Genomic DNA, 133,502 nt, shown 5'->3' with positions numbered 1-133,502 from the left:
TCCTCATTTCAGAGGACAATTAACTGAAGATGTTCACCTAACAAGTAATGAAGAGGCAGAGGCATTCAATGCCTTTTCTTCCTCAGATTTTGTATTGCTGATGAAGCTTGTGCTCCCTGGACCTAAGAATTGGAGGACCATGACTGGGGGAGCAGTGACTTCCCATCTGAGGTCACCAAAACTGTACAGGGCCAGTTGTATCATTAGGATGTTCCTTAGCTCGTGATGCCTGTTGGGTTTCACCCCAGAGTGCTGAAGCAATCAGCTGAAATAAGAGTTGGACCCTTCTCAAAGATCTTGGGTGTCTGGGGAGGTCCATGCTGACCAGAGGCAAACCAACACAATACCCAACTACCAATCAGGCAGAAGATCCAAGACATTATAGACTACAACCTAACCTCAGCACCTGGATAGACAGACCATGTGCTGTTGAAAAGCATTTAGATAACAGAGTTAATGTCAGTTACCGTCCACGTAGCTTCATGAAAGGGAAGTCTTGCCATAGTAATTTGATCTTCTGTTACAAGGTGGTGAATGAGAGGAGGGTGATAGATGTAATCTTCTGGATTTCACTAAGGCCTTTGGCACTGTTCCTCATTGCATCCTTCTGGACAAGTTGTCTAGCTGTGAGATAAACAAATTCATGCTATGCTGGGTGATGAATTAGCTCAATGACTGAGCTCAGAGTTGCAATGAATGGGATACATCTGGTTGGCAGCAACAACAGTGTTCTCCACAGCTCAGCTCTAGGAATAGCCCCATCTTCATCAATGATCTAAAGGTAGGAGTTGAATACATCCTTAGCAAGTTCATTGATGATACTGAAGTGGGAGGTACAGTTGACCCTCTACTGGGACCAGAGGCGTAATTTCTCTTCCTTTCTCTTCCTTCCTCTTCCTTTCTCTTCCTCTCCTCTCCTCTCCTCTCCTCTCCTCTCCTCTCCTCTCCTCTCCTCTCCTCTCCTCTCCTCTCCTCTCCTCTCCTCTCCTCTCCTCTCCTCTCCTCTCCTCTCCTCTCCTCTCCTCTCCTCTCCTCTCCTCTCCTCTCCTCTCCTCTCCTCTCCTCTCCTCTCCTCCATTCCCCTCTTCTCCTCTTGATTGATTCGATTTGAAAACGAGCCACTAATCAGTACATCTCCATTAATAGTTACCTTTGGAGATCTGTCACTGAGCTGGTCTTTAATTCACACGCCTTCTTAATGCAATATAATACACACTCTTTAATCAAAACGTCAATCCTGTAATAAATCAGATGCCCAGAAGAAAAATGCAATTTTATTCTATCAACACAGTTCTTCTGTCAGCTGGACCTGTGATGGTGTCAAGAAAAGATGACAGGTGAGCTTGAAAAAACCTGCCTTCCACAAAATGGTGCTTCTGGACAGTAATTGTATTTCTGCCCTAGTACCTTTTGTTAATATACGGCCAAAATGAGACCACTCCATCATTTCGTCCAGGTTTGATGGATGGTTGAGTCTTGGTGTACCCGTGTCCTTTGTCCCGTGTCCTTTGACATCACTTCAATGCTGAAGTTAAGGGCTTGGCCACGGATTTCCAGCATCTCCTGGAAGCTGATGTTGGGTCAGGGAGCACCTCGGGTCCGTGAGGCTGATGAGCACCGGCAGAGAACCACCAGGTGGCAGTGCTATCTCAGCCATTTAGTGTCACCTGCCGCTCAAAGCTTCCTTCAAACCCAGGGCTAAAGGTGGCGGGGATGACAGCGGTAAAGCCCAGGTGGTGTAAATCAGGTCCGTGCCCAAAGAAGACGGGATGCTGGGTGCCTATGGGAGATGGGATGTAGGTGCTCTTAGGGGCCAGCCCACAATCCAGCCCCACAGCAAACAGCACTGAGTCCATGGGGATCCAGGGCCCCCCAGTGAGCACCCATATAATCAAGGTGCCCACTTCTGCCTTTGGATGAACAATCTTCCTCCTCTTTTCAGGACACCCAGGCTCCTTCACCTCCTTCATGCTCTCCTGTACGGTGCTATTGGGCAATGTTAGTGCCAGCCTTGCACCTCTTCGTGGAAGGAAAACGACCCCTGCAAAGCCTCCTTGCTGTCTTCCCAGTGCTGGCAACCACACACCATCTGCCTGACAGCAGACAACAAGGAGAGATGTTCCCCTGCTGCCTTCCCGCTGGGGATCCCCTGCGGTGCTGAGCAGTGACAGGCAGGAGCTGCCAGAGGAGGAAAATCAAGCAGCCTGCACCCGCCTGTCACAGTGCAGGAGGCAATGACAGAGGCAGGCAGGTGGGACATCATCAGTGCTGTCAGGTATGCACACACCCATCGGCATCCCAGGCTTCCATCCACAGCTGTGGGGATGGGACTGCTCAGAGCATGTGTGTGTCTGCAGTCACTGGTGGTGCCTGAATAACAGAGCCTGTAACATTGGAGAGCTATGATTTTTATGCTGCCCAAACACCCAGCCCTGCTGACCACCAGATAAACACCCTGCAAGGCGTGATGGCTTTGGCATCCCATGTTTTGATGGATGAAATGAGAAGCCGGGGTGGTTCAGATGCCCTGGAAGGATTTCCTGACATGCTGGCTGCAAATCAGGCTGTGTGGGCACTTGACACTCCATGTTTAAAATGTGTTAATTGCTGTCCCAGGGGATGTGTCATTCCCATGACAGATGCTTTACATGGAGCACGTGTAAAAGACAAAGACAGGTATGGGCTTTAAAAGCCAGGATTTCACGCTCCATCCCTTGCTTGCTGTCTCTTGGCATTGACGAGCATCCCTGTTGGCTCATAGGATGAGAGGAGATAGATGAATGCTGAGCAGCCCTGGGCAATGCTGAGAAAGCTTGTCCCATTCCTCCTCCCCTTGTTCTCTGTTATGGATGTCAGAGTTTTTTGTTATTAGGCATCTACTTGTTAATATGGCTGGTTGTTTCTCGTCCTTTAATGTATCTGTTATTTATTTATTCACTTGTGGAACAAGCAGTTTCAGATTGATCACTTTGGCATGTAAATGAGCTGCTCCAGCGCTCATCACTGAAATTTGTAGATTGGAAGAGTTTGCAATCAAACACAGCCAGAATCTAAATTACAACATTTCAAGCAATAATAGCTGGGAGAGGACAGGAAAGATGTGCCATAAATAAGATGGGATCAGAGCAGGGTGCCCAGAGCTATGCTGTCAGCATTCCAGGAGCCCCAAGGCATGCAACAGGAGTACTGCTTTGCAGTGCTGAGGTGTGCCTGGCAGCGCTGGTGTTACTCTGGGGCTGCTTCCCATGGGTAGAAGGGGGAAAGAGAGAAAGAAAAAGGCTTTGGGGAAATGATGGGTGCTGGCTTGCAATCAAGTAATTCTTGTGCTGGTCTCTGATGAGGTCTAGTTAGCCTAGAATGCTGAAAAGTATGCACACACAGGACTATGGGCTGCCAAGTAAGTCTGGATATCATATGTGATGCTGATTTGCTTGCCACTATGGGAGATTTTTGGCTTCTTGCTGCTATTCAGGGCTTTATCAAAATCCAGTGGGTAGACAGAAGGCACAGTCCTGCCCATTTTAAGGTCAGTAAGGGAGAAAAGCCTTCCTTCAGGCAGTAGCCACTGTGTCTGGGCTGAGGAGCCAGGATCTCCCCAAGCCCAGGGTTGGTCGTGTTGGTCACATTCAGGGTTATACCACCCAAACCCCACATCATCCCTCATTAGCAGATAAGTGATGTTCACCAGGCACAGTGCTGTGAATCCCACTAGGGATGATGAAAGGACCTATAGGATCCCCTGCCCAGCTCCTTGTTCATGGCAGGACTGTTCCCAACACTAGATCAAGATAGCAATGGTTCTACCTACATCTTGAAAAGCCCACAAGGACACTAATCTCCCACCTCTCTGGGGACCTGACACAGGTTAGGGTTAGAGTTAGGGTTAGAGTTAGGGTTAGAGTTAGGGTTAGGGTTAGGGCTAGGGCTAGAGTTAAGGTTAGGGCTTGAGTTAGGGTTAGGATTAGAGTTAGTGTTAGGGTTAGAATTAGGTTATGGTTAGGTTTAGGGTTAGGGCTAGAGTTAGGGCTACAGTTAGGACTAGGGCTAGGGTTATGGTTAGGGTTAGGGCTAGGGTTAGGTTTGTGATTAGGTTTAAAGTTAGAGTTAGGGTTAGGGTTAGGATTAGGATTAATGTTAGGTTTAGGGTCAGGGTTCAGGTCAAGGCTCTGATGGATGCACTCTGCAGTGTGACATACCTTTCCATATCGTCTGCCTCCCACAGCCTGTCCTGCACACACAGCTGAATATCATGTGCCCTTCCCAGGCTCCTCTCTTTGCCATGATCTGGCTTTCCTGACATCATAATACCACAAAAAATGGAGTACAAGTTTCCTGTAGGCAAGTGTTCATCTTAACTGGGTCAGTGGCAGCTGGAGGTCCATGCCAGCTGGAGACTATTACAACTTATTTCTATTACAGCTCTCTTACCACAGTGCCTTCTCCAGGAACTCAGCTTCCCTCTAAGTGACCTTGGCTGCCTGATCGATCGGAAGTTGCAAACTCACTTCTCACGTCTGCTCAATTTGGAGGGCGTCTGATTGCTGCTTTGGAGGCTTTGATTGCCTTTGCTTCTGGCTGTCAGGACCCCGGCTGCTGCCATGCAGGCACCATTAGCAAAGCTCTGGCTTAGCAGATTTGCTGAGGAATATCCCAACCAAGCTGCAGCCATGCAGGGCAGAGTCAGGACTTGTGCTTTCCAGGCAGGGATGTACTGTGACCTCTCTGCTCTGTTCTGCTCCCACCCCTACACATCCACTTCTATTTCTTTCCAATAGACACCCCATTCTTTGTTCAGGAGTGCACTTTTTTCACTCATAATTCTATTAACTGGTTTGGATCCCCTCCCACAGTCATCACCTAAATGCTCTCCCCTCTCTCTGCAGGCAGAGGTCAAAGCAGTGTCCTTGCTGCCAACTGGAAAGCAAATCGATTGACATCTTCTAGGAGGCAATTGCACTATTCAGTGAGTCTCTGCGTGGGAGGCAATCGTGTGGCCCCAGCACTGGTTGTCTGGCCTGGAAGTTATTCTTCACTCCAGCTCTTAATTTCAGAGCCTCACTGAGGGATGGGAGGACTCCTGGCTTCTAATTAATTACTGAGTTCCCTGTAATTGATGCAGTTTACTGCCAACCTATCTATCTGTTTTATTGCACTGTGGAGAAAGTCATTCTGTGGCTCCGTTTTCTCACATGTCCTATTGAGTGGCCATGAGACATGACCTGAAACTCAGCTCTAAACTCCAGACCTTGGGCTGAGGCTTTGCACCAGGAGGCAGAAGGGGATGAAGCCCTTTATGGTCACCCAGGAGGTGAACACAGGCTGTCTCATGCAAGATCCTCTAGCTGTGCATCCTGTGGCATTTTGATATCCATGGAATGGAAGTTGTACTTTCCACTTCTGATTCACCCTGTAGTGGGATGAATTTGTCCTCATGAGTATCCATGGGGAGGTGCTGCCTTCCTGCTTGCTGGTTCTGGGGTCCTTGGGATGGACAGATCAGGGAATGAGATTTCTATTGAGCTTTGGTTCTTCTCTAATCCCCAAGCTTTTCAAATCAATTAATTCTGGGGAAGCCAATTGGAATCTCTCATTTGCTGCAACTGCAAGAAAGATTAACAGGTTGTGTCTCCCATTCTCAGCCCTGAACGGGATGGACCACCAAGTGAAAAGCATTCACTGGTTGGAAAGTTGGTGGGAAACAGACTGTGTCTCTTCTCAGGCCTCAGCTCTTGTGTTGTAGTGTAGTGCTGTCTGGGTAGGGCCATGTGCCTGGGGCCATGCTGATGTACCTGACTGGGGCTTAAGAGGGGATTTGACTGAGCCCTTCGAATTGTCTCACTCACTAATTAATGACTGGGTTTCGGTTTCAGAACATGCACTTAGATAAACTGCATAAGCGCATTTCATTAATCTTAATTAATGATTTAAATACTTAGAAGCCTCTGCTGAGGCCCTGTGATTGATGGTAGCTATCTGGCTGCATCATCATGCTTTGGTCCCTCATCATCCTTGGCTGTACTGTGGGGATATGGACACAGATCCTCCTTTCCTTCCCTTTGCTGGCTGCTGTCAGATTCAGACTGGCCATCTTTCATCGAGTGAGTGAGTGACAATTCCCACTTTGTGCAATTGCTCATGGAAACACAAAGAAAGACAGGAAGGCTGCCTGGGGATGTGGTGGTGTCCCTGCCCCTGGAAGCTGTCAAGGAATGTGGAGATGTGGAATTGAGGGACATGGTTAGAGGGCACGGTGGGGATGGGTCGATGGTTGGACTGGATGATCTTTAGTGGTCTTTTCTAACCTTGATGATTCTAAGCCTAGAGGCTTAGAAGGAGGCCTAAAGTCCTAGAAGCCTACAGTGTTGCATAACAGTAGTTCTGTCAAGTGGCCCTCAAGCCTGGAGCCTGCCATACTACTAACATCCACATGTGGGCCAATATAATGAAATCGGAGGCATTACTTTCATTATGTCTATACTGCCTACATTTCCCCATACAGACTCTTCAGCATGTTGCATCCTCTGGATTTGTATATGGGCAACAAATTACCCTTTCTGGAGTGAAGGCCCAAAGCCGCAGCCCATGAGCTGCTGTTGCTTTCCCAGGAGTTGAACACTCTGTGCTCCTCTGGGCATTAGAAAAGGCTGCAGATATTTTAGATGTCAAAAGCTGTAGATAAGAACCCCAAATCAGCTTCAAAATAGAAGTAATGGCTCCTAATCCATGCTTGAAATGGCGATTTGGAGTAGGTTTGGGGATCTGCCAGCACCCCAGGTGATACTAAGGGGCAGAAAGGCTGTGGTCCTCCATCTGCGTGCACAGAGCTTCAGGCTAAGCTAAGTGGTCCTTCATGGGATGCTCCTGGTAAGTGTCAGCTCTCCCTCCATTGTCCTAAAACCAGACTCCAGAAGGAGGAGGTGTTGCTACCTGATTGTGCTTAGGGATTGTTTGGATCAGGCAAAGGATAGATAAATAATCTGCATGCAAAGCATTGTCCTCACGCACAGCTGGCTCACATGACAGATACAGGCACCAGGCAGCCAGGGATGGTTTATTATACCTGGGATTATAGAAGTGTCTGACAACTGCTTACTGTAAGCTGTCCAGAGGTAAGGGAACGCTCTGCATTTTGATGAGAGTGAGTGAGCAGCAGCAGCAGGGGAAGGGAAGGGCTGCTGCGACTGCTTTGCGTGAGGATCTGTCACAAAAGTGACTTGGGACATTCAGAGTAAATGGCTCTGGCTCTGCTCCAGAGTTGGAGGTATCTCAGAGCACAACTTTTGGTGTTGCTCCCAGCACATCCTTGCAGCTTTTCCCTGCACAGGTGGTGCATCCTCTGCAATGGCTGCCTTGCAAGACAGGGAGGAGAGGCAGCTCCAGCTGGGTGGAGTAGCTGGAAATAGCCTTTTGTGAACCATTTTTATCAGTTCATTTGGAGTTGTGTTTTGCCAGCAAAACCTCTGCACGCTGTTTATCTCTCTTAGAGGAAGGCTATTATTATTGCAAAATGAAGCAGCGTGCATGCGGTTCCTCGGCAGCACAGTGCCAGTCGTGCAGCAGGAGGGATTCAGGCAAGCACAGAGAGTGGCTTCAAAGTGCCATTATTAATTCAAGCTTGCATTCATTGTAATAACACCTCGAATCATGGCAAATTCAGCTGGTGTCATCCACTTGGTGAAAGCGAGGAGCTTTCCAGGTGAAAAAGCTTGTACAAAGGAGAACATGAGCTCTGCAAAGTAGAGTTTCAGATCTGCTCATCAGCACCAGTGGAGTAGTGCTGGCTTGGCTGGGTTCAGGGGCATGTCCATGGTGGACCTGGTGGCTTTGCAAGGTTTCATAGGGTCACAGAATCAGGGAATGGATTAGGTTGGAAGTGACCTTAAAGCCCATCCAGTTCCATTCTCCTGCATGGGCAAAGACAGCTTCTGCTCATCTGGGTTGCTCCCCATCCAGCCTGGACTTGAATACTGACAAAGATGGGGTATCCATATCTTCTCTGGGTACCTTCCCTGTGTCCCAACAGTGGGCATTGGCACAGAGGTGTTGTCACTGTGATCCTGCATCCAGGGATGGTTTGCACTTGCTGAGCCCTGTAGTTTGTGGGGAAAGGCAGATGGATCCTGGTCCAAAGCTGGCTCTGAGCCCATAGTGCTTGACTGAAGGATTAAAGAGCTGCAGCTAGATGGAAAGCAGAGGAAAGGGGAAGACAGTGTGGTGGCCACATTGTTTTATAAGACTCTAATAGATCCAGAAGGTGCTGGGCAGACTCAGAGGAAGGCTGCAGCAGAGCTGGGGGCAGGGAGAGACTCCCAACCCAGGGAGGGATGGTAAATCCTTCTGAAAGCACTGATCAGAATATTTGCATTGCTTTTCTGGCCTTTTCTGATGTACTAATGAAGAGCTTTGAGGCATAGCGTGAGTGAATGTGCTTCCTCAGCACGGCTACTCTAGGCAGTGTCTGTTAAAGGCAGCCTGCTCTGCGTGCGTGGTTATTAAGATACATTATTTACAGGGAGGCAGAGAGAAAGGAAGACGTGCAATCAGTAATGACAGTGTAATGCTGTGTCCTGGCTAAGGTGGGCTCATTTCGGAGGCATACGTTTCAACAAGGCTGGTTGCAAGGTCACACATCAAAGGCCGATGCAGGTGGGTCACATTCATCCGAGAGGGGCTGTATCCTGGAAAGCAATGCCTGGGCAGATGCTTTGTGTGGCTTGAAGTGTCATTTAAACACAAAGTCCTCCGAGGTGTGTCAGGAAGGAGAAGAGGAGGGATGCTTGGGGAGATTGCTCTGGTGCACTGTGCTCATTGCTTCTATTAATGTTTCAGAAGGTGAATGAAGCTGGGTAGCACTGTCACCAAGATCCATACAGCACAGGCTCTGTGAGATGGGACCTTTCCCCTCGCCCTCCAAAAGCACTCAGCACTCCCAGCAGGATGCAGGCACAGGGTCTTACACTTGGAGAGACCACTGTGAGCCTTGAAAGTCTCCTTGTACTATTTCACTTAAACTAAATAAAAGGGGAAGAGATGGAGGCAGATGAGCTCTGCCTGGAAGGCAAGGCTTGCTGCAGGGAAATGCTTTCTTAATCCCTTATCTTCCCTGTGCACCTCGAGGCCATGCGCTGTGTAGAGTGGAAGGAAAACTTTGTATGTGGCAAATGGAGCCAGCTCTGGGCATCAAATTGGGCATCCCGAGGGAGATATAGAGGACATGAAGTTGGACACCTCAAGGGAGCTATGGGCAATGGCAATCAGTGACATGAAGCTCTGGCTTGATTCGAGTGTAGACTTCCTGGAGCTGTAATGATTTGTATAGAGATTCTTCACTGTGGTGGAGACTGACACACACAGAAGGTGGTGACACACTGGAACAGGTTGCCAAGGATGTTGTGGATGCAATGTAGCTCTGGGCAGCCTGGTCTGGTGGTTGGTGACCCTGCACATAGCAAGGGGTTGAAATGAGATGGTCATTGTGATCCTTTTCAACCCAGGCCATCCTATGATTCTATTGATACTATGATCCACGTGAGGGTCATTCCTCTCTCAAACCTCAGTTTCTCTCTGGAAAACTCCGCAGAGGTTCAGATGTGGCAGAGTTCCTATACTGTACAAGTTCTGGCTTTCATGGCAAGCTAATTCCGGAGTCACAAATGTAATGATGATTAATGACACATACACCACCCTTTCCTTCCTCCTTTCATTGACTGGGGGAAAAAAAAGCCTAGAGTAGAGCTGGAGATTAATTAATTCTCTCAAGTGGAGGGGAAAGTAATCAGACTTAAATCAGATCGAATTTAGGATTTACAGGCTTGCAGGAGGATGCTCTGAGTGACACGTAAATGAATGATGACCCAGACCTTGTTGGGTCAGGAGAGACACAACTCCAAAACTGTGTTCCTCTTTACTACAGCATCACAGAACACATTAAGAGCTGCAATGGAAAGTCGTATACTCAAATCCCTTTAACTGTAGATTGTTTTCTTTGTGTTTTTGCTTCACCTGTGAATCCCAGTATAAGGCTAATCAAGGCTGTGGAGGTTAATCTGCCATTTATTTAATTGTATTAAAACATCCCATCCTCCAAGCTGATATGTTTGACCTTGAGAAAATATGCCCTCCCCTATTTCCCTGCAAATCGGTTCTCTAGCAGGGCAGAATCAAGTCTTACAGCTCATGCAGGCTCGGGGCTCCAGCAATCTCCCATGTATTTAAGCATGACTAATTGGCTTGTGCTTTCCATACCAGGGATTTAAAATCTGCATCCTAGTCAAATACTGGTCAGGCCCCCAACTGCTTAATTTCTGAGAGTATGCACACACAGCCATCAGCAAGTCAGCTGTTCCACAGTGCTTTTCCCTTTGCAATCCAGTGCAGCTCCGACTCACATTAAGAACCTTAAACCTGTGACCTCAGTGAAATAGGCAGTTGTTGCTGAGGGAATATCACAAATCTTGGTCTTTTGACATGATGCTTCAGAAAAAGACTTGTGAGGAAACAGAACTGTCTTAAATACGTGGTAAAAAACAGTCACTTTTGTAGCACAATAGAGCTGACTGTGTCGATCCTGGGATGAGAGCTTTAATGTGCTCATATAGGACCCAAAAGAAGGTTCTGGTGGTGCAGAGATCTGCAGTTTGGCTCAGGCCAGTAATGACCAGTATGGTCGTGACCTGACCATACTGAGTATGGTTTAGATCAGACCAGCTTGAGCCAGAGGTGATGTGGGCTATCCTTAGCCTGGTCTATATCTGACACATCCAAGAAAGCCATTATGCCCTCTACTCAGCATGTAAATAGCCATAGTAGAGCACGGTGTGCCATTCTGGCCATTCCACACAACAGATCATGGAATCATTAAGTTTGGAAAAGACCTCTAAGATCGTCCAGTCCAACCTCAACCCACCCCACCATGCCCACTGACCACATCCCTCAGTGCCACATCTCCATCCTTGAACACCTCCATGGATGGTGACCCTCCCACCTCCCTGGGCAGCTGTGCAGATGGGTAGGGGCTAGAGAAGAGGACATGCAAAAAGTGACCAAGGGACCTACTGCTATTCCAACTCAGGGAGGGAGAGATAGAGCTCCACCTAATTTCAGGTTGGATAGTGGGAAAAGCTTCTCTAAAAGACTGGTTGAGTGCTGGTACATCTGCCCAGATAGGTTGTGTGGTCACCATCCCTGGAGGTGTTCAAGGAACATGGAGATATGGCATTGAGAGATGTGGTCAGTGGGCATGTTGGGGTGGATTGGGGTTGGACTGGATGATCTTAGAGGTCTTTCCCAACTTTAATGATTCTGTTATTCTCTACCTTTCACTGCCTTAAGTAGAGGTTTTTAAAGGAGGCAGAAATACAGAGTGAAAGGATGGGAGAATACAGGAATAGCACTCAGTTCAATGAGGCATAATCAAAAACATCCCTATACAAATGGTGCAGCTTGTGGGATCCCCATCCCTGGAAGTTTTCAAAGCTCCATTGGCCAAGACCCTCAGCAGTGCGGTCTGACTTGGACGCTACATTTGGGACTACAGCCTCAGTTATCTGCCAGTGGGATACAGCTGCAGCATCCCGATGCTGCGGGCAGGCAGGGCTGCCTTCCACTGCAGGCTCAGGACAGGAATAGCAATGAGTTGTTCCCGGCCCCCGCAGAGCAGCTTCTGCCTACCAGAGCCATCAGCACAGCAGGACGCAGTGGGGCTGGCAGCAGCTCACTGCAGTGCAACACAGGCAGCTCCAAGCTCCCGTCGGGAGGGAATGCTGCCCATCCAAGCAGCCCAGATGCTCTTCTCTGAGGGTTTGGTACCCTGGGGCTTAGTGAGAGAGCGCTGGCCCTGCTCAGAAGGAGGACAAGTCTATCATTTATTATTGATCACCAAGTGTGGGGAGTGCCTGGTGTGGTGCAGGGGACATGGGGAGGCACAGGGGCCCTTCCCAGTGCTCCTTTGTGATAAAAGTTTAATAAATTGAAAGCCACAGTTTCCATTCGGTTGGTAATTAACTTCTGCCTCTGTGTTCCCTCCTAATTGTCTCTATTACTCCAGATAAAACTGAGATCAATAGAAACCAAAGTCTGGAGACTGGGAAAGTCTCAATTAATTAATTATCTCTGTGTGCATCCCCCATCTGCTGGTAATCAAACACGACTGCCTGGTCCTCACAAAAATCCTGGGCCTCTCCATGGCCTCTGGCATCTTCAGGGGCATTTTGCAGTGGGCTGAGCAGCACATTTTGGAGCAGAGAGTGCAAAAGGACAATCTACACCACATCACCCTCTCATTTACCTCTCTAGGATGGTGCAGCTTGGTCCATGATGCACTATTTTTCTCAGAGGTGAGGCTACTTGTCCAGTCCTTAGGCTCTGCATGTTTTCTATATGACAAACCCAGTAGGAACCACCTGGGAGACACCAGCACGTGGTTTGTCATGGAGCATCAGTCTCTGGGCTGGGTATGGGAGCAAGGCTGAGAAGGAGATTTGGAGCACAGGAGGCAGATTTGGAGCCAATCTGGCACCAGGAGTAGACACTTGGTAAGGATTTGTATTAATTATACCCATGCTCAGAGAGATTAATTATCACCTTACAAAGACAAGTGAATGAGGCCGCTGACCGCATCTGCTGGCACATGCCCAGTCACCAATAGGTGTCAGGTCTTCATGGCTATCCCCACAGCTCCTCTTTTGGGTCGTGCCATCCCATTGCCACATATTCCTTGAAGACTAGAGTATTTTTTTTGTTATGCACCATCAAATGCTGCCATGTTTGTAGTGATCCAAGTGACCCGAGCATCATTCTCCATGCTTCAAGCTGTCTGTTGTTTGAGATGAATTGGCAAGGGTGAGTAATGCATGGTTACTTATCCTACCTGTATCAGGAATCTTTGAGACAAAGTTCATGCTTTCTAATGGTCATGGGCAACTGTCCTCTGTATAAGGCTTGGTTAAGGGTCTTGGAGCCTGGAAAATTACTATAATCTCTACAGAATAAATTTACAGAATATAGACAGGTCAACCCCAGTCCTGCACTCCCAGTTTCTCTATTGGAGATGACAGCAAATATAACCCGTCCATTGGCACAGCCCAGAGGTGGGCTGCAGGGTTTGATCACAGTGCTTCTAAGGAGAAGCTCAGACCTCCCCTCAGTCCTTTGCCCCAAAACACATTAAGAAGACTTATAAAATATGAAGGCAAATACATGTTATTATTGCAGTTCCCTGTAGGTATCAAGGAAGAAAATGGAGAGCAGGCAATATCTCTGGAGGAAATTCCAGCTAATCTTAGAAGGAAGAAGACAAATCCTACAGTATGGAGGGATAATCATAGAATCATAGAACTATAGAATGTCTTGGATTGGAAGGGACCTTAAAGATGATCCAGTTCCAACAATCGTCTTCCTAGCATCTAACTTAAATCTCCCCTCTGTTAGTTTAAAGTCGTTCCCCCTTGTCTTATCAAAATAACCATCCTCTCTAGCGAGGGAAGCTTCTTTCCTGACCTTAGATATGGTGATGGTTGAGCAAGGCCTGGCTGGTCCTATCCTGCATTGTTCCATCTGTTTTGTTGCTTCTGCATAAAATAGAACCAAAAGGTGGAGCGATGGGAAAAAGTATTAAGGAGAAGAGTCCTTTCTGGCTCTGCAGGCAGTCAGTGGGTCTGAGGCAAGGATAACCACCCCAACAAAGAGATGTGAGCAGACAGTGATGGACCATCCTTTTCAGCCTCTCAGGGGGATGCTGCTATTCTGCCGTAATGAGTAGTTGCATTTCTAACACGGGGCTCACTTCTGCCTTGACCCTTTGCTATGGTATTAATCTCAGGGCTCTTTGTCCCCTTCTCCCTGCTTGGGAACCCATTCCTCTTTGTGTGCATACGAATCTCTTAATTTTCCGTGTCAGTGTGGTCACAGGCAGTTTATGCAGATTTCACGTGATAAAAGAATAGTCACCAAAATCAGATCATTCCCTTTTTTTCTTCTCATTATTTATATCACCCAAAGCACGTTTAAAAGATGGAGATCTCCTTTCTCAGCCCCGCTTGTGTCAGCTGCGTGCAAAGCAATGCCTCCATTCCCCAAATCCTCCCAGCACTTGTCGCAACTGTCATTCCATTCTGAGCTTCAGATAATAACCTAAGTAAGATCTTAACACCGCCCTATATGTCCCTGTCTCTGCTGCAAACGCTTCATCTGGTGCATTGTATGCCCGCATTAGCCACACACTATTGGGAATCAAATTAGATTACAGGAAAAAAGAGATATCAACTACCCTTGATCTCTGAGGTTTGAGACCAATTGTTTGTGACTAAGATCTTCACTAAGCCCAATTTGAGAGGCACATATAATTTGCCTGGAGTGAAACAAATTAATGGAAAAGCCTCTCAAACGAGGTAAATCCATTCTGGGGTCTTGGCCACGCTTGTTAGTTCATAACTGCTTCTGTTATCTATCTCCCAATATGATAAAGGGCAGTAGTAGACATCTTTATTATTATTATTTATTAAAAAAATAGGAATATAAGCAAGGGTTTATAAGCATTGTTCTCAGAAATGCCCTTTATTGGAGTAATGCTCTTCTAAGCACCGTACAACACAACCGTTAGGTTTTTAAGGCCGCTGTGGTTAAAGTGCAAATTGAACCAATCCCTTTAAAAAAGAAAGAAAAATTACTATCCAAATGAGGAAAGTAGAAGAATGCCCAGAGCCCGGGAAACGAAGCACCAAACCATAATGAATTGGATTAAATATTTTAAAAGGGGACTTGCTAGCAGCTTAAAAACTAAGAATTCCATTTCCCCCTGTGTTTTAGGAGCTGGTATCATCAGGAGATTGATGGGGGTGAGAGACGACAGTGTATAAAAGGAGGATGGGAGGAGGAGAGGGTAGATTTCCCCTCAAAATAAAGCTCAGTTTGCAGTGGCATTCTGCACATATCACATCATGGAGGTGATTCCACACCACGAGGGCCTCTTTCAGTGTAGAAATCTGAGAGGTCCTCTGGAAGGGGTTAGAGGAATAGGCACAGAGCAAAGCAAGCACCTGCATAGTCACAAAGGGCCAAGGCCATGTGGGACTCACACGAGACTTCTAGAGGAAATCAGATGGCCTACAATCTCCAGTGCACTGATCAAAGTGTTGTGGAAGGTGACAGATGTGACAGCAATCCATTTAAAATACCCATGGCCATCTGGAGAGCACGTGGCCGTCAGGCCTGAATGCCACATCAAGAGCTCAGTGCAAAATGCAGTGATGAACAGACTCAGTAGGCACCTGGATAAGCATAATGCATGCAGAAAGCATCCTGAGATGAGTAGAGAGTAGTCATGTCCCCCAAGTCTTGGGAAAGAGTCAAAAAGGATGTAGAGGAGAATTATGTGGTCAAACGTGTCCAGACTGTGAGCTCCTCCTTGCTCTGTTTCCACTTCCCCTATGAATACTCAGCCATAGGGTTTGGGTAGTGTTGTGTGAAGCCAGGGGTTGGGCTCAAGGATTCATGTGGGTCCCTTCCAGCTCAGGGTATTCTATGATTCTGTGATTCTACACATGGCCATGACTCCCATCCTTCCCAGATGGGTGAGTGCATCCTTATAGGGTCATCCTCCCTCCCTGCTGCCCCATCTGCAGTGTACAGGTGGTTGGCTCATTGGAGAAGCAGAGCTGCATTTCTTTCAGGAAATGCCACATAAAGCACAGACCAAACTCCAGATCTTCCAACGAATCCAGGAATTAATGTAGCTTTTGCAATGAGCAAAGCTCTTTGTTTTGCTTCAGTGCCATAAACTGACTCCAGCCATGGCCAATCATTGCACATCCCACCCTGCTCTTGGCGCTCATGGGGTCCTGCATTGGTATGCCTTGTTAGGGTGCACCCCACACAAGACACATGGCTTGGTGCCATCTTATAACAAAGGAATCCAATTTTCACAGCAGGAAATTCATCTCATTCTGGAGAATATGTTGATAAAGCCGCAAACTCTGCAGGGGAAAAGGTTGCACTGAGTCAATCCCCCCTTGACCACACTCCCCCAGGTGCAGCCATGTCTCCCCTGGCACAAAACTTAAGTGGCAGAAAGAGGGAGGGGCAGCATGAGAAGTAGCTGTAGGTGTGTGGAGTCGGACCTTTAAGGATCCCTTCCAACTCAATGATTCTAAGGCTCTATGAGGCAGGAGCCTGTCCCAGGATGCTCCCACCGTGTCCCAATGGAGACTTTCCCTTTGCAACCCAGAGAACTTCAGCTGCACCCAACACAGCCATGCTGGCAGTGAGATGAAACCACTGCACAAAGCCAAGGTTGTTTGTTCACAAATACCCGAACAGTCTCCTATTTTGCAAAGGATCCGAGCAGGGGGTGGGGGTGGGAGTACTTGAAAAGCAAATGAACTTATGTTTTATGCTTTTTAAGATGTCTAACAGAGTACAAAAGTTCATCTTTAATAGGAGGGCAACACAGAGTGCTTAGAGCTGCAGTTTGACACAGATACAGAGCTAAAATGCCTTTGAAGTACCTTCTGATTCCTCATTCTGCCTGAAGTAACTTTAGATTTATGCAGCAGATGGGAAATAGTCCCTCGTTACGTGGCTCTCTACTCCAGCGCTGACTCGGAGATAAGGCAGCCTCATTGCATCCACACTCCTTAGAAGAGCTCTTCGATGCTGCTTTAGTCTTCAGGGGCCTGAGTCTGTAGTTTGCATATTTTTCCTCTGTTTTCCTCTAAAATTACTCTTGATAAGTCTAGCATGTTTTGAGCAGCCTTCAAAGGGGAGAAAGGAGGAGAAAAGTTTGTCAGCAGAGTAGAGGTGATTCATTTTAATTCATTTGAAAACAGCTTTGTGTGTTTGTGGGAGGGGGGGAGGGTGGATGGAAGAGCTCATAGAGAAGCGTCAGGGAACGGCCTCACAGTGACCCCAGCCTCAAACACGGCGGCTTTGAAGAAGTCTCTATAAAGGCTTCAATCCCCAACCTGCACTGGTGATGCTCCCGGAGGGGCTGGCACATGCAGCGTGCTGGGACAGGGAGAGGTAGAACCTCTCCTCTCCACATTGTCACATAACAGCAATGCAGAATTGGGTTCTTGCCCTGGAGCTGACATACGCCTTACACACATCTTTCTTGTTGCGATTTCATCCCTCTTCCTTGCAAGGTGAGAAGATCCCACTCAACGCCAAGCATCACACCAAGGGTTTCTGTCCCCACTCTGAACCTGTCCCTGCCACGTGATGCACTGAAGTTCTCCCTCCAGGGTGAGTGGCTTCATCTTACCAAGAAAGGCTGAGGGAGATGGGAGCATTCAAGCTTGAGGAGAGTTTATGAGCAGGGGGAAGAAGAGAAGCTGTGAGTGTCCCATCCCTGGAGGATGGATAGGGCCAGGCTGGATACGGCCCTGGACAACCTGATCCTACTGGGGGCAACCAGCCCACAGTATTGGATTGGATCTGGATGGGCTTTAAGGTCCCTTCCAATCCAACCATTCTGTGAACTGATTTTCACAGTTAGAATAAAACTGAGTCCCCAGGGGCTGCTCCCTCCTCTTGCCCCCAGCACCCCAGAGGGTGCTCAGTACTCATAGGGACATTTAGAATCACAGAATCATTAAGGCTAGAAAAGACCCCTAAGGTCACCCAGTCCAACTGCCTACCTACCATCAGTACTGACAATAAACCACGTCTCTAAGTATCACATCTGTCCTTTCACATCTCCAGGGACCACGACCCCACCACCTCCCCGGGCAGCCTGTGCCAGTGCTCAGCCATTCTAATATCCAACATGAACCCATTTGGGGCATTCTTCATCCTTTAAGGACTTGGATCAGATCATAGCTGACAGGTGTTGGATTGGGCAGAGCAATGCTGCCATATCAACCGTCACCAGGAAATCCAATGCGTTATATTGCACACACCAACTGAAGTAATTGAGGTTGTGCAAACACGATTTATCCTAGCAGGATTTGCAGCTGTGACTAAATTTGCTTTGTTTTCCACTTTGAAGTTTTCCCCACTGACCAGATGCATGGGGTTGTGTTGTTTATCCTGTGCAGAAAGGCAGCTTTTTACAGACAGCTCAGTGTTACTCTTTCAGTTTGCTTGGAATATGCCATGCCAAGGGATCACCCTTCTCAGATCCCACATAATGACTTTGGAAACATCCCAGCCCATTGCCTCTATGGGCAATGCTTGCAGGTACATCAATCCTGCTCCCTGAGTTGGTTCTGCACCCTTGAGTTGCCATAGCTATGGCCAATTGAAGGTGCTCAGAGCCACCTGATCTTCCAGGGCTCAGTGATCACCACTGAAGGCAATAGGTGACTGTTTTAGATGGGGCCCTGGGCAGGCTGATCTAATACTTGGCAACTCTGCCCATGGTCTGGAGATTGGAGCTCAATGATCTTTAATATCCCTTCCAACCCAAGCCATTCTATGGTTCTATGGCATGACATCATGCTCAACTGCGTGCTTTGAGCACAGCTGCCTTTCTCATTCATTGCTGCCTAATTCCTTCCTTCTGCCTTTCAGCCTGATGCTGGGGAGATGCTGAGGCTGGGTGCCCGGTAGGTGTCCCTGAAATTGCTCATGTGAGTGGGGAGAGGATGGGGGGGTTTTGCATAATTGAGACAATCCTTCTCTCAATCCATCTTCTGTAATGTTTATGCCTCACGCTTTGCCTCTGATGCTTTGAGCAAGCTGATACCCACGGTATTAATAAGTTGTTTGGACAATAATTGCTGCTTTAAGATAAATGATTCATAAAGTCCTACGATAGCCTCAGAAATGGGGTAAGCAGGGAAAGCAGCTGGAGGACAGCAGTGGGATGCTAATGAGAGACCACCACAGGGAGGGAAATGGATGAAGATTGGGGAGGGGGATTAATCCATCCCTCAGTGCTATAGAACAGCCCAATTCCAGCGCTCACCTGCAGCACAAGAACAGAGCCCAAGATCATAGAATCATTGGAATTGGAAGGGACCTTTAAAGGCCACCTGTTTTCAGCTCCCCTACATTGAACAGGGACATCTGCAGCTCGATCAGGTGCTCAGAGTACGGTCCAGCCAAGCACATGGTCACTACATCTGCACCATCTTCTGTCCCCAAAGTCTTGCTGCCCCCAAAAGACACCATGAACACAGAGCAATAAGAGCTGCCCAAGCCACCAGCACAACACTGGTCGACTTCCTAGTTCCTAAATCCAGTTCTCTGGACTGGCTCTTTCAACACCTCTTGTTTCTGAATGGTGAAGGGAGGAGAGAGGGCTGAACTCCCATTGCAGCAAGGCAATGAACCTCACATTTGGCCTGGAGTCATTCAGATGGACTCCTGTTTTTAAGGACTCGTTTTTAAGAGTTCATGGTGTCAAGATGGCATATGTAGGTCAGCACCGAGGCAGAGGAGTGGGGTGCATCTTGGGGCTGTGTGTGAATAGCACTGAAATCATGGCTCCATGCCACTAGTCTGGATGATCTTACAGCTCTTTTCCAACCTAATGGCTCAAGATATGGCAGCAGCCCCCAGCAGTGCCAACATCTCTACAGAAAGGCCATGCCAAGAGATGATGCTCCTCACCCATTGCTCCTTGGGAGCTCTGGACTGTCTGGGAGCTGGGAACCTGTCTGAACCTCCAAAATCTAAGTGTCCATATAGTTACCAGGACTTGGCCAAAGGAAAAGGAACTGCACATCCCACCTAGTGCTGGCTTAGCCGAACCCCAGGAGCCTTGGGACAAATGAAGAAAATGACAGGCTAGAAGGAAATTAATAGAGCAGAAAATTTGAAATGATGTGGAAATAATTCCCCTGGCTTAAGGAGAGCTCCTTGTATGCTTAATTTCAGAACACAACTGTTTCCGTGTAGCTAAATTACAGTATCAAAGCGAGGGGCCCTGCCTGGAGCTGGTGGGACGCAGGGATGTTTCCATGCATATGGTGAGATCTCCCATCCGGAGCAAGGTAAGGGATGGGGTGGCCTTATGTCACTGTGGGGTCGTGGGCAGGGGATGGAGTGGGAATACTGGGAGAGCTGTGGGGCTGGGATGAAGGTCTCTCCCTTCTGCAGATGGGTCTGTGCTCCCCATTCGGAGAGCTGAAGTCTCTTGAGAATGGGCAACAGGGGGCAGAGAATGCACCCCTGAAAATGGATCCATGGTATCCGCAACCCAACTGGAGATCATAAGAGATCATAAGATCTCCAATCATTTGAGTTGGAAGGCGTCCTTAAAGGTCATCTAGTCCAACTCCCCTGCCATGAACAGCCCTCCCCTTAGGGCTCTACATCAGCCCTTGGGTGCCAGGGGGAGGAACAGAGGCGAGCAAGGTGGGTGTGGGGAAGATGCTCTTCATTGCTGGAAATCTGTGGGGAAGTCCCCAAGGAACCCCAGAAAAACAAGAAATCAGCTCCTTTCCTGACAAAAGCAAAGAAGTTTTCAAGGTGTCCTTTAGGCTTCACAGAGCTAGTGAGATTGATCTGTGCTCAGCCCCCCAGAGAAAATCACCAGTCTGTATTTTCTCGTTCCTCACACACAGATGGGCAGGAGCTGCCCACACGTCCCCGATGGTGGAGCTGAATGCTGTCAGCCCCAGCCCTGCAGTGTGGGATCGGTTCCCTTCTGCAGCCTCAGTGGTGCAGGGAGCAGGAGGGATGCAGGCAGGGAGAGGCACAACCCTGGGCATGGGTCCCATTCAGAAGCGTGATGCTAAATGGGTCTGGAAGAGTGAAAGCAGTGCTTGAGGCTCCCCAAAACAGCAGCAGGTCCTGCTGGAGTGTTCCAGGCTGCCTCACAGTGCTTGACATCCAGGCAGCACTGAAAACTGTGTCACACCAGGACTCACCAAACAGCTCTGACTCACATTAGCAATGCTGGAACAACTGACGGCTTTATTCTGCTGAGCTAGAGCACCCCTACCATCAGTAATGAGTGGAGGATTCAGCCTTCCTGGGAGACACCTCAGCTTCTCAAGGGTTGCAGCCATGTCTTCGCTTTTCCCCATGTGACCTACTTTTGTCCTGCTTGCTGCTAAGCCCTGGCAGCACTGTGTTGTCAGCTGAGTGCGAGCTGAGGAAATTCCACATTTATTACAGCAGATGGAGTCCAAAGCCTGATGTCCAGGAGCAATGCACATCAGATGCATCCTCCCAGTTCTGCCCTGGCCATTGCAGCTCTGCTTGGCTCTGCATGCAGCCCCAGGATTATCGGAGCCCCCCAGGCATGCTTGTGCACAGATTAGCTATTTACCTTTTGCTATACAGACTTATGGCAGCACAGGAACATTCAGGGTAGCTTGTCCCAATGCTCTGTCATCTTCAAATTTTTCTGACATTCATATGGAACTCCTGGGTTCCACTTTGTGCCTGTTGCCCCTCACCCTGTCTCTGGGCACCACCAAAAAGAGCCTGGCCCCATCCACTTAGGAATACCCTGCAGGTATTTCTAAGTGTTGCTCAGATCCCCTCCCAACCTTCTCCTCCCCACACTGAACAGCCTCAGGGCTCTCAGCCTTTCCTCATACAGGAGATGCTCCAGGCCCTGATTTCTCTGCAGCCCTCCGCTGGGCTCTCCCCAGCAGTTCCCTGCCTGCCTTGAACTGGGCAGCCCAGCACTGGGTCCAATGATCCAGATGTGGAGGTGTTCAAGCGGATCTAGAAGAGGCCGCGAAGATGCTCAAAGGGCTGGAGCACCCCTCCTATGGAGAGAGGCTGAGGGATGTGCTCCGAGGATGCAGAACACAGGGAGCAGAGGAAGGCCACAGACTGCCGCTGGCTTTGTTGTGACGGCCAGGGAAAGGACAAGCCCGGAGAGCTGCAGGGAGGAGCGTGTGAGTCAGAGAAACCCCTGGCTGCTTGCTGTGTTGTGCCAGCAATAGCGTGTAAAGCGCTGTCTGAGCGAGAGGATTCGCGTGTCAAGTGCTCCCAGGGGCTGCGGGATCGCTGCTCGCTGGAGGTGAAGGCAGAGCTACAGGCAGAGTCTGGCAGCAGCACCGGAGTGCAGCGATGGGGCAGCGCTGAGCTGGGGATGTGCTCCCGAAAACGGCCTTTGCTGGGTAAGAACTGGGTCAGCCCTTCAGCTGTTGTCACCATTGCAGCGAGGCTGCTTGGTGCCCTCAGCTCTCCACGCATCGCTGCTGCATCTATTTGAGCTGCTGTGCACCCAGGGCTGTTCTTTCCCCATGTTCAAAGTGGTGTGAGGGCATTAGAATTAGCTCCGGAGTTAATCACACCTTCAAATAACAGTGCAACCCCATGCACTGCAGCAAACCTCCTGCAGCTTCTTCCTTGGGAAAGAGGCAGCCAAGTTCATGCCAAGCATGAGCCCGGTGTGGGGAGTGAGGCACAAAGAAAGTTGATCTAAATGGCACTGCACAAGGCTCTGGTGGTGCACATCAGACTCAAGGTTACCTTACAGGGACAGACACACAACAGGCTTTGCAGTGTCCCCTTCTCCCTGCCACAGCTCTGAGGAAGCCCATTAGATCTCACGGTGTCCCAGACAACAACAAAATGGGAACAGCAGGAATGAGCAGCCAGAATGTCCTTGTGAGGTACAATTAACTGCCTGAAATAAAGCAGCAGAATTCTCAGGAGCCAGGCTTATTATTGCAAGCCTGGTCGTTAGGAAAATCATCAAGACTGTGCTGAAGGGAGAGCATTCATCAGCATGGCCAGTGCGTGGGAGCTGAGCCTGTGCAGGAGGTGGGCAATACAGATGGTCAGACTGGGTGATCTTAGAGGTCTTTCCCAACTGGAATGATGCAATGATTCTCTGTCCTTCATCCCATAAGCATCCCTTCCCCATGTCCGGCCATATCCAGCCCCACCACGCCACCACGTCATGGAAAAAAAAACAACCCAGAACCTTTGGAGTAGGATGGACCTGTGGCAAACAGCAGCCTGGGAAGAAGAAGGAAGGCAGGTACAGGCTGCAGGGTGAGGGCTTGCTCAGGAGCAGCAGGATGGAGGCAGCAGGCAGGGAGGGGGCCAGCAGCAGGCAGGAGCTGCAGGCAGCGGGTGGTTAATCAGCCGTCTGCTTCCGTGACTGAGCTCAGCAAAGAGCTCCGTAGAGGAGAAAGCCTTTTGCTCATGAAAGAAACATCAGTGCTAATCGAATCAGGGTACAGCCCGGCAGCACGCGACAGGCTGCGGCGGCTCATTCATATTGCATGCTTTGCTCCACTTCTGCAAGAGGGAGACCAGTGCAAAGGGTGGGGGTCCTACCCAGAAACAGTCCTTTGCTTTCCACATAGCCCAGGGCCCCAATATGGAGAAGCAACTGGTTCTGGTGGAGATACCACTGGTGCTGGGCAAATTGTGCTGAAACAAAGCTACGTCCCACTGGAGAAAGAGTAAAGGAGGAACAGAGAGCAACAGCCACCACAGCTGGGGATGATGGAGGATTGCACCCCTTGTCCTCCTCACAGGGACACAGAAGGTGCTGAAAGGTTTGGGCTCATGGCCAAAATAGTGAGATGCTACTGGTATCTGAAAGCAATCAGCCTGCACAGCAGATCTCTAAGATCACCCAGTCCAAACCCAACCCATTCCCACTGACCACATCCCTCAGTGCTGCATCTCCCTGTTCCTCCAACACCTCCATGTTTCTTCCACCACCTCCTGGGGCTGCCTGCTCCAACAGGAAGAGGTGATGAAAGGGAAGGATTTGGGCAAAGAAGCCAGAATTATAGCAATTTTCCTGCTCTGCATCTGCAGATGGAGCCTTTCCTATCTCCACCTGCCATCCAGTCTATAGACTCAAGGCACGTCTGCCTGGATTCACTCTCTTGTCCTACGCCTCACCCACACAAAAATATGGTCTCAGTGAGAGATCAGCCACTGCCAGCAGTCAGAGCTTCAAGCAGCCACCATAAATACTACCCATGGATGCTGAACATCTTTATAATCTGGGCAGTAACACCCAAGATCTAATCCTGGCCCTTGGAAAACAGCCCCAGGTACCAGCCTCAAGCTGTGCTTCTCAAGCACAAATTTCCTCTGGTTTGTGCAATGTACTTGGTTTTTCAATAGAATATACATATTTTATCAGGCTGCAACAGAGCAGGGCCTGCTGCCCAGGACACCAAAGGAGAGCATGGTGGTGGGTAAGTGGGTGCCAGGAGGGCTCTGTCCCCAGGGCAGGACCACATCCCAGTGCCGGAGGAGCAGTGTTGAGGGCTCGCCTGCTAAAGTGAGGGCATGGCAGAATGTAAAAACAAAGGAAGAGGTTTTGTCAGTGATGGGAGCAGTCCTGGGAGAGGATCAAAGTGAAGGGCAGAGTCAGTGGCCGCAGCTGTCAGCACCAACACCAATGGAGCTGTCAAAGCACAGGGAGCTCTGCCCAGCCACATCCATCCACCACCTCCTGGAGCTGGGGGTCTGACAGGCGCTCTGCTGAGACGAAGCAAAAACGCTTGGAGCCCTCCCTGCTCCCTGGGATGCGTGTGCAGGGAATTACAAGAAGGTTGTGGCTGCGCTCCCTGTGTCCTTCAGACTGCGCACAGCACAGCACAGCGCTGCCCTGGGACATGGATGAGGAGCTGACACCCAGCATCACCCCTGTCTGCTTCAGCCTGGCTGCTGGGGGGCAACCCTTGGATAGGATCAGCCCACTCTTTGCCCTCAGCTCAGTGCTGGACTGAACCAGAGAGGTCCAGGAGGAAGGCAGAGTGATGGGATGCCCTCAGGAGCAGCTGAAGGCAGTGTCAGAGAGCAGGAGGCAAGCTGCAGGTATCCCTGTGCATCACGGAGGGGTTGGACTACATGACCTTTAAGGGTCCCTTCCAACTCAAACAATTCTATGAGGCTAAGATTAAGACAGCACACATGAGATAGAAGTAGTCCCAGGGGTACATGTGCTCAGGACAGTGTCAGGGGGCTCATTGTGAGCTTGGAGAAAAGCTTTGCCTCTTTCACATCTTCTCTTGGACATATGTAGATGCAAGCTGAGGCTGCCACCCTCTTGTCTGTAGGGGCACTGCTACATCGCACACTCCTTCTGCAGCTGTCGTTTATGTCCATAAATCATAGAAGCAGGCTCTGCTCTGTCCTCATTGCCCTGTGTGGCTGAACTCTCTTGGGGGATAGAGGCACAGGACAGGGCCAAGCACACTGTGAGGGTGCTGCCTACAATAGTTTGAGATAGCCCACAACTGAGTGAATAAGGTGGATAGTTCTTGGAAAGATGGGTTGTAGCATTTCAACATGTTACTTTATTAGCTTTTATCAATGGGATTTGCCACCTGTCACATACAGGGTGTCCCATGGGGCTGTGTTCCCTTCAGTCCCCTCCTGGCAGGTCCTTGCAGTTCCCAGGTGGAGCACAGGACCTTCTGCTTCTCCCCCTCCACATCCACATTTCATGACAGGTGATCCCCAAGGACTGTCATTGCTGATGTGGTGGCACGGTGAGTTTGGGACCCAGTGAATGAAGGGTGAAATTTGAGCTCTTGGATCAAACGTGGGGATGGGACTTGGAATAAGAGAGGGAAACTGAGGCAGAGAACAGGAGGATGATGCTTCACTTTGAGTCAGCAACCACAAGCCAAGGCTGTGCCAATTCCCATAAGTATCATAGGGTCGATGCAGAAGTGAATTGGGAAGCAAAGTGCCTGAAAGAGTGAGGAAGGGACATTGTCACTTGGCTGTAAGGGGTGATTTGCTTTGCTGGAGCCAGGAAACACAGTGCTGTTTTCTAGTGGAAACAGTCATATAAAACGAAATAGCTCTAATAGAACAGATTGGGACTGATAAGTTCAGAGGCATTAGAGGTCAGGTCAGATGGGGTCCTGGGCAGCCTGATCTGGTGGAGGACAACCAGTCCATGGCAGGGGTTGGATTTGGATGGACTTTAAGGAGGGAAACACAACTAATCATATTTCTCAATTCTGCTACTAATTTTATCATAAAATTTCTCATCATTTGAAGGTCTACATCAATTGGAAGCTCTTCACCAGGATGTGTTGGAAGAGCTGGTGGGATTTGTCTGGTCTGGAGCATCTTAGAATCCACTGTAGACATCTCCAGGAGGCTTTGCTCTGCTCCCCAGCTTTACTCCTCCCTACACCCCATCAGAGTCACATCAAAGAACACAGCCCTTTGTCTGGGCCCTGTTTGATGTTCACTGCTAATTTTTTTGCATGCAGCAGTGCTTGACTCGTGCTGGTTCCCATAATAAACAGCCATCGCATCGCTCTTAAATGACTGGGAGACCTCCAATTTTAATCTTTTATTCATCATCTCCTTCCAGCTCAGACATGGGGAAAAACATGTAAATTCAAAACCTGCGAGAACTGAAAATTTCATAAGTGCTGCTGACCCCTCACTGGCAGCTCTGAATGTGAGAGAAATAAAGGAATTGTAATGAAGAACCTCGTCTCTTGATGACAGCTTTAGAGGAACCCAACACAGAGAGGGGCTGCATCTTGCCCTGCATGGAATGGGGCAAGGAAAGGAAGATGTGCAGTGACCTCCTGTATGTCACCCAACAGCAACCCACATCCCACAGACTGATCCCTGAAGGGCACTTGTCTGGGAAATGGGAGAGCAGAGAGCAAATGGAACAAATGATGAGGAGCGAGTAGTCTACAGTGAGTCTCTTGGTTCGGGAAGACATCAGTGGATTTTAGGGAGAAATTCACTTCCAGCATCAGTAAAATGAAAGTCTCTAACGTGACATGGCTAAGGGTCTGAATCAACAGTTTCATCCACTTTGAAGACTTGTTTGCCTGGTCCTGGTTGGTATCTATGCACAGGTGATAAAGTGCCATGTGTGTCCTTTTTCTGTGACAGAAGATTGCTTAGAGGGAAGATCTCTTCATCATGGAGTGATGGAATGGTTGTGTTGGAAGGATTCTTATAGGCCACCCAGCCCCAGCCCCTGCCATGGGGTAGTTTCCCTTCACCAGCTCAGACTGCCCAGGATCCCATCCATAGCCTTGGTACCTCCAGGGATGGGACATCCATCATCTCACTCCTCCATGATGGTTTCCAACCCAGATGTGAGCAAAGAAATGCTTCAAAATCAATGCAGAACTTAACCTGGGACCCTTTCAAGGGTTAAAATGGCACCTGTGGAGGGTATTTCTGTCTTATTTCACATTATTCTGAGTAATTTACTTGGATGTGATGCTAAACGGCTGTGCTCAAAGCAGAGTGAGATGGAGGTTTGGGAATACTGCCTTCCTTGGCAGACCAAGCTGGTATGTGATCAGACAGGAATCATATCAGTAAATACAAAGCAGAGTTCACCATCTGTTAACACCATCCACAGAGTGGATCTGCCCCCTGCAAGCTTGCATCAAGCTGCCATTCCGCAGATTTGGGTGCAGAGCTAAGACGGGTGGCTGCATGCAGGGCTCTGCAGGTCCAGAATGCCACTTCCAGGCACTCAGAGCTCACAGAGCTGATGACACGGCCAGATTAGAACCAGAGAGCTATCAGTGAAATGGTTCAGATGTGACTTATGGGTAGTTTGGAGTAGTTCTGGGTGGTGTGATCAGAACTGGAAACTGAAAAAGGGGGGAAGACCAGTTCCCAATGAAGCAAATTGGAGTTGCCCCATGTGGAATATTAAAGAAGGTTCTGATGGCCAGTGTGGTATATGAGGGTTTATTTGCTGTTGCAAAGGAGTCCCCAGTGACATCCTAAGAGTGTGTTTTCATGGCAGTGGGAACTAATGATGTGTGAGCAACCAGGGAGTCCTGAGGGACTGTACTGGTTGTAATGGGTGAAGGGATGAGGGGTGGAGTGTGTATGCATCATTCCACCTCTGCCAGTGGAGCTCAGGAGCATTTGGACACCACTCTCAGACATAGGGTTTGGGTTTGAGTGGCCCTATGTGCATCCAGGTGACAAATATGGTGGTCTTTGTGGGACTCTCACAGTTCAGAATGTTCTATGATTCCACTACAATCTTACCTGTCAGAAGGAGCCTGCAACCATCTCACCCAGCTTTCCATATCTGAACTACAAGCAAGAAGTGACATGGTGCTGTCCCTGTCTGTGGGTGGGGAGAGAATCTGAGCAGAAACTATATAGCTGTGTACACTGGTGTGCTTGCTGAAGAGTTGAGTGATGTGACCTTCAGCAGTCCCTTCCGAAAACCTTTTGTTTTGAGTCTTCATTGGGGAAAGGCTCCAGCAAACCATGAAGGTGGGCTATGATGCCTATAAGTGGGCTTCGCAAGTCCTTGTACAAGTTGTGCTCATTATTTACAAGAAGCTTCAGCTCAGACTATGGGAGAGAAGGGTTTGAGGTTTTGCTGGTTTTTTTGCTTTTTTAAAACAGTTCCTACATTTCAAGAAGAGAATAAGTTCAGGTCTTAGAAAACCTGCAAGATGGGCTTGGGAGAATGGGATGATGATTGGCTGCCTGCTCTACATCTGCTGCTGGGGTTGTTCCAGGCAGAACCACTCTGAGCTGTCCCCTGTGTCCTCACCGTCTTTCATCTCCAGTGGGCTTTGATCACAGCTCACACTGAGCCCAGGAGAGAGCAGCTGTGGTGCTTCAGAGGAACAGCTGCCTGCATGATCTGCTGTGCTTTCAACGACCTCCTGCCCACTGATGAAGTGCTTTAGGGGAGGCTTTTCCCAGCGATGCCCAGTAAGGGAGCCCACCATCAGAGTTCTGGACATTCATTGCACAAGTAGACTCATCCCAAACACTCTCCTAATCCATAGGGATGTATCCTTCAACTATGGGGTATTTATGGAGCAGGGAAGGAGGTGGGCATCCAAGTGCTGAAACTTGTGTGCATGGTGGATCATCTGCAGGGGTCCCCATGATCTCCTTAAGAAACAAAGCAGCTCTGTGCAGCACAGGGACAAGAACAGGCGAGGAGATGATCCGTGGGAAGAAGGAATTTTATTGTTCAGGAGGAGGTGCACACTCTGAATATAAAAGGCAAACCCTGTCCCTCCATCCCCACCCCCGGCCACTGTCTGTGTGCCTTCAGGCCTTGGGGTAGGAATAGTCCAACCCTACTGTGTTGAAGGGTCTGACCCATGAGCCACCTGGAAAGGAACCCATCTGGTAGCTCCCAGACTCAGAGCCTGCAGGCCCCATGACCATCAAACACCAAGGCTATGGGACCAGGAGCACCCAGCTTCCATGACCCCAATGGCACAGCCCTGTCCTGTGTTGTCCCTGGGTACAAAGGTAGTTTGTACATGACAGACTGACCCACCAGAGAATCCCAACATTGGGAAGAGAGCCCCATGCTGCAGGGCTCGAGCTGAGCTCCATCATTACACTGACTGCAGGGTGGATGCGTGACAGGTCTGAGTGCAGGACATAAGGTGCAATAAAAATTAAACAACGCATTGCAACTGTCCCCCGTTACAAAGAGCTTCCATAGGAAGAAGTAAAGTGCCCACCACAGTCAGAGAATTCATCAGGATGTAAGTGCCCAGGATAGAAAGCTAAGCTAGCCCCAATAGGGCCAGTTCAGCCAGGATTATTGCAGCTGGGAAATGGCTTTCACCCCACCCCCCGCCCTCCTTGTGCCCAAATAGTGCTGAGAGAAACACTCTGTGTTTCTACCAGCAGTTTTACTGCAGTGATGCTGGATTTACTGTGCAAGTGCTACAGTCAAGATGCTGTGGGTCCCACGGACGGTGCATCCCCTCCAGCACTGCTCCCCTCCCCAGCCGTGCTCCCAGCAGAGTTTGTTTTTTTGCAGTGAGTTCAGCCCCACGTTTGAGGCTTCTGTGCTTTGAGAAAATGTTGTGTACTTGACATTGGATTGCAGTAGAACAGTCCCCAAACCCATATAAAATTGTATTTACAAGCAGGAATAGCCTTCCCAGCCCACAGCCTGCTCACCCTGCTGGCACCTCCACACCACTGCATCCACCTCAACCTCTTGAACAGCTCTGCATTTCTCCAGCAGCCATTGCTCCATACCAGGCAAGAAGAGATGCTTCTTCATACCAGCTTGCCAGAAGAGATGATCCTGTGGAAGATGGAGAAGAGCTGAAAAGGAAAGGTCAAGCGCCCATCACTGGGCTCACCAGTTGGGTAGTGCTGGAGATCCTGCCAGCTTTGTATGACATGAACTGTGTGGCCACAGCTGGAAATATTGCTCAGGATCCACGCTCTGCAGATAACACAGCGGCCCCAGACATAGGCTGGCAGTATGGCAATCTGGCAGCTCTTGGGTTCCTCTAGGGCAATATAAGAACAAAGTCTGATAGAAGTCTCTCTGGCTTCAGCCATGTGAAATGGGAGCAAACTATCCCACTGTGCTGTGATGCAGCTGGAAGAGACCAAAGGACAGGAGATGGCAGTTCTGCCAGGGGAGAAACCTGAGCACATGGCCCTAGAAAACATGCCCAGGCTGCCCTGGGATGCTTGTGCTGTGTCCAGACAGGAGCAGTGCTGGTGTGTTCAAGAGATGGAGACTCCTGAAGGACATGGGTTTTCTGAGGATCCAGGTAGAAAAGCCTGGCCCTCTCTTTCTCCAAGTGGAGAGAGCATGGGGAGCCCGCCCGCAGTCCCTAGCACTGCCAGCAGTCCCTAGTGCTGCAGGCTGGCACTCTGTCCCCTGCTCTCCTGGGCTTAGTGGAGGTGACCCATGATGTAACCTGCAGGCTGTTCCAGGCTGGAGCACTGTGAGGTACTGGAAGCAGGGTTGCTGTGTGGCAGTCTGTGGGATCCTTCTCAGTTCAGAGATCCAACAGACTCCCCTCTTATCAGATCCAAAGGACCTATGACAAGCTCAGTCCTGTAGGTCCTGGTATTGCTGTTTCGTCTGCTACTCCTCCCTCTTGTCTTCATATGGGGGAAGGAGGCAGAAGGATTGTCGAGGTACCCGGAAAGCCATATTTCCAACGAAGCCCACATCAAAGAGACACTGGAGGAGTTCCAGATCCTGGTCTGGTGCCCTTTTCCCACTCACCACCCCCACCCTGCTGCCCCTGTACCAAAGTAAGTGTTAAGGAATGTATGGTGTGGGTCTGCAGAGCTGGTGATCAGAGGTGCCTCCTGGGGCCGTTTGTGTTCAGCAGCTGGGAGCGCATTGCCTGGATGCTGCTCAAGATCTTCTTCTGGTGGCCCATCATGGTGATGCCCAGACTCCGAACATCCCTGGAGGAGAAGGACACTGTCAGAAAACCCATAGGCTGGCTCCATAGAGACACTGCGTGAACACCCCATGGACCTCTCGCCTGTTTCTCCTCCAAGGGCCATGAGTATCCCACCTAGGGAAGGAGAGGCTGTCATTCCCTATGGCACAGCCTCCTGACAGCTATAGGAGGAGCAGGAGCAAAGGCCATTGCTTCTGACAGGCTGGTGGGTGACAAGATCAATGCTCTGAAATTGGATTCAGCTTTAGTGAGATGCCCTCAGATAACCTGGTCAGAAAGACAGATGGATAATGAGCTTCTGTGCTCAAAAGCCTCCCTGACGTGTGTGAGAAACAAGGATCTGTATCAGCTCAACACCACAGCAAAGAACCCAACTACAGCCCCCAATCAATGCACATCACAGCCCTTTGCCTGCATCTCTCCATCTCCCCTTTCACTGGTTTCTGCTTTACCTTTCCCAGCCCAGCCAATGCGTGAACCATCACATCTTTTCTGAGTCACAGTAACTAATACCTGGATGCCTCACACCTTCTGACAGGGAGCAACCCTCCCCAGAGGTAGAAAAGATTGCTTCATACTCAGAGATATGAAAGCTAACAACAAAATATGGGGAACATAAGCCCAGGGTTGGAGCAGGTATAATTGTCATCCCTTCTGGTACCACTTATGGCAACAGCTTCCCCAGAAAACCTCTGGAGAGATGCTAGAGCAACAGAAGGAGGAGAGCAGATGGTGGAATAAGCCTTCTTCAGCCCTCCTTTGTCCAGCCTTGGTCACTAGGGAGCAGTTTCTGCCTCTGTTCCATCAAGTTTCCAAGCAGACAGCACTGCTGGGACTAGCAATGTGGAACATGGTGAAGCCTGGAGCACCCCTACAGCTTCTCACATTCTGATTTCTCCCTGATAGGAGTGAGAGCAAAGGGAAAGAGGCAGGGGAGAGTCTGTATTCGCTTGGCAGAGGATTTCCAGAGCATCCTGGTACAGACCAAACTCAGTTTCCTGAGGGGTGGCATCCTCTTCTTTAAGGACTAGCAAGGTCAAGCAAGCCAAGACAGAGCCTGGGGAAATCCCATCAGTGCTGTTTGCTTCTTGGTACTCACTCAATGTTCATGCTCATCACCATGCCCAGGGAGGAGTACCCTGCCATTGCAAAGTTGTCTCGGTAGTGCCCCAGCCGGATGGAGTCCAGCCAGTCCTCCACTGTCAGGCAGGAGGAGAAGTCAAGGAGAGTCCTATTGAAGGGCGTCTGGGTGAACCTGGAGCAGGACAGAGGGGTCAGCCCTGGAGATCAGGTGGAGATTGCACAATGGTTTGCATTGGTAGAGACCCTTAAAAGCCATCAGGTCCAACCCCCCTGCAATGCACAGGGACACCCACAGCTCCATCAGTTGCTCAGAGCCCCTCCAGCCCGACTTTGGGTGTCTGCAAGGATGGGGATCCACCACCTCTCTGAGCAACCTGTGCCACTGCCTCACCACATGCATACAACATTTCCCTTATATCCCTGCAGGAAGCCCCTACCTGTTCACGGTGGCAGTGCACTTCAGGTTGTCGGGGTTGCGAATGAGTTTATCCAGAATGCCAACGATCTGGGAGAAGCGAGGCCTCTCACTGCGGTCCTTCTGCCAACAGTCCAGCATCAGCTGGTGCAAGGCTGTGGGGCAGCCCATGGGGGCCGGCAGGCGGTAGCCTTCCTCCACTGAGTTAATGACCTGAAAGGAAGCCACATGCAATAGGGAAGCTGCTCTTCTGCCCATATCCAAGCACCCTAAACTGCTGTCTGCAGGGAAGCGCTGGTGCATGAGCTCTTAAGGCTGTCAGAAGGGGAAATAGCGGGGTGCGCACCAGATTCATGCTGAATGACAAGTTTATTGCCAGTGAGTTGTGTGCAGCCTCTGCAGAGAGCTGGAAACAGGCGGGATGCCACACACATACTAGAAATCACTGCTATGACAGCAGATTGATTAAGTGGTCCAACAGGCCTAAAATATCACAGCTTGCCTCCACCAGATAAGTCACGAGAGCTTCATTCACATTCAGTTGTTCTACAACTGGAGCTTACCACCGCTCAGCAAGGAGGCAAGAACTCTGCTTGAAGGAATGTGCAGAGGATGTTGTGTAAGTCCCTGTGGCTCCGTCACTGAAGCTACTTTCTAAGATAAGAAAAGCACTAAGGAGAGAGGGGACACTCAGGACTTGAGAGCAGGGAGAAAGCAGGCAGATGTATAGTTTCCATAGGAAATAGAAGGAGCCCTGTGGTTCGGCAGAGTCAAAAACCAAAGGTGGCACAGGTCTGGGTTTCATCAGAACAACTTGTGGGCAGAGGGAGGGATGGATGCCAGCACAGGAGGAACTGGCAGGTGAGTGTCTAGGGACCATGGGACCCTGAGCCCTAGCAGGGAATGGTAAGATGGCACAATGTGTGGGCTGATATGGAGAAGTTAGTGTTCAGGTTCTGGTTGAGGTTCAGGTTTCGGTTTGGGTTTGGGCTAGGGTTATGGATAGGCTTATGGGTAGGGTTAGTGTTAAGGTTCAGGTTGGGCTTAGGGTTAGGGGTAGGAGTATGGTTAGGGTTCAGGTTGGGGTTAGGGTTAAGGTTAGGGTTAGGGTTAAGGTTAGGCAAGGATGGGGAGACCCATAGTGCACAGCCAAAGCAAAACCACATTGATGTCACCATGCACATTGCACACTGCCTAGAAGGAGGGGTAGGAGCCGCTCTCAGGGGTCCCTTTTCCCTAGCACCCTGCTAGGCTGGCTTGGGATAGGGCAAGAGAGGCACTGTGCTGTCATGCTGCCCCAAGTCCACTCACATCCCTGTTGGTCATGTTCCAGTAGGGACGCTCGCCGTAGGCCAGCACCTCCCACATGACGATGCCGTAACTCCATACATCGCTGGCGGAGGAGAACTTGCGGTACGCGATGGCCTCTGGGGCTGTCCAGCGAATGGGGATCTTGCCCCCCTGAAACAATAGGAGACAACTGCATCATTTTGTACACGTAGAATCACAGAATCACCGAGATTGGAAAGGTCTTCCAGTCCAACCACGCATCTACCACCAACACTGTCCACTGACCACATCCCTCAGTGCCACATTTCCATGTTCCTTGATCACCTATAGGAACAGTGACTCCATCACCCCCCTGGGCAGCTGTGCCAGTGTATTACCACTCTCTCTGAGAATAAAACTTCCCAATATCCAACTTGAACCTCCCCTGGCACCGTTACCACCGTGGTGAGGTGGAGCAAAGGGCTACCATCGCACAAGAACACAGAGCTAACTCTGGGCACAGGCAGAGAGCCTGGCTAGTTCAGTGCAGCAAACAAGGGGAGTTGTGTTGTGTGCTCCCTGCCTGTTACTGATTTGGCAGGCAAGTGCTGAGGAGGAGAACTTGTTGAATTAAAGGCTGACCGTGCTAACAAAAAACAGCAATAAATGGTCTAAGAATACATCTAAGCCAGAAATGTGGTTGCTGGCAACATGAAAAGTTGTTGTGCAGGAAATGTAGGGGGGTTCCCAGAGCAGCTGAGATAGAATCAGTGTGTTCCCCCTTGCAGGGGTCCCTGTCTAGAGTGAAAGTTGCTTCCACCCCACTTCATTCTATCTGCTCTGTCACACTCCTTGGTGGGGACTGAAGATGACAGATGCACCCTTTGTGATGGGATACCTTCCTATATGAGTTTATGAAGAAGAAAACACCCTTATATTAAGGATATTCTGATGACACTGTGTCAGAGAGTTTATGCTCCTGACCCTATCACTGCATACTCATGGTTCGTGCTGTGGGTTACCCCAAACAAACCTGAGGCTCTATTTGCTTCTCTACTTCCCTTCCTGAAAAGTGATGCTCAGACTACTCAGCTGCCTCTGCGAACTGACCCACATTGAGAACATTTGTCCAGCCAGAGGAGTGCTTTGGGAACACACTGATTTATGTCAGTGCCAGGAAAAAACAAAAAGGACACATTCCCTCAATATATTTCACTTCCCCTCTTACGACCCCTGGTAGAGGAGCATATTGAGCTCCAGAGCTGTCAGATTGGCCAGGGAAACTTAAAATAGATTCACGAATAAACATGTCCTACATTAAAGTCCAACCATCCACCTAACACCAATATTGCCTCTATACCATGTCTCTAGGTACCACATCTACACTTTTCTTGAGCACAAAGGAGGAGCATTCTCATGTAATGAGTTACACACCAGAAGAACATTGGGTTTGTGTCCAAATAACAGTGATGAGGTGACTTTCTCCCTTCCTGCACTTCCTATCCTGACACAAGTATCTAACTTCACCCGCCTGGGGCAGCTATCATACCGTTGTGGTGTATGCAGCATCGGGGTCATCCTCAAGGATACGGGAGAGGCCAAAGTCAGACACTTTGCAGACCAGGTTGCTGTTGACCAGGATGTTGCGGGCAGCCAGGTCCCGGTGCACGTAGCCCAAGTCAGACAGGTACCTCATGCCTGCTCCAATCCCACGCAACATGCCCACCAGCTGGATGATGGTGAACTGCCCATCGTGCTTCTGGATGAGGAAATAAATTGGAGTTCATTTGTGTTTTTGCCTAACCCTTGAGCCTCTCTCCTGGCCCCCAGGCTCACCACCCACTTTTCCCTTGGGTGAGTGCCCTGCATTGGTGCTGCTGCTCCTCTACTGCCCTTGTGCAGGGGCTATGATGGCTATGGGGCTGAGGGGTATGACCCAATCTTATCTCCCTTCTTGTAGCCCAGAGGGCCAGAGAAGTGTACAATGAATAGAAATATGAGAGCTCCTTACCCTGAGAAAGGTGTCTAGTGAGCCGTTCTCCATGTACTCAGTAACAATCATGACCAATTTGCCTGCAGAAGACAAGGGAGGTCAAGTTAACAAGACACCTTCTTCTAAGAAACCCAGTGCCGTGCTTTTACTGGGAGCAATGCTAATGCAGGCCTGGGGATCTCCTGCAGACCCACACAGTAGAGGGCACGATGATGGAGATGTGGCCAGAACCCCAGTGGAGATGTGGCCAAAACCCTGACATTTAACCCTCCCTCCAGGTGCTACTGAAGTGTCTGGATCAGCTTCCTTATCCCATTGAAATCTGCATGCCATTAACATAATCCTTTGCATCCCAATGTGCCTTTTTGAAGGAAGGCTTCAAATTACTATTCTATGCAGGCAGCTTTTAAAAGAAACGCCCATGGGTAGGACTTCTCCTGATCCAATAGCCCTGACCTGGGGCACCAGGGAGTGTTGCACAGCAAGGTGGGGAATGGCCATGTGGAAGGGCTGTCCTGTAGCAGAAGACACAGGGGCAATCTCAATTAATCTCGTTAAGCCCCCTCCCTAGGACCCAAAGGTCTGGGATGCAGCCAACAAGCGGTTCATTTCTCTAATGGAGTTCAAAGGGGAAGGAGGAAAACAGCCAGGAACAGACTGTCTCCCTCTGAAGATGTTAATGGGGAATGTCAATCAGGAGAGAAAGCTTCCTGGCAAGAAGCGTGGCAAGAAGGAACCTCCCTGCTGCATGAGCTCTCCCATGTTAACAGCAGTAGAGATGGGCTGCAGAGGACCACACAGCTGACAAACCACTAGTCAGGACAGTGTGGGAATACACCAGATGTTGCAGGACAGCAGCAAAACTGGTCTCTGACTCCCACCTCCTATCCCTCCCCATGTGCAACCTACTCCTGGTCACCACCCCCTCCAAGTGGATGACGTTGGGGTGGTCAAACTGTGCCATGATGCTGGCTTCACTCAGGAAGTCACGTCTCTGCTTCTCAGTGTAGCCTGCCTTCAGAGCCTTGATGGCCACAGGGATCTCTCTCTTCCCTGGCAGCTTCAGGCGACCGTAGCACACCTCTCCAGACTCCCCTGAAGGCAAGGCAAGGCAAAGTGAAGGCACAGAGTTATTAAGGATGGAAAAAGACCACTAAGATCATCCAGACCAATCCCAACCTATCCCCATCATGACCACTGAGTGCATCCCTCAGTGCCACATTTCCACATCCCCTGAACATCTCCAGGAATGGTGACTCTACCACCTCCCCAGCTCCTTGCACTGACCCCCCAGCACCAGACTGCCCTGTGTTCCTGCAGCATCCTCCAGCCCTTGTGCTGGTGAAGATCCAGTGTTGCCTTCCTGTGCTTCCCTATGCTGCCCTGCAAGTCCCTGTTCCTAGGCAAAAATATATTTTGTTCTGAACATTTACCATTTTGCTTGCAATTTTCTTGCATCTCATCACCCCCGTTGCTTGTACCGAGCAGGGTGGCTGGCTGTGTTTGGTCACCCACGCGGGACAGGCCAAGCCATCTGCAGTGTCAGCCGGAGCCGTCAGTGCCACGCCAGCTGAGCAGCTCCCACCTGTGCCTGGCTGATGCAGAGGAGCTTATTTCATGCACTAAAAAACCATCCTCCTCACCATTCTGATCTCAGAGAAACAAGGAGCAGATGAAGCCCTTATGGAGCATTGTAACAGATGCCTCAGAGAGCAAATTGCTTGGGGAAACATGATAGAATGGAACTGTTCAGGTTGAAAAAGACCTTCAAGATCATCCAGTCCAGCTTAACCCAGACTGGGGGGACTCACCAGACCCAATGACCTTCTCGATCTTGATCCGGGAAGCTTCAATTTCACGGGTGAACTCATGCACAGCTTGGCAGGGGTCTTCGTACGTGTGGGGATCCACGTAGAACTTTGACTCAGGGAACTTCACTGTCAGATTTCAGAGGGGAGAGAGGAAACCAGCTCTTCCACACAGCCCTTCTATGGGGTTGGGCAGCCAGGAGCTGGGAGATGGATGGGGAGGGACAGGACTCCAAGGAAACCTACAGCATCCCTTGATAGGGCAAAGTCCTTGGGCAAGTCTCCTCCATATGATCCTCACCCCTAAGACCTCCCTGTGTGGGTCTGTGGTGAAAATTTCACTCTTCTGGCCTGATGCTGAATCACAGAATCACAGAATGGTTGGGTTGGAAGGGACCTTGAAACCCACCCCATTCAAACCCCACTGCCATGGGCTGATTGCCCCCCACCAGATCGTGTTGTAGAAGTGATGAACCTTCCAAAGCCACATCTCACAGTCATTCCACTCCTCCTTTCTGTGATCATATGCCTTAGGCACATGGTTAGCATCCTTCCCCATGGAAACCACAGCAGTGTTGGGGAAGACAGTACAGGTTTCTGCCCAGAAAACTGTAATCCTGCACAATTTGGGAGCAGAAGCAGGGAGGGCCCTACCTTGCCCATTCTGATAATGCATCTTCTCCTCATCGGAGTCCTGGAATGCCTTGCTGTACCCACAGTGCCTGTTATAGGGACACAAGGGTCAGAGGGTGCTCCTTGCTCCCACCAGCAGCCTGAAGGCTGGGTAGAAAGCAGCACAAGGCAGGTCTGGAGTTGGAGTAAGGATTTGCCAACATCCCATCATCAGAGATAACAGCACAGCACTTCCCTCTCCGTTTTCCCCCTCTAACAGTTGCAGAGAGCATTGAGCTCACTTCTTGCCCTCCCTTCCTCTAGACTAGACAACTCCATTGTCATCTCACAGTCTAGAGGGAAAGCTGTGGATGTTGGTTTTGCCTCAGGGGAGCTTGAGGCAGGATGACTCTATTCATCCCTGACCTACGACTGCTCAGGCCAAAACTGATATAGAGATGTGCCCAAGCTCTCTTGTCCCTCCTGTCACACTTGGTGACAAACTACAGCAGCCTCCAGAAAACACTCACCTCTTCTTGCAGATTAAGACCACCAGCAATGCAACGAGGCCAGTGATGAGTGTCAAGCAGATCCAGACTATGGTCATCGTGTCATAGCGAAGGGAAACTGGAAGAAATAGGGCAGGAGGAGGTGAGCTGGAATGGGGAAAGCTCTGCTGAGCTCAGAGATCCCCCTACACTACCAGGGTCATAGAAACATAGAATCATCAAGGATGGAAAGACCACTAAGATCATCCAGTCCAACACCAACCCATCCCCACCATGTCCACTAACCATGTCCTTCAGTGTCACATCTCCACATTCCTTGAATCCTCCAGGGATGATGACCCCACCACCTCCCTGTGCCAACGCACCACCAGCTGCCTTCAATAATAAAGCACCATCACCCATCCAACACTTATTTTGGGGGTCTCCCAGCATACAGAGCCCACTGTCTGTAGAGAAACCACACATGCTCACCTGGCTTCCCTGTTTCCACCTCCACGGTCTGGCTGAACCTCCCACATCCCGCAGAGGTTCTGGCCCGAACCTGGAAGATGTATCGGGTTGCAGGCTTGAGCCCAGAGATGGTGGCAGATGTGCCCTTGGATTTCAGGGTCGAATAGCTCTGCATTTCCTTGTCCTGTGGAAAAGCAGTGTCAAAAACCTTGCATGCATCAGCGTGAAAGAGAACAAAGCCTTCCAAAATAGTCCTTTGCACTCAGCTGTCTGATAGCAGCAATTGAGACTGAAACCAAGCCCTGTCCCCACTGCCACAAGCTCAGTTTTACCTTCTCGTAGTACTTGATCTCATACTCCAGGATGATGCCATTGGGCTGGTCTGGCTCCTGCCACAGCAAGGTGACACTGTTCTGACCCGCGCTCTCATGGCGGACGGCCACCACCTGTGATGGAGCTGGGGATGGAGAAGGATGGGATTAGGGCAGCAGGGAATGGTGGAACACAGAACCCTCCAAAATAGTTTAAAACACATTTCTGCTTTAATTAAAGCCACATGGAGCTGAGGGCTGTGCAGGATGGGTTTGTGTATGGGCTCTCTTCCGAGCAGAAATGTGAGTGCTGTGGTTGCTATGACAGAACGAAGGGATGTCATCCAAGCTTGAGAAACAGGCCCACACAAATAGCATGATGCTCAACAAGAACAAGTGCAAGGTGTTGCTTTTGAGTTGGGGCAATTCCAAATATACAGGCAGCCTGGGAGAAGAGTTCATAGAGAGCAGCTCCTGTAAAGCATCAGGTTGGCAGTTCTTGTCTCCAGGTGGGCTCAGCAGAGGGTTAAAGAAGTGCTAGGAGCAGGCACTGGTAACAACAGGACCTTGCTCTCCTGCCAACCATGAGCTAATTCAGGGAATCCCTGAGTTTCTCCTGCCAGTGGGAGGAGATTATAAGGAAGAACTTTGTTAGAGTAAGTGTGGTGAGGCACTGGCACAGGTTGCCCAGAGAGGTGGTGGTGCCCCATCCCTGCAGACACCCAAGATCAAGCTGGAGAGGCTCTGAGCACTGATGGAGCTGTGGGTGTTTCTGTGCATTTCACGGGGGCTGGACTAGATGGTCTTTAAGGGTCTCTTCCAACTCAAACCATTCAGTGATTATACAATTTGCAAAGATGAGATGTGCGTTTTTCCCTATAACCATTGCCAGCACCTGCCAGGGGATGGCATTACTGTGAGTTCAGAGCAGAGCAAAAACTGCTGCCTGCCCCTTTGGGATGGGATGGAAGGCTGGCTCATGTTTAGCTGAGCACTGACCAATACCCCCAGATCCTTTTCTTTCATGCAACTTTCCAGCCACTGCCCCAAGCCTGTAGTGTTGCCTGGGGTTGTTGTGGCCAAAGTGCAGGATCCAGTGCTTGATCCTCTTGATCAAGATTGATCATCTAAGCATGAACTTCATCATACTGGCCTCAGCCCATTGATCAGCCTGTCCAGGTCCCTCTGTAGGGCCTTCCCATGCCCAGGCAGATGGACATCTCCTCCCAACTGGGTGTCGTGTGCAAACTTACTGAGGGTGTACTCATTTCCCTCATCCAAATAGTCAGTAAGGATATCAAACAAGAAGGGTCCCAGTACAGATCCCTGGGGAACATGGCTGTGTCTGGCTGCCAGCTGGATGTAACAGGTCACATTGGTCGAGCAGGACCTGCCTCTCAAGAACCCAAAGCCTCCTACCTGCCTGGTTGGTTGTGATGTTGGCCACGGCGGCTCTCCTGGCCTCCACGCTGAGGTCCGACACCCCATTGACAGCCTCCACCCAGAAGGAGTAGTTAGTGTGGGCCAGGAGGTTGGTGACGGTCAGCGCTCCCTGCACCAGGCTCATCTGCTGGGGGACGAAGCGGATCCCTGCACCACATGCCTCGCATTGCTCTGCATCCACCCCACAGCGCCGGCACTGCACGTTGTACACCACATCACTACGTCCCCCCTTGTCCAAGGGAGGACCCCACTCCAGTGTCACCGAGGTGCCGTTAACACTGGAGACCAAGTTCACCGGAGCAGAGGGGGGGCCTGGAAAAGGAGAAGAGGGTGAAACAGAGAAAAAGGGAGCAAAAGAGAAGTGTCAGTGGGCTGCAGGGTGGGGAAATGAAACAATCATGGAAATAAAATGGTGAACTCATGTCTCTTGGGAAGATGAGCAATCATAGAATCATGGAATATCCCAAGCTGGAAGGAGGCCATAAGGATCACTGAGTCCAGCCCCTGGCTCTAAACAGGACCACCCAAAACCCAAACCCTATGTCTGAGCATTATGCAAACACTTCTGGAGCTCCAGCAAGCAAATCCTCCTGTCATGTGTTTGGCCCACTTCAATAGCACTGAGCTTTCAATGCAGAGAGCTGGGCTGAACCTTTATGCCAAGCTCCAGTGCCACCATCCACCCATGGCACAACAAAGCTTGCCTTGCCCTCTGGAATCCTGCAACACAGGGAGAGCTGGGGCTGGAAGGCTGCAGCCCCCGGGCAGAACACACAGAGCCATGCTGGGGGGTACTTACGTGTGCAGGCAGCTGAAGGGGGGTCTTGCACTGCCCGGTAGAAGCTGCTGTCACAGCGGCACACACGGGCTGCCCGGCTCTCCGAATGGCTGTGAGGGGGGCACTTGGCACACAGCTGGTCCCCAGGGTCCGACTTATAGAAGCCAAGCTGGCATGCTGCTGGGAGGAAGGGACAGTGGTCAGAGGGAGGGAGTGTGCTAAGAGTGCCCAAGAGCATCATCCGTGCCTGCATACGGTGCACAGCATTCTGCACACCCCTGGTTTGTATAACGAAGCCACAAGTTTCCTTTTCCAAGGGGAAATAACATCTCCTCTCATTTCACGTCGCAGCAAAGAGACTTTGCATGCATGCTGCCTGCTCTCTGCAGAGGGACAGCAAAGGCAAGGTGAGGTTTGTTTGGTGACACAGCCCTCACTGCTCTGCACCATGACACAGAGTTTGTTCCTAAATCCCTGCTCCTTTGCCCCCCAAAGGGCATCAGAACACAGAGCAGGAATGCCAAGGATACAAGGGAAGGAAGATTTGGTGGAGAGCAGTGATCCTTTCCCCCAGTCAGCCCTGGTGGGGTCACACCTGGAGTACTGGGTCCTGTTCTGGGCTCCCCTGCACAAGACACACAGGCATAATGGAGGCAGTCCAATGCCAGCAAGATGGTTTGGGATCTGGAGCAGCTTGGCTATGAGTCCTTGCAGGGCACATCTATTCATGCAGCTAACAGTGGTCAGGGACTCCTGATTAAAGGGGAACTGGAGTGGTTCCCCCCACCAATGTGGGGGCAGAGAAGTGAGCACTGTATAGACAGGAAGGATGGGAACATGAAGCACAGCAGATTTGCACCAACTGTAATCACTTAGCACTTAATGCTCTAAAGAAACATTAATTACCTACAGCAATAATTCACAATTATTTTAGATCCACCCAGGAGGAAAATTATCCTAAATGACAAATTGCAAGTGAATTTGTGCACCAGGGCAGCACAGACTCTCAGCACCTGGACAGTACAGGCATGCAAGAAGGCTGGGGGGAGGCTGGGGCTGGGGCAGGTGGTGCTCTGGAAAGAGTCGTGCACCTCATTGACTTACACAAGGCCTTTGAATTAGTCCCACATCACATCCTTATCTCTAAATTGGAGAGAGATGGATTTGAAGGGTGGACAAGGAATTGGCTGGATGGTCGCAGCCAGAGGGCTGTGGTCGATGGCTCTGTGTCCAGGTGGAGGCTGGTGATGAGTGGTACCCCCCAGGGGCCCATCTTGGGACCAGCACTAAATATCTTTATCAATGACACAGGCAGTGGGATGGAGATCAGCAGTTTGCTGATGGCACCGAACTGAGCAGCGCAGTCGATGTAACAGAAGTAAGGGATGCCATCCAGAGGGACCTGGGTGGGTGCATGAGAACATAATGAGGTTCAATATGGCCAGGTGCAGGGTGCTGCACTCAGGTTGGGCTCCTGGGAGCCCTGTAAAAAGGTATTTTGCTTTCAGAAAGAATTGTTCTTTGTGATGAATACCCTCTCTGTGTATCTGAGGATCTCAGGCAAAACAAGCTGCCCCCAGAGCAGCAGGTTTGTCTCAGAAGCAGCAAGCGTGGGTAGGGCTCTGCCAACCATCTGTAGTTCAGCCCGTTTGTTTCCCTCCCTCCCCATCCTCTGGGGACAGGACAACATCTGTTAATGATCTGGCATGGCAGGGGAGATGATAGATGGACCTGTCGGGGAGTCACCAGCCAGGACGCGCTCTGTTCAGACTGGGGAGCTGTCAGGATATGTGCTCTGCACATACCCAGTGGGACCACCAAGGCTACAAATGACAGCCCCCAACCCTATTTGCTGTGCCCCATCCCAAGAGGTCTGTACAGGGCATAGCTGTGAGGGTGCTATGGGGCAGCCCTGTACCCTGCCCTGCAGCAAAGCTTTTCAGGTTATCCCTGCACCTGATCCTTTGGGAAGAGATAAAGATGGAAATAAGGGTATTGTTGGGTTCCAGTGCCCTTCAGGCTGCAGGGGAAGCTAATACTGAAAGTCTCAGCCCTTTTAAATCCACCTTCAGCATGATGCTGGCAATCTCTGCTCCAATGTGACACAGGCACTGATACAAAGCATATTATCTAGAGCCACATAGAATTAGAGAATCACAGAACACTTTGAGTTGGAAGGGATCCTAAAGGCCATCTGGTCGAACACCCTGAAATGAGCAGGTACACCCACAGCTCCATCAGTGCTCAAAGCCCCTCCAGCCTGACCTTGGGTACCTGCAGGAATGGGGCATTCATCACATCAGGCATCTGCCTCATTGCCCCCAAACTTCAGCATTTAATCCCAGGACAGCACAGGCTCTATCTCACTTATTTAATGGCCTGGGGAGGGACCTGCCTGCATTTCTATACCAGGCATTGCCCCATGGCCTGATGCTAGAGTTAGAAAGAAAATCTCTCTCCAAAACTGCCTTCTCAGAGGCTTTTAGGACTATTTAAGGTTTCAGGGGGAAAAAATAAATAAATAAATAAATAAATATATAAATAAATAAATAAATAAATAAAGCCAGCAATTTTCATCAGACGAAAAACAAACCCAGAGAGCTCTGTTCAGATGAGTGGAGCTGAATGCAGATGAAGGCACTGGGTGTACCCCTGATCCCTGCTGCAGGGCTCTGGGGAGTGATGATGCCTATGTGACAAAAGAAAAGGACACACAGCATCAAGACCTTAATCCCAGTCCCTGCTGGAACCAGCTCACTATTTCGGGTGCTGTGTGAGACTTCTCACCATATCTTTATGGCTACGGATGTATGCATGCAGCTAAGGTTTAAATTAGGGGCCAGCATGCAAGTAAAAAGCACCCCAGGGGCCAGCACAGCCCCCACACAGCTGAGCACCACCAGTTTTGGCTTCGTTTCTCCTTCTCTGGGACGTGGTATCAGAAGCATCTTGTTTTCAGGAAGGGGAAGAAGACATGGTGTTGCATCAGAAGTGTTGACATGGGTGGGATGCAGACCTTGTGCCAAGCGCGGAATACATTTTTGGCAGGGTGCTGCTGCTCTGTGGGAAGCAGGAGACTCTTCCTCATGCAGGGTGATAGCACTGAGACTGGTGGGGAACTGAAGCTTCCCACCACCCCGTTGTAACGTGCCATCTACCACAAGCACTGGTGCACAAAGCACATTGCTGGGTTTTGAGCTCCCTACTGGCACCCCAGTGTCTGCACATTGGTAGTGCAGGGGGACAAGACAAGGGATAAACTCTGCAGATAAGAAGAGTTCACACCAATGCCACTCATTCCCAAAGCAGCGAAGGTCTTTGAATGCTGCCAGAGCCATTTATTCCTAATCGGAAAAGGACTACATGCTGCCTAGCTTCCAGCAAATTCAAAGGGTGCAGATCCTGCCATTTCTGCACTGACCCCTCCTGGGGCTGCTTAATCCATTGGGAAAACATCTTCTTAATGTACAGACTTTGCAAGCAACATGTAGTTACAAAACATCTTCTTTGCAGCCTAGATGTGGAACTTTGCTTGAGATGTACAGAAGGTGATATCATCTCGCCAGATGCTCCTGCCTGCATAGTTACAAAGCTTGCAAAGCAACAATGGAAATCTTGTGAGTCACTGAGTTAATTTGATTTCCTTGCCTGGTATCACTGAAAGGATGCTCACATCCCTCCCACTGTATGTATTCAGAGCTACCACTCCTCAGGGCAACCATCCTTCCCCACTGACTTTCTTCCCATGGACGCACAGCTGTACTCACAAGCACATAATTACCAAGCTGGGTATTTTCTCCTCTTCATTAGCAATGCGGTGGTGCTTTAATTGCTCGATTAAAGTTGCCCACTAGAAAGGTTTAAGGTACATTAAATTTGCTGATTGGCTCATCAGTGCAAATTTCACAATCCAGAAAAAGAAGTAACTGGTTTCCAGATTGCAAACCAGACACTCCTGATCCATTTCCTTTAGGCATGAGAGATCCCAAAGGTAAAGGGGTTTGTTCATCAGGGAACAGCTGAACAACTGCCCCTATCCCATTCCCATCTGACTCTTTTTGATTAGGGTTAGTGTTAGTGTTATGTTTAGGGTTATGGTTATGGTTATGGTTATGGTTATGGTTATGGTTAAGGTTGGGTTAGGGTTAAGATTAAGGTTATGGTTATGGTTAGGGTTATGGTGGCGGTAGTAGTGGGTTAGGGTTATGTTTATGGTTATGGTTATGGTTAGGGTTAGGGTGGCAGTAGTAGTGGGTTAGGGTTAGGGTTAGGGTTAGGGTTAGGGTTAGGGTTAGGGTTAGGTTTAGGGTTAGGGTTAGGGTTAGGGTTAGGGTTATGGTGGTGGTAGTAGTGGGTTATTGTTATGGTTATGGTTTTGGTTATGGTTATGGGTTAGCGTTAGTGTTAGTGTTAGGGTTATGGTTATGGTTATGGTTATGGTTATGGTTATGGTTATGGTTATGGTTATGGTTATGGTTATGGTTATGGTTAGGGTTAGGGTTAGGGTTCGGGTTAGGGTGGTGGTTGTAATGGGTTAGGGAGGCTGTTGAAGGAGACAGCCTCCCCTCCCACAGAAGGAAACAAGTGCTGAAGTGCTCCCCTTTCCCATCTCACTGATTGAGCTGACCTTATAGAAACGCATCTCAACTTGGTCTGTACATTGACTGTATATAAATACAGTGAATTATGCTGCTTGTCTTCCTACCTGGTAAATTGCTGGGACGTACACTTTTCACTTATGCTATCACTTATTCCGCTATTTAGTCAGAGTGGTGGCTGTTTGCTGTGTGTAAGAGATACTGTGGACTGAGACACTTCAAGGAGGAAACTGAGGCTGCCTGTGGATGGTGGGGAGGCAGGGACACAAAGTCTTTTGAACACTGAAATTGAAGGGGAAAAGCAAATGCATGGATGATGGGGAGAGTAACGTGCTGTTTCCTATGCATGGCCAGCCTCACTCCATCCTTCCCAGCACTTTGGCACTGCCTTCTGCCTCCTCTAGAGGGCTGCGAACATCACTGGCCACGGTTTACTTTCCCGAGCTCTCTTCCATCACTCTGGCAGGTCCTTAGAAAAATGAATGTTAAAGAGGAGGGGGAGAAACCTCCACTGTTCAAACATCTTTAGCTTTGACAAATAAGGCGTCTGGCTGTGAAAGGCAAAAGGAAATTAATTTGGAATCACATTTTAAACACTGCCATAAAGGCAAAGTATCTTCTGTCTAATTTTTTTTCCTCCAAGCAAAAAAAAAAAGAAAGAAAGAAAAAATGTCCCTGATATTTATAGAAAGATTATTAGGGCCACAAGGAGTGATTTATATCATCTCATCCCAGTGATGGAGGATGAAAAATTAGTGGGGACGACAGCGACTGGAATCCTGCTTTTGTTCATCTGACAATTAAAACGGCTAATTTCCAACTCCGGCAGATCCTCCTGGGTTATAAATCATCCCAGGGAGGCACTTCTCACCGTGCAAAATGAACTCTGCCCCAGTCAAGCATGAGAAGCTAAGATCAGAGATTTGCATCTATTTTGGTTTCGTGTGTAGATGTATGCAATCCAGATCCCGACCCAAAGGAAATACTGGGAAGGTTGTGCTGTTCCTGTTCATTTGGTGCTGGGATATTGGAATCTCCGTGCTCAGCACCATCCTGCTGAACCCAGCTGGTCCATAGCCAGTTGTTTTGGCTGGGGGTCGTGACTGATATGCCATCATTACCGACCTGGTAGGTGTGGATAGGGCTGAAAAAGTCATCCATCCTCCCTCTGCTACCATCCCTCATGCTTTAGGGTGGTGACCTCCTGCTGACGAGGAATATACAGAGAGTGTTTGGCCCTTTGGAACCAAACCTCCAGCTCACAGCTCCTTGTAGTCATGGGGATGGGACACAGTCATACCAGAGGGCCATGCCCTTACCATGGTGGCATGTGCTTGGCACGCTTCATACCCACCCTTTAACATGGGAGAGGAAGATATATTCTGAATTATCAGACCTGTCTCAAGATGACTTTCAAATCAGTGGCCACAGAGAGGAGGAATTCTGGATGTTAGCATTTATTCTGCCCGTCCTTCCCAATCTGCATAGCCAGGATCTCTCCAGGGCTGATACCAGTCCCTGCAGCACCCAGATCTGCTCCAGTCAAGCACTGGACGTCCTAACCTTGCATCAATTCTCCCTAAGACAAATGCTTCACTTAACACTTCCACGAAACTCAAACAAAGGCCCCCTGCTCTTATTTGCAGAGGTGGAACGCTGCTCCCCTAAACATCCCTGATGAAGAAAGCAAGAGCAAACAAACCTGTGTGGAGGGCTCTCACTGGGATCCCAGCTCACCGAGCTCTGTACACACGTGGCCCCTTGCCAGCAGCGGTGCCCAGTGCTCTGCATCTGTGGTCACCCCTCTTCCTTATCACAGTTTGTACAGTTGGCAGCCTGCAGCCTGCCCTGTAGCACAGAAGACCCCAGGGATGGCTCCCGCACCCCAGGATGGGAGGGTTGTACGGCAGCCCTGGGGAGGGGTGATGGATGGATGTGATAACCTTGTTTCACAAAGCTCTGTGTCTTTCCTTTTGCTTTCAAACAGCCTGCTGAAGGGAAGTGAGTGAGTTGGGGCATTTTGGAGAGGTCACATTTGCTTTTCATTGCAGCACAGCTGCTGGGGGCATGTGGCTGGGGTGCTGTCCATGTCTCTTTACAGCCAGGGCAGCCCCCATCCCATATCCAGCCCCAGTACCAAAATCATACCCTGTTCACCAAGAGCCAGCCTCACAGGGGCTCTCAAAGAGCTTGTCAATGGCATCAATGAACCTTTTGGGAAACACCAACCAAAGGCTGGGGCATCTCTTGGTCTCCACAGAGTTTGGCTTTCCAAAGTTTTGTCTTCAGCTCTTCCCACAAGAGGCCAAGAGCTAATCCCAGCCACCCCTCGTCATCTTTCAGGTACTGCTAGCAAGAAGCAGGACTCACCCATGCAGGAATCCCGCTTCTCTTCATAGCCAGCACTGCACACGCACTTCCCGATGGGCACCAACCATTCTCCCTCTGCACTGCAGTACATTTTGGGGGTGTCTCTCTCCTCTGAATGGCCCACGCACTCTCCCCTCACTTCCACCAAGGAGGACGAGTCTGCCCCAGTCACGGCTTCGGAGAAAGACGCCAAATTCCTCACCATTGCCGGGCATTTCTTGTAGTACACCCGCACTGAAACAATGGCAATGCAAGCACCTATGTCCTGGAAGGCCAAGTAGAAACCCCTCTTGCTCAAGGGCCCCACACCCCTCACTTCTGTGTTCAGTTTCAGGCGCCTGACCCCCAGGTCCACGTTGGTGAAGCTCTCATCGGCCGCAATGGTGTCAATCTTCATAAACTGGCTCTCACGGGTGCTGGTACCCAAGTCACGGTCGGACTCCATATAATAGAGGTTGAAAGTCTCCTTGCAGGTGCCCAGCACACCCGGCATGCTGTTACAGTCCCGCAGTGTGAATTTGATCTCAGCGTAGACCCGCCGCGCACCGTCCCGCTGAACCCAGTTGGTTCGTAGCCAGTTGTTCTGGTTGGGGGTCATGACGTTACACACCTGGTAGGTGTGGATGGGGCTGAAAAACTCATCCATTTCATTGATGGAATCCCACTGCAGGATAGAGAGAGAAAACAGGTCAACCCAGATGCACGACACATAGCAAGTAACAGGGCACTCAGAACAGCCTTTCTCACAGGCTGGAAGGCTGGATAGGGAACCCAGAGGTCTTCAGCAATGTAGCAGTGGCAGCAGGATTAGTTTGGGGATGGAAGAGTGGGGAAGTGCAGGACTGTGATGGAGGTGTGGGTTGAAGAATCAGTGGGTGAGTTGGAGGTAAACGGGCATCTGTACTATCCAGGGAAGGTTGTTAAGCAGTTCTGATTGGGAAGACATAAAAAGAAGTACTGAGACTTGGATACAGATGAGCTCATCTGGTTAAGTGAAGGTTTGGGGGGCAATTGGATCCTTCTGGGTGCTCATTCTTGCCTCACATGTCTCCACCTCCATAAACCCTCACTAGGATCCACAGACCTTCCCTTCTCCGGGGGCTTCCCACCACCTCTTCAGCCCAAGTCCTTCCTAGCAGCAACACAAGTACATCAACAGCAACATCTTTAGAGAAGACTGCTCCTTTCTCCTTTCTCAAATAGAAAAGTCCTTCCTCATTTAACCTCCTTGACCTGTATCTCCCATGGAGTAGGATTTCTGGTGACTTCAGCAAGTGCTGGGGGTGATCAGAGTGGCCACTTCAGTGAAGTACATCTTCAGAACTCCCCCAGCATCTCACCTTTAGGAGAAAACTCCACTTCTCCCTCCTACAAGCTCAAAGCAGCCTGGAAAAGGCAGCAGCACCAGGTGTGGACTTCAACAAAAGCTCATTCAGAGGGGAATGTGCTGGCAAAGGCTGCGAAAGGCAAGCCACTGCTGAGAGAAAAATACGCATTTCTGGTTCTTATCAAAAAATCACCTCCTACATTCCAGAAATGCCCACGTTTGTTCTGAAATGTCAGGCCTGAATTTCACCCAGAAATGACCCCCACCCCTCCATGGCCCCACTCCCACACACTGATGTATGCACACACCACAGCGCCGCAGAGGGTGTGGAAGTCCTCGTCACAATTAATAGAGCACAAATTAACACAACATCTGTTTCCTGTCTTCTCCCTGCTGAGTCCCCTGGGAAATGAGGCAGAACCATGCAGGGGAGGAGGCACGCGGGGTGTTGCTGGGAGCAGCAGCGGGGGGTGCTCCCTGCATTGCACAGCTGGCTCCCCTTGGCAAACACAGTGATGCTCAGAGCACTCCAGCAGTGCCTGCAATATAAGAAGAGGTTATCGTGTACTCCAGGCCCTGATCTCTCTGCAGCCCTCCGCTGGGCTCTCCCCAGCAGTTCTCTATCTGCCTTGAACTGGGCAGCCCAGCACTAGGTCCAGTGCTCTGGATGTGTCCTCCCCAGGGCAGAGAAGAGGGGAAGAGAATCTCCCTTGTCCTGCCCTCCATGCTCTGTGTGATGCATCCCACGTCACCAGGGCACACTGCTGGCTTGTGGTCACTCTGTTGGTCAACTGTTGGTCAACCAGGACACCATTGGCTTTCTTGGCCTCCAGGACACCCATACTTTCTCCACAGAGCTCCTTTCCAGCAGCACAACCCTCTCTACTGATAAATGCAGTTTTTCTTCCCCAGGTGTAGGACTCTACACTCACCCTCGTTGAACCTTCTAATGTCTCTTTTCACCCAGCTCATCACCATGGTGTGTCATGCAGTGCTGCTGGAGCTGGAACCATCGCGGGACCCCAGTATCAGCTGGACTGGAGCACCAGTGGCACAGGGAAGTGCTATGCCAGCAGAGGAGGCACACATAGGAAGGTTGGGCCACATACACAGGTGGCTCAGATGCCACAGGCACATTTTCCCAGCAGGTCCCAGTTTGAAACACTTGTTCTTAAAGGAAGCTTAGCGATAAGATCCACCAGCGAGATGGAAATGAGGACATCATAATTAAACGTGGTGAGCACACACACGTGTGTGTGTGTGCTGGGGGTGGGAACATGACCACATCTGTATGCAGGGGCTTGCCTAATAGTTTAAATTAAAGTCAACACATGTGATATAAATAAATAAATAAATAAATAAAAATTGCCAGATTATGAAAGGGAAAAGATGCAAACAGCAGATATCTGGGAGGCTGAGCAAGGACTTAGAAGTCTCCCAGGGTCTTTGCAACGTGGCAGAGTGAGGAGGAGGAGAAGTAGAGGGGAACAAGCAAGGAAGGACTGTGTTCCCAAGGGGGGATTCAGCCTCTAGCCACCCCACAGTGCCCATATGTTGGCCATAGAGTCCAATGCCCTCATGGCCCTGGAATGGCTTTGGGGGTGGGCTGTAGAGTCTTCTTAGCACTGCAAACCTTTTGCTGCCACCAGGACTTCCAGCACTTTCCCTTGTCCCAAAGCAAGCTCTGAGCTGCGGCATTTACCAGGAGCTACCAAGGCCCTCATACTGCTGTCACCAGGAGAGGAAATAGAGAAGGACATTATTGAGGCTATAAATCATTAGATGGGGGGCGTTAATGGAGATAATCCCCTGAAATCAGTCACTGCTATGGCCGAGGAGGGATTTGTTTGGCAGCTAACTACTCTGAGCTTCACTGCTGGTGATTAACTCCTGGTAGTGACCAGCATCTGGGGAATTAGCAATAACACAGCGTTCACTGAACAAGCACTGGGAGATGAGCTTTTATCTCAATTACTAGCTTAAATCTTTGCCTTGCAACGTTCCACGCCTACACTTTCCTTTTTTAAAGAAAATGGGTTTCGTCACAGCTGTAACATGCTGGTATAAAAGCTCTGGATTGGAAGAGTTACTCATAGAAATAACACAAGGACACCAAAGCAAGGAAGGACAGGCAAACATGAGTAGATGACAGCGTCCCAGTGTCTTGTAGGGTTCCAAGGAGGCAGCTGGGACCCCATATGGTGTTGGAATGTCAGGTGCACATGCATGGTTTGAGCAATGAGCAATAATATGCAATGCCAGCACGGGGCTCACATATGGGGAGGGCTGTGGGGTCAGGGGGAGTGTGGGGGCATTTCTCCATTGCTTAAGGTTCTCCCATTATAATTAGCTTTTACAACACATCTCTCAAGCTCTTTAAGATATCCTGTGCCTGAACAAAATCATTTCCTGTTTGACTTTGTAAATCAAAGTAGACTATACAATAATTATTAATAATATGTTGACTTATCAGCATTTTAATTAGTCAGTAGAAAAGCAATTTGCAAAGGGGCCGATCGGGATCCTTCTGATCCAGCAGGTCATGTGCCAGGCAAGGAGAGGGGAGAGAAGGGCACTGGGGCACTGGGGCACTTTGCTGGGGAGAGCTGGCATACCAGAAGCAAGGGGGGGGGCAGAAGCAGCCTCTTTGACAGCAGTGATAAGAGTCTAATTTTCAATGCGAAGGGAATTGTTCTGGGGATAGAGCGGGCTGCAAAGCTCCTGGGAGCCCTTTGAAGGCATAATTGAGAGGAGTTGCAGCCTGCAGGATGGGGATGCTCCCGGTGACCCTTCTGCTTACTGCACGTGTCTTGGGGTGGAGGTGAGGGGGGGGGACGCAATTAAACCCCTGAGCAGCTATTACAGCCAATTACCCCTCAGACGATTATCTGGCAAGAGGAAATGTCAAAACAGGCCACGCATGGCTCCTTGATGGCTTGGCATTCCCTGGGGCCAGCAGTGCTGCTGACCCTCAGCTGAGCTAAGGGTTCTCAGCCCCCTGCTCCTCCACCCTGCTCAGCCATTCCAAACCCATAGAGGAAAAGCATTCCCATAAGGTTCTTAAGTTCCTACCCTGCTCCTCTATGATTTCCTGTGGTAGCCCATGGCTCACACAGGATAGGGGAGTGGAGAAGGGGTCCCATCAAAACCCAGGCATCCTCCTTGGAGGTATTCAAGCCAGTTTTCACAGAACTACATGGTTCTTCTCCATTGTGAGGCCATGAACTGGGCAAAAGCATGGGGTAAGTGGAGAGGAAGGTTACCCCATCACTTACCTAGGGCTTGTATCTATTATATTTCCACAACAGTCATCACTGCAACAGCTAACTGCTAAAATTAGAGCTGAGTTAATGATTTAACGTATTTACATGTATGATAATATCTGATATGAATCTCAACCCTGTTCCCATTATGAACTCACAGTTCTGATCACTCCCTCTCAAACAGACAGCACAAGGACTGAAAGTCTCAGGCAACAGATCAATGAAAATGATTAGGGGCCTGGGAAGATTCCTGTAGGAGGTGGAATTGAAAAGATTAGCACCATTTAGTTCAGAGAGGGGATAAAAGAAGAGTGGACATGAAAAACCCAATGCAGCAGCACAAGGTAAGTCACCCCGACTTTGTGTATGCAGTATGCCACACATTGCCTCGCAGTTGGACCTGCCTGCAGTTATGGAATCATTTCTGCTCAGTCAATAAATGGGAAAAGTCCTTACAGCCAGGTCAGTGCTGTCTGAAAATGACATTTACAGGTTGCAGAAAGCTTTTGCTGCAGGAAAACATGGCCATAGAAATGGGAGCGAAGGGAGAATGCGGGGAGGATGGGGTTGAATAACCTTAGAGCTCAGGACCTGGTCACACACAGCCTGGTCCACCCCTCAACAGCCACTTCATACTTACCCCATGTGAGGGATAGGTCAGCCAACCCCAGTCCCCTGGCATGGTTGATGTGTCAAGCAAGTTCACTGGAAAACATAGGAACAAAATGCTGTATTAGAAAGCTTGCTCTAAACTGAGAGCTAAAAAGCAAAGCATCACAACTGACCCCTCCTGATTCACCCCATGGTGGGGCACTTTGTAGTTAGTGACAGGGACCTGTCTGGCTGTAGCGCAGTTCAATGGCAATAAATGCTGCTCCTCAGAGCTGCTGGGATGCAACAGAGCGGGGCTGTGGCCATAAGAGAAAGCAGTGTACTCTTTTGGGTTGGATGGAGCCCTGGGCATCCTATATGGTTGGCAACCAGCTTACGACAAGGGGTTGGAACTGGATGATCTTTAAGATCTCCTCCAACCTAAGCCCTTCCACAGTTCCTCAGTGGCTGTCATGGTGGGATGGGACACAACAGGATCACAGCTGCAGCCCCACCAGAGGCCAAAGTGGGCCCCAGCAGCTGTAGGAATGGGTGCCACTTCCATTTATGATTACCAGGCAGGGAAAGGAAAGGGGGGAGAAGGAAGCAGGGACGTGAGCTGGCTGTGAAACACCCGGACGTCATGCTCCTGACAGAGCAGATTAGGAGCTTTTGAAGCATTTATTAATGTTAGCAGAACAATTTGAAAGAATTTCCAGGGTTTCTTGTGTGACTTCATTGGCCCAACAGCAGGCCGAGCCCCTCTGCTCGCTGCAAGGCGCTGCTCCCACTGTTAGAGAGGCCCCTTGCCCTCAGCACGGAGTAATTACCTCGGAGATCTCAAATCCATTTTTATTTGTTATTGTTAATCTGAAGATTTTCTGCCTATTTTCCCTGGGTAATTCGCCCAGCGGGAGCCTGGGCTGAGGAGTTTCCCTGCTCACGGTGCTGGAGCGCGGTGCCGACGACCCTCGGCAGGACAGCCGTGAGCAGGGCTGTGTTCACAGCCTCACTCCCCCCGCTGTCTCCATGCCCTTATTCCCACGCTGATACATGAAGCTGGGCACGGCTGTGGCTGGCTGCAAAAAGGGGCTGTAAAGTAGCACCAGGGTTGGTTGCAGCCATAGCACTGCGATGTGGGGTGCAGTGATGGGGTCGGAGCATGCAGCCCCATGGTGGGATGTTCCCCAGAGGTACAGTGATGGAATAACAGCTCTGACACAGACACACATGGACCCAGGCTGCCTGCAGACAGCTTGTGGCACCCCATCCTACCAGACAAACCCTATATCTAACACCCAGACTCATATACTGAGGGTTATGGTTATGGTTATGGTTATGGTTATGGTTATGGTTATGGTTATGGTTGTGTAGACTAATGGCTATTGTTATGGTTTGGTTTATGGTCAGGGTTATGTTTAAGGTTACGGTTAGGGTTATGTTAGTTATGGTTATGATTAGAGCTAGGGTCATGGTTTGGGTTATGGTTAGGGTTATAGATAGGGTTAGGCTTACACTTAGGCTTAGGGTTATAATTAGGGTTAGGCTTAGGGTTAGAGTCGGCTTAGGCTTAGTGTTAGGCTTAAGGTCAGGCTTAGGCTTAGGTTAGCCTTCTTTCAGGTGCTTTGCTGCACAGCACTACACAAGCACGTGTTCCCTGCAGCACTCCTGTGGAGCGGATTACTCGTGCCTCTTTGCAGGAAGAGGGCTAAGATATTTCTTTTATTCCTTAGAAAGCATTTTTGCAAAGCGTATATAGGGGTCCGACGCATTAAGCCCACTGCAGTGGGCACTGCACAAATAGAAAGGCATTCTCTGATGCAGAGCTCTCGCATTAAGTTCCTACAGAGCAAACACGAGGCTGTGCATGAGGACCCATCTAGCAGTGCTACTGCGTGCTGTGCTCAGATATAGAATCATATGGGTTGAGTTGGAAGGGACCCTAAAGGCTGTCTTGTCTGACAAGGGACACCCACAGCTCAGACGTCAGCCTTGGTGTGGGGAAGTCACTACCCCACTGGTGCAAGAGCCCCATCAGTGAGCTCTGAGATGATCATGTTGCTACCATGCACAGTATGAGGTATGGTCTGCAGGGTGGTTGGTCTGAAGCACTGCAGGGAGCTGTGCCGTGCTCCTGGTGCTGAGCTCCAGCCCTAACTGCAGGGAATTACTGGCTTAGCTGGCAGAGTCTTCACAGCCCTCCTTGGCTCCCCACCCACACTCCTTCTCAAAGCCCAACTGGGAACCCAACTGGGAACCCTATCCAGCGCCTTGCGGGTGATGTCCCAGCCACAATTGCTTCCCCAGAGTTCTGAGGCCTCAATGCAGAAGAACAAGCAAGTCCATCACAAAGGACTCCTTTCAGCCCAAATGTTTCTCAGAAAACCTGCTGGTTTGGGAGACCTCTATCCTACAGCTGGGTAATTCTGTTTGATGTTATGGACTGTCCGGATGTATCAGTCTCAAACTGCAAGCTCCTTTTTTTCTTCTTTTTCTTTTTTTCTTCCTGAGCACCATTTTGATTTCCACTATTCTGTGCCTTGGCTTTGACTCGGCGTATTGAGCCAAAACACCAGGAGGTGTCAAGGGGAATTCTCGCACTGATGGAAGAGCTGTCAAGTCTGATTGCCCATTCGAATGGAAGCACCTACAGAGCTGCAGGGTTGCTTCCCTGGTGCAAACTGGGGTGTTGAGCTGGAGGCTCACGCAAGGGAGACCTGCTTGACAAGTTGTGTTGTGTAACATGGTGCAATTAGTGCACACCAAAATCTCATCCATGTGGGAGCCAAAGATATATGTGTATGCATGTAAATGTCAAAAAGTAGATATACGTATGGCAGAAAGTAGATATGCATTTATGTAAACGTATGTTTATTTATATACGCCCGCATCTACATTTATAGACTCATCTCCTCCCGTTTCATGCCCATATTCACATCTACCAAATTCCAGTCCCCACTTGGGATAAAGGAGCTCACATCCATTTTGCCTGTACCCCCATATCCATAACCCATGGATACCCCTCCCTTCAGAGGGAGTGCTCCCAAGTCCTTCCCAACACTTGGGCTAGTGACCACACAGCGCATCGCTGTGCCCAGTAGTCCCAGCACACAAGCAGTGCCGTGGGAGCTGCTGCTGCCCAGTGTGGGGTGCACGGTGGGGCAGCTGCACATTGGGGGACATGCTAAGCCTCAGACTCCAGAAAACCAGTGGGGGACCAAAGAGGGCTCAGAGATCCCTCATAATTATTAACCCACTGCGATCCTCACTCTAATTACTCCACGGTCTCCCTCCCAGGCGGTGGGCTTTGTATCGCAGGCATGGGGAGGAAGGGTCAGTGGGAGCAGCCCCGTTCCCTTGGGCTTCAGTTCCTCTCTATCACAACTTCAAAGGCCTCCCAAGATTCACGGCAAGGTTCCCCCCCCCTCCCCAACAACGCCTTTTGCATCGATAATTAAACCCATAGCAGTACGGCTGGACGCTTCAGCTCCCCGCCACCTGAGGACGGGAGGGCTCAACCTGCACAACCCATATAGGGCTCTGCCCACCCCACGGCACCCCATGGCCATAATCTGCTCAGCATGGGAAGGGCTGCCCTCAGCAGGGATGGCGGCAGGGCTATGGGAAAGGGGCAGGGAGAGGCTCCCTGGCAGGAGGGGAACAAGAGGCAGCGGCTTTCATTTCCCATAATCTCAGGCAGGACATTGGAGGGGCAGGTGGGGCCAGGAGGGGTCAGCTATTTGTATCCCACCGTTTAATCCACCAGCCCGCTGAATAGCCGGCTGTGACCCCTCCAGATTTGAGGAGGGGGTAAAAATCGCACTGCAAAGCCGTGTCCTGGCCTCAGAGCATCGGGGGAGACAGGATGAGATGCTTCGGATTCAGGATCCCATTTCCTGAGACAGCAGCACTTCCAGACTGACACCAGCCCGAGGGCAGGGCATTTTGTGCCCCACGGATGTGGGTCAGCACCGGCACAGGCTTTGTCTGCCTGCAACACAGCGGGTACACGATGCTCACACCAGGACCCAATGGCTTCCACTGCCCTGAGAGGAAATGCAGGAAAGCATCGGGGGTGAATAGAAAAGAGATCGCCAAACCCAGCACGAAGATGGGATTTTCACCTTGCTGGAAACACCAAAATCAGGATGAAAATAATAGATTAGAAAGAAGCATTTTCAAACTCTTGCCATGAAAAAAAAGCAGCGCTTTGGGTTTGGATGTTCCCCAGTTCCCATCGCAGGATTTCTTGTTCAGACCTTTGGATTATCAATGTGAACTTTCTGTATTTAATTTTATATCGTTTTGGGGTTTTTTTGTGTGGGTTTTTGTTTTTTTTTCACTGCATCGGGAGCAGCAACGCCTGCAAGGTCTGCCCAACGGGTCACCCCTTTTCAATAGACCAGGAGCAGGAAATACTTTGATGCAGGAAGAAAGCTTGTTTGTTCAATCTGTGCTAACAAAAAATGCTGCAGTTTGGGTTTTAAAAATAAAATAATCAACCTGAACCTTCCAGATCCTGCCTGGTATTGTGCAGGATAATATACAGTGCGAGAGCATAACCTGTGGTAGCACTGAGATGTCGTGAGATAATGTGAAATAATAGTAATAATAATAAAGAAACAAAACAAAACACTCTGAATAAAGTATTTCTGAGGCTAAAAATCTTGACATTCGAGGAGAGGGGAGAAAAAAAAAAGAGAGAGATCAACACAAAAAACATCAAAAGCCGAACAGCATTCTTGCTTGAAAATACAGGTGAGAAAATACAGACATGAAATGTTGGTGTTTCTCACTGCTGATGCTCGCGTGCAGTGGGACAGCAGGGCTAATTGGGCGTGCTGGCTTAGGCAACACAAATTAAAGCCAGGGCAGCGGTGCACATCCCTGTGTATGGCACACATAGTCAGCTCTGAATGGAAATAACCCATAGGAAATGTTGGAATATGAGCGTTGTGCCCACAGCTGGAGGGGACAGAGCTACCGCAGGGCTATGGGGTGGATGGGCTCGTTGTAATTCAGGGCAGGAGAGCAAGGAGGAGGTAGGAAGGCTCTGGGGAAGGGGGGTGAGAAAGGTCAGAGAGGCGAAGAACTCCATGGAAACATCCGATGTGTGTGAAGGGAAGGAGTGTGAGCGCGGCAAGGATGGGGAAAGGGCAGCTCTTGGGTCCCCACAGCATCAGGAAGGGCTCTGGGAGCACTTGTGTCCACTCCTGGGGGAGACATTCCCACCCTTGACCCTTTGGGGTGGTGCCCACATCAGCCCTGACTTGCCCTTCACTCCTCTCACAGGTGCTGGGTATAAGTGAATCCACATTTTCACCTATATTGGGGGGGATGAGCTCATACCAAGCAAACCCCAAAATATACCCCAGCTCCATCCCAGGGCAGTTCAGCGCTTTCACTCCGTGTCTGCACACTGCATTCCTGCTCACCTACCTGCTGCCCGTCCAGGATTTTGCATTGCCAACATCTCCTACCCCAAACAGGGTCCTTTTGAGCATCCCATGCTGCTTGCAGTGACCGATGCTGCGCACAACCTGCTCACTTCTTTCAGTGCTGCACCCACCTCCCCATGAAATCTGGGCTTCAAAAGCCAGACAAACTAAAAATGAAGGCACAGAATACGGGGAAGTCTTTGGGTTTTCAGCCCTGGGGGAGGTCTGTGTTGTACCCCCTGCACTGGACAAAACCAACTTGGAATTCAGATCAGGTTTCTCAGGGTTTTGTCCATTCGAGCACTGAAAGTCTCTGTGATGGAGGATTTTGGCCATAGCCCCTCCAGGATATCGCTTGAGCAATTTTAAATTTAAAAAAATAAATTAAAATAAATTGAAATAAAATAAAATAAAATAATAATAATAATAATTAAAATAAAAGGTAAAATAAGAAATAAACGGGAATGCATTCACTCAGCGGATGTGGCCCCATGCACTCAACCCAACAGCAAAACAAACCCGATAGCAGCAGGCACCCCGCTCATCCCACTGCCTCCTACACCCCACCAGTCCCGGCGGCAAAAATTGGAGGTTTATCCCTAGAATATTCATTAAGAAAATGTGTTATTTTTGCTGGCGTGTTTAGATGTCTGCATCACTTGGACAGGTCAGGATGAGAGCAGTTGAGGTTGTTGGATGCATTTCCTAATTTCTTTGAGGATGTCTCTCATTTTCATACCCATCGTCTAAATCACGTTTAGCTCTTTGTGAACTGGTGAGTTCATTTCAACAAGCTAATTCCTTTAACGACAATTACTTCGTTTACTTAAAAATTGCTTTCTAAAACTGAACATTTTCATAGACAAAAAAAAAAAACACTGGAGAGGACAGGGCGAAATTCCTCTTCCCGCGAGGCAGGATTTTAAAAGCCTAAAAACCTCACAGCGAAATTTCCTAACAGAATTTCCCCCTCATAAGACTTGTAAGGCTTCTCCTCTTCATCAGACTTCATCATCTGGATGAATTAATCACCAAGCTTGAAGCTGGTGGTTGCCTACAGCTGCAATGCTCAATCCCAATGAGTTGTGTGCGCTTTGTGCGCGCCGTTAAGACACCCAATATTCTCAATGTGGAAAAGTGGGGATAGAGCAGAGGGTGCAGGCATAACAGGTTGGAGGAAAAGCCTTCGAGAGAGGGATTTATGGAGATCCTGGGCTGGTTGTAATGAGGGGTGCAAGGCACCGCAGCCATTGGTTGCTTTTGGATCGCGCGAGTAAAGCCTAACAAGAACCAGTGGCTGGAAGGTGAAACCAGACAGATATGTATATGGGAAAAAAAAAAAAAAAACCAACCAAAAGATACAATTATTTTTTACCATTGGGATGAATTATGAAAGGAAGTGATGGTTCCGCTTTCTGGCTTCAGATAAATGTCACTGTGCCTTCCTGGGCAAACACAATCTATTGGGGTTTATCGGCATGGGCTGTAAAGAACAATGTCCTGTAGGTCGTTATTTACGGCCTTGGGTACCATACCCCTACCTGAGCACGAGGTGAGAATTTTGGTCTATATTTTTTTTTGCAAGAAATACACCTGCATGATACCATTGCTCACCCCCAGGGCCGAATGGGTTAATTGCTTCTTTGGGGCAGAGGAGCAATTTTGAGTGTTGGTCATGCTACCAACCCACATTAGGAAAACCAACTATCTAAAAACAGTCAGGGCAAGAATAGAGTTATCATATGAATGGAGTCACTGGGAGATAAAGGAACACCAACGGCTGCGGGGAAGCACAGGACCTGACCAAAACAAAAAGCAGAGGTATTGGGAAAGCAGCACAAATCCTGCATGCTGGGTGCTCCCCTCCTGCCTGAGCAAGCTACAGGCAATTCGTTTCATTTTGTTTCATTTCTTTTTAGGAAATCTTTTTCTTTCTCTCTCCTGTAATTTTTTAGCAACCCCTCCCAAAATGTATATATACAAATAAATAGGGATTTCCTTCCCTGCTTCCTGTAAGGATGGGCTGCGTTTGCCGCCGTACTTCGATTTGGATTCATCAGATCCATTTCTGCCCCCCACCAAAACAGGCTCCCGTTTGTTTTCGCCGTACATAAATCCCTTCAGGACCTCAGGAAAATGAAGATTTGAGGATGTGGGTTTAAAAACGAAACAAAACAAAACACCAAAAAAAAAATACAGAGAGGAAATGCATTTTGTGCACTGCAAATTTCCCTGCAAATTTGGGCATTTGATTTTTCCAGAAGTTTGGTGAACTACGAGCACATGAAATAAATGCTGGGATTGGAGCTCGCCCTGGGCTCGCTGACGGTCGCGCCAGTATTTGCTTTCTAGCAGCATTCTGAGCGCAAACAAACAAACAAAAAGCCACTAAGCCTTGGAAAAAAAAAAACCGATTTATTTCTATTTTTTAAAGGCAACCCGAAGCCGCTCCCCACCTCAAAGCAAAGCCCCTCCGTCCCCACCACCACCACCCAAAGTCGGTGTACACCAAAACTCCCTCATTTCCAATAGGAAAAAGGAACAGAGCGTCCCCAAAGTCTTTTCACCACTGCAAAAGGATTTCCTCTGCCTTTCAGCGCTCTGCTTGCCCGCAGCCCCGACTTCGGCGTTGCCACAGAAGGGATAGCAAAAGAGCTCTGAATAAAGGCACAGATGAGTTTTACCTCTTTTTTCCCTTTATTTTTTTCTGTTTGAGCAGAGGGGCAATTAATGAGATTACAATCGGGAGATTAGCAGAGGAGATTGGCACAAACCCTCCTCGGCGCCGTGCGGCGGCCCCGATTGTGGCAGTGAAGGGAAACGTTGGGTTTTCCCATCCTCCTCCTCCTCCTCCATCACCACCAGCGAGGATCTCCAACCACCCGTGGCCGCGCTCCCTCTCCCCTCTATTTGCACAGATCCCGAACTTCACCTCATTTATTTATTTTTTGCCAATTCTTCTTTTTTTTTCTACCCCCTGCCACACGTTTTCCCTCCTCCCACACGTTCAGCCATTTCGGAGGCGATACTGCTCCATCCTCCACCTCCCACCATTCCCCACATGCCCTAAAACCTGGGGGTCCCCCACCCATCTCAGCCCCACAGTGATCAGCAGCAGACCCCAGCCCCGCAGCAGGATCCAAGTGCCATTTTCCAGCAGAAAACACAATTTGGTCAGGCGCTCACCAAGCTCAAAATTGTGGCAATTTCTGCTCTTCCCATTCAGTTTCAACACAGCGAAGACAATTCGTTTTCTGTTATTTAACTTCCACACATGATGTCATAAAATACCACCACAAATGTTTTCACCTCTGCGACTCAGTGCATATACTCTCCATATTTCACCCCACCATTATTTCCATGTTATTACATGCGTTATTATAACTTTCTTTTTTAGATGCAAAGCAATGAAACAATTTCAAACCAAATCTTTTTTAGTTTTCCCCAATGTTTCCCACTGAGACCATTCACGACCCTTCAGATTTTCTCTTCTCCAGGTAATATCTGAGTTTTGGCTCGCAATCTATTTTGCAATGGCCAGCACAGCGAGCTGTAGGGATTTCCCATAGACCCCACTTACTGCCCGCTCCCTTTCCCATGGCACTGACTGCAAAAAGAAAACAACATACGAGTAAATGGAATTTAAAAAAATTAATACCTTGAAGCATTCTGGAAAGAAAACAAAGCAAAACAAAACAAAACCAGCAGCTTTGTGGGGAAGAGAAAGATTTGTGAGCTCTTAGGGTTGAGGTTATGGTTATGGTTATCGTCATGGTTAAGGTTAAGGCTAGGGTTAGCGTTAGGGTTATGGCTAGGGTTACTGCTAGGGCTGGGGTTAGGTTAAAGTTATGGTTTAAGGTTAGGTCTAAGGTTCAGGTTAGGGTTGGGGTTGGAGTTTGAGTTAGGTTTGGGGTCAGGGTTGGAGCTGAGTGACCACATGAGATCATGGCCATGGTGAGCATCTTGGTTTGCCCTGGCTGTGGGCATGTGCTGTAGGGTTCTGATATTTTATATCCTGATTTTTAGGCAGTTCTGTGTAGAACCAGGATTTGACTACATGATCCTTACGGATCCCTTCCAACTTGTGATTCTACGATCCTTTAAAGCCCAGCACAGGCAGGAGGCTGCAAGGCCATGCCAGCCCTATGCCAGCACAGTGTTGGCCTCAACCTGCAGCCCTACAGCAGCCCCGTTACAGGCACTGTTGTCCTTCTGACCCAGTGCCCTGCACTGCTGTGTGTCACACTGCCAGCACTGTGAAAGCTTCTCTGCCCCTTTGGTTGGGCCCAGCTGACACAGAATCTTCCTGTACCGCCACAGAGCCATGCCCAGGGCTGTGGAAATGTGGACATCTTTGGGCATATGGTCCATCTGCAGGACCCCACATGTCCTCCTAAAGCCAACCCACTGCCTTGCCCAGCCCCAGACACCATCTGCCACAACCCCCCGGAGCCCTGCATATCCCTCACCCCACACATTAGCTTTCCTTTCCAAATATCGTGGGGAAAACCCCAGTCTTTCTCATCTGGGTGCACACTTCAGGACCCAGGTATACCCACAGACCCTGTGAAACCCACCCCAGCACATATATCATTACAGAAGGCCACAACCCTGCTCACAGCACAGCCAGGGCCCATTTTGCCATCCCACACATCTGCCTTTGCTTTGGGGCAGGTGTGGGGACAGCAGTAAGAGTAGGGGCAGCCAAAGGTCAGTGTCTAGCTCCCCTCTCATGCTCTGCCTATGGCCAGGGTGAGACGAGGTCGGGCTGGCTGCTTTGCTTGGAGCTCCCTGTGCCGATGCTGGGAGGCTGGGGGAACACAGGACCCCAAGCAGGGGGCAGCAGCATGAAGCAGGGACTCAGGGGTCTGGGGTCCATTCTTCATCCCATAAAACCCATCTCCAGCAGTGAGAGCCTGAGGCAAGGGCAGGAATGAAAGCCAGTGGGAAATGAGCAGAAGTGCCAGAAAGCAGGGGTAGGAGTAACAGAGAGCTAAAAATGGGTAATACAGGTAAGGAAGAGATGACGGATGGGAGGGGAGGTAGGGCTGCGTGTTGGAAGATGGCAGCAGGAAGCCAGCCCTGCCGGGCACTGCAAAGGGCATGAAGCAGCCTGCGGGCCTCAGCGTGGCAGGAGGACATCTGAGCTGCAGCGAGGAGAAGGGAGGGATGCCACCACCATCACGGCAGGGACACCGGCACCAGGGCTCAATGCGGCTGTCGGGTGTAGCAGAAGGGAGGAAGGATGCTGCTGCCAGTGCCAAGGACACGCTTGGGAGTGGGAACGGCAGGTCTCTGGGTGATGAAGATCAGCAGCCCTGGGAAGCAGTCACACCACTGCCAGCACGGAAGGAGATGAGCGAGCAGATGACAGGCAGCGGGAGCAGCGCTGCCATACTGAGGGGGCCTGAGCCGGTGGTTGTACGACCAGCATGGGCTGGGGCTGAGCACAGCCAGGAGCCAAGCGCAGGCCTGTCAACACCGACACTGAGCACCCAGCAGAGGGTCCCTGCCCCAATCCCTGCTTCCCACTCCAGAAGTTCACAGCCCTTTCCATCAGCACAAGTTTCCCACCTGAGCCCTTCCAGCCCCCACCACCTGCATCCACACTGCACAGCCCTCCCTCACCCACCCACGGCCCCTCTGCCCCACCAGCACACCTTGTGCTGACAGCCACAACTCAGTTGTTCTGCACGGCCACAGTCCCCCACGCAGCCAGCCCTGCACGCTGCAGCACAGCCCTCGCAGGGAAAGGCCGGGCAGAGCTCCCAAATGTTGCTGCAGAATCGAGTCCTGCCCAGCTCTGAAGTTTAGCCACTGTGCAGAAGCTCCTGGAGCAGCAAACTCAAGCAGTCAGGAACCCAGAGCTCTGCTCCCCTGAGAGCAGGGAGAGGCTAAGACCAGCAGAGATTCACCTGACAACAAACCCCTACTGATGCATCCAAACCCACAGCCACGTATACCCCCAAATGCTGCCCCACGGCCACCCCACGTCCTACCTTCACTGGTGGTGGCGGACAGGCAGGCAGCCAAAGCGATGACGATGGAGAGTGAGGACGTCAGGTCCCCCTGTGCCCATGCCATGGTCCGGCGGGGCCGCCAGCTGCGGGATGGGGATGCCGCGGTGGTCTCGGCACCTTTGCGAGCGAACGCCGGGAGCTACGGCACACGCCGGCTCAGTCAAAGGCACTTTGCGCACATTGCTCGCATCCACACAGCCGAGCGGCTCGGCGGGGAGGGCGCAGCCTGCCTGTCACCGCTCACAAGCCAATGGGGTGGGTGGGCTCTGCAGCGAGCCCCCCTTCCTGCTCCGCACGCACACGCTGGACCCAGCCGGAGCATCCCGACAACGGGCTCCCGCACCCCCCGGTCATCTTCCCCGTCTCTTGGTGCTGTGCTCCCCGTCATCCCACTTTGAGGATGCTGTGAAAGCCGAACCTCCAGCCCGGTGCCGTGGTCGTGCTGCCTTGGCCCGGCCCGGCCCGTGGGATGGAGGAGCTGTCGGTGGGTACAGAGTTGTTCTGAGGTTTCCTTTCTGGCTGGTAAAACAGGGGGCACACACTTGGTCAGGGTCAGGCACAAGGAGAGGTGGGGTTACCCTTCAGTTCTGGTGCACCAGGAGGATGAGGACCCCCTGCATGTGTTCCCCTCATACATCCAGGGCTGGGGGGTCAGCCAAGCCCCTGCTTCAGTGCCACATCATATCGGATACAGACCCCAGCAGTTCTCCCACCCAGGTGGGCAAAGGGGCCCTACATGAGGTCACACAGAATCACAGAATGACCCGGGTTGGAAGGGACCTCAAGGATCGTGTAGTTCCAACCCCCCTGCCTGGCAGGGCCACCAAACATACACCTTTACTAGATCAGGTTGGCTACCTGGGCATGAAGCATCTCCCTGCTGCCCACTGGGCACCCCTCCTGCTTGGAGCTGCTGGTATTGGTAAGCCGGGTGAGTGCCTTGCTCAGCATCCAACACTCAGCATCTGCCAGATCCCCTCCAGCTGCCACCACTGCTTTTCCATCTGAGTGCTGAGCCATGGCTGATACCCGGCTGTAATCACAGCAGTGCTGGCTCCCACCTGTGCCATCGGAGGTGTCCTTATCCACTTGCTCATGGCACAGCCTTGGCCAAACTCATCCCATCAGGAGCACCCCATGGTGCTGCCAGCAGCCCCCTACCCCTGCAGCCTGAGGAGCTGCATCCCAGCCCATCTCACAGCCCATAGTCAACAATTCCCCCCATTCACAGCTGAGGATTGTGCCTGCCCCTGCAGCACTCATCACCAGGATCTGGGAACAGCCCTGCACATCGGGTCCCTTCGGCTCAGTTTCCCCTCTGGCAGCCTGGGAAAGCCATCCTCCTGCAGACAGCACTGGAGAGGTTCTGTCATCAGTGGTATCACGGGGTCAGATCACTAAGCAGCTCAGGACACGGACTCTCCTATCTCCCAATATCCCCCCCCCAGCCCCAGGTGTCCCAGCAAGTGTGGGTCCCTGTGGCCTTTGGCCTCACTGTTATGCAAACTGTCATGTTACAGAGCATAAAGGGGCTTTTCAGAAGCCAGCATGCTACAAGCCCAGAACTGGGGATCAGGAGACATCTCCAAAGCATCACTGGAATGGAGGAGTTGTGCATGTGTGCAGCTGTGGGTGCTGAGTCCCCGTAGAGGACCAGACTGTGCTCAGTGTGTCCAGAGTACCATAGCACATGCGTTGTGTGAGTGGGAGGGTTTGCATGCTGAGCCTGAAGGGGGCATGGAGAAAGGGTTCTAATTTCATCTGACCCCTTGCTTTGACTCTGCATGGCCCCACAGCTCCTCATGGACCAACAGCTCCTCAAAGCCTAGAGCTCCTCACAGTCCTATAGCTCCTTCATGACCCTACAGCTCCTTCATGACCCTACAACTCCTCATGGTCTACAGCTCCTCGTGGTCCTAAAGTATTTCATGGCCCTACAGTTCCTCATGATCCCAAGTCTCCTCATGGCCCCATAGCTCCTCATGGCCCACAGCTCTGATGGCCAATAGCTCCTTATGACCCTACAGCTCTTTCATGGCCCCACAGCTCCCCATGGCCCCAAAGTTCCATCATGGCAGCCTTTCCCTCGATGTCTTCTGTGGATGCTACTGGCAAGGGCCAGCCCTCAGCATCAGCAGTGACACAGTGTGACTGTGGGAGGTCCTTGACCAGCTGAGCAATCAGCCCCCAATTAATTAAGGTCAGGGCTGTGCAGGCCTGGCATCCCTTCCTTCCTTGTCATGCTGTGTATTAATATCCTTTAAATTAAAAAAAGAAATAATAATAACCTTATCATAATTTTTCCTCATTGAAGGAGATGGCTTGGAATTGGAATTGAGACAAACACGAGCCAGGAGCACCGGCTGCAGAAGGGGAGAGTTTAAGAAAGGCCTTTTGGTAATACCCATCGTTCCCTTATCAGCGAGGATATTAAACGTATTGAAATGCTAAGCAGCTCTTTAATGGCTGTCTCTGATTTTCATTAAACAAGCAAGCGATGAGCAGGAGGGAAGGGGATGCAGCACTCTTCTCTCTCTAAGAAACTCTGATTGCTGGATATTAATGGCATTACTGTTCTTTTATCCGTGGGCGCAGGGCTGGGTTTGCCTTCTTGCCTCTTTTCCATCTTGTTGAAGTGGAACAAAGTCCCCTCTCCCTAAGGTGGGTGCACAGTTGCTGCAGAGCAGGTAGGGACAGGGGCTGTTTATTGATGCAAAGCAATGGGTATCTTGTTGGTGAAGCAGCTCCAAGCCTTGCCATGTCAGTGCTGCCCAAATAGGACGTACCTGCTGGTGCCTCGATGGAGCTCACAGCTCTGACAGCCAACACAGAGCAGCCCGCTCTGGATTTCTCTGCAGACAACCCAAACAATTCAAACTTCAGTTTTGCTGGCTGAAAAAAGCAGAGATGCAATAATAGTTAAGCCTAAGCTCTTCAAAGGCACGCCAGGAAACAAAGCCCATTAAGCAGGCTCTAAAATGGGAGGAGAGACACGAGTACACCTCGTTGCTCTTGTTACCTCTCCTTTGCTTTGCAGTTTCTAGCCTGTGGCTCCATTCTGCGCCGGGCACCGAGGTCAAAGGCTTTGCTGTTATAATCGTGTGCCTCCAGGAGCTGGGGCTTGAAAGCAGCCAAAAATATCCTAACGTTGCCCATGGCACTGAGAGTCAGCAGCCAAAGAGGAAGGACAGGCCAATATGGGACCAGAGGCTGAAGTCTCACCTCTCCATCCAGCCCGCATCATTTTGCACAGCAGAGTGCACTGATAGCTGCCGAAACTGCCGGCTTTATTACAGGCACTTTGTTTCTGTTGGAAGTGGAAATCTCAAAGAGGCTTAATTATAGAGCCGGGCAGACACGGGCGTAATCCTTTTGAAAGCCTACAATGAGACGCTCTCCAAAATTAATTTCCAAACTGCAAAATAACCAAACAAAGCTCCGTTTGAAACGGGCTGAGTGATGGGTGGAACAATAGGGAGAAACATGGCAACACCCACAGCCACTTCAGAGCACAGCCAGGGCTGCTCCTTTGCAGGGAGGGGGCACTGGGTAGGGTTGGAGCTGGCAATACAACTGCCCGCTGCTCCAGGTGCCCTGTTTGGCTCACACCCTGTTTGGAATGCTGTGATTTCAGGGAGGTCAGCTCTGCCTTCATTCCTTTTATTGCCTTTGGTATCAGGCCACCAATGTGCAAAAGGGAGGCTGGCAATGGTGAAGGATGTCACCAAGCCAAGGTCTTGATACTTAGGGACACGGTTTAGCGGGCTGCAGGTGGATGGATGGATGGGATGATCACAGAGGTCTTTTCCAACCTGAATTATTCCATGATTCCATAGTGCTGTGATCTTCTCCTCCAGCCAACACACAGTTTGGAGCCTGCCTCCTGCCCAGGAGCTGTATTCCTTCATGTGGGATGTTGGATGCAAGACTATTTAGGAGGAACTCTCTCTGCTCTGGCTATAATGCGAAGTCATCAATAACCTGCTTACCTCGGGTAACCTTGTAGAACTGCAGCCTAATTTCTTCAGACATGCACCCTTCCACCTTATTTCACTGAGATTTAACTCCCTGTGGGATGTGAGGGGTCAGTGAGAAGCCCTTGGTTAGTTCAAGGGTCAACAGAAGATGAACAAACAAATTGGAATGCTGTAAAGAGCTCATATTTAATTAATACTGTTTCAGGAACTAATTAACAGATTCACTTGGAAATCGTCAGGAAAATAATCTATGTTTCAAGGGTAGGTGGCAAAGGGTCAGGGAGAACATGCTCTATATTTCACATGGAGAAAAGGGCTCAAAGCCAGCGATCTGCTGCAGCTAAAAGCTGGACTTAACCCCTGAAATGGGGCAGCATTCTAGAAAGGACGACGTGTGACCTCAGTGCGGTCTTTGTCCTTTGAAGGAGACAAGGTTGGACCCTACAGTGTTACTGGGCATCTCTGTGCCCACCTGAGCTTAGTTGTGCTGACCAGCTTCATATGTGGCATTAAGAGCCAGTGAGTGGCCAGCCAAGCCTTGCTCTGCCTTCAAGGCAGGACGCTGTCTCCTGTATGGGCATCTCAGCCCACCTAGGCACCAGCCCTTGGACCACTTGTTTTCCCAGCCATCTCCATGATCAATCTACTCATCCATCTTTGTAACAGGGTGATCCAGGTCTCAGCGTGCCCTAAGAGAGGATTTAAGGCATTAAATTTGACACTGAGGATTTCTCATCCCAATTCAATCACTGACATCTTTGTGAGCAGAGCAGCAGACTCCATGCCCATGGTTTCCTTCACCTGCCAATCCAGGAGGGCATTCCCTAACACCTTTTGTTCCTCTGGTCCCCTGGTTACAGCATTTGTGCCTTGGGACACAGGTGATGCTGCTGGCAGAAACAGGAACCTCTCCGGTCAATGGCACTCTTGGGTCCTTATAGAATCACAGAATCACTATAGTTGGAAGAGAGCTCTAAGATCATCCAGTCCAACCTCAACCCACCCCCATCACACTCACTGACCACATCCCTCAGTGCCACATCTCCACGTTCCTTGAACACATCTGAGACGTTGACTCCATCACCCCCCTGTGCAGTCTGTGGACTCTTTTGGAGAATAAATCGTTCCTCATATCCAACCTAAACCTCCCTTGGTACAGCCTGAGGCCATTCCTTCTCATTCAACCTCTGTTGCCTGGGACAAAAAAACAACCCCCTCCCTGACCCCCACCATTGTCTGAAGAAGTGCCTGTTGATGAGATAATTTCTGGCTTGCTTTGAAATATACACCTTTAAAGCAAAGCAAGTTACCTTTGCCTTCAGATTTAAGCACTTGCCTTCCACAGCAGCACTATCCTGCGCTCCTTTGAAGAAACCACCTGAGCTATTAACACGATCACCTTCTCCGTTATCCACCCTGTGCATCCGCTGGTGCTTGTGTGCTCCTGCATTTCCTGCTTTCCTCCAGTATGCAGGGCACTGATATTCCACTGCTTATCACAGTGCATGCAGCTTCCAGGTGCTGTGTTGGCTTCATTCCTACTTTCAGATCTGCTCTCATCTCTGCCACGGGTCACTCAGGTGGTGTCAAGTGTTTTCAACCGTGTCCATGAAAGCGACGTTGCTACTCACCCTTCAAAGTTGTCACTCCAGACAGGGTGACTTCTGATGCCTTGCAAATTCTAATGGCTCTGCTTGGAGTCAGCTCTGCAACCAGCCCTCCCTGCCTCCATCTCTCCCTCCAGTCTCAGATCATTCATGAGATCTTCTGAGATTCCCCTTCCTTTCACTGCTCTCTATGTCTTTCATACCTTCCATTGTTATTTTTCCCCCAGCATCCCGATGTGAGTTGGATTTCTATGCTGTGAGTCAACTGAAAGCTACCAGAGGAATCAAAGCTTCAGAACCAGACAGTGACAAAAACAAGAGTGATTCCTTGGCACCCTCCTTTGTATTGCAACCTGTTGCTCACCCAATCAAGCTGCAGGCATCTCTGTCCATTGTAGGGGGGTAGGATCCTTATTCTGACTGCAAGGGGAACGAGCTCAGAGGATGGTGGTGATCACACTTGAGATTTGCACCCCAACCATAGAGAGAGTGGAGATTGTGACCCCCCAGCTTTCCCCAAGCCCCATTTCATCTCTGCAGAGTATCTGGCACCTTGCATAGGGAAGGTGGGCTGCAAGCTGGCATTGGTGTCAAGGTGCTGCTGAGGATGTGAGCTGACATGGTGAGGTGCTGGGAGGGGAGGTGTAAGGCTCTGACCAGAGAAGCAGAAATTATGTCTCCCTGCCCACTTGCAGTGCTGTCTTTGGCAGCAGAGATGCCTGTGACACGTCTGAGCCTGGGGAATTCCAGATCATTTTTCTCCTTTGCTCACAACAAAATGTAGCTGCTCCAGAGACTGTTAAATGAAGTGGCTGAAGGTCTGGGTGCATCAGAAATGAAGGAACAGAGCAGAGAACAGGACAGCTTTGGCACAGTGGATGGGAGAGCTGCATCCTCTTCTCTCCTTCGTTTACACATTTACACCAGTCCTGCCTTCCCTTAAGGAAGAAAAGCAAATGCATGTCTTGGCCAGGCCACCATCTCTTCCATGTCCTGAAGAAAGTAATGCCTTTACCCTGTCCATATGGGGTCAGAAAATACTTTTCTCAAAGACTTTGCAACTACATTATGTGCAGCAGAAGAGAGGAGCTGAGGACAGCCCACATCCAGGGGTGACAGATGTCCTAAAGCCCTAAAGCTCCAGCAGAGCTGATTTCAGCTCAGCAGTGGGTGCTGCTGTGCGTGGGGACAGCAAGAGAAAACAAACAGCTTAGACTGAAATCAGAACTGTGATTTGGGATCAGTATGAATATCCCTCAGGCTCTGGGATTATCTTCAGTCATCGCAGCCTGGCCCACTTTGGCCTAAATCCGACGTCCTTGCCTCAAAGGCAGTTCCCTGCTCTGGTGGGCAGGGGGAGCACGGATGAGTTGGGCAGGAAGGAGCCTCCACTCTTGGTTTTTCCATGGGCAGAGCACACAGCTCAGCAATGCAGCCCAGCAATACAGCGCTGATGCACTGAGGTCAGGTGTATTGCAGGAGAGGAGGAATCCACAGGCACAGTGCACATGTGCATGCCAAGCACTGAACCCATCTGCAGAGGGATCTGCTGTCAAGTTTTAAGCCAGGTTAGTAAAGACCTCGAAGATCATCCAGTCTGCCTACTGCCAACAGTGCCCACAATGCAGGAGATGCAGAGTGCAGCGTGCTGCAGTGGGGCAGGGGATGCAGGGACGGAGGACGTGGCACTGTGAACCTGCAGTGCTGCGTGAGGCCGCTGCAGTGCAGCCTGGCCCTGAGCAAACTGCACACAGCTGATGCGACTGCTGGCCCTCCCGCTGGGCACCAATCTTCATCTCTTTGAAATAGGCATTAAAATACATGAGCCACACTCTCTGGCCAGGGCTCCCAGCACTGGATAATTGCTTCTTAAGTGCTTTCTAAATGCAAACTGCATGTCATTCTTACCATCGCTGCCACCTCCCCTGCACTCAGCCTTTGATCTCCTTCATGTCATGACAATATTGCAATTACCCCGTCAGTGTCCGGATGTGGTGATGCTCTTGGTTGGAAGGCCATGAAGACCTGAGAGTCCTCCCTGATGTGTGATGGCCAAGGCCCAGCCTGGAGAGGGATCCAGGTGAGCATTCAGGAGCTGATGGAGAGGATTTGCTGCTGCAGATCTCAGCAAAATGACAGGGACAGACTCTTCATTGGGGTCTGTCGTGATGGGACAAGGGGAAATGGTTTCCAACTAAAAGAGGGGAGGTTTAGATTGGATGTAAGGAAGAAGTTTTGTGCTGTAAGGGTGGTGAGGCACTGGCACAGGTTGCCCAGAGAGGTGATGCTTCCCCATCCCTGCAGACACCCAAGGTCAGGTTGGAGGGACTCTGAGCACTGATGGAGCTGTGGGTGTCCCTGTTCACTGCAGGGAGGATGGACCAAATGGACTTTAGAGTCCCTCCCAACTCAAACCACTCTATGATTCCATGATCCTCTGTGTCTCTTCTTCCCCAGTCCAAAGATCTGCATGTCCATGAACCATGCTGCCCTGTGCTCAGCCCTGGGGTCTGTGACATGGGACCAGAAGCAGAGTCCCATGGGGCCATGTGCTGCTGCTGGGAATAGAGGTCCCACTGGAGCAAAGCATCAAGGGTCTGCCAAGGGGTTCCTGGGCTGGCAGCGCTCTCATAGAACTGCTCTCAAAGCCCAGACAAGTCGGGGAAGGCAGCCAATGCAGTCCCGGGAGAGCCCATCCCTGCTCAGGAGCAGCAGCATGTCGGAGCCTCTTTGTTGTCTGCTGACAGTGACAGGCCCTGTGGAGGAGCTGCTGCCAGCACAGAGCTGCTCAGGGGCGCCATGGGTAGTGTGCAGAGAATCAGACAGTTATAGGATGGTCTGAGTTGGAAAGGACCCTAAAGGCCATTTGGTCCAATCCCCCTGCAATGCAAAGGGACACCCACAGCTCCATCAGTGCTCAGAGCCCCTCCAGCCTGACGTTGGGTGTCTGCAGGGATGGGGATCCACCACCTTTCTGGGCAACCAGTGCTACTGCCTCACCACTCATTATAGAAAACTTTATATCCCATCCAAATGGTCTGTGCATAAAAAGAACAGATGCTTTGGAGAACTACTCACGGGGAAAAAGAGTTCAGAAAGGCTGATGGAGATACCAAGAAAGAGTTGGGGCAGGTGTGGTGTTCCTGGGAGCAAAGCCTGGTTGGTAGCTGCAGCAGCTGTGGCTTTGGTTTATCATAAGGCATTTGTTGGTTTGGGTTCTGCAACATGCCAGACTAAGACAATTTAAATCCAGGTTGCTGAGTCAAACCTTCCCCTGCTCCCAGCCCCACAGTGCTGCCTACAACCTGGAGGAAGGGGGAGAAGAACAAGATGACTGTGCATATGGGGATCCAGGTGAGCACTGATGGCCCATCTGGGAAAGGTAGCCCTGGAGATGTCAAGAGTGGGAGCCATGGTTTCATTCTGTCAGCACAATGGAGAAGGGCTCATCTGAGCATAATAGATTTGGTCAATGTGGAACCAACTGTGGGTAGGGAGATCCTAAAACCACTGGTGGAAGTATTTGGGTGCTATTTCTACTATCTGGATGGCTACAGCTGCTCCTGGATGGAAAGCAGTGCCCCAGTATGCACAGTGGCCATGAGTGATGGTTGATGGTAGGACTTACCTTTGTGGTCTTTTCCAACCTCAATGATTCTACGATCCTATGATTCACCTTCAACATCAAGCTCTGCAACAGCCTTCCCAAACTCAGTTTGTTCCCATTAACAGGCAGCGTATTTATCTCTGCAAAAGGAATATAAGACCCGTGCACTTTTTCACCTGCGCCCTCCCTCATGCAGTGCTGAGCAGGAGGGCAGACCCCAGCAGTGCTGCCAGGCTTCACTCCAGGAACTCAGCCTAAGGAGACGTGTGGCTCCAGGAGCAAAGCCATCCATCACAGCAGACCCACAGCAGAGAGCATGTCAGGCCCCAGCAGAGAGGTGAGCGCATGGCTCCCTCTGCCCAGCACCAACCATCAATCCTCCCATAGAGCATCACTTCTTTCCTGGGTACCATTAAAGTGATCTTCATTTTCTAGTTGAGCATTAGCATTTATGGTGCAATCACTCCATTTCTGCCAAGGATTTGTCCCTGTGAGGCACAGGTTCATCACCCGCACACAGAGGCTGGTGCCAGAGCCTTTACTCCTTCATTTTGAGCTCACCCATGGGATCTTCTCTCAGTAGAAGCAAGCAGGTCTAATCAGAGCAGCTTCACCTCCCAAGGTGTGGTGCCCATTGGCCACTGTGTCTTCTGGATCCATATGTGGCACACACATTCCCATTCCTTCCTTCCACTCCACATCACAACCTCATGTGATGCAAGGGATGCAGTGCCTAAACCTCTCTGTTTGCTGCCCAGGTTCTGCTTCAGGGTCCCAACCCCATTCAAACATTTGAGTGTTGGACCCAACCAAGGCTGGCAGATGCAGCCCAGCACCAGGAGCCAGCCAAGACCATGGGGCAAAGCACTGTGCTCAGCCCCTTGGGGAAGGCAGGATGGCATCATGCAATGGGGAAGGGAAAGGAAAGGGAAGGAAGAAGGGAGATGGATGAGAAGAAGACAGCACTCACCCTCAGGGCTAACATTCCTGGGCAGATGCCTGGGTTGGGCTGAACTTGAGCAGGACATCAACCCAGTTTTGTCCATGCTGGGAAATATTCGCTAACAGGAGATGCTCATTCACCTCCATTGGTTGGTGCCCTATCCCTGCAGGCAGCCAAAGTCAGACTGGATGGGGGTCTGAGCACTGATGGAGCTGTGGGTGTCCTTATTCATTGCAGGGCATTGGACCAGATGGCCTTTAGGGCCCGTTCCAACTCAAAAACCATCTCAGCACTCTATGATGTTTCTATGATTTTCTGCTACAACCCTTCCCAGGGCCACTGGCCACTACCCCATTGCAGCCAGACACTTGGCCAAGGTAAGAGAGACCCCCGACACCATCATCAAACCAGCTCCACTAATGAGGCAGCTCCTCGTTAACATGGTCTTTGGAGGTTGGCTCGGAGGGCATGGGGACACGGGGACAGCTCTGCCTTCCCCCCGAGCATCAACCCAGCCCCATTAATGGGGAGCTTTGAAATGACCCTTTCATTGATCCTAATGCAATCAGAGCGCCGTCTTTGTGCGGGAGCAAACTGCCTCTGCTCCCCGGAAAGGCGGCATTGTGCCGTCTCTCGCACTCCCGTATGCTAATACACCCCAACTCCCTGCAATTTCATTTTCAACAGGGACTAATTTAAAAGAAATGACCGGCCTGCCAGTGGACTTCAAAGATATCTTTTGATGAGTTTTAGCAGCTTCAGCGAAACTCTAATTTGAATTTCAGTGGCCGCCGTGTGATTTTCTCGGTGACAGTTAAGAGAGATGACAGCAGCAGCTCCATCTGTCATTGGAGCCTCTCCTTCGTCCCTCTTTACGGCGATTTGTTACAGAGGGGGGGAAGGAGAGAGGGGAAAAGTTGAAAGAGAGGGCGCAGGAAGGGAAGGGCTGTGGGGTGGGCAGGGGGAAAACAGCCCACTTGGGGCTCATGCATTGAAATCTGTGTATGAGAAGCTCCGTGCTGACCCCACACACCTACACATGAGGCTTCAGATCTCTTTTTGGTGGCTCAGTGCATTTTGGAAAGGCAATGAAGTATCAGTGCCAGTCAGATCGGGGTCGCGGCCAGGAATAGGGCAGCACGTCACCTCAGAGCCTACAGTCATAGGTCTGAGTTCCAGCGCTGGTGAAGGACAGAGGTCAGGGCACCAGTGGAAGCCAGAGTAGGGCCAAGTATGAGATATCTTCACTGGCCCAAGGGCTTGTCCCCTTCTTGCAGGTGACAGGAGCTGCTTGGGGCACCAGAGCGGCTGTCAATCCCACCCTAAGCTCCAGGAGAGCTGATTGGGATGGTCTTTGACACCCATTCCAACCCAACCACCCTATGGTCCCATAGATGCCCTGCATGCATTACATCCTCAAAGAAGATTGCAAAAGGCAATGCAAGGCACGGCATGATTTAAACCTGCAAAAAAAGCAAGACAAGCAGATCCCACCCTTTGCAGGGACTCAAGGCAGGCGGCAGGCTGTGGGTCCCTGCTGTTCCCTTTGTCTCCTGCAGCAAAGAGAAGGGTCGGTTGTCCCTAAGCCCATCTGACAGCGTCACCGGAGCGCTCCCGGAGCCACTCGTCACTCTGAGCCCCGCCATGAAATCGCTCCGACGTTAGGCACTTCCTAATAAAGCTGTCACAGACACCCCATTATCTCCTGGCCCAGCCCCCTGCCCTCTGTTTAACCAGATAATCCGCTTTTTAAAGATACACTTTCCTCCGGTGCCTCAGCCCTACTCACAATGCGGGTGTCTGCAGTCCTCATCCACCCCTTTTGTCCCCAGCCCTGGGAAATTCCCCTTTCCCCACGGCTGTGCTCTTTCCACCAGATGGGCCATGGGCTGTGTGTTTGGGGTGGAAGGGACCTTAAAAACCATCCAGCTTCAACCCCCCTGCTGTGAGCTGGATGCCCTATAGGGACTATAGGTCTCTATGAGGTGTTAGGGTGTCTACTGGGTCTCAGGGAGGTCCTTGAGGGGCTACAGGGCAGCCACAGGGGCCCTGGGGGGGGAAATATGGGGGCTATGGAGGACTTAGGGGGGGTGGGCTCTAGGTGGTCTGCTGCAGGGTTGTGGGATGGCTACAGAATGGCTATGGGGTACTGAGGGGGGATATGGGGATCCTATAGGGAGATGTGGAGTCCCGCACCCTATAATAGCCCCATAACTGCCTGTAGTCAGCAGTAGTTCCACCACCAGCTGCAGGTGGGGGGAGCATCAGCCCCTCCTAGATGCAGGTCTGCCCCATAGCCTCCCTATAGCACCCCTATATCCTCCGACAGGCATCCTATAACTGCCCCATAAGTCCTTATGACTGCCCCATAAGCCAGAAGCTCATGACCCAGATGCCTATGGGGTGACAGCAGCCACTATGGGAGTACATAGTGTCCCACAGCAGCCCCATAACCAAATCATGCTGGCCCCAAAAGTATTCTGCAACTGCTTCATAACTGCCCTTATAGCTCCCTGCCCCACAGCTCAGACCCCATGGTGCCCACCTCATGGCATCTATGGGGCAGCTATGGGGTGCTACAGGGCAGACCCATACCTAGGAGGAATTACCTTTACCCCAAACAAAACTGGTTATATGGCCACACTGGGGTCAAGATATGGGGTTAGGTTATGGATCACATGAGGGTCATACAGGGTCACAGAGTTATGAGGTTACATAAGATTATGGGTCGCATGGGTTTATGGGGTCAGATGGGGTTGTGGGTCACAGTTATAGGGACATATGTAACTACAGGATTACATGACATGGCCAGAGGTGACATGGGATCAGGGATCACAGAGTTATGGAGTCACATGGTGTCCAGGGGGCAGCAGTGGGGTTATGGATCACATGGGGTGGTACAGGGTTATGGGTCATATCAGACCATGTAACCTCAACCCATTCCACCACGTTGGCTGACTGTGCCATAGGAACACAGGACCATAAAGGCTACAGGAGGGTTGGGATGGGCTCAGACCAACAAGGGACAATATTTCGGGATCTGCATTTGGGATTTCAGCAGAATTCATCACTCTCAAAGTTGGTTCCAGCACCGTCGAATCAAAGCACGCCACTATTAATCATTAATGCACTCCCGCGTCGCGACGAGGCTGGAAAGTTTTAATTGCTGAATAATGAAGCTAATGCTCACAAATCTCAACTGCCTCTGTCTGTGGAAGAGGAAAGCTCAAGAATGGACAGAACCCATGGCTGAAGGGCTACCAGGAGGGACTGTTTGTTGCAAGAAATGTTTGCATGAGCAGCAAAGGATGGTCATCTCTGGAGCATGGGACCAAAGATTAGACCTGCACCAAAGAGAGACCCTGACAGCATCCCACGCTCAGAGGATGCAGAACCTCACAACCTACCCCGGCTGTGTGCTAAGACAGCAGTACTGTGTGTGCTTAACAGGCCCATGGAGATGTGGCAGACAGCAGAGGATTATCTGGGTTAGCTGGGGAGAGAAGAGCTGCAGAGGGATCTCACTGCTAACACAAACCCACCTCGCTGCAAGGGAAACGTCGTGTTGATAAATGGAAGCTCGCATGCGCCGTGGGGATCCCTCAACCTACTCCTGTGTATGGCCAAATCCTCTGTGATCTGTAAGCAGGTTGGAAAAAGCCATGTCACTGGACTGAATAACAGCAGTCAGGGGATGCTCAGAGAGCAAATGATGTCGGCTTCGACGTGCAGCAGGTGAATGCACCGAGGAAAGTGATGCTGTGGAGTGGTGGCATATGGCCACGGCTTCCGTGGGCAAAAAAAGATAGGCAGATTTGCATGTCAGGGAGAGGCATGGTCACGCCTGACAGCAGGTTGGGCACTGCAAGAGGGGCAGGGATTATCTCTGCAGGCAGCTGGAATCCCGCAGCACGGCTCTGCTCACCTGACTGCAGCCAGGAGGAGAGCGAGCTCCGTCTCTTGGAGGACGCCTCCATCTCTCACAACAAGCTGAGGGGTGATGCTCCCACCTACATGAAGAATAAGAAAAACACATTTATTGGCATCTACTTCATGCTCTCATAACGGAGATGTTCACCAGGACATCCCAGTTGCCCCCCTCTCATTTACAAGAGGCTCTGGGAAGCACACTGAACCCCAGAGCAGCTTTGTGACTAATACTGTGTGACCCACGGGTGCTCCCCAGCCCTTTTCTCCTTCAATACAGTGACCAATACAGCTCAGCTCGCTGGGTTTTCCTGAGCATAGTTAGAAAGCAGGACACATTTCCTGCTCAGAGGAATCACAAATGGAGCATGGGAGGCGAAGTGGAAGCTGTGTGCTACAGCCTGGCTGGAGATGCAAGAGAAGCAATTACTGCTGTAACGCGGGGCATGAGGAAGCACTGGGACTCTCAGCAATGAGGCAGCGGACTGCAGGCGGATTAGAGGCATTAAATGCTGCTGGAGAGTTGACCGAGCCCTCTCCATTAGCCAGACAGCCCCTTCATTACAAAAGGTTACAGAGCCCATCTCCCAGGGACGTGCCCCGCTCTCTGCAACGGATATTTGGTGCTCCTGCCATCACCATCCCTTGTTCCTGGGCAGGGCAGTGGTGTCGTGTCATAGATGGGCTGGGTGTTAAAAATAATTAATAAAGAAGCTAATGCACACAATGACGCCATGGGGCTGTGCCACAGTGCAGCACCCCATCTGCTTCCCAATGTTCTGCAGTGCTTTGGGGTGGGCACTGGGTTGGGACAGCAGAGTAGAAAGCAGGTGCCAGCCCAACCCTAAGTGCCACCAATTAATGCATGTGGATGAACAAACCCACCTCCTTTATTAATTGGTGTGGTTGAAGAACCATTGGACAGGGTGATCTCACACTCCAGCTCGACCTGCGTGCAGGGTACCAGCCTCACTGCTTCACCCCAGCAGCATCTGTGTTTTAGCCCCTCCAGCTCCAGGCTCTTTATGCAGTGAACGCAGGGCCTGGCAGGAGCTGATGGAGCACAGTGCAGCACGGCTGGCTCTCGGCAGAGCACACACCTGTCCGCTGGCACTACTCAAGACCTTGAGCACCATCTCCTGGTCATTCCTGATTTCAGTGGGAGTGACACTTCTTCCTTTCCACTATCACTGGGGACAAAGCACACTCCTTGCTGTTCGCTTCCAATCTTCGAGCTGGAAAGGGAATGACCAACTATCATGCTGTCACAAAAACCTCCTGGAAAACTCCAAGCTGTTCATCTCCTGGGCTGTGTGATGAAGCAGGCGCTGCTCACCGCAGGGCTGTGGCAGGGATCACCACTCCGTATGTAAATATTGCAGCAGCAGAGTTCAACCTTTTGGCATTAGGGAAAGGAAGATAAATGCTACCGGTCCTTTCCGAGCCGCAGGAACCCTGCATCTATCTAATTGCACTTCATAATGGATTCAGCAAACCATTAATTATCAGATTATATTTTAGGAAACTGCAGATTAAAAAAAAAAAAAAAAAAAAAAAGGAGACTTGATGAAATTTTAGTCTTAAAGGGGCCAGCGTGCTGCAATGAATGCGCTGCATCCTCCCAGCACCAAAGAAGCTTTACAGCAGGTAGCTGAATGCATTCTACAAAGCAGGTTGTATACCCTATATATATATATAGGGTCCCTTGTGAGGGCAGCATACCTAAGTGAGGCTTTGGAACCAGTCCAGTGTACACCAGATGCCACACACCAGGAACCCACTGCTCACTATCACTGTGTTTCTTCACAAATCAGAGCTACTTTGTCATCAAACAAATCCTCCATAGACACCAGCTCTGAGCCAGCTTGGCTCACTTGGGATTCAGGCAACGTCACAAAGACTTGGGAGCTGGGCCTCATCAAAAGAGATGATGTGTTCTGCTGCTCCTTGCTCTGACGTCTGAATCACCTGTGTGCAAGATGAACTGAGTCAGACACTGCACTGCTTTCCTTGTGGTCACTTTGCTATGCCCAGCTCCTGTAGTAACATTCAGCTTCACACCAGAGGACTGCAATTACAATAGGCTTGAGGCTAATGGTAAACTCCAAGCTCCAAATAACTGTGATGCAAAAAGAGAAAATAGAAGAACCATTTAAATATTTACCTCCACAAAATTGCTATGATTTAGCTCCATAAGCAGTCATAGACAATAAAGATACTATGATTACACACTAGAGGAATGGCAGCACAGGGAATCCCACACACTGGGCTCCTTCATGCAATGAGCTAATCCCCACTGATGGCTGAAATATTATGTTTGTTAATGGGAGTTGCAGTCTGCAAGAAAGAAAGCATGGAGAGGAAGGAATGAATGATGGTGGTGGAATCCAGGTGGGCTGTGGTGTTTGCCCTACCCGATTCAGACTGCAAGTGTTGCAACATCTTCCTTAAGCCCTCTTGCAAGCCAGCCTTGCACTAGCACAGAGCACGCCAACCTTAGAGCACTCTGGGCTTAAGGGCTTATGTCCTGGATGCCTCTAATCAAGAGTGCAGAAAGAGGTGACAGCTACCACAAAGTGTATATGGGAAAGAAAAAGAGGGTTGAAAGGGGAGGGCTGCAAGACAGAGCGGTCTCTACCTGTACAATATGGGCTGTGGCGGCTTGGGCCTCTGTGAAGACCACGTTGGGATGCTCGGTGTTGCAGTGCCCCTCCAGCTCACCCTGGGAGGTGAAGAGCTCCATGCAGAGCCCACAGGTGAAGGTGCACTCTGCCTGCTTGAAGTGCTCAGTGGTGACATGGTGCTGCAGGGCCCCTGGGAAGAGGAAGGAGGCTGAGCAGTACAAGCAGTGAAATGGCTGTGACCCTGGGGAAGATGTGCCCTTCTGAGCCTAAGGTGCAATGGCCAGTGCCAGCCCGAGGGCATGGGGAGCTGCAAATGACCAAGATGTGCAGGGATGAAACCCACTGGGGACTCACTGCATGGGTTCAGTTCCTTGTTTCCCCCATGCTGATGTCTCTTAACTGGTACTTAGCTCTCATTTCTATACAGTACAGTATTACAGGCTGCCACTGAGCCACAAGAAATGTGAGCAACAGCAGAGGTAACACACCTGAGTGCCAGCACTTCACATGGACCTGCAGGAGCGCCAGTGTGGGAAACTGCTCCTTGCACATCTCACAGTCATGGAACAATCTGCAAACAAGATCATGAAGAGAAAAGTGTGCACCAAAGGTCTTCAACAAGAGAAGATCCAATCCAGTGCTTCCAGATTAGGGTTTTTTTGTTAACATTTCAGCAACACCACATCTGCATACAGACAAAGGGAGCACCTTTGGAGACAGGGTGGGAGAAGAAGAAGCCAAGAGCAACTGAGCTGCAAGCTGCTGAGATGAGACTTACCTCCTGCTATGGGATACAAAGAATTTACTGTGATTTGCAAGTAAACAGAATGAACAAACTTGTCATGTAAGAGTTAGTGCTACATCTCTGCCAGCAGTCAGCACATGCTGTTGCTGGCTAAGAAATGGGCTGTTACCTGAGTGCTCTGCTTTGACGGTGAGCAGCAGTGCTGGAGGTTTTGTCACAGGAGCTGCACTACAAGGAGAACTTGGAGGAGCGGTGATTCTGAGCTGCAAAGACACCAGGGTGATGGGTCCGGTTGTGATACCATAACCCTGACAAGTGCTGCAATGATAAGGACCAAACTGTGGTTACAACCCAAAGCTGCTCCATGAGTATTATGACAGCAAGAAGCTGTGCATGGAAAGAAATAGTAAAAGCAGGGCTATGCTCAGCAGATACAAAACACCAGCCAGATCCACACACCTTCCCACAGGACAATGGCCAACACCACACTTCTCCATTACCCCCTGAAGAGCTGAACACTGCAGAATTCCTCGTCCCCATTTCACTCATTGCAGGTCTCCTTACAAATGCCTTGTAGGAATGTGCTCCCACGCACACTCCCACTGAAGCATGCCATTCACCATATGAGTATTTTTATTCCTATAGTTCTTGGCAGCTAGAAATGTAGGTGAAACAGACTCCTGAGGGTCTGCACAGGCAAGTACACAGTCCTCTGCAATCACGGCCCATCTGTCTCCACCTTCCCTATAGTTTCTGCCTCCTATGTGTGATTTTTCAACTCTTCTGATGACACTCAGTGCACATGGCCAGGAAAGGCAACAGCACTCTGGACTAAATCCTTACTGCCCCAGCTCACCTGGTTAAGCTTTGTTGCAGATGTCACTGCTGAAGGGCTTTCCTCCGACATGGGTCACCACGTGGCGCTTCAGGAGGGATGGGGCACTGAAGACTTTGAAGCAGTTGGGACAGGGATAAAGAATACAGGATTCAGGATGCAGGAACAGGGTAAGGGGAAACAGCTTTAAGCTAAAACAGGGGTTTAGGTCAGCTTCTAAGAGAAAAATTCACTGAAGAGAGCAGTGAGGACCTGGCACTGCTGTCCAGGTGCCCCATCCCTGGAGGTGATCAAGGCAACCTGATCTGCTGGGGGACAACCAGCCCACAGGATGGGCTTTAAGGTCCCTTCCAACCCAAGCCACTCTATGATTCTGCAAGACTACAGACTACACAGGCTTTCCTGGGGCAGTAAGATCAATTCAACACTAAGTTGAAAAGGTCTTAGAGGAAATCACACCTGCACACAGAGTATTCAATTAGCAGAGACCTTGAGTGTCTGGAGGTATTATACGTTGGCGTGTCTCACATTCAAAACTAATTGCCCAACTGCCTGACACTCACGCAACATTGTAATGCTTGAGCATATTAATTACAAACACAGTGACACATCCTCTGCAGTCATGAGCTGAAAATGGCATGGCTAAGCCCTGCCTGTGGAAGGGGCTGAGCGTAGGAGTTGATGTGAAACATTATAGGAAATTCAGCCAGGAGGGATGGGAGAAGGCAGGTGGTCCAGAGGGAGGCAGCCACATTACAGGACTTTAGATGTGAAGGGACAGAGCAGAGTTACCCAGCAGAAAAACAGGCAGAGAAAGAGGAAGATCCCATTAACAGAAGGGCAACCCAGTGCCAGCTCCCACAGCCCTGACAGAAGCAACTCCTGCTTGTTTCACTCAGCACAGAGGTCCCCATCCCCACAGACATAGAGCACATAGAGCTGGGCATGGGGAGGGCAGGGAGCTTCCACACCTCTCGCTGGCCCTGCTAAGCCAGCCACAGAACTGGAACAGCTCAATTATTTTTGGAGGCTTTTAAATTTACCAGTAGCCCCACTTTTCCTTGATGAGCCATGTGGAAAACCAATTAGGGAAGAACTAATCAGAAAGCAGTTGTGCTCAGTGGGGCAGGAGAAACAAGCTGAGCTGCATTTCCCACACGTGGCACTCACAGAGCTGCAGGGAGGAGAAGATTACAGATTATCATTTTATTATGTCGTCCAGGTTTCCCCAGTGTGTGCACAGGGCCCAAGAACAAACACCCCTTTCCCCCCTGCTATCACCAACCCTACCTGAAGCATGAGCAAACTCTCAGCCACATATGTCACACATCACAAGAAGACACCACTTCTTCTTGGCCATCCCCACCACCCCATAGACCTCCAGCTGATGCAGCTCCATCTGTACTGATATGACTTCAGTGCATTTCTTACACTGGATTTGCTTCCCTCTGGCCACCCAACAACGTTTCACGTGCACATTCAGGCAGCAGTAGAAGTGGAAGCTTTTCTCACAGGCTTTGTAGATGAAATTCTTCTTGGAAGACGCTTTCTTTTGCAGTTCCTTCAGTTCCTTGATTGCAGCACTTCCTGCCTTGTCCTCTTCTTTGTCCAGAGCTTCCATTTAGGATTCACTGTTCAACTTCCACTTCCTGATTCCAGGTTTCTCTCCACTTCCCTCAGTCAAGAACCCTGTGTAAAAAGCAACTCCTGCTTGAGAGGTGACCAGACCTGAGTACCAGATCCCTGGCCTTCCATCTCCTCAATGCTCCTAAGTAACAAGTCACCCCCATGTGGCAAGAATGTGCATGCAAGAGATGCTCAGCGGACATCTGACCAACACTACAGTGTCACACAGCCCTGCCCAAAAGTGGTCATGGTAAATCATGGTACAAAGTATGGAGTATGGTACCCACGTGTGCCAGGGGTTCAATTAGATGTCAGAGCAACAGGCAGATTTTTCAAGGAGCTCATTCTTCTTCCCCTGGCAAGAAGAGAAATAGCTGTTGTTTCTAAGGGTCTGTCACCAGCTCAGACACGTTATGTTGGCCTCATGCTGAAATGGTTGTAGATCTGAGCCTCGGGTATGACGTTATGCCACAGGTCAGCCATTGCAGTGGATATCTAGCCACTAAAATCACAAGAAATTATCAGGAATACTTTCCAAACACAGACTCTTTTAAAGAAAACACACAGTCTTGTGACAACCCTTTCAAGTCTTCTGGTTAGGGCCCTGGGGTATTTTAAATCACTCATTACATTCATTTCTTTCAAAATCTGATGTTTTTCTGAATCCCTGTAATGCCATCATCTCAAAATGCACAAGGTTCTCAATCTACAGAAGAGACCCACATGGAATATACATATGGAAGAAATCAAAATACAAAACAGATATATTTGGCTCCTTTGTTATAATGAGAACCATGCGATTCTGTGGTCATGGAAACCACTGCAGATTTATTTTGCCAACACACAGGAAATTCAGCCCGTATTTGCAAAACTTCATTTCTACCCTCCTCATTATGGGAAGAGCTTGGCAAAGTTTTCTCCCTGCACAGTGATACAAGCCGAAACTTCCAACCAACCAGAAACCAGTTGACATATTCCTGACTCAGAAATGTTAAGATGTCAAGTGGTGACCCATCAGCCCCTGAATATGCCAAGGGAATAAAACAGACTGTAAGACTGTTGTGTAGTTTGTCCTCCTCTGTCAGGACAGCAATACACTCTTCACCCCTAAGGTCTCTTCCTTCATCCCTATAACCAACACTGACAGTTTTTTTTTATTTAAGTAAACAAGAGTCTTGAAATGTTGAACATCAGAAATGGATGAATGTGGATGAAGATACGCATGCTAAAGAAGCCAGAACTGGATATGCCTGGAAGTGCCACAACAGCAGAAGCATAATCTGAATGAGACTGAAGTGAGCAAGTCTGCCATAGACTCCATTGGGCCAAGCTTATGGTGCTTGTCTCTTAAGCCTGTGATAGTGTTGCTCAGGATCACAGGGATGGACAGTCCAGAGTACTTCAAGAACTAATGAAGATACAGTGTGCTGGAATATGGCTCTAGGATAGTTACAGGCAAGCCTTCAGCCTACACAACAGCCGAAGACTGTTATAAGGGCAGGGAGAGCTCACCTTCATGGTGAAAAACATCAAGGAGTGGCCCTCTATGTGAGCACCTGATGGTCATTAGAATGGTTGCTGACAAGCATGGGGACACAAGCAAAACTTTTACAGGAGAGAATGAGTTTTGCTTGCAGATTCTCTGATTTCAGGAGCTGTTTCAGCTTCTGTGTCTCAACTGTGTTTTTTAAACTCAAGATTATGCATAAGAAAACCCAATTATCCGCAGTTCTTGACATTTCTGAAATCTGAACATTAGGCATACCTTGACAAATAAGATCTCCTAAGAAATGACTCTAAAAAGTCCTGGAAAGCAGCTCAGTAGTGAAGTGATAGCTGCAACAGCTAAATCTTGTCTTTGCAAGCATCAGCTGAAGCATTAAGAGTGCTTCAAGCCACAGAAGTGAGGAAAAACAAATAGACTTCATAACATACCTCCATCAGAGAAACCAACTTGTTATTCTGATGATGTTGAATGAGGTTGAGGATGGATGCAGATTCCTCCACAGGAAGTCCTGTTGCTTTCCAAGTCGCTCAGCTCACCTACATTAGGTATCAGAGATATCTCTTCTTCCTTTTTTTGGTGAAGATGTAAAAAACTATAGCTTACCAATGGAAATGCAAACCGTGTGCATCTCTTTGGGGCACATATGCTCTTCAGAAACATAAGATTTTCTGCGTTTTAAGTAGAAGCTCACATTCCTGAAACACGAGACCCTCAGTCACATTCACATTTCACGCTGAGAGCCACATGGCTACTGATCCACAACGCCACCTGCAACACTCAGGGCTGTTAAGCTGTGATATCAGAGCTGAGGAAATCGGTCTTAAAAATAAGATATGGAACATCAGTGCAAAGATCAGCAGATGCCAAAAAGGGACTGGTGACCAGCAATGCTCCTCCAATCGATTCATACAAAATACATTTTTTTGCCAAGGAGATACCATTTTCCCAGTACTTTTGTATTTGATGTTGTTTCTTGTTTGCTTATGTCTCAGCCTCTCCTTGGCTTGAAGCCCTGAAAAGACTGTAACAGCAGTCTATTCTCTTTGATATTGGTGCCAGGGAAGCAGGCATCTGCCAGAGCAATTTAGCTGACTCCCCAGGTCCCTCACTGGTAAGCACTGCAAGGTGTCCAGCAGCTAAGGTGGACTGCATCTTCAAAGACATGCGTGTTTTCTGTTGGCTTATCTTCTAGAGCCACCAGGGCATCAGTCCTGGCACATCCCACAGCCAGTTAGGGTTAAGACAAGTGAAAGAAGTGACTGGAGCTTCAGCAGGGGACAGAGAAGGAATGGCAGATGAGAAGGAATCACCTTTTATCTGGAAATCCTCATCAGAGCCATGACTGGGCAAAAATGGCAGCCAGATTGGCAGCAGTTCTTACAGAGGGGAAAAACTAGGTTTGAACTGGGCATAAATACTGGATCTACAGTACAGGACATTTCTCAGGGAGACCATTTATGCTAAGAAAGTTCTATAAGCAGTAACCTAGTCCTTGATTCCTTCTATGCATGCATCCAATCCCATCTACCACCCTAACAACTTTTCCCTATTGCTCAGGAACAGAGGCAGGCTGATGAATGGCCACTCCGGGCATACAAGGAACATTTGCTTTGCCCATCACTGACAAACATGAAATGATGGCAAGAGTCAAAGCCAGTAGGCTGGCGTTTATCCATAAAGACCAGTTATGGTCCCGACCCAAATTTTCAAACCAACTTTCCCTATAAAAAGGCAAGGTGCTTAATAACAGGTTGCTTATTCTAACTAGCCAGTAATCTGTGAGTATTTCCATGCCGTGTCTATGCTAAGCAGCTCTGGCACCACAAGTAAATGGGGATGGACTGAGCTGAATCAGCATCCACGCTCAGATAAAAAACACACTGAGTACATCCCATCGGACTGTGCAGCCCAAAACATCTGTACTTGGATGCACTGGGAAATGCAGTGACATAAAAACATATGTGAGAAGACAGAAGAAGCAAGCCACATTTGCATCCTTTTCAACAGAATGCAAACCTGCAGTTGCCTTTCTGTCTCTCTGTTATCTTTTTCATTAAAGCACTGAATCCTGTTAAGCATTTTTCCTTCAAATGACTGATGCAGAGACACAGTTCAGCTCAGCTGGAAATAATTCCATAGCTCAGGGCAGGGTCTCATACACTGTTATTGATATGCATTTGTTTCTGAAGTTCAGGAAATTGCTATCTGCATATGCTCCACTCATACCTTTGTCAAACTGCTACAGTACATAACACTCACCTACTGCTGTGGGACTCTCCTGTGGGATCATTTGCTCTGGAAAATGTACATATAGCAAAACCAAATTAAGACACAATGAGACAATTAACTCAGGGAATAGTCTGGGACTACAAAGCACGACATCACTGTCATTCTTTCAGGAGACAAGTGCACTTGGATGTGAGCTTTTCACAATCAGCCTGTGAAGTATGTGCACATACAGCAAGTCAGCACATTATAGCACCAGGATGCTGCTGTCTGCTACCAATCAAACTCCCCCAAACTCACAGTGCTATACGTAACCAACCACAGAAGGATGAAAGTCTGTGCATTCCTTACCCACATGCCCTAGATCCTGCATCACCAGCTGCAAGTCTGAGAAAGACTCATGGACACTGCACAGCAGCTGACAGATCTTGATGGCTGGGACAGACTTCTCTTGTGCTGTACTCAAAGCTGCTTTCAAGGAGGCCTCTGAGCTTTCCTTTTGAGCAGAAATACTCAGCAGCTGGAGAAGTAAAAAGAAGAAAATACCATGAGACAGAAAATTTGGGCTGTAAAGGGTCAGGATGGTCTGGGAATGAGGACAGTTTCCCTTTTTCAGCTTCATCTTTCCAAACAAGTCTTCACCCTTCCACTGATGTATGAGTATGAGCAGCGAGAATTTCTGGATTAAAACAAGTTACAAGAAATCAATACTCAGACTTTCTGATTTGGTATTAGTTTACTTAAAACCACTTCCATCAAGAGAGATTCTCAATGCCTTACAGCACTGAGTTTACCTAACCTGTAAATCTGCCCCTCATGCATAACATTCTCTAAAATGCAAACTATGCTGGCTCCTTATGGGGGGTATGCACTGCGTCACCCCTTCATACCTCTTTCACTGCTTCTTTGAGTCCTGCTTCCCCTGGAGCCAAGGCCTCCAGGTTTGCTCTCTGCCTAATGGCCTCTGAGATGAGCTCGCTGTGCTGTAGGATGATCTCAATGGCTGAGCTTTCACTGGTGGCAACTGAAGAGGAAAATAAGAAGTATTTAAAAACCCAATATGAAAAACTCGATAAACAAGGAGAACCAAAACGTAGCTTTACATAGCTAAAGGTGATCTGTGAACAGCAAGAGTCCTTCCTTTATGGAGCAGGAAACAAGGAGCAGCTCCAGGCAAACTCTGGTTACATTCATTGCCTCACAGAGATCCAGCCTAAAACACAGCAACCTGGCAGACCTCACTTCTCATTGTTTGTACAACACTGGGTGAGAAGATCAGGTTTTCCAAAGCACATTATTATTGAATGAGATGCTAACAACCTCAAAAGGTGGGCACAAGTGTCCCAACACACAGGATTTCTTCTCTCCCCCTAATTCAAGATATCCCTTCTTGACATTTTGCAGAGTGATGCTTCATCCAAGGATATCACATGAAAAGGAGTCACATGTATCATGCACCAAAAGTGCTGATTTCTCTGTACTGAGCACAGAGGCAATGGAGTTCAGATGTAGATATCTATCCTACAAACATCTGACCACAGGCAAGTGAATCTCAGCTTCATGTATGGACAGATGCACAGCCTCCCTCCCATCCACCCCAAACTCATTAATTTTCATGAGATTTCAGCAACTGTGCAGGGAGGGGGGGGGCACAGGTTATGTTTTCAAGTAGGGAAATGCAATGACAGATTCCCACAGCTGGCAGGGAAACTCAAAGCCAGAGGCCAGGGCTCTGGGGAGGACAGGGGAGAGGCTGCTCACAGACCTACAGTTTAACCCATGTTTTCAGTCTGACAGGCCTTCAGCTGCTTCTTAGCACACAATGGCAGCCAAAGCAAACCTCAAAAGGTTTGCTCACAGCAAAACCTTATGGCCTTCGTAACACACAGAGCCACAAACAAAGTAGTGGCATTTGTGGATGAAAGTGTTTTTCCAGAGTATAACCAATGGGCTGCTTCAAAAAAGACACAAGGTTTTGAGATTCAATGGAAAAAAAAAAAAGTATTTCCAGACACCAAAGGAAGGAGTATGAAAGGGTCTGTGAAACTTGCAGCATGGGTGAGGAAGGAGTTATAAAGTCCATTCTGCCAGCAGTGGGAAAAGTGCAGGAGACTGAGGCTATTACCTGCTTGGAAAAAAAGCTCTGCGCCCGGTTCTTTCTGGATCTCCTCCATCAGCACGTTCAGTGGCAGCTCGGGCTCTTGCACAGCCAACAGCAGCTGCCAGACCACAGAAACAGAGATTGCTCCTCCAGCGCTGCAGACACGAGTGAGACGAAGCCACCTGAGCCGGTCTCGCACTTCACAATCTGTTCAATTGCCTTCAAAAGATCGTCAGTGAGGTGCTAATGAGTGACTTCATCCATCTGCCCAGGATGGCCCTAGCCAAGGCCATGGTTTGCCCCAGCCTTCCCTTACTCCTGCCCTGCTTGAGACCTGGCTCACAATAAAACCCATGCCCAACCTTTTGCTGAAATGCATTGGACACTTCCTTGCTTCATCTCTCCTCAGTCCCTAGATCAGCCATTCTTCCTTGCCCATCTTCACCTTCATGCACACAACTGCTTTGTTCCCATTATCTGATGCTCAGGAGGAATCTTTAAATTGAATCCTGATGGAGGACTGTTCCAAAACCAAGCCACGACAACCAGTAAATCAAGTCCTTGTGACACCTTGCTCCCAGTATCAGCTTTAACACGCAGATAGGAGACTGCTTACCTCTGTGTCAGCAGGAGCTAGGCTCTGTGCAGCAGAAATCCCACACAGCAGTGTCTGGGTGTCTGTGAGGTGCTCTACTAACCTTTCTTGGTATCGTCTCAGCAGTTGGGCTCCATAATCCTCCAAACTCCATTTGGCTGAATGCAAGTGAAGGAATAAGAACAGCTCAACTGCAGCACCTTCTCAAAGGGCTTCAAGAGCTACAGGGGGCTTGAAAATATCAAGGTAGTCAGATCTCCCTTGTCATAGATGATTTGGGATGGAAGGGATTTCAGAGATCATCTAGTTCTAAGACAATTGCCATGGGCTGCCAACCACTTACTCTCAAGACCCTTGGTTTGCAGCCACGTAGAGTGGGTAAATGTGTGGTTTTATACGTCTAGACAACACCTCAAGATGTTTTTCAGTCTATTCTGATGCCCTGGTAGCAAGAAGTTCCCACTAACTCTTAACTTCAGTTTCATTGAAAGCATTTTTTACTTTAGTCTTAGATCCACTCCACCGCGAAGGAGCTCTGCAGCACACTCTGTCTCAGCAGTGTGCAACTATTAAACACAGCAACATTTTGCAAACACCCATATGGTCCAACATAATCAAGAACTGAGTGGGCTGAGTCGTCGTTGGTTGAAAATGTTAAGGGAACACAAACCAGACTTGCAATTGCAAAATAGCAGTTAACACCCTCTTATCTCTATTATGCACACAAAAAAAAATACAACTTTAGCCTAATATATCTAATTCCAGATTAGTAAGAGACATAGTAACTTCAGGATTGTGCTGTTACTCAGTAGACATCACAGCAGCAGAACGCAATGGACTAATTCAAGGAAGAGGGATAGACTTTACCCAGGATAATGAAAAGATTTGGGACAGTATGCTATGTATCCAAAATAATCTATGATTATTTGCATGCTTAGGATTTTTTTAATCACTTTGGTTCAGCAAACAGAAAGTTCAATTACACACAATAGATACAAGTAGGTGGAAAAAAAAAAAAAAAATAGTCTTTGGGACCCAGAATACATACAGTGCAAAGTAAGAAGATAAAGCTCTCCCAGGTGGTGAAGGGAGCAATGGCAATCTGTGGAATAATCAATGGATGATTTTGAGCTTAGATGAAAAACTCCCCAGACAAAGACTTTCTGGAGGCAGCGTAGTTGCTCCTTGGTGAAGTTAAGAGAATCTCATTTAGCTCTGTAAGGTTTGACTGGCATGCACTCTCAATGGATCAGGGCACAGATAACAAATAAAAAGAGAGGCAGTGGGTACCCCAGCTCCAGAGATGTTCAGGTCAGGCTGGAGGGGCTCTGAGCACTGATGGAGCCACAAGTATCCCTATTCTTTGCAGGGGGTTGGACCTGATGGCCTTTAATGGTTCATTCCAACTCAAATGATCCCATATTTTATATTTCTCCCCTTCTCCTATCGAAATGTTGCTGATTTTATTACACAGATTCAAGCTGCTGCAAACGCACTCAGCTCTGCTGTGAACTCCATGTAAGTCTGTTAGCACCACAGCACAGGACAGCAAAGGCGGCCGTTGGCGGCTTATATCATTCCCTCCCTCTTCATTTTCATGATAAGAAATATTTGTGCTACTGTTTGTTCAAGCTGCAATTTGAGGAGATTCAACTCTATGTAATTAAGGAATGCTCCTCCTTGGAATGGGTATTACCACTAGATAATTAAGCATGTTGGGAGTCTGGTGTTTCAAGAAAGCAATCGTGCTTAACAAATGACAAAGCAAATTGCCTGTCGGGAATGTTTGCTACAGAGGAAGTTATCAGCAATATGAGTGCAGTTTTGCTTTCTATTAAAGAATAATTTACATTTCACTGCATATTAATTTAGTTTTTAATTTTTTAGTAACTTTCGAGCCAGTGAAATTTGCTAGTCTATCTGAATTGCTCAGATCTGTGCCTAAACCCACTCAGACTTGGAAAGCTGTTCCACAAGCAGAAAGATGAGGACTCCAAGTCCTGGCAGCACCACAGGCAAGCAATAAAAACCAACCCCACACCAGCAACAAGGGGACCAGCACTCCAAGATAAGGATGTCTAATGGGGCCACTGAATGTGGGACACGCAGAAGATTACAAATTAATGACCATAATAGAATCATTAAGGTTGGAAAAGACCACTAAGGTTATCCAGTCCCACCCCAATCCACACCCATCATGCTCACTAACCACATCCCTCATGCCAAATCTCCAAAGTTCTTGAACACCTCCAGGGATGGTGATTTCACCACCTCCCTGGGCAGCCCGTTCCAATACCTCATCACTCTTCCTGAGAATAAATTTCACCTATTTTTTCCTAAAATCCAACTTGAATCTCCCCCGATGCAACTTCCATTGCAATGCATTGGGCTGTTTTCTAGCCTAGCCCTCTCAAACCAGTGGTCCCAGATCTGTTTTGTTTGCATAAAATGGGCATCCTATTCCCCTGATGTGAAATCAGGATTACAAAAGCACATTGAGGTACAAAAAACTATCCAGGCTTCCCAGAAATTCCCTTCACTAAGCCCCCATACATGTGAATTTAATGTAGCCATCATTTTTTCTTTTGCTATCAGAGATGCTTGCTTTTACCTCCACGTTGTAAAGGAAAAGATGGAGACCGGGGAATGATGCCTTCACAGCCCTCAAAAGCTTGACCAAACTTTCAGCTGAAAGGAAGAGTTTTCTCCTCTTCCACCTTCTTGAACAGATTGTCCATGGCTTCCCTCTGGGATTTGCCCTCACAGCAATTCAAAACTACCTGCAACAAAGAAGAAACTTTTATCACTTCCTTCAAATTCTCAGATCTAAATAACGCTAAAGAAACAGGGACAGCATCACAGTGCAACAAATCCATATCCACTGTTTAGATTGGTTATCAGGAAGCATTTCTTTATGGAGGTGATAAAGCATTGGAAGGGGCTGCCCAAGGAAGTGGCAGATGTCCCAACCCTGGGATTAATTAAGAGATGTGTGGATGTGGTACCAGGAGACACAGTTTAGTGGTGAGGCTCAGTGGGTCATTTGGATGGTTAGACTTGAATGTCTTTTCCAACCCTAGATGATTCTGTGACTTGGCACCTTGAAAACTACCCCAGTGGGTTCTTACACCAAGTCTACATCTTGGAAATGTCTGATGAACAGAAAACATTTCCTCAAAGGAACCAAGAAAAAAAAAAAACACTCAAAGACAAGGTTCAAAACAATTCTTCATTGAATATTTTTAGCAAAGACTTTCTAAATTGGCAGTCTCTTTTCCCTCGTTTCCCCTCGTTTTTTCTGCTTGTCAGTTGAAGACAAGCAGACAAAAAAAAAAGGAGACTCGTTAAATAAACACACTATTAATTGAATGATTATTTGTATGACAAGTCCATGTGAGACACCTCATCTGTGAGATATAATCACTGTAGTTGGAGTATGCTGTAGTAGCAGCTCCCCAGCACAACCAGTCTTTATGGGGAAAAGACAGACAGTTTATGGGGAATGGGAGGGGATCATAGAAGTGTACACACACAGGCAGAAACTTGGTAGGTCCACAGCCCCGTTAATAAAATTAGTAATATCTGTCCTAAAACAAGTTATATTTTTGCTCCCTTTCCTCAGGTTGGAAAGCTCGTTCACAATCTCATTCCCCAGACGACTCCTCTAATTTTCAGCTTAAATTTATTCATGGCCAGTGTATACCCACTTGTTCATCTGCCAACATTATCTTTTAGCTTAAAAAGATCTTCTAAACTCTGTTTACCCTATTCTTCTCTCCAATTTCTTTATAAAAGCAGGATCATATTCCCTCTCAGTCTTCATTTCACTTGTCTAAATAAGGCAACTTCTCTCGTAAAATAGCTTCTCCACTCCCTCGATCTTAACAACTTCAATACAAATTCATCTTTTCTGGAAGAAGACAAGAACTGAATGCAGTATTTCAGACCAGGTTTTAGTCTTAGTTCTTGTTACCACACCTGAATTTGCACCCTTCCATCACATTCTGTTCTCACTGCTCATCTCTCCAGCCATGTTATCCTTCTCCCACTTGCAGATCCTCCCCCACATAGAAGAAAGCTCGTGGCTTTGCTCATCACCAAGTCTTCCTACCACATTTTGATGTTCTTTGTGTCAACTGCATTAGTGATAACATTAATCGAGTACCAAGAAACCTGCTGGTAACCTTGCTTCAACATGTCAATCCTGCCTTCAGCACAACCTGTAGTTATCTCCCAATAAGCTATATCCTCTTTTTAATATCAAGATTTCCTTTGCTTTAACAATTTCCCCGCATGAAATTCAAACGCTTTGCTCAAGTCTAGATTGAGGCAGAAAACCCCATTTTTATCTCATCAAATAAAGATTCCAGGTCAGGCAGAAACAATTTACTCCAACACCCTTGCTGCATTTTATTCCATTTCTTTGATTACATGCAGTGCTTCAATTACACAAGCCTTCCAGCCTGTCCCAGCGCATATTCCTGTGCAGCCATAGATCTGGCTGCCTGGATCACTGCTTCCCTCTTCCTACATGTATGTCCTGGTCACCAATTGTAGGGGCTACTCCTAGCTTGGAAAACCCAGTCATAAACCTTGCCACTACTCTCACAGCCATGTGAGGCACGGGTTAGCTTCTCCAGCCTGCTGGATGATTAGCTGGTTGCCCTTATGCCTTGTGAGTTGTGGTTTCAGTTCAGCTGCAGGAAATTTCCATTCCCATATCTTTATTAGAGCTCTCCTGCATTCGTCCCTCAGTTCAGACACAAGATTGTGGGTCATCTCCTCTCTCTATCTTCTTTTTTTCCACTTGATCGAACAATTGTTCTCTTCTTGACTCAACATATACTGCGACGTCCAGCAGCCTGATGAACTGCAAGGCCCCTTTCTTACAGACATTTTCAGACCTCTGAAGCAAACTCCTTCGTCTGTAGGCCATTGCAGCCATCCTGCAGCTTCTCCACTTGGTCTAATACTCTTCAAGTTATTTATTCCATCAGGTCTGCAACTTCTTGTACAAATTCTCCTCTTTTGTTGAGGAAACAAACTTCAGACAGTTCTCGTACCTTTAACATGAAAGAAAGAAATCCAACAGCTCCTCCTGAGCTCTTATGAGTACCTGAACTCATTAATTAGTTTCTCTCATTTTGAGAAATCTGTGCTTTCATAGGAAAAAAAATCCGTTAGTGAATCTGCTGGCATATTCTCCCATTTAATTCACACTGAGATGACCCCTGATCACTCATTTTGAAGTCATCTTTTCAGAGAAGACAAGAGGGATGCAAGAACAGCATCTTTATGAAGAGTTCAGACTACAACCTGTTGCCATTCCCAGACAAGTTTCTGTGCTGCATTCCAGCAGGACCAGAACAGACGGCCCTGGCTGTGAAATTGAGATTCTTTTTGACCACATTTGAGTGGGACAGTAAGAAACAGCCCCCAAGTGTGTTTGCAGGCAGTTCTCTGCATTCCTCAGTACGCCCAGTTAGGATTGCTCTTACAATGGCAAAGTATCTTTGTTTGCATTGCCATTAATAAGCCCTAGCAAGTTGCTCTTGCTCATGTGCAGAAAGAAAGGATAGATGTTATCACCAGCTACTGTGCTGCTCCAGGTTCAGGGCTGCACTGAGCAGCCCTGAAACATGGGAGTGCTTGATCCTATCTCTGCCAGCCCAGAGCTCTTATGTTGTTCAGTAAGATGAAACCTACAGAGGTGGCTGATGACTCCATGTTCCCTTCCCCAGTACCACAGCTGAGATATGCCACAGTCCTGCTGTTTCATCAAGTCAACTTTTGAATTAATTATGCACATTTCCTGTTGTCCAAAGGGGAAAAAAAAACAGCATAAACAAATAAAGGAGATCTTAAAGAAATAAAAAACGACACCGAAGGATCCCTGCCCCTCAGGTCAGTCAACATATGGCAATTTCTGCCTTACTGTCCTGAGCCTCACCTCCCAGTGTACAGCTATGCACCCAGTCTCACTGAGGTCCCCTGCAAATCCATCTGTTATTTGTCAGCAACCTGCAAGCTAAAACAAGAGCATGTTTGTGCTTGAGAACCCATAGAGAAGGATTTTGTATTCAGAGCAGGGTTTGGAGGCTCTGCAGCAAACAGTGTGGGAGCAGAGAGCAACCAAAAAGCATGAGAAGAAATACTGAATAACACTACCCCTGCAACAAGGCAGAAGCCCTGTGAATGCCAGAGTCTATGATCACGCAATTGAAGACCAGATGCTATGCCCAAGGGTCAGAATTATGGCACCCCTGGGTGCCCCTAGTACCTTCTTTGACCCTCCTATAAGCTGTGGCCATACTCCAGGCTGCCCCGTGCTGGAAACCTCATCAGGGATTGAGTGCAAGGAAGCAAGACAAAAATCAAGGCACTTACAAGAAAAGCAAAGGTTTTCAACCATCTTGCTGTGGCTCTGGTCAGGCTCACTCAGACAGAAAGCAGACATCGTTCATGCCACAGAGCACAACAGTGCTTTCCTCTTGCTATAATCCTATGTCAAGGGAACTAACCGATGTGACAAAGTAGGACATCTACATCAGGTCTGCAAGCTGTGTACTGAACGCAGCATGCTAAGACACCTGCAAGTTTCAGCTGTGCAGGCAGGGTGTAGGCAGCTCCCCTCAAAACACAGAAGAAAGCAGGTTGTGCACAATGTTGGGTTGATGTTTTCTTTTTTTCCCTCCCTTTACGGCTTCTGCAAATCTGCATTCATAATGCAATTGCTTGTGGGAAAGCTGTAGTCCTCCACACCAACTGCTGCACTCAAGTCTGCCCAGAGTTAAAAAAGGAGAGAACCTGAGAGTCAGCTAAAGGCAAGCAGATGAGTGAACCTACAAGGATATAACTGGTGTGCAGGAAGCACATGATTTTAATGGTCCTGATGAAAGCAAACTGAATTACAGAGCCTTCTTCAGACTCACAAAAAGAGACTATGAGAAACCAGCTGCCTCCCTTGCCCCAGTCTCTGCACCTGAGACAACTAGCATAAGCAGTCCATGCTGCTCAGAGAGAAATCACCAGGTGAGGCTGGAGCATCACTGGGCAAACCGTGTGGAAAGACAGATCCTGGCATACCCACACATACAACCCTCACCCACAGAGCTTCCCTTATCTCAGATTTGTTACCCGCTTATCCGTGGCAGTCAGGAATCCCTCTTCTGCTGCCTCCAAGAACTCTACGATGGGGCTCAGCTGTGTCACGCTCTGGATTAGCTCCTCCTTGCATCCCAGCAAACGAGCGGTCAGCATCTCTCCCTCTTCTGTGCTCTCTGGGGAGAAAAGGATTCAGAAGCACAAGAGAAGAAACAAGTCAGTCTGAAGGAACTGACAGGCTCCTGAAGTGAGTGAGACTCTGTGAAAGATCTAAGTGAATAGCAAAGCTCATCCCAAGCACAAGCAGCAGAGAAAAACCACTTTACGATTCTCTTTAAACTCAATGAAAGGAAAACGTCTCATTTATCTAACAGAGCACAAAGCCATAAAGCAAGCTGGAGGTTAACACCAGGTTTGCAAGGCCACTGCTTTGTGTCAGACTCGAGTAAGAAAGGAGCTTTCAATCCCGAGGCTCAGCTGTGCTCCAGCCCATACTGGCTGTGCAGCCATCGATCCAACCCTGCAGGCAGCGATAGGGAGAGCCCTGCACTGCCTGCACCCCACTGCTGTGGAGCAGAAACACTCCAGGATCTTGGCCAGCACACAATAAGGCTCCCACATATGAGTAAGGATACAAGCTCTGAACAAATGTGAGAGCACCGCAGCCTGCTAGGGGGACACAAATAGTCTTCTGAAGCTTTGCCTGTAAGGTTACCCACCCACTTTGCCAAAAGCTGTGCCCCATTCTCTACACCTGTTTGCTGTAGGACTTCTCCACTGCCCTGCTCCCTCTCCAGCAAGGCCGCTCTCAGCTTGGGATTCACTTCTTGAAACAGCTTCAATAAAGACACAAGGGTCTGAGCATCCAGAGTGTGAGCATCCTTCACTTCGCCCAACAGCTTTGTGAACACTGACTGTTCCCCCACCTCTGCCAGACAGGTGAGCACAACCTAAAACAGGCAAACACAGGAAAGGTTTAGTAACAGAGACTACAAAATCCACTCCTGTGACCCCACACGGCAACCAGAGGCAAACACGCCTGCAGAGTGATGGAAATAAAAGGAAAAGAAAGAAGCTGGAACTCTTGCTCCCATTTCCCTGGAGCCCTTTAGCGCTGTAAATATTGCCCCTAAAGACATGCACTCCCCAGCTCTCCACCAGAGATGCCAGCCTTTCAGAGCAGGCATCCTTTATTAGAGACTCCAGGGATGCTATAAAAGTACCTTTGAAGTGGAGAGCTTAGCCCAGCTCCCGAGATAACGGCCATTTTCTGCTGTCATTGTCATTTTTATTTCTATGATAAAAAGACTGAATGTAACTGCTTGAGGCCGCACCAGGGGGATGGTGGACTTGCTTTTTCTAGCAGGTGTAAATGCTCACATATTAGGGCAGCGTGACAGTGCGATGACCTATTGCAAAGAGCATCCGCAGAGGGGGAGCTGCAGGAGCCCCAGCACTTACCCTCTAACAGCATTTTTCCTGCAAAACGGAGAGACATGGACATGAAGGGCTCTGTTATAAAGGAAAAAGGCCTTAATTACAATTAAAATCAGCACAGAACAACTACCCAGAGCATCAGTTAACATCCCTTCCTCGGCGCACGGTTTTCATTAGAGGAACTGAGTTTTGAGAAACAGCTCTGCTATTTATAGTTTATTTCTGGAAGACCTTTCCTCAGACACACTGCTCAGTGGGAACAACAGCCTTTTAGCATTGTTTAGAAGGAGTGCACAGTGCATTTTAGACTTACTTTGAAGCAGTAACAATTCCCAGAGAACCTGGAAGAGCTGGAGAAATACCGAAATTATCTGGAACAGCAGATTCCACTTAGTCACAAGGCGTCTATGCATTATAGTCTCATCCATTAGGTTTTTACTGTGTGAGATATTTGCAAAACCCTTCGTAGTCACATTAGTACACAGCAGCAGACATTCACCTTCCAGACCCTCCCACCTTCCCAACTGTTACAGAGTGAGCCCTCCTAAATAGCTCCAGAGCAACACAAGCACCTCAAGTGGTAGGAGGGATCTTTAACAGATAGAGTGCACTGGTTCCTCTTGTGTTGCTTTGAAAAACTCACACGAGCATACCAGAACAAGGGAATAGTTTAGCCAGCTTTGCCACCATTAAAACAAGCAAAAAACACAAGCTGGCACTTCTCATCAGGATGCAGGAGGCGAAAGGAAAACTTTGATGCTGCATCCAGAAATTCCTGCAGCTGCAAATGAAGGACAGCAATAATTGGAGGGGCCCATATGCAATGGAAATGCTCTGCAAGCAGTGACACTTATTCTGCACTAGAGAATCAACACTCCCCACTTCATCTGAAACCAGAAGCAGAGGGAACAAATGAGCTGTGCAATGATTTGAATTGAGTTTCTCTAAGAAAGCACAGGAAGATAAGACTTGACACCAGCAAAGCTCTTCTACGCTTCCCCAAATTACTGCAATTTCAGACTCGTTCTCATTTCCAAGCAGGTTTCATCCAGGCCAGAACCAAATTAGATAGGAATAGTTTATGCGAGTTACACAGAGAGACTTCAGAACAAAAAAACAACTCCCCCCCCCCAAAAAAAAATCACATCTCCCTAAATAGAAAACCAACTTACAAGGGTACGTCTGCATTTTTCAACCCAGGGAGCAAAAAACAGCAGCAAACTTAAAGAAAACTCTGACAAAAGCAAAGCCACTAACCTCAGTGTCAAAAGAAACCAACCCACAATTTCACCAACACCCACTGGATGTAGTAGGAAATAAGGCAGTGACACCTAAGGGGAGCAAAGCACAACCTTTTACTCTGTGGGGCTGATGGTAACGAGGCACCCATTGATGGGTGAGCAAAGGAACAGAAAGAATGACATCCAAGTCAAAGTCCCACTGAAACCTGAGGAGCTGGAGCAGCCTCAGCTTCAACAGGCAGGCTGGCAACATCCCCACTAACACTCCAAGCTCCAGTGCTGTGCCTGCCTGGGCTTTGTTGTCAAAAACTGCTTGCTGATAGAAACAGTGCACCCACAAAGGAGTTGTGAGCAGAAGGATGTGCACAGGGGACTGGAGCTCTGCTTTGCAGCATGGCAAACACTCCCCACCAGGGTGCTCAGCATGAAGAAAAGGCAGCTCTTTGCATCGCATGGTTGCACCCACAGCCACCTCACTGTCTTCCAAACTAGCTTTCACTTACACTAAGGTGCCTGAGGGACTTCAAGCAAATAAGTAGTGAAATAAAAAGGAAATTTAAAAAGAAATCCATTGACTTTTTTTCCACTGCCACAATTTCAGCCCTTTTTACACATCCTGAGCTGCACTCTTGTCAGCTAAACTTGCACTTTAAGCATGACTTTGAAACACACCACTGTGTTTCCCCAAAGAAAACACCAGGCCCTTACGGAAAAAAGCTACACCCTCTGCTGGAAGCAGAGCTTAGAGTCATGCCGGTGCCGACAGATGCTGCTTATCCCAGCAGGGAGCTCAGAGAGCGACAGAATGGGCTGAGCTGAGAGTTTTCTCCTAAGCCCTTACTTAGAATGGGCTGCAATCCCCCTCCTCTCCCCACTGCCTTTGGGGCTAACACTTTTCATGCTTGTTGCAGCAGAGAAGTGATTTTTTTTTCTGCGAGGCTTAAAGAAAATCCATTTCTCATTTATTCAGCATTTATTTATAGCTACAGAAAAATTGCCCAGGTGCTGTTCTGCAGTCAGATACTCACACTGCCTCTGAACTCTCCCTGTTTGGTTCCTACGGCTACAGCTCATTTGGGAGCAAAACTGGCAGGGCACATGGCATAGATGGGCCCACCGACCCCATCTGCCATGCATTTGCAGTGCTGGAGACACAAGAAGCATTGCAGTTACTACAAAGCAACAGTAAATAGGGCTGTTTAACCATAGCAGAAGCAAGGCAGCGTGCATGCCGGGCTGTGAGTGCTGTGCTGTGCAGATTGCACTCGTGGGTAAGGAGGGCACGCTGGCACAGGCAGCACTTGTCTGCATTGTGAGGGCTCAGCACTCTTGCTGGGGCACTGCTCCGGTTGCAGCACCAATTGCCCACGTGTAGAGTTGGAACAACTCTAAACCTGACAGTTTTCTAATCTGGAAGACAAATGAACACACAAAAACATAATCCTTTGGAGGCATGCTGAGAGCAACATGCTCACAGGTGCTTGTCAGTCTGGCCAGGCTTGGGCTTGCTACACAGCCACGAATTAGGACCCACATCTCACCTCTCAGAGCCTCGGCTAAGTTCAACAATGTCAAAGGGGCCAGCTGCTAAGGGAGCAAAGATTTCCAACCCATCAACATTCAAAGGCTTATCAGAAAATAAATCTGTACTCCTTGACTTGAGGGAATTCTCCTACCTGCTGCCACACATCTTTTTTCTAATAAACACGTTGGCTTCAGTTTTCCTCAGCAAAAAGATGTCTTGGCTTCACGCAGTTATGCTGGTACAACAGGGTCCAGGTGATTCAAACCCAGATGGCTTCCCACCCAGTAAGCTTGTAAGATCTAGAGATCTCAGCCCCCTAATCCAGGGAACAGGACCTCCCTGCTTTTAAAGCCTTGTACGATGGTTGGTAGCTATTGTTCAGAGTCCAGAATATCCCTTTTAGCATCAACCGAATGCTACACTCGAACACCTTCCAACAATAACCTGAGCATCACTCATCTGCAACGACAGCTTTTCAAGTTGAATGCCACCAGAAGCACGATGAGACAGCAGGCCAGCATGCCCTCTATCCATCCCCATCCACAACGCTCCTTGTGAGCAGCCTGCACAACACAGAGCAGAGCAGCTGCTCTGCAGCAAGCCTTCACCACGGGCACAGGAAATCTATTTTGGGATCCCATGTGTCAGTCATTCCCATCTTGATACAGTTCCCAAAGCAAATGCCACAAACAGGAGGAGTGCTGGAGCTCTCCTAGCACAGGGAAGATGTCTTTGGAGCAGGACATGCACTTCCTCACCTACATGCACAGATGCTGCTTGGGTGCATCGTTCAGGTGAGCACAATCTTCCCTTCCAACAACAAAGCACCACAGCCCCAGTTTCCCCTTGAAAAGATTTCCTGAACAGGGACAGAACTATTCTAGCCCTCAGCAGGGTGGGGAAGAAAAGACTTGTATTATTTATCCAATAAACACACCTACCTCCCTTTGAGAGGCATCAATTTCTCTGCACTCTTCTAGTCTTCTCAGCACGGCTTGGGCATCAGAAAGGGCCTCTGAGAAAACACTTTCATATCGAAGAAAGAAATCCAGTTTACAGCTTTTGCTCTGTGCTGCTGTGTGAGAGAAACAAGATGAGTTATTTGCTAATTGAAGGGATTCACAGAAAGCGGGGATGTGATTGAAAAGCATCAGTTTGTAACCAGCACATTGGCTGTAACATGGAAACTGTGACTCACAAATCCCTTCTAAAGATATCACACAGCCTGGAGGAAAAACCAACAGTTTATTTAACACAAGTTATAAATGGAACATTTATCTTAAATCCAGTGCAGCCTCTGTTTCCCTCTCATGCTGAACATGAGTTTAAAAGATAAGTAGCATTAGCAGGCAACTATGTTCACTTACTGCTATAAAGATTGAATTACAAACCTCATGTGCTGCATTAACACAGATCCCACTATACATGAGATGCAATAGATAAGATATTCATCTATACAAAGATGAATAGATAAGAAAAGTTTTGCTCAATATAGCTCTGGTAAAGTGCTAAAAGCAAAACAACCACAAAGGCTAAAGGATAGCATTGCACTGTGCCAAAGGAAGAAAGTCCCTACAGAAAAGGGGCACACATCAGTGCTGTTACCAACCCAAGGCACATTAAAAAGATGAAACACAGAGGAAAAGATCCCCCGTGACATAAAATAAATGTAAAGCAACTCGGGTGTATATCACTGAGTTGCAATTCTGTCAAGGCTCACCTAAACCACTTCCTTTCTTCTTCAGGGGCTCAGCAGGCTCAACTTCAACACAGTGACCACACTGTGCAGGCAGGCTGGGCAGCACAAGAGCCTGAATCCTCTCGGAGAGACCCCAAGCTGCTCAGCATCACATCCTGGCAAAGCCAGGTGTGATTCACAGTCTGCACCTGCTCAGGAGGAGAAATATCTGCTTCCATCTCTGCTCCTCCAGGGCCAGAAGCGTGCAGGGCATCTGTTTCTCCTTCAGCAGCAGGTTTTTCGGATTGGGGCAGGTTATCAGTTTCAGTACTGCTTCCAGATGACTCTGTTGTATGGGCAGAGACTTCTACCTGATCCTGAGTTGAACAGCTGATGAGGTCTCTCAGGAGGGTTTTGCAGCTAACAGCCACATCAAACATCTGCAGGCTATCTGACACAGAGATGACTTTGGTGAAGTTGTGTTTCCCCATTGGGAGCTTGCAAACTCCTCAGGTGTCACCACAGAAACATTGATGGAAATGGGGTCTGTGCTGTCCAACAAAGATTTAAAAAGCATGCTGGCAGCAGCTAAGACAACCTTGTGTGCTCTGAAGTGGACAGTCCCAATAAAGATGGAATTGCAGAACTGCTGCTCTTTGCAGAGTGTACAGCTGCTGCAGCAGCTGCTTGCTGTAGCTGGGAAGTTCCATGGCTCCTGGATCTAGTGGTTTTCTCTTGCTTTGGTCTTCTTTCCCACACTGCTTTCACAAGGTCCAGCTGAAGGAAAAACAAAGGATTCTGCTAGCAAAAGAAACAAAAAATCACTTTTCATGTGACACCTGCTGCAGTTTCCTATGCTGTAGTTTATGGTTAACTCTGATTCCCCAAATTCAGCATCTTGCCTGATACTGTTCAAACATAAATGCTTCAGAGATTGCTTAGGAGTGAATATTGAGTCCCAGGAGTTACAGACAGGAGAGATGCTCCCCGACACAACTCCTACCACAGAGCTCTAAGAAACATGAATGCTTTTCAGTGAGGCACCGCAGTGCCAGGCTTTGTCTGCATCCACAACTGGAGCTGATGCTGGATTCAGCAGTCAGTTTCTGAAAGGGCAGGTGGGGAACCAATGCAGGAAGACCTGCTCAGACTATCAAATGCAGAGGAAAATTGGAGGTGTTGATTTTGACCTACCAAACACTAAGTGAACTGATCGTACAGCACAGAGGCAGAGGCCCATAGGCCGAGTCTCGTCTACTACAGCATCTCTTTTCCTTTTGCTTCCTTCTTTGTTTCCTGTGTTGCTGTTGGGAGAGGGGAAAAGATGATAGGACATTCACCAGCAGAATTTTTATCAGCATGATATCTTGAGGGTTTTTTTTAATCTCTGCTAGACAAGATAAAGATGTTACTGTCACTTGTCTATACACTAGGATGCCTACCATGGATGCTGGCAATGATGCTGAAACAAAACAGCATGAGTGCTAAAGGAAGAGCACCTGGACATATATGACCTTCAATTGCTTAACACCCAGCATCCAACCCTCTCACAGAGAACGGAAATAATACTACCTACCACTGGGACATGAGTTTTAATGAGCTGATGTTCATACATCACCTCGAAGCACTGTCTCACCCATGCACTGGACTGGCCACCTGCACTTCGATCCCATTAAACGTAAGGGTTCTGTTATCCACCCACACTGCTGTAAATCACAGACAACCAAGTTGATATCAGCAGAGTTACTGGTGAATGTGGGAGAAGAAAGAGCCCCATTTCTTTTGCCAGGCTGAGTGTAATAGCAGTTTTAGTCCACCCACTCCTTGCCTGGAGTTGAAGAGCTTCCAGTATCTGAAATGAAATTGGGTCTGCTGGTTAAGAAATAATAGCTGCAGATCTTCCTACAAAAGGACAAGCAGGAAACATCAGTGCCCTGGAAGAAACGTCTTGTGCATAAAACCTCTCACTTCCACAGTTTGAAGCAGCAGCACCGTCTGCTCCCTCTGTTCCTGGCAAGGGTATTGAAGATATATTTGCCCATGACAACTCAAAACAGTAAAGCTCTGGGCAGCCTAATATCACCTTACCATCTTTATTATAATAGTTCAGAGCTATGCAAAATGTGTTCCGAGTAATTAGACCAAATATATCTGTACAAATACATTATATTTCCTTAATTATAGGGACCAAAATATCCAGTCCTGCCAAAGAGAATGATGATGGGTTGTGTTTTTTTTTTAACAGGGGGGTGATTGCCAAGACCATCGTCAAGGCAACTGCCTGCTACTTATAGCAGTCTTCAAGCTTTTATTCTGAGCTGAAGGCCAGAAGGGACCACCAGCAGCAATCTGACATCTCATCTGTCACTGCCTCCTAGATTTCTGGACTTAATACCTTGGGTTTGGCTGAAGTTGCTCTTCCAGAAAGGTGCCTATTCACGATAAGAAGTGATGTTTAGGATGAGCACCTTCCATTGTCATAGTGAGTCATTCTGACTGTTAAAATACATGCCTCATTTCTTACCTGAATTTGCCCGGCTTCATCTCCCAGCTGTCTTCTAAATGACTTTTGGGAGATTTGCCTGCAGAACTGGGCTGAACTTGGAATCTCTCTGAGAGCAGATAATACTTCAGCAACGATGAGTGCTTGCAGAGTGCGAGCTATCTGCCTCTGCCAGCACCACTGGTGAGAAAAGGCCATTTGTCACTTTTTCAGCCTAAAGCTGCTTCTCTGCATCGTCTTTGGAGCCATGCTCAAAGATAAGACCACTGTTGGTATTCTTCTTTTTCTTTCTGGATTTCAAACTTAAAGTAAAATGTCTTCAGTTGACTGCTGCAGCCTTTGACACCTGAGCCAAACAAACAGTGCCCTCCTCTTCCAAAAGTGTCGGCTCACTGGAGACAGAAGTGGGGACAGAGGAGAGAGAGATGTGCTCATCTTAGCTGCCCTCCAGGCAGGCTTTGTCAAAGAATGATGAATCTTTTAAGGAAAGGTGTGACATGTTCCTGCTTACAGAGGAAAACACCAGGGTAATTTAGTTATTTTGGTTCCACTGATGTCCAGCAAGACTGCAAAGCCAATGAATTCGAGTCAAGCCCTGAAAAGCACTTGAAATTCTAAGGCTCCACTCAACCATATGTTGATATATGTCCTTTTGTCACTGTTAGGCAGCAGCTATCACCTGAGACTGCTCTCAAGGCAGCCACTTTGACAAGGAAACCTCTTCTTCTGAACCTCCCAAATCCAGAACAGGTCTGCAGCAAACACTACTCTCTGTTGACCAGTGCAGCTCCTCCTTCCTTCTGCTAGGTATTTCAGTTGGAAAGAATCATTTCTTTTTCTCTAGGCTAGATTAGAATAAGAAAAGGATAAGCTGATGGCAGAGATAGGTACTCCAGAAACACTCAAATGAGAACAGCCCTCCCTTGTGTGTAAGGCTATGACACTATTTCCTTTAGGTCATAATTACAGAATCGTTTGAGTTGGAAGGTGACCCTTAAAGGACATCCAGTCCAATCAGCAGCACTGCAGCAAAGGAGCTTGTATACCACAATATGCCACAATAACACCAAAAACAATGCCAAAACTTGCCTTCTGCATTGATTAGTTAAGACCTCAGAGGCCATTAAATGCATTCCGTGTCTGGGATTCTTTTTTGAGAATCACATGCAGCAGGCTTTCCTTAGATTTAATAATAATAATAATAATAATAATAATAACGAACACTTCACTGCCAAGAAATTAAGCAATACCCCAACGCAGCTTTTTAAACATACAAACCCACAGCCTTGTGCTCCCTCTGCTGACAGCACCCTGCTACCAACCCAGCCTGGTGCACTGATCGTAAAAGGGAGAAGATCTGTATCTAGTTCCGAGCCAGTGCAGGAGTTAAAGACATTGACAGCCTGGAATCAAAATCTAAATACTTTTTGTGTGTTTATCAGCCGCCTGTCTTCTTGTTGCAAAGACGATGACCTTACAAAAAGGGTTATTAGAAAGCCAGGAAATCATGTACTGCAATTCAATTTTCTCGCCTCTCCCACCAGAAGTAATTGTGTCTTTGAAGAGCTGAGAGAGGCTGAGAGGTCATTACCTTCCCCTGGGGGGCTCCAAAGGGCCAGAACAGGCAGCACTCCCTGAGGGTAATATAAAATCCAGTCTAGGGAGTCAGGGCACACCAATTTGTTTTTCAATCTATTCTACTTCAGTACAGAGCATCAGTGCAGACAGATAAGAGGAAAACAAGCAACACTCTGACTAAATTCAGTGCTCCTCGGTCTCTAAAAGCAGCAGAATACACGTCACAAAAACAAGTAACATTTTGGCTATCTGTCTGCACTGATGCTTTAAATGGAAATATAGCAGATTGAAAAACAAATAGGTGTTCTCCAGTTCTGCACAGAGCTCGTTTTCCATTACCCTTCAAAGCAAAAGCCCTGACAAAAGGGTGAAATCATACAGGGGAAGACAATCACAAACCCAAAGCAATGGCCAAAGCTTACATTCAATTCCTTATCTCATTATGCCCAACAACGAAAGAGCTGATTATCACAGAATCATAATACAGTCAAAACAGTCTTGAGTTGGGAGGGACCCTTAAAAGCCATCTAGTCCAATGCCCCTGCTGCTCTGGGAGCGGAGGGATTGAAACGTCTATTTGTAACTATGAATGTGCATAATGGGATTTATTTGTGTTCATCCCACACAGGCAAGCCTTGGCGTTGTTTCTCTTCCCTGTCCATCAGTAATCTGACCGTGCTGAGCAACGGGAGGCCCTACCTGGAGCACTGGGCCTACATGGGGGGCCCTCAGTGCAGGAGAGACTGGGCCTGTTGGAGCAATAAAGTGCAGCTTCATGCACCTTGCTGAGGTGATACAGCCAGGGAGGATGTCAGGGCAGATGATGCTTCCCTGTGTGTTGTGCCAGATGGGGATCTTCTTTTAGTCAGCTGTTAAACAGTGCCAGCTTGCAGCTGGGTCCTCTGCATGCAGATCTGGCAGGGTTCTTTGGAAGGGGCTTGTGTGAAGTGGAGGAATCGAAAGAGTTTGGCCACATTTAGTGTGGGGAAATAAACATGAGGAAGGGAAGAAAGGGAGAAGAAAAGGGGCGGGGGGGGGGGGGGGGGATGGAGAATGGAAGAGGGAAAGGAAAGGAAAGGAAAGGAAAGGAAAGGAAAGGAAAGGAAAGGAAAGGAAAGGAAAGGAAAGGAAAGGAAAGGAAAGGAAAGGAAAGGAAAGGAAAGGAAAGGAAAGGAAAGGAAAGGAAAGGAAAGGAAAGGAAAGGAAAGGAAAGGAAAGGAAAGGAAAAAGGAAAGGAAAGGAAAGGAAAGGAAAGGAAAGGAAAGGAAAGGAAAGGAAAGGAAAGGAAAGGAAAGGAAAGGAAAGGAAAGGAAAGGAAAGGAAAGGAAAGGAAAGGAAAGGAAAGGAAAGGAAAGGAAAAAGGAAAGGGAAAGGGAAAGGGAAAGGGAAAGGGAAAGGGAAGGGAAGGGAAGGAAAAAGGAAAGGGAAAGGGAAAGGGAAAGGGAAAGGGAAAGGGAAAGGGAAAGGGAAAGGGAAAGGGAAAGGGAAAGGGAAAGGGAAAGGGAAGGGAAAGGGAAGGGAAGGGAAGGGAAAGGGAAAAGGGAAGGGAAAAGGGAAGGGAAAAGGGAAGGGAAAAGGGAAAGGGAAAAGGGAGAAGGGAGAAGGGAGAAGGGAGAAAGGGAGAAGGGAGAAGGGGGAAGGGGGAAGGGGGAAGGGGGAAGGGGGAAGGGGGAAGGGGGAAGGGGGAAGGGGGAAGGGGAAGGGGGAAGGGGGAAGGGGGAAGGGGGAAGGGGGAAGGGGGAAGGGGGAAGGGGGAAGGGGAAGGGGGAAGGGGAAGGGAAGGGGAAGGGAAGGGAAGGGAAGGGAAGGGAAGGGAAGGGAAGGGAAGGGAAGGGAAGGGAAGGGAAGGAAGGGAAGGAAGGAAGGAAAGGAAAGGAAAGGAAAGGAAAGGAAAGGAAAGGAAAGGAAAGGAAAGGAAAGGAAAGGAAAGGAAAGGAAAGGAAAGGAAAGGAAAGGAAAGGAAAGGAAAGGAAAGGAAAGGAAAGGAAAGGAAAGGAAAAAGGGAGAGGGGGGAGGAAGAGGAAAGCAAAAGGAAGGAATGGAAAGGAATCATATGAGTGCAAATTGAGGTATTGCCGTTTGTGTTTTGAAGCCTGGAAGAGGGCTATTTGCTGCCATCTATTGATAGATGGAGAAGAAGGCCTAATGAGCCATCTCATTTGCATGAGCAAGTGTTAATTTCTGGATAAATGCATAGGGCAGAGGGATAACAGCCTCGGCTGTGTAGCTTTGACACCAGGCTATTGTGTGAGCTGGTAAAGAGCAGCAGGCAGGCAAGGATTGGGACTGTGTGTCCTGTCTACTGTCAAGCCTTCTCCACGGGGATGTGAATGAAATTCTGAGGCTGGCATGTGGTCAGGCAAATCACCTTGCAAACAAATGGGTATTAATTAAGAACCCATAATGTCATGATGAGATCCGCTCTGTTCTGGGGCCTCTGCGCCCTGCCAGGGAAATGCCTTTGGCTGAGATCCTCAGCTGTGAATGGCACAGTCTGCAATTGGGGCCAGTAGGATACAAATGGTGTTGCTGCAGCAGGTTTCAAGGTCACTTCTGGAGGATGCAAGTAAGGCAGACTTGGCTGTTTTCTTGTAGGATTACAGAGAAAAGCTCCTTAAAGAGATGCTCAGACCGCAGTCCATGCCAGCCTCATGCAACACGCTGTCTTTGCTAGAGCTGTCCATTCCAGCTCCACCAGTTTTCTCACAAATGCATTTGCTGGTAGTTTTCATAGAGTGGCATTAGAATCATGTGGGCTGGAAAAGATATTCAGGAGCAGTGAGTCAAACCACCAACCTGACCTAGTAAATCCCACTACTACACCATGTCATCCCTCAGTGCCACAGCCACACATTGCTTAAATCCTTCCAGGGATGGGGACTCCACCACTTCCCTGGGCAGCTCATTCTGATGCTTGACTACCTTCTATCTTGAGGTCTAATCAATGGGGAAGGAACTTGCAGCACTGCAGTGCATGAATGTTTGGCTTGCTGTCTATGAGCCTGTCTATATGGTATCTGCTTTGTGCCACAGTACTTCTATAGAACATCTGGAGCTGCCATGGGATAGCAGCTTTTCAACTGAGATTACAGAGTGGAGGAAGCTGAATGCCCATCGCTGCCCAACTCAAAGCATAAGATGATGAGGGGATGGATGAAAACAGCTCTGGAACCTCTGGAACTGAAATACACGTTTGGTAATACCTGGTTTGAGACTGGCTGACAGGATGACAGCAGCCTGCTGACAGAGCAGCTATAGTCTCCTGCCTTGGAGGTGATGGATAGTTTGTGGAGATGACAGGGCAGGAGCATGATGAGAACTGATGGTTAAGATCAGCAAATATCTGGCTTCAGAGAAACGAGACAGGCTTTCCATAAGGGCTGAAGGAGTTAGAGGGGACAGTCCCGTGATTCTCTGGCTACAGGGACAAAAACAGACTTGGAACAACTCAGACTTCCTTATCTGCCTGTTTCTGTCCCCTTTGCTGCTTCACTCAGACGACTTGGGGGCCATGCATTGCAAATTAAGCCAAAGTTGTGTTCCAAGCTAAGAATAATCTCCCCCAGATGAGGAAGAAGGACAAGAAAACAGGGACAAGAACAGTGTCCTAATATACCTTTTTCAGTTCCCATCACAGTAACTCTCTGTTGTCTCTTGGAAACATCTTAACTCTCGTCCAGCACAGACTTCCAAATCTGCTTTGACCCCCCTCATGTCCCTTAGAGCATCTCTTGGTGACATCTGGGTCACTGTAAGACGGAGCTGCAGCCGTTTCGGCTCAGCACAGCAAGGACAGCAGAGATTTCTGTGCCTTTTCCTGATATGAGAGCAAGCTCAATGCCATGCAACTGCAACTCCCCCCCTCCCCTCCCTCCCAGTTCATAATCTGCAGTGCAGCCTTGATGGCAGCAAGCCCTGGCTTGCGGCTTCTCTTCTGAGCGCTTGAGGGCACTGTTGGAATTTGGAACGAGGTTGAAGGATTTGTTTCCTGCCACACCGTGCAGAGACACACATCAGGTTGCCAGGACTTTGGCTTCCACTGGAAGCCTTGCTGCTTGCAGGGGTATGTAACTTTGGCATGCATGTGCTGTCTCAGGCAAAAATACCAGGTAATTGAGGCTTCTTACATCTTTGTTGTTTATTTTTTCTGTAAGCATTTCTCCCTTCCACTTTTAACCTCAAAGCTTCTCTTGAAGGTCTGATTTTAGGGAGAGGAGCACATTGCACAATCAGTTCTTGGGAGGAAGCAGACCATAAAAGGTCAGATCACATAGAGATATGCTTCACCTGCACAGATACTGAGTGCTGTTCGTGCATGGGCTTGTGTGCAAACACAAATCTCATCGCTGTCAGCCTCCAGAGGAGCCAGCAGAGCAGGCTGTGCTCCAGGGTCAATGCTACAACGGCTCAGAAGGAGTGAGTGCACACAGCACTCTGCTGAGAAGCTGTGCCAGAGTAATTATTTACATGTGCTGGCATAAAGTAATTACTAATGGAGCGGAACACCATGCACAATCCCTCCAAGCTGTCCCAAAGGAGGCACTGGGAGGTACTGAGCAAAGTGCACTTTCAATGTACCAAACTTCAGATTCCCTCCCACCTCAGTCCTCCCCCCTCCTCCCAGGGGAGCAGAGAAGTCTCTGTCACCCCTTCTATCCCATCTTCTTGCCTATGCCAGCACGATCCAGGGCAGTAGGTTGCCCTGTTATGCCATCTAAATCACACACAAAACTCACTTTGATGAGGTCTTTTGAAGATGATGGCATTCACATTAAGAAGCTGGGGCTGTAAATTGATTTGTGCTATTTCACTGCTGTGTTTCTCTTGTTGTCTTATAGGTGCACCTCTGGCACAACTACGTGTACCCAGAATGACTTCCTAACGCCCTCAAGACCATCACACTTTCCAGAGTGCATCTTCAGCTTCTCCATCAGGTCTGTGACCTGATTCACCTCTAGAAAATCCAGTTCCCAGGTTCTGTGGTTGTTATCGCTGGGATCACTTGTCTGGGATCTGTTACCAAAAGTGATCAGGTTTCTTCCTGTTCTTTCACAGACAGGTCAGAATTTCAGGAGATTCCTTTCAGGATGGGGCTTAGCCCTTATCTTCAGCTGGGCATCAGTGTTCAGCCCTGCTGCCCCTCCAGGCATGACTTCATCCCCAGCTCAGCATGCCTAGGCATCTGTCCATGATGTCAGCCCCTAAGTCCCCCAGTATTAGTGCCTGGCCTCCTTTAATCCAAACCCCACCCAGAATGTAGCCCGGAACTCACCCCCCACGTGCTGTAGGAGTAGCTGCTATCTATCACTCTGACTATTTGTGAGCTCACCAACCTTGCAGTACAAATTAGTGTCTCACCTCCAGTACCCCTTCCTGTCAGAAGCATCCCTCGAGCCTCTCCTTCCAGCCTTGTTGGTTCTCTAATAAAGCAAAGGACTGCAGATTCATATGCATGTGTGGTATGAGGCAAGCCCATCTCAACTCAGCTGATCTCCCAAGCTCCTCAATAGCATCTTCTTCATGGTGACCTGGGATCACTGGGTGTATGCGCTGTAGTGAGCAGGTGGGTTCATTGCCTACCAGAGGGCACTGAGCACCAGACAGTTCCTATCACTACTGCATTTTTCCATCTACTGTATTCCCTTCTGTCTGCTACACAACACTCAGCCAGCATGTCTCAAACACCAGCAGCTACTGCTTGTTAGCAATCATTTCTCATAACTGTTAGCCTTGTGACATTTCCTTTGTGTTAGATCTGCTTCTCCCCTACACATTCCTCTTTACTACCTCAGCAGGCTCACGCTGATGCAGACTTCCCTGCTCCAGCATCACAAAGTCTATTTCTTCTCCCATCTCGTAGGTAAAAAGCCATATCTCCATGCTCTGGTGACAGCACCCATCAACACCCCTCTCAGCTGTTCTAGTGCTTCATACACCATTCCTGGCCTGAAGGCTCTGTTCTTCCAGAATTCATATTCCCATTTAGATAATAAAGGGTTTTTTCTTTCATTATCCCATCTTTACTCCCCATGGCCAGCTCTGCACATGGCCTTTTTTGCCTTCCATACATGTGCACTGGTTTGTCAGCGTTCCAGCATCCTCGGTGGTCTGGGTCCCTCCATTTGTCCATTTGCTCTGTTTCTAGGTGCTGATTTGTTTTCCTATTAATCTCCCTCCCTCCCTTGCTGCAATTCTCCCAAGACAGACCACAGCCAATATGTTTCATGTATCACATGCTGCATAATAACACAAGGGAAAGGGACTCCACGCCTGTAACCCAGTTCTGAGAGCTATTTCCAGGGGTGGCAGGTGCTGGCGGGGCTCCAGCCATGTGCTCTCATGCTGACTTAGCTGCTCTCCCTCCCAACTGCCCCCTGGGGCACATGTCCCTCCGCACGTCCCACCCCAGTTGCTGCATGGGCCATGTTCCTGTTAGGGCAGAGCCTCCTGCCAGTCCCCTTTTTGGCCCTCAGCACACACAGGCTGCTGCATGCCAGTGCTCCCACCACAACGTTTTGCTTTCTCTGAAGGTGCAGAGCATGGAGACTTCCACTGTTGCCAACTGCAGAGGTAGCACTATGGATTTCAGGGTTGAGCTGCAGAAAGAAAGGCTTGATGTTCACCACCACTCAGCCACACAGGTAGACTTGTGCCCCACATACCTTGGCATGGGAATAGTCCTGCTTCCAAAACCCCATCACACAGGAGAGTTTCATCTGTAGTGCCTCAAACACTTCCAGAGGGTCATTTCACATCAACTGGGACCTATTCCCTTAGGGTCAGTGAAGACACAGTAGGGATGGTCCTTATGGTAGCATGCAGCAAGGTGGGACCTACCCCCAGCAACCAGCAGCCTGCATGCCATCCTTTCAGTATCTTGGTAGGACATTCTGGGAAGTGGTGTTGCATAGCTGGCTCTTTTATCAGGGAAAATCAGCATATGGAGTTGCTGGTAATCATTTCTCTATCATCGTGCCACAGCTGCTTGTCCCTGCCATGTGCTGACACAGTTACTCGTGCTAAAGATTGAGTTGTGGTGGTAAATATAACCCAGACCAATACCTCCGTCTGCTCCCTGTCGCAACCCACACTCAGGTGAATGGGGGCAGCGGAGGGATGTTGAGAAGAGGAATTATTACAGTCACCTTCATCACATTCTGAGTTACTCCATCTGTAGTGAAGGTGCAAAGGGGCTTCCAGTTTGGCTACTGGGGAATGGTTGCTGACATGATCAGGTCTCAGCAGTCACTCTTTGCTGACTAACTTGTGGACTGAAAGACTGCAAATGCAGTTCAGAAAATGCAGCTCACAAGGAGTATTTTTCTGCATTTTTTTTCCCTACTGGCTCAAATTTGGGTCATTTCTAAGGCTCCAGATGTGTGTAGGGCATATTCCTGGGAAGAGGAAAGCTGATGTGCAACCTTCTGAGTACAGGAGCCCCATCAGCAGACGTGGCTGACACTATTAATGCACAGAGACCCAGCCCATGCTGCAGCAACCCTGCCTGACAGCACAATTCCCATACAAATCACCAGGTCACAAAGGTGACGGTGCTTATAAATATTGATCCTGACTTTGGGGAAGCTGACTGTTTCAAAGAGGGAGGCTTTTCCAACTAGTATTAAATAGAGATGTCGGAGTTATTTTGGGCTCTGTCAACAGCATGGGGCTGTGTGGCTGTCCTGCATGCAGTACATCAGCCTGGTGGTGCTGCCTGCTGCTATCTCCTCCTTGGCACTTCAGAAGGAGATCTGTGCCCTCGAGCTCCAGCAGCTCAAGGCTGTGCCCACTGCCTGGGGGAGTGTGTTCCATGCCCACCACCCTCTGGTGCAGATGCTGCAGGAATCAGCATTGAAAGCTTTGCTGAAATACTTACAGGTTGCATCCATGCATTTCCTTTGGTCAACTAACTGGGTAGCCTTGTCATAAAAGGAAATTAAGTGAGTGATCTCCTGGGATGGGGAACCTCCAGAAAGAGGAAGTGTTTCAGTCATGGTAAGTGGTTTCAAATTCAACCACAACATCCAAACTCGCCATCCTTGTAGATCAGAGCTCCCAGCTGGAGCTAGAGGGACACCCTATGACCTGTCCTGGGGCCCCATGAACCAGGGGTCTTCCTCTCCATTGTATTTTAGAGACATAAGTTGGATTTGGGTCAGCATCAGGAGAAGAAATGCCGTATCATCTCTGGACAGAAATGTGCATTCATTGCATCACACAAGTTTGGAGACAGACAAGGCTGTCAGCTATCTATTCATTGCAGTGGCCCATATCCATAATAGCAAGGTACAATAAATTAGCCACATCATGTACTGTGATGCCTAACTGGGTTCCTGAATCAACAGCAGCCAGGTCCCTACAGCCCTTCTAGGCAGAGGTAGTAGAGCTTGGGAGGAACCAGCTCTGAGCTCAACCCCATGGAGAAGGGCAGGGTTAAGGCCAAACTTAGCAGGTGCTATGACAATAAGCACTGGGCTGGCACATACCCATCCAATCTCTCCTTTCTTATTGAGCTCTACATCTCAAGTACAAGCAGTGTTGCTCAGGCATCAGTACTGGGAGCAGTGCTATTTAACATCTCAGCTATAAAAATGGACAGTCACAGACAGTTCTGTCCTGGATTCCCATGGCACTGTAGGCTGTCCTCCAGGACTCCCCTTCTTCTTGCCTTGACCCAGGAAGAAGGTTTTAAGTACAGGTAGTGGCTGTGCACAGGGACTCTGTTCAGCACATACTGCAGCCAAACCAAGAACTTGTTTGTCATTTCTCAGCTGCTCTGCTGGCTTTCACTGAAGATGTTGCTCTTTCTGCCACAGGGAGAGGATCCCTGTGGGTGGGTGGGATTTAAGGGTTAGCAGAAGGGAGTAACATGGGGCAATGGAAATTCAGCCTTAGAGTGAGTCAGAAATGTGAGTCAGCAGGTCCCAAAGCACAGACTGTGATGTCCAGCCGTCCTGAGCCAACGTGCAGGGAGAGGTCAGTGTCCTGCTCACACTGCACAGGATCTGCAAGGAGGCAGCCGAGCTGCTGAGCCAAAGGCCTGCATCTGCCAAGGGGGATGCAGATATCACAGATATCAGTGGGTACCTCCTCTCCCACCACCCCCTGTTCCTGTGTGTCCACAGCACCGTGTCGCTCAGTGCCACATGGTCATGGTGGGGATGAGTTAGAGTTGGACTGGGTGACCTTAGCAGTCTTTTCCAATCTTAGTGATTCTATGATTCTAAGCAACACTAAAAAGGTTGTAAGGTCAGGATTGGTGATCCTGTAGAGGAGGAAACTGAAAGGGATGTGAATAAAAGTTGCAAAATCAGCACAGTGAATCAGGTGAACATGAAATCATGGACAAGAAGTAGGGTCTTGGTTGGAACTGGTTGGATATCACTTTGAAACTGAGAAAAGGAAAGATTTCTTCATGTAGTGAGTAAAACTTTAGGAATTTGCTGCCATGAGAGGCTGTCAGCACTGCTGGAAAGGGATTAGACCAGTTAATAAAAGGAGGTCCATAGTGGAACATTGAAGGAACTGGCAGAGGTGTGCCCTCTACTGTACCTAGACTGTTTAGGCTAGATCCTAGTCTGTCAGTGTTAAGTATGAGATGTTCAAACTGCAAAAGTCTCACCCCAAAAAAGCATCTCTTACTGTCTTTGTTGTACACAGGGCAGATGGGCTGTCACTCAGTCCCAGTAAGGCACCCTTACGTTCCTATTCCCTCTCCTGTTCCAGTCTTCTCATTTATGTTCTTCAGGACTGTACTCACTCTCCTAACTGGTCATCTCAGCAATGGGAGAAGGCATTACAGGTTAATACAGCAATTACTAAATGTCAGAACTGACCAACGCCCAGATGGGGGCCCAGGAATGGAACTGAATACATAGAATCACAGAACACCCCCAGGTTGGAAAAATTCCTTCCCTCAACCTGATCCACCTGAATCACACATGAACAGGAGGCATGTTGTGAGGCTCAGGCACATCCCAAAGCATCTTTCCCAGCCAAGTAATATGGACTTTACTGCAAGTACCACATTAGAAGAAGGTGCTCATTAAAGGTACATGGAAAGCAGATTGCTTACCTGATCACAGTAGGGATGGGTGAAATGGGTTGGGCTGGGATAGGAAGGATGCTTCATCTCTTAGTTCCCATTGTATTCTCAGTTATCAGAGAAATGACATTTCAGGTACAAAGACACAATGCTCCATCTGACTGTCTAGAAGGCCTTTTATCCTCATAGTGCTGTGATCTTTTTAGACTCATGGCACCTGGAGAAGGGTCTCATACCCATTAAGACAAAGCCATTTCTGTGTTCTAATTCTTCTGTTATGACCCAGCAATCATATGTTGTTATGACCACAGAATGTGCCTAGAGAAGTAGCAAACCCACAAATACCTCCAGGCTGAAAGCAGCCCATAAAAGACTCTTAGAATTATGGAATCACCAAATCATAGAATATCCTGAGTTAGAAGAACCCATAAGGATCATTGAGACCAACTCTTCTGCTGCTCCAGCTGTGATCTAGCATGATTTCCATCACTGCAACCACCAAAGATACTACATGATATTGATCCCTCATAGAGGCAGGGGGGGGACTCCCAGGATGAGCATGTCTGTTTGCATATGTGCTAATCCTCCTGGAGTAAAGGAGCTTCTGGGCAAGGTGCATCTGGGAAGGGAGGCAGATCTGAGTTGCCCATTGACACTAAGAGCTCTGAGATCCATAGAATAAGAATGGTTTGAATTGGAAGGGATCCATAAGGGCCATCTGGTCCAGCTCCCCTACAATGATCAGGGACATCAACAGCTTCTGCAGGTCTTTGAGCAGACATTGCCAGGAGAAGATCAAGATTGTAATTTTTTCATACTGTGTTTTCTTCTAGGAAGTCTATTTCCAGTTTTGTCCTGAAAAACAGATGCAGAAGTAACCAAAAGAACAGATGCAGTGAGCCAAATGAAGAAAGAATCAATGTAAATGAATGGAATAGAGATGGGAACTTTTGGAAGACATTTATTAGCCTCAGGTAGGACAGTACACAGAGAAAACACTGCTTTGTGCTTGTCTGGCTTTACCAGTGTGCCTGGGAATCAAGCCTGGCCTTACCACCACGTCACCATGGGCTAAAGATGGAGCATCTCTCTCTTGCCACCACTGGTCATTTCAGGTTCATTTGCAGAGGAGCAGCCACTCTACTTTTCAGGGCTGTGTGCAGTGGAGAGTTTATGAGGTCTCTGGGCTCCTTGTTCCAATGGTCAGCTATTCCCATTGTTAAAAATAGTCACTTGTGAAAATAAGTGAAATAGCCCAACAACCACCAGCTTTGATTCCCAATCCCAAATCTTTTTCTTTGTCTGCCCTCTTAAAGAGCCCTGTGCACTCTGAGTATTCCCCCACATCATTTCTCACAGACCATGATTAAATCACCTCTTAAAAACTAGATAAGCTAAGCAGATCGTATTCCACTAGTCTCTCACTACAAATAATTTCTAGCCCTGGGATAATTTGCTACTTCTTTCCTGAGTCCTTTCCAAATGTTCAGGGTCACTCTCAGGCATAAGCACTAGACCTGGATGTGCCATTTTGGTGATAATGTAATTAAAATCACACACAGGAGCTATGCCACCTCCATGACATTTCCTGCTTGTGTTTATCAAGATCATATTCAGCCTTGCAGCAGCATTGGGAGTTTCTGTTCTCTGAATTTCAGTTGAAACCCAAACGTTTTCTAGAGGTGCTGCTTTCCATGGTCCATCACTCTGTGCCCTGCACATCTGGTGTAAAGCAGCCATTAAATGTTGACTGGAGCATCACTAGGCATTCATGGGCAGGTTGGATGGGGCCCTGGGCAGCCCAATCTGGTGGGCGGCAACCAGCCTATGGCAGGAGTGTAATACTGAATGGGCTTTAAGATCCCTCCAACCTGAGCCATTCTGTGATTCTCTGTTTCTATTTTCCTGTATTTCAGTGCCTCACTACTCCAGCTTGACTTCTTCCTATGCCACCAAGTAACCATCTGTATTTTTCTTTAGATAAGATTTTATCCCATCCCAGGCCATCACTCTGAGCTGTCGTTAATCCTATAAACAAACTTTTCCCATGAAGTTCTTGTGCTCACAACTTCCTAAGTCGCTTCTGACCAGGATAGAAAATGTCTGCAGACCAGGTGACTCGTTCCAGTTCTATAATGTGAAGTCAGGTATGTCTAAAATGAGACATAGGGAGTTATGGGGCCCCTTAATAAAGCATTTAGAAACATATTTAATGTCAGCAGGAGGACCAGAGCCCCAGAGCCACCTATGAGCCTCTCATTATAGAACAGAATCATTAAGGTTGGAAAAGATCTCTAAGATGATCCAGTTGAACCCCAACCCAGACCCACCATGCCCACCAACCACATTCCTCAGTGCCACATGTCCATGGCTTTTGAACATCTCCATGGGCAGGTGACTCCACCAACTCCTTGGGCAGCTGTGCCACTGCATCATCATTTCTGATTGGAAATTACCAACCTGCTTGCTTTCTTTAGGGGTAAGACGAATCCCTGGATGTCTCCATCGTCCCTCTGCAGGAAACAAGCACCCCTGAGGAGCAGCTACTTTAGATTTTCTGTCCTTTGGTATCAGTATTTCCCCCCCTTCTTAATGAAGCAACAACAAGGACTGTTGGGGGCCAGGAAAGCCATGCCACTCTGCAGCCCCCAGAACAACCCTGGCAAAAGGACTGAGAAATACTGTCACTCCAGCTGAGGTCACATTTGCAGCCTATCTTTTTTACCCAGCAACTTCAGATGGAGAAAATGGAAATCAACACTGGAACAAACTCACAAGTTATTCTCCAGCCTGTCGTTGCCCTGAGTCAGATGGAGACAAACAGAGAGCCTCTACCCGGCCGAGATTGTAATTGGAGTGATGGAAAAGACCATTAGGTCATCTGGGCCATCTGCCCCCGCCTGTTCTCTGCTTCATGTTATCTAGTGCTTAGCTTGGAGTGAGTCAAGTGATGCAGCTTCCAGTTTCCCACGGGAGACTTTTCCTAATAAAACTAATAGCTGAGATGGAACCGTTTCCTGATATTCTGCCTAAATACGCCGTTGCTCACATACATCCCATTACTCCCGCTGATCCTCCCATGGGGCCCTCTGAAAGCACGTCTCTCCTTGGTGTTCGTACCCATCACATTCCTGCTGACAGTTCATGTTTTATTTTTGCTGGGTTACCATCTAGGCAAGCTACACTTCATGGTACTGTGATGATGGCCCCCGAGCCAAAGCCTCAAATAGCTTTCTTCATCCTTGGAGCCTTTGGTCTCCTCCTAAAAGTCTGTTTTCCCAGAAATTCTGCACAGGGAAATATTCTGGAGGGGGTTTCTTGTAAAATATTTAACTTTTAACAACAAGATGGAAGACAAATGGGGAGAGAAGGAGAAAGAGTAAGATATCTACACCGACGGAGGCTTCATCACCCTCCACAACTCCTGAAAGGAGGTGATTAGGTGGAGTTGGACTCTGCTCCCAGGTAGACTCAATAGGAGGAGAGGTGATGGCCTCAGGTTGTGCCAGGGGAGGTTCAGATTGGATGTTAGGAAACATCTCAGCAAGAGTGGTAAGACAGTGGTACAGGCTGCCCAAGGTTGTGGTGGAGTCACTGCATGATCTTAGAGGTCTTTTCCAACCTTAATGAATCTATGGTTCTGTGTCCTCAGGAGCAAGAGATAGCTTGGAAGCTTCCAGAGGACCTCAGTACATATGCTTGACTTCTTTCCCTTTCACTGAATAAGAGGATTATTAAAATAAGAGCAGCTGTCCATGAGGGTGGGGAGACCCCTCTGTCCCCAGGAAGCCCATCCTGCAGTCCTGGAGGGAAGAAGAAAGCAGAATCCTATGATGCTGTTTTTAATACCCACCGGTGTCTGCTGGGGTTTGGTGGTAGTGAGGTGTTTGATGGGATGAAGTGATGTATTAAGAGGAAGAACCTGCTCCCTGAATGAGTCAAGGGGGACAGAATTGTGGGATCTATTCCAGAAATGGCTTTCAAAGCATTTCTTACCATAACTTTCAGTCTCTGAGCTGCACTTGTACAAACCCAGCCATGTTGACCCAGTGCCACAGGCTTGGGAACGATGCAGTCCCCAAAGGGAAGAGTGTCTTGCACAGAGCAGAAGGAGCTGCAGTCCAAGATGGTGCCTCTGTGCAGGTCAGATAAACAGAGCCAGCCCTGCAACAGGAAATTAATTTAAATTTACAAGAAATAATTTTTGCCTTGGTTGAATGAGATGGGAGATCCTCCTTCTGTTCTTCATTAAGCAACAAAGGGTGAAACCAACAGCAAATTGTGAGCAAACCACCCAACTGTGGCCCTGAACTCCTGAAACATCTTTATTCACTTAATCTGGGATTCAGGAAATTCTCGTCCAAGCCGGTTTTATTGGGTGGTTTGAATTGAGCTCTCAGCCTCCCAATCAGTAACAGATGAACAATTTTGCATAACATTTTTTTTTTTTCTTGTGGATTTTTGGCTCTGCTCCGTCCTTCCTAGAGGCTGAGCCGATGAAACATGGATGTTGATCATCCTTTCTGAGAAGCCAGACTTGCTCCAGTTCTGGGAATGGCCATAGGCTGCCCAAGAGGGAGATGCATAGAGCCTGAGCAAGGCCAAGCCCCACCTTTCTCTGTGCACCTCCATTGAAGGCTCTTTTCCAATCTCTCCCCATCCCATTGGCAGTGAGGCACTGGCACAGGTTGCCCAGAGAGGTGGTGGTACCCCATCCCTGCAGACACCCAAGGTCAGGCTGGAGGGGCTCTGAGCAACTAATGGAGCTGTGGGTGCCCCTGCTCAGTGCAGAGGGTTGGAGCAGGTGGCCTTTAAGGTTCCCTTCCAACTCAAAACATTCTACAATTCCATGATTCTATGATTCTGTTGTCTGCCATGCATGGGGACCTGAACCAGAATGGATGTACGATCATGAAGCTCATCCCACAACCAAAGTGATGCCAATCCCACAGCTCTACGTGACCCATGGGACACACTGGAAGAAAGCAAAACAAGAAGGGCACGACCCTGGAAAAAAAAACATCTGAGTAAATCCCAACCCTCTGGCAAGGGGCTGTGCACACTCATATGCATGCACCCACATCGGTGCACACGTGCAGTACTTGTCAGCATCTCTCTGCCTCCACCCTTGCCTCCTTGGCTGCCCCAAGCTGCCAGGACTCGCTTGAAGGCCAGTCAGGAAATGAAATAGGTGCGATGCAGTGCGGTGCTGGGGGCCCGGGCTGCCCTCTGTGGGTGGGCTGCCTCACCTGCTGGCAGCCCCAGACGGCCCCGCCGGCCCTTGGCAGCCCGTTGTGCCGTATGATGTTGCCGCTGGATGTTTCGGGGCTGCCAGGTCCCAGAATAACCTGGGCCAGGGCTGGGGGAAAACACTTGCTCAACCGATGTGTTTGCTCAGACGCTTCAGCTCAGGCTTTTATTATTATTATGCCTCCGAGATCTGGGGCTTAGAGGGGGATTTGCTGCCATGTGCCTGACAAAAGGAGTGACCTCAGCGACACCGGAGAGTGGAGAGTGTGTAAAACCTTTCTGGGCTCTGTGTAGGAGTACTGCTTCCCTTCCTGGCTGCTCCCAGCTCCATCTGCTCCCTTCACGCACAGGTTTCTCTTGTAGTCCCTTCAGGGTGGACAAATGGATGACATTATTTGCCACAGTCCTAGACCAGTGTGCCCTGAATTTAAGCACACAAGTGATTCCCCTCACTTTGCAGGGTCTGTGGCTTCTCCTTTCCATTGCTCAGGGAGCCCGGTGAAGACCAACCAGGGAATCATCCCATCTGCATCAACCAGCGAATCATAGAACCATAGGATGGCTTGGGTTGGAGGGAACCTCAATGATCATAGAACCATGGGATGGTTTGGGTTGGAAGAGCTGGTTGCCCCCACCAGATCAGGCTGCCCATGGCCCTGTCCAACCTGGCCTTGATCAGCGCTAATGAAGAGCTTCTCCAGTGTGCAGGATCTCCAGGGATGAAGGAGGTCCGTGCCCCAGCTCATGCACAAGAACTCTACTTTGACTCAGTACTTTTCTACCTAGGTTTCTCCTGTGCAGTTTGGTGGTCACCGCAAAATGTTACAGAGTTGGAGCCGAGTCAAATCAACATGTCAGAGATCGTGTTAGACATTCCTTCACTCACCCCCGTGAAATATTGGCCATCTTTTCAGCCTCATGGAACAAAGTAGGTTGCAAACCCAATGGGAAAGGCAGGAAAAACAGTCATTAATAACTATACTTAATTACAACTTAATTTCTTGAAAAATGTGTTTGAAAGCAGCTGGCAACAAGTTGAACTATGTGGAAAGTTTGAAGAATAGCAGACCAGACATTAATTAGTCAACAGCCTCCAGAAAAGGTCAAGCTCTGGAAATATTTAAAGTCTCCATTATAAAGTGAAATTTAATTCCAACGCTGAATGAAAACTTCATTGCAGCTCCCCCCGAAAATAAACATCTTCCCCCCAAGACCTCGCTGTACCTGTTTGAGGGAGACCTGTCTCCACACACAACCAACACTCCTCGGGATTCCCCAAACCATCTCTTCCAGTGACCTGCTTTTGGTTGGAAATTCTACTCAGGCAATGCTCTTTCCATCAGGGACTAAGTACTGTTACCATGAGATCTCTAATGCTGACACCACCTTGCAGAAAGAGATGGTACATGAGTACCTGCAGTTCTGGTGGAAGGGTGAATCTTTCTGGTTGCCTGTGGGAAGATAACTGGCCCATGCTACAAACTGTAGACTCCATTGCCTTCTTGCATAAAGATACCACCAGTTCAGGTTGTGTGGCATTATCCCGAGAGCATGAATTCCAGGTCTGCATGGGAAGAGTCTTACAGCATGAGAGCCACATGCTCAGATTTCCAATGAAACCGCCCATTTCTTATCCATTCTGGCTGCTGCAGTGTTCTAAGTGGCACATGTCTCCTTTGGAAGTGAGAGTAGGACTGGATCAGAGTTCACTGGTGGGTATTTTTTTGGCAGAATGCAGCATTGTAGAGCATGTGAGGTGCAAGCTGGTCTGTTTGGGCTCTGCCCACCTTCCTGCTGGCTCACTTGCCCACCCAACCCCAAGGCAGCCACAACTCCCAGCCCTCCCATGCTCCATAGCCACATCCAGAGCAGCTGTCAGGAAACGGTGGCTTCCAGGTTTGCAGGAAGTTATGAATAGTTTGGTTTCAGAAATAGCAAACTGTTTGCACTGCAGGTGTTTCCAAAACAAAACATCTCGGTAAGCTTTCCTCCCGTGAAAGATTTCAAGAGGTCTGTGTGTCAGTCCAATGCAGAATGAGGCATTCTGCTGAGATCTGCCATGGTTTTCATGGGACCCTTAAAGACCATCTGATACAACCCCCCTGCATTGAACAGGGACACCCAGAGCACCATCAGGTGCTCAGAGCCCCTCCAGCTTGAGCTGAACATACTGTATTTGCTGTTGAAAGATAAGGTGACTTAGGAAGAAACATATAGAGACTTGCTGAGGTTGCTGAATGCTTGGATCCCTGGGTTTCAATGTACTTACAGGTAGGGTACATATCACATGCATCCAAAGAAAAGCTGAGGACTTCATAGTAAAGCAAGAAAATATAGTGACATAATGACAAGGACAGGTTGCTATGGATGCATTCCCTTTGGAGAGACCAACAGGAGGAAAAAAACAGCTGCTTGGAAATCACTTCTCCATCTTCTGGCCTGACTGGGGGATGGAAGCATGAAAACTATGGGAACATGTGGGTTTATGGACAGAGTGACAAAATATCCTGTCCCCAGATCACCAGCTATTCTTGTGTGCCCATTCCTGGCACATGGACTGAGCACTGGTAATCAACGTATTGTGGCTGCCTGCTGTGTTCATGAATCAGCTGGGGAGTATTTTATGACTTGGGTTTGTCATCACCTCCTTTGCCCAGGGACCAATGGAGGGTATCTGTGGGGCTGCCAAGCATCTTCTTTGCCGTGACCCCAAAGCCTTTTTACCCCAGCAGACAGTGAGTGTCATCAAAGCCAGTCCAGCAGATCTGAATGAGGAGTAATTCAAAGGCTTGGAAGAATTTCTTTTGCACAGTGATTCACAACTGGAGTTTGTCAGTAGATGGGAGTGTTTGGAGGAGCAAAATCATCATGAAAACATTTACAAATCCCAGACGTTTTGTGGATTTCACCAGAAATTATCCTCGTTCCAGCACAACCAGCCCACATGTTCTTCGACATTTTTTGATCTGTGGTTTATTCATCCACCATCTCCAGCAATTGAGTGAAGATGGCACTGACCAAAAGAGGGGATGTGTCATTAGAGTCACAACAGATGGACAGGAGAAGGACTCTGTCTCTGTCTTAGGTCACATCAACAACATGCAATTTCTGGCTGGGTTTAGAAGAAAGCAGAGGCTTGCCAGGCCAGGTGTCTCCATCCTCAAATATTTCAGAGGAAGAATAATAGAGGGGAAAGGGGCCGTTTCTTGGTAAGATGTCAGTGTCTGGATTTATCTGAATGTGCAGGGAGGTCTGCAGAGACCTCACACCTGGGGACATCTGGAGATACATCTGCATGTAGTGGGGGAAAGTCCCTGCTTACTGAGGACAGAAACCCATCCCTTTTTATTGGAAATTGGATTGATCTGTCAGAGAAACTACAAATCCTCTTTAACCTAATGTCATCTAACTGTGTAGATCTTCTCATCCTTGTAGTGCAGCCTGCCTGGGCAAGTTGGTTCCCAGCCTCCTGAAGCCAGAAATCATAGAGTGGTTTGAGTGGGAAAGGATTCTAATGACCACTTCTCCAACTCCTCTGCAATGAAAAGGGGCACCTACATCTCCATCAGGTGTTCAGACCACACATGGTGGCAGATGCAAAGCCTGGTCCTTACCTGGACATGCCTATGTTTGCTTTGGCCCCCCATCCTCTCCAGTTACCCATCTGCCACAATCCACAATGATGCTCAAATTTATACGTGTGGAGCATGGAAGTGCTGCCAGGACCCAGAAAGGCATGTTTTGGTGCCAAACACTTTAACAGATTACCATGCAAACCAGTAGCTGAGGTGTTCCCAGGTGTTAAACAACCACTTACCAAGACCAGATCTCAGGGACCCCAAGCAGCACTAATAGCCAGGTCCTCTGACTGCATTCCTGCCTGTCCTCTGCAAGGACATCACAAGGTCGTGCTGATACCAGCTAATAAGGCTATGCAAATCACCATGTTTAAGTCCAGAAAAGCAGCAAATTACCTCATTCAACTTCCTAGGTACCTCAAGCCTTTGATGTTTCCTATATTAGGTCTTATAATTTGTCAAAAGCATTTCTTTCAGCTAGCAGTACTTGATTGCACCAGCACTGCTTCATTAAAGGAGAATTTCACTTCTCCATTCAGCAGGGGTTTCACGATGCTGACAGCAATATCCCTGCAATGAACAGGGACACCCACAGCTCCATCAGTGCTCAGAGCCCCATCCAGCCTGACCTTGGGTGTCCACAGGGATGAGGTACCCACCACCAATCTGGGCAACCTGTTATTTCTCTGTTATTTCTTTTCTCCAGTTCTCAGTGTCCTTTGGACTATCCCTTCCCTCTGCCCCAGCTTTCCAGGCTCTGGGGATTTGGCTCTGGCACATAAGCTAAGGCAAGCAGGAGCTGACTGTTATATGACCCTTCTTGTAATTTGCTGGAAATCTCTTCCGTAGGATAAACAGACCAATGTTAACCTTTATATAGTAAATAAAACCCCGGCGAATGTGGCCAATTAACATGTTTAAAAGCTACGTTTTCAATTCTAATATTAACACATTTTTTAAGGAAATCTTTCTTTGGCAAAAGCCAAAAAAATATTTGTTTCCTGTCTCAGTAAATAGCATGGCAGAGCAACCCCATCTGATACTGACTCTCTACTCCATACAGCTGATCCCCCTTTATCCTTGTTTACTGCAGGGATACTCTTAAATACCTTCAGCCGCTCCTGCTCACTGCAGATTTCCAGAGAGCCCATATCCTGTTTATAGCATCTCCGTGGGGAAGCTCCAAGCAGAAGAGAGAAAGAGCTGTGAGAGGAATTGCTGAGATGCGGAAGGAAAGAAAGGAGGTGTGGAGATGTCTGCTGGCCACCTCCGAGCAGATCCCACTACGAGCAGAGTTAGTTCTCTCCCCCAGTGGCATCCTCTCCAGTAGAGAAGTGCTTGTAGCTCACATGGGGATATCCTCATCAGGCTTTACAAGCCCCAGAGCAGGACTTCAGCATTTTATCCCTTGAAAAAGACGCTCAGAGCAATTTATTGCTTCCCCTGCTAAGTGCTCCGTTGTTGCTTTGGAAATGAGTGTAGAAACCTAACATAAGTATATGGCACATTTACCATCTTCTGGAAAACTCACCATCTCTTCAGGTATTCAAAAACCCCAGTATCTCTTAATGGTCTGAGCCTCTTTGGGGAAGTGTCTGAGGTGTGCTGGACATGACTGGCAAGGAAGACTCTTAGAAGATTCTAAGCTTAGAGTTGGAATGGGACTTTGAAGGTCATCTAGCCCAACTGCCCTGCAATGAACTGGGAAAGATGACTATTTGCAAGGCTGAGTTCCCTCTGTAGGTAGTAGGGGCCCAGACAGTCCAGTACTGGAGCATCAGCCCAGGAGACTGCTTGTGAGTTGGGGAGAGGCTCAGAGACACAGAGCAGGCATGGGAAGCCCTGGCTGTAGTCTGGAGATTTTGGCTCTCAGCTGCATCAGGGGAGCCCTGAGACCTGGTCCTCTCCTCCTCGATGGTTTATGTCCGTTGTGTTTGACAGTCCCTGGATGAAAAGCAGAAATGGTGCAGGATCTCCAAACAGAGAAATTTATGTCCTGCAGGGTCTGTGTCACACACTGTTGTCTGCATTTAGGCACTGGTGGGTTGGGGAGCTTTTGTGGACCACTTCCAACTCCAGCTCTCAGGGGGAACGGGAAGAGCAAAGAAGATAATACAAAGACTAACAGCCTCGCCATTGCTTCCCCAGTGGATAACTCCCTAAATGAGCCACCCTCCATCCATCAAAAAGCCTGTTTCAGGGCTGGGATCATCACCCCCCACTGACCCACCAACATGGCTGTCTCAGTGCGATCACTGCACTTGGGGTGCCTCAATCAGCAGCTCAGAGCCCAGCTATGGACACTACTGATCCAAAAGCCTCATCAGGCTGGGATTTGCCATCCTGGTGACATGATCAAGGCCTGGAATCTCAACGCATCCCACAGATGTCAGGCCTGGAGCCTCAGCCATGAGACCTGCCCAGGTTGCGCACCCCCAGACAAGCGAGTTTTGTTCAGGCTGTGCTCAGGATGTGGGTTCTGTGACCTCTCTGGGTAAGGGAAAGCTCTCTGTGCCCACTGCATCTCCGGCTACGGGGTGCAGAAAGCCTTCTTTGTGCAGGAGAAGGTGTCAGGTAGTCGGCCACAGGCGGCTGAATTAGGGCTTTTCATCGGCTGAGGAATTCTGGCTCTGGATGCAGCTGGCAGGACCTGCGACGAGGTCTGCAGCCTCTGGGGCACCAAACACCATCACCTCTGCATGGATGCTGGGTGCAGATGCTGCTTTCAGGGGTATATTTTAAGGAGAATATATCATGAAGGCTATATTTTTAATAAGGGATCCTCCTGCCTGCATTGCAGTCCTAATATGCATCTCACTGTGCTTGCAAATTTGAAGAGTTTGGGATTTTGCAGTATTTGGGGGAGTATTTCGTTCAAGCTTCATTATCACATCTTTGGTTTGGACCTTTAAGTTGAGCAATTATAGGATGGCTTAGGTTGGAAGGGACCTTAATCATCCAAATCCAACTCCTGCTATTGGCTGTTTTCTCCCCACCAGCTCAGGCTGCCCAAAGCTCCAAGTCAAGGAATCCAGAACCCACCTGACAAACTGACTGACTTACATTCATTACACTTACACTGGGATAATTTATACTTTGAAGGAGAGGTGATGCACTGGCACAGGCTGCCCAGGGAGGTGGTGGGGTCACTGTACCTGGAGATGTTCAAGAACTGTGGAGATGTGAGGTCAGTGGGCATGGTGGGATGGGTTGGGATGGGACTGAATGAATTTAGAGGTGTTTTCCAACCTTAACAATACCATGATTCTGTGTTTCAACCACAGTAAGAGCTGTTAGGGCTCCAGTTCAGGCAGGGGTGACTGATCGGAGCCAGACAGTAATACATGGAGTTATGACTACTGCATGAGCTGTTTAATTGTTTGGGGCTTTGTTTTTAATAGATATCTTGTCATATCTACACTTACTCCAAAGTCAGATGGAGGTTTTAGTTCAAGAAGCTGCCAGTGGTGAGCTATTAACACAATGCAATTAGCCAGAGTCCCTGGAGAAGTGCTGTCTCCAGAACAGCTCAATGTTTGAAAGTGGGACTTCAAAATAAATAAATGAGGAGAGTTAATTTAAAGAGCCCTAAAGGCAAATTCATTTAAGGCCGCTGCTTTGATATGGAAGCCACGTATGCGCCCATCAGTGAGGATCTGAAGATTGCATATCCTAGGAGGAAAAACAGAAGGGCCCACGTGGGAAAGAAAATCAACAGCGTTTGATTAAATGATGAGGTTTCATCATGCATTGGAGTTGAATGGACTCCTTTAGGAAAGAAAAAATAAAAGGAAATCCAGCCTTAGCAAAGGCCATGGAAGCAAGTGTGAAGCGTGCCAGGGATTACGTAACAAGGGAATTAGGGTGGGATTTCATCAGAGCAAATGGCAGGGGAAAAAAAGTTATAAAAGAAGAAAGAAAAAGAGGGAAAAAAAATAAAAACAATGAAAATACTTAAAATTATCTAAAATCTGATGTTTGTGAGAAGTTGAAAGCCTGGGGGAGAGAAGCAATGAGAAGCCAAACAGCTCAGGACCACAGGGGATGCTGTCAGGTATCCGGATCTGCCCATTTCAGGTTATTAAAGGAACAATAGTTGTGTCAGAAGAAGCTAAGTGGGATGACTTGGACTCACTGTCACCCACTGACACATCCAGAACTTGAGTAGGAGCATATGAATGAAGTGATGGAGCTCCTCACTAAAATATGCACACAAAGGCCCATACTCAGAATTCAGAATACCATCAGAAAGATAGAGAACTGATAGGGCACAGCAGAGAAGAGAATAAGGGGAGTCTGGAATATATTATAAAGCCATTGTAATGCGCTCATCTGGAGCTGTGCCTTCCACTGTCACTGTCTCCTGGTGCATGGGGTACAAGGCAGCAGTGGGGCATTGAGGTTGGGTTCAGTTAACAAGAGCTAGTACAAGCTGTACAAGCTAGGGAGGGCTTACATGGACAGCCAGGCTTCTCCAAAGGGCTGCCAATAGCAAGAGGAAGTCATGAACCATACGATCCCCTTGGGCTGATGCCTACCAAGCAATGCCCAACTAGTCTCCAAGGAGCAAGTCCCCGAGTTCCCCCCAGTTTTATAGTTCTGCATGGCATCATATGGTATGGAAAATCCCTTTGGTCACTTTGGGTCGGCTTCTGGCTGTGCCCCCTCCCAGCTGCTTGTGTCCCCAGAGCCTCCTCGCTGGCAGGGCAACATAAGAAGCCAACAGGTCCTTGACTTAGTGTAAGCGCTGCTCAGCAACAACTAAGACAGCAGCATGTTATCAATATTTTTTTTCTCCTAAATCACAGATTAGTTGAAAATTAATTGAAAACATGGCACCACTATGAAAGAAAATTAACTCTGCCCCATCTGAAACCACGATAAACAAGGACAAGCAGGAAAACTGCCCCACAGGTGCAGGATTTATCCATCATCCAGCCTTCCAGTGGGGACAAGTCCTGACATCAGGACCTCCATGCCCAGAGGGACATCTTGGAGTGAGCTGCTATGTACCCAATGCCTTGGGAACAGGAATCCATCACCCTGATGGCTATAGCAGACAAGAGAATGAGTGTTTCCACCTTCTTCCTCATTGGGGTAGAAGATGTCCCAACTCATTCTCTGTTTCAGCCCAACCTCAGTGCCTGAGCTGATGGAGCAGCCAGCACAGCTTCCTTAAGCTCAGTGAAGGAGAGGGTCTCCAGGAGATGATGATTCATGGTTGATCACTTTAGCCGGAGCTGGATTGAATCAATTCCTCTCTCCCGTGGCTCTGCCAGGTCTCGTGGCCCAGGGAGGGGAGGAGAAAGGAGAAATAATGAGATTTCCCATCCAGAATCGTGGGGGATTTATAGCTGTTGTGATAACCTCGGGCCGTAAGCGAGGCTCACAATGAAACCATGCTGATTTCCAAGTTACTCAACAACAAAATGAAAAGTCAGCATAAATCACCTCTGCTCACACAAGTGGCAGCTGTGAGGTCTCTGGGAGTATTCCACATGGATATACAGGGGCCAGTGTTCTTCATCTTGATCCAGGGTCTTCTCTGAGCTTTGACCAAGCCCAGGCATTGAATGGATTTGCCCTATCCCTGAGCAGTCTTAGTCTCTGAGATTTGTCATTCACTTGAGCTTTGATTCTGGGATGCCTCAGCTATAGGTGGGGTGGATACAGCCCTCATCAGCACAGCAGATCTCCTTCCCCAGGAGGGTGTTGCAGCTTTGGGACAGGTCTTCAGAGAGGTGTAGGATCTCAGTCCAAAGGGTTTCCAGGACACAGCCACCCTTACCTAGCATTAAAGATAGCTCTGCTGCTGGTAGGATACTGGACTGGATGTCATGGTTCCCACAGCCATTCCTAGAGCAAGACCATTCCCTGTTTCTCTTGAATCCTCTTCATGTGCCTGTGATC

The 133,502-nt window shown here is 48.8% G+C and overlaps 2 protein-coding genes and 2 long non-coding RNA genes across 5 annotated transcripts; 1 reads left to right on the top strand and 3 right to left on the bottom strand.

Annotated features, from left to right (window-relative positions):
- Positions 1-19,807: 19,807 nt before the first annotated feature.
- Positions 19,808-29,364, top strand: LOC146759879 (uncharacterized). The gene is made up of 2 exons (XR_014931796.1): positions 19,808-19,934; positions 25,897-29,364. It is a non-coding gene; the product is annotated as an uncharacterized LOC146759879 (long non-coding RNA).
- On the bottom strand, positions 28,817-66,751 carry EPHA8 (EPH receptor A8). Its single transcript, XM_015882832.3, has 17 exons — positions 65,313-66,751; positions 53,925-53,989; positions 48,695-49,358; positions 41,748-41,903; positions 40,925-41,260; positions 39,527-39,651; positions 39,216-39,378; positions 38,766-38,862; positions 38,278-38,345; positions 37,627-37,752; positions 36,725-36,910; positions 35,834-35,895; positions 35,372-35,581; positions 33,865-34,014; positions 32,576-32,766; positions 32,155-32,310; positions 28,817-31,056 (listed from the first exon to the last, which is right to left on the bottom strand). The coding sequence occupies exons 1-17, from the start codon at positions 65,395-65,397 to the stop codon at positions 30,942-30,944; spliced, it is 2,955 nt and encodes a 984-aa protein (XP_015738318.2). The 5' UTR covers positions 65,398-66,751; the 3' UTR covers positions 28,817-30,941.
- A 70-nt stretch (positions 66,752-66,821) lies between these two features.
- Positions 66,822-80,964, bottom strand: LOC146759878 (uncharacterized). Of its 2 annotated transcripts, none has more exons than XR_014931794.1 (4): positions 80,280-80,964; positions 79,393-79,477; positions 79,010-79,106; positions 66,822-69,999 (listed from the first exon to the last, which is right to left on the bottom strand). It is a non-coding gene; the product is annotated as an uncharacterized LOC146759878 (long non-coding RNA). The 2 variants fall into 2 exon arrangements; XR_014931795.1 differs by having other exon boundaries at positions 66,822-68,225.
- Positions 80,965-80,971: 7 nt separating this feature from the next.
- On the bottom strand, positions 80,972-105,363 carry ZBTB40 (zinc finger and BTB domain containing 40). Its single transcript, XM_085509899.1, is given in 21 exon segments — positions 80,972-81,302; positions 81,304-81,362; positions 82,033-82,259; positions 82,507-82,589; positions 82,933-83,101; positions 83,620-83,826; positions 84,808-85,287; positions 89,309-89,477; positions 89,848-89,981; positions 91,083-91,196; positions 91,199-91,277; positions 91,675-91,811; positions 94,225-94,351; positions 94,353-94,433; positions 98,791-98,933; positions 99,512-99,707; positions 103,902-104,035; positions 104,681-104,751; positions 104,753-105,140; positions 105,143-105,303; positions 105,305-105,363. Coding segments are annotated over 21 exon segments (3,321 nt in total). The 5' UTR covers positions 105,349-105,363; the 3' UTR covers positions 80,972-81,184.
- Positions 105,364-133,502: the final 28,139 nt, after the last annotated feature.

This window comes from Coturnix japonica, chromosome 9 (assembly GCF_054131305.1).
Source record: "Coturnix japonica strain WE chromosome 9, WE-NBRP24, whole genome shotgun sequence".
Classification (NCBI taxonomy): domain Eukaryota; kingdom Metazoa; phylum Chordata; class Aves; order Galliformes; family Phasianidae; genus Coturnix; species Coturnix japonica.
The sequence above is the reverse complement of the archived record's forward strand: the minus strand, read 5'-3'. Positions and strand labels throughout refer to the sequence as shown.

Coding starts and splice junctions, on each gene's coding strand:
- EPHA8 (XM_015882832.3), bottom strand. CDS start 65,397: ATGGCATGGGCACAGGGGGACCTGACGTCCTCACTCTCCATCGTCATC. Junction 41,261..41,747: donor CCCTTCAGCTGCCTGCACAC/GTAAGTACCCCC, acceptor CTCCTTTTCCAG/GCCCCCCCTCTGCTCCGGTG. Junction 38,346..38,765: donor GTCTTAATCTGCAAGAAGAG/GTGAGTGTTTTC, acceptor TCCCTATAACAG/GCACTGTGGGTACAGCAAGG.